The 144,179-nt window shown below is 36.3% G+C and overlaps 1 protein-coding gene across 6 annotated transcripts; it reads left to right on the forward strand.

The window, feature by feature from the left end:
* Window positions 1-1,207: 1,207 nt before the first annotated feature.
* LOC150088934 (DNA-binding protein P3A2-like) lies at window positions 1,208-75,638 on the forward strand. 6 transcript variants are annotated; one of them, XM_090369729.1, is made up of 11 exons: window positions 1,796-1,894; window positions 21,923-21,997; window positions 22,129-22,310; window positions 32,596-32,710; window positions 40,589-40,715; window positions 46,768-46,917; window positions 52,222-52,380; window positions 54,817-54,999; window positions 63,096-63,254; window positions 68,739-68,946; window positions 75,208-75,638. In XM_090369729.1, exons 3-11 carry the CDS (start codon window positions 22,136-22,138, stop codon window positions 75,402-75,404), a joined length of 1,473 nt encoding a protein of 490 aa, XP_090225855.1. In that variant the 5' UTR covers window positions 1,796-1,894; window positions 21,923-21,997; window positions 22,129-22,135; the 3' UTR covers window positions 75,405-75,638. The 6 variants fall into 6 exon arrangements, with proteins under 6 accessions (XP_090225853.1, XP_090225857.1, XP_090225858.1 ...); XM_090369727.1 differs by lacking the exons at window positions 1,796-1,894; window positions 21,923-21,997 and adding an exon at window positions 1,208-1,350; XM_090369731.1 differs by lacking the exons at window positions 1,796-1,894; window positions 21,923-21,997 and adding an exon at window positions 1,208-1,350 and having other exon boundaries at window positions 54,817-54,951.
* Window positions 75,639-144,179: the final 68,541 nt, after the last annotated feature.

The following is a 144,179-nucleotide window of genomic DNA, read 5'->3' on the forward strand; positions in this document are numbered from 1 at the left end:
AATTGCGTTATTTCAGGATCACCTCAACCAGAGGCAATTCCGCCACTGCACGTAGATAAATATGGCCTTGCCAACACTCTTGGAAGAGATCCAGAATGGAATGTCGCAGGTGAGGGTAGTCATTCAAGTATCTCCCGGAGGGGGTAAAACTTGTGAAGTTTCGTTATTGAAAATTTTATTATTTTTAATAATATAGTTTATTAAGCAATCGCCTAAACCACAATACATTGAGGTGACGTTGTAGGCATCTTGTCGATACCCATCATCAGACCATGCTGCTGACAGACTTCTACTTGCCGATGCTGCCAGAAACAGGAAAGGATGTACATCAAGTAGAAGTCTGTCAGCAGCATGGTCTGACGATGGGTATCGGCAAGATTCCTGAAACGTCACTTTAATGTATAGTGGTTTAGGCAATTGCTTAATGAACTACTGTATATTATTAATTTTACGTGGTATGAGTGGTATTAAATATAGTAATAATCTTTATTGTTTTTATGAAAACTGTTTATGAATACTAATTGCCAACCTTGCATTATCATTTTGCCCCTTAACAAGCACAGCTGTTTTGTAGTCGGTTCCTGGAGCCGATGCTGGTTTTTGTAGAAGTATAGGGGATCCCCGGTATCCGAGTCCCCGCAGTTACGAGGATTTGAAAAGAAGCCCTTGAGAAAATTGACTAGGCACTTGATTATTTTTGTGAGAACGACCATCTTCATAATCGTGCAGCGAAAGTTAAGCGCGAAGTTAAAGACATAACTAAATATTGCAACAGAATTTTATCTGAAAAAGTACGTAAACAAAAAAAACAACAACTCTAGATTCATTCTTTATTCGTAAAACTGAAAAATAGTGTAACTTCAATAAACTTCATTTAACCTTATATTGTTCAACATACATATTATAATGAAAAATGTCTAATAAAATAATTCTAATTTTTCAGTTCCTTAAATCCATTTTTTACTATGTTCAAGTACATAATACATATTACGAAATTTTCGTCCCCGTTTTAAGTGTAATTTTCTGGACCCATTATCATCGGATAACGAGGGCTCCTTTTTTATTTGCATTCATTTATTTCAGCAGTATTTTAAAAAAACCCGCCACTATATTTCACGACTTTGCCAAAAGAGGGCTTCTACATTTTGTGAACATCCCGTTTTTGCCTCCAAATGCTCAGTTAGTTGTTACTTCTGTCGCTACTTGCGCATGGTTTTTTCTTTTCTTTTTTTTCTTATTTTGGCTTCCAGTTTTTGTTAACTTATGTTAAGTATGATATTCAAATGGTACAAGCAAAGAAAGTCCAGCCTAAGGAATTGGAAGAATAACGTAGCACTCCGAAGCTGAAAAGTAAATTCTCTTTTGACGTTAAAAAAAAAAAAGAAAAAAAAAATTCGAGAATCTCTAACCATAATTTAAACTTTAGTGAAGGTATACCTTCAAATAGCAAGTAACGTCCACTTACTCTATTTATGAACTGTGGTATTCTAAATGTTAATCTTCATTTTCTTGCGTACAAACTGGGAAAAGTTTCCTATCTACTGCAGAAAAATGTTAACACTTGGGATCGGCTGTTGTGTTCGTCCCACCTGAAACGTATTCGGAAGTAGCGCAGACGCAAATAGGGACAGTTCTTCAGGCTTGCTCAGTTTTACACCCCTGGCTACACTACGCATGGGCCATTGACTTGATTGCCTAACTGCGCGCTCACACGGCTATATATTCCGTTTCGCGCCTTATATCTGTAGCTTTTGTCATCTGTGTCTGTTTTGAAAAGTCAGACTGGACATTTTTGCATGACTTCATGTATTACACATAAATGCACTTTGTTAGGGTAACAGCAAAGGAGAGGGTCTCCACGTTAGGCTTAATATTTGCAACATGTCTCAGAATGGTACGCCAACAAAAACGACTTGATTTTTACAGTTGATACATTTATGAGAAATAACCCAATAGGTCGTGTAATCATAGCCAGTAGCTATGATTACAACAACTGTTTCAGAAGCACCCGGCTAGGGCTATATCCAGTGTTGGATAGCTCTGTGTTGACTGCTCGATGTTTCCATTTAGTTTAATTATCACAGATATTACAGGTATTAGAATTAGTAGATACTTTATGAGTTGAACCATTGGTAGATACAGTATGTCTGGAAACCAGTCCTACTTAATACTTCGTTTCATCCAGTGAGGTGAAAAGATTCACATATAAAATTTTACAGTACATATAGAATTTCTTAACCATTTAGGTGATCTGTGGCATTTTCGGGTGAACTTTGATTATAAGTGGTTTTCTGCCAGCTTAAAGGTTATGGGGAAAGCATTGATTTATATAAAATATCGCTTTTTTTTTTGTTTTTTTTTTTTAAAGTTTTCCTTGAATGATTAAACTATGCATCACAGTTTTTCACTAAATGAGATGGAATAACATTCTAATTACAAATTTGTCAGTGATAAGCAAGTAAAACTGAGTTTACAACAGGATTTGTTCTGTTGATCAGGTTTCAGTGATGACTCTTATTTTAAATAATTTCTTTGTTTTTGAATTTTTGTGGGGAAATGCAACCATCACTCAAAAGATTTGGTTTGTTTTGAGTAGCATTTTGTCTTATAGACAACTTAGGTTTAAATATTTCTTTTATATTTAAATTTTACAAAATGAACTTTTTTTTTTTTATGGTTAACTGATTCAATAGTTTAATAAATAAATAAATGAGGTGAAGACAACAAATGAGTTTCATGTAGGAATTTGTTTCCCAAAATTTTATGTAAAAAAATTACATATTCCTGACACTAAATAGCTCCAATAGAAAAAAATATGGCAGTATTCCTGAAGTCACACTTTCTGTCATTTTGATTGGATTTAATAATATAGTGTGTTCTGACAAGCAAACTTTTTTTTTTTTCCTATTCACTATGACATTTGCTCGGAATTTTTATAGTAAGAAAAAAAAAAAAGAAGAAGTTTCTCAATTTATAGCCACCATCTGATTTTGTTTGATGGTCAACTATTCATTTATTTAGTATGCATAAAGATAATGCATTAAAATGCACATCAATAAGCAGCCTTGTTTATTTATTTTCTGATTATTACAAAAACAAGATAAAAAAAAAGGTTGCCAAGATTTTTATATTTTTTCAAAAATATACGTCTTGGCAAAAAATAAATAAATAGCAGAAATTTCATTTAGGTGAATTTTATCTTAATTATATGGATATGTGATAGCATAACAATAGATTTAGCATGTTTATATATCTTGAACAGTAAAATGTTATTTTATGTATTATGAAATATGCATTATATTCAGCAAAGTATAAAAATAGTTGCTTCATCAAATTGCAACACTACCTTAAATGTTAGATTTGCCCATTAGACATCTATTTAATAGCAGTTTCGAAGTTAATTTTTCTCCACATCAACGAGTAGTAATATATTTTAAGGAGAGTTTGATTTTCATTCACTCTGGAAATTTGGTTCTTATTTACTGGCTTAATATATATTTTTATAGGATTGACTAAAACCCTTACCCTTAAATTGTGTGTACAGGCCAAATCATAAGATCAGTTAGGCACTGAGAAAGAGAAATTTCTCATAGTCAAATACTAAGCCCTTTTTAAAAGTAACTTTAAATAAAACTTAGGAGTTTTCTAGAAGAATAACTCTTTTATCACCAGCTTGTTCAATTCTAACCTATGCATCCACGTTAATGGCTCAGTTGACTTTCATTTTGCTCATTGTATGCTTTTCACTCAGTATTTACTGACAGTGGACTGAGTGAACATGTTAAATTTGTCAAAAAGATGGACAATGACAAAATATACTTTTCTTACCTCCCACATACACACCCAAAGAGAAAAATAAGATTTGTAATTAGTAATTGACTTCTTTATTTTATTATTAAAGCTAATTGTATTTGATGTCTTTTGGACTAGTCAGTCCACTTGAAATATATCAAGAAACTGTTTTATATGTATAAAAATTGTGTATATTTTTATATATATATATACATATATATCTACCTTATTCTGATATGTGCATTGCTTTGTATTCATGCTTAATTGCAGGATACAAAGTAAAATATTGCATATATTTGGATTATCCACTGGTTTAGGATTGATTTAGTGTTTAGAGATATTGAGTTTTCCATTTTCCTCTAAATTTTTCAAGTAGTGTGAAATGTGTCCTCTGTTGTGCACTTCAGCATCATTAGAAGGGTAAAACTTAGCACATTTTTTGAACAGTTTTAACCAGTTGTTGTTGATATTTGCTATTTGGAAAGAAATATGAAATTGGGCATTGTTTTCTGACAGTTGAGAAATATTCTGAACAAGAGATTTTCATTTATGAATAGTCAGATTTAACTTGAAATAAAGTATGAATAATTTACTAATAGAAATATAGTATTATATGTCTTTGAAATATAATGCTATATTTCTTTGTAAATCACTTTTGCTCAGAATCCAATGCTCAGAACACTAACAGGTTTCTTCAGTTATTAGTGATAATTATTACTGGTTAATTTTGATGCAGTGATTGTAAAGGATTTTATTCTCATTGTACATCAATATGGGGCAGTGTTTAGTACTTTGATCTACATTTAATTTTGTGCTCACTTTCTTCATCTTTTGGATTGATAATATTTCCAGATATTCCTTTGGCCATCAGCTTCAACTTCTCGAATATCCGCTACCAATTCCTGAAATGTCGATCTCCAGTGGACAAAGACAACTTAGTTGATTTCAATCCTTCTAAAACTCAGTCTTGTCTTATATCTCGCAAAAAGGATCCTTCTGCTCCTATGCATATCTTTGGTGACACTCCAATTTCTAGGCAAGTTGATATATCTCTTTTGGGGATTACCCTGACATCTAATCTCTCTTGGCACAAGCACATTACAAATATTGCTTCCTCTGCATCTAAAAAAACTTGGTTTTCTCTTTCGCTCTCACCTTTACTTTTCTTCCAAACAGCTGTTCACTCTGTACAAATCACTAATCTGCCCTACCATGGAATATTGTTCCTACATCTGGGGCGGTGCCCCCAAAACCTCTCTCAGGCTTCTAGATTCAATTCAGAAGAGGGCAGTTAGGTTAATTAATGACTCATCTCTAACAGAGTCTCTCCACTCGCTGTCTCATAGACGTACTGTTTCTGCTGCATGCCTTTTCTACAGATACTTCCGTGGGCACTGTTCTTCTGAATTGGCTTCTATAATTTCCGATCTCTCTTTCAAAACAGTCCGAACACGTGCCATCACCAGCCAACATCCATTTACTGTCCAACTTCAAACTCACAAGAACCAACTTTTCATCTTCCTCATTTATTCATTCAACTGCCGTTTTCTGGAACAACCTTCCTTCATATGTCTTTCCTGAAAATTACAGGCTGCAGAAGTTCAAGTCTACTGTCAACAATTATCTTCTCTCGTCTTCTCAACTTCCAACCCAAGCACGGTACTAAGTTTTTTTTTTTTTTTTTTTCGTTAGTTGTTGGTGCATCGGCTTCTGTGGCCATAATGCACCTCCCAAAGTTTTTGCATATTCTACTCTGATCCAAGCCTGAGGTGGGATTCGAACCCGTGACCTTTGGGTTGCCAGGCAGTCCTTGAGGTTGTCTCAGACATTCTCTCAGATATGCCAGACATGCTGTTCTTGCTACCTGGGAGTCTAAAACGCTGATGGAACTGATATTCGGGTGACACTCAAGTCAAGTGGACCCAATTTCGGCGAAGTCCGGACGGTCTATGACAGCCAAATCCTCTGCTTGCACCTTCACGATGGTGGGACTGTTATTAATCCTGGGTATAACCTTCATGCACAAGTACATGGTGGGTGACCACCCAGGTGGGAACCAACGTAAGCAGGGGTCGAGGTGTAGCGCCCACACCACATGGAGGAATGCCGCCCCTCTATGTTACCAGGCAGTACTAGGTGGTAGATGACTCTCATCAACCGGTGAAATACCACCACTTTGCTTATCGGAGGCTTGAAGTGGTGGAACCCATGTTTAGTCTCTAGAGCTAAGTTCCGGCCAACCCTTCCCTATCTCTTCCATCATGCAGTATGATTGATGATTTTTGAGGTTATGATGAATGTCGTGGCGAGATCCAATATTCCTTACATTTCGAGGGTACAGCTCTAAAACGGTGTTCGCAGGCCGGCCGCTAGATAGTACACCGGACCAAACCTATTGGTAACTCTCTAGGAGGCTTCCGGATCAGCTAGTGTATAATCTTGCTACCTCTACTCTGCCAGATAGTGACTGGAGTCCGAGTAGTGTGTATGCGGGGAGCATTGTCGAGGCCACGTTATGTCAAGGATCTGGGTATATTCTTACCACGTGTACGCCATATCCAAACATTTCATTACTTCATACAGCATGTCCCACCCACTTTTTCTTTCTATTGAATACACCATGAATTGTCAAAATAATAGAACAAGCTTATCTGCGAAAAGATCTAAACCTCCCAAGGACTTCCTAATTCATTTCACAAATATACGTGGTCTCAATTCCAATCTCAACGATGTCCATTTCCACTTGCAGTCTTTCAAACCCCATGTACTTTTTCTGACTGAATCTCAGTTATCAGTTGATTCAACTACTGCTCATCTCAGATGTCCAAATTATTTGCTGTATGATTCCTTTCGCCTCAAAGGTGGTACTTGTGCATATGTCCGTTCTGATATTCCCTGTCAGAGACTTAGCAATTTGGAATCTCCTCTCTTTGATCTTCTCTGGCTTAAAATCTCTCTACCTCATTGTGTAAAATTCATCTGTTGTCTCTACCATTCTCCCAACTCCACTAATCACTTGGAGCTCTTTGACTTCCTCTCTTTGCAACTTGACTTTCTCCAGTCCAACTTTCCTAACAGTGAGGTAATTTTCCTTGGTGATTTTAACGTTCACAACTCCAGCTGGCTTCCGTTTTCTAGTCACACCGACCCAGCAGGTCGAGATGCTGAGGCTTTTGCAATTACTAATGACCTAGCACAGATTGTTCATTTACCTACAAGAATACCGGACAATCCTAATCATACAGCCAATACGCTTGATCTTTTTCTCACAAACAACCCTTCTAAGTACAAGGTTGAAGTGAGAGGTCCTTTAGGCACTTCAGATCACAACTTGGTGATTGTTTCTTCTCCAATGGAACCTTTATCTCATGGCTATTCCCAACCTCGTATTGTTTGGCATTACAAGAATGCAAAATGGGATGACCTGCGAGACTTCTTTTCTTCTTTTCCTTGGTCTGATTACTGTTTCAAAACTTCTGATGTCAACGTTTGCTTAGATCGTGTCAGTGAAATTATTCTTGCAGGAATGGAATCCTTTATCCCACACTCCACTTTAAAATCTCGTCCTTTATCTAAACCTTGGTTTTCCAATAAATGTGCTAAGGCTGTCCAAGAGAAGAATGTTGCATATCGTAATTGGCTTCTTGCTAATTCTTCAGTTTCATTTTCTGCCTACACCAAAGCTCGCAACAATTGTAAAGCAGTTATTAATCAGTCCAAACTAGAGTTTGAACAGGCTAAGAGTAGAAAACTTGCTTCTTGCCCTAATGGTAGCCGAGCATTCTGGTCTCTTGCCAAAGCTATTGGCCGCAACTTTTGCCCATCTCTGTCCAAACCAGATGGTTCTGTTGTTACTTCAGCCAAGGATAAAGCTGACCTGCTAGCATCCCATTTTTCTTCCAGCTCATGTATTAATGATCTTGGTAAAACACCTCCCGCCATTCCTAACACGCTCCATTCAATGCCTCCTGTGGTCTTCCGTCAAAAGGATATCAGAAGGATTTTGATGAATCTTGATGCTAAGAAAGCTCCAGGTCCTGATGGTATTTCTCCACTTGTTCTCAAAACCTGTGCTCTTGAACTTACTCCTATTCTTTGCCGCCTTTTTTCACTTTCTTATTACAAAGGTGTTTTTCCTTCTGCTTTGAAATTTGCTCATATCCAGCCAGTTCCTAAAAAGGGTGACAGATCCCTCCCATCCAATTATCGTCCCATTGCAATTACTTCTACTCTTTCTAAAGTAATGGAGAAATCAATTAACCGCCAACTCTTAAACTACCTAGAAACCTTCCATCTGATGAACGATCGCCAGTATGGATTCCGTCAGTGTCGATCCACTGGTGATATTCTGGCTTATGTTACCCATTTATGGACTAATTCAATGGAAAGGTTCGGTGAAACACAAGTAGTTGCTCTTGACATCTCAAAGGCTTTTGATCGTGTTTGGCATAAAGGTCTTCTAAACAAGCTTCCATCTTATGGTTTGCCAACTGTTTTTAGTAATTGGTTATCCAGTTTTCTCTCTGATCGCTCACTGAGGGTGATGGTAGATGGCTCTCTGTCTTCTAACTTCTCCACTAATGCCGGTGTTCCGAAAGGTTCAGTTCTTTCCTCCACTCTTTTCCTCTTGTATATCAATGACCTTCTTCCATTGACTGGAAATCCTATCCATAGTTTTGCCGATGATAGCACATTGCATTCAACTTTCCATTTTGAGAAACCTTGTCCAGCTGAATCAGCTTCAAGTTCTCGAAAATCTGCTGCCAATTCCTTAAATGCCGATCTTCAGGTAATTCTCCAGTGGGGCAAAGACAACTTAGTTGATTTCAACCCTTCTAAAACTCAATCTTGTCTTATATCTCGCAAAAAGGATTCTTCTGCTCTTATGCTTATCTTTAGTGACACTCCGATTTCTAGGCAAAATGATATATCTCTTTTGGGGATTACCCTAACTTCTAATCTCTCTTGGCACAAGCACATTACAAATATTGCTTCCTCTGCATCTAAAAAACTTGGTTTTCTCTTTCGCTCTCGGCGTTACTTTTCTTCCAAACAGCTGCTCACTCTGTATAAATCGCAAATCCGCCCTGCCATGGAATATTGTTCCCACATCTGGGGTGGTGCCCCCAAAACCTCTCTCAGGCTTCTTGATTCCATTCAGAAGAGGGCAGTTAGGTTAATTAACGATTCATCTCTAACAGAGTCTCTCCACTCGCTTTCTCATAGACGCACTGTTTCTGCTTCATGCCTCTTCTACAGATACTTCCATGGGCACTGTTCTTCTGAATTGGCTTCTATAATTCCTGCTCTCTCTTTCAAAATAGTCCAAACACGTGCTGCCACCAGCCAACATCCATTTACTGTCCAACTTCAAACCCACAGAACCAACTTTTCATCTTCCTCATTTATTCATTCAACTGCCGTTTTCTGGAACAACCTTCCTTCATACGTATTTCCTGAAAATTACAATCTACAGAAGTTCAAGTCCAATATCAACAAATATCTTCTTTCGTCTTCTCAACCTCTAACCCAAGCACGGTAATAAGTACTATAGGTTCTAATACCTCTCGTGTTTGGGGTTCTCATAAAAAAAAAAAAAAAAAAAAGTCACTTTACCCATCTGGCTAGCCCGGTCGGCTACGGTACTAAGTACTATAAGTTCTAATACCTCTCGTGTTTGGGGTTTTCATATAAAAAAAAAAAAAAAATTCTCATTTTTTCATTTTTATTCCTTTTCATTCACTGAATAAAATTTCGAGTTAAATTTCACATAATCATACAGTTACATCTCAGTCATCTGTGCTAATGACTGGGAAGACTACACCAGATAATCAAAAAACAGAGTTAAAAGAGTTATTTAATTAATTGAATTTTATACGAATTACAGTATTGGTATAGTGCAAAACATTCAGAACTGTTCACAGCAAAGTGTATATTTCTATTTTAAACCTTGAAATTTAAGTTTAGAACACATAAAGATTAACTTGTAGTTTCTAGGAATTTTTATCAAACCACAGCATTATATGTATATTCTTCATCTTGGAATAATGAAACACCCAACAAACCATTTATAAATGTCTATGGGGCATCTGGAAAGCCTTTTTAGTAGGATTTCATATAAATATGAGGTTTGACAATTAAGTTCCAGGAATGATTCCGTGCATATCAAAGCATGTATTACCATAATGCAATGCACCTTGGCGGCTGACCCGTGTTACTGCTTCCCTCTAAAGGGTTATTTGCATATTGTAAGCCATTCACTACAGTCATGTTGGAGTTGTTTTGTTCAAGGCATTGCCATTGTTTTAAGGGATGGAAAAAGAGCTAATGTCAAATTTTGTTTCAAGTTGAGGAAAGGTGTGACAGAAACCTACAAGTTGGTAAAACAAACAAGTGCATGGTAATATTTCCCTTAAGTGTGTTTCACTGGTTTGCAAAATTTAGGGATGGCCATGAGGATCTTGGAAGACGATGTGCACAGTAGACACGACAGCATTTCAGAAACAGTTAAGTTTTCATTTTAATTGTGACTGATTGTTCAAATGATGAAAGAAGAATTTCACATTAACAGAGAAATAATTTGTACAAATTTGACCAAAGATTTTGACAAATGGAAGATCTGTGCTTGGTTTTTTCCACACTGTTTGATTGAAGTAGAAAAGCTGCTCAGATGCATAAAGTACAAGCTGTGCTCGAATTTTTATTATTATTATTAGCTACATGGTGCAAGGAAGCTTGAGGCTTATGCTACACCAGCCAAAAAAAAAAATTCCCGAGTTATCCTGAGAGAAAGAGTGTGAGTGTCAAAAGTAGAAGGGCATCACCAAGAAAGAGAAGAATGATAATATCCAGCTCAGGACCCTGGGTGTGCCAAGCCCGTACTCACCAGATGTGAGCCCCTGGGGTTAAATTCATTGTAACCAAAGATGAATCATAATGTTTTAATTATGATCCACAAAAGCAGCATGGAATGGCAATCAACATGTGCATCAAAAATGCAATTGAATTTCATTTTCAAAAACCAAAGTGATATTGACCACTTTCTTCAATAACAAGGGAATCAAACATTTGCAAGGAATTTGTTAATTCAAGTAAGACAGTGAATAAGGAGTATGGTGCACAAGTTTGGAATAGTTCAGTTAATAGAATTCACTTGAAGGTCCTCAGTTTTGAGGGAAGAGGGAGCTGGTTCGTATTGCACAGTAATGTTAGGTCACATTGTATACTGAGTATCACAGTTTTCGGCAAAGTGTGGAATTGCGGAACTAACCCTCCCTTATTATGTTAAGGACATAAAATGAAATGTGACAAAGGAATTGGTGGCAATCAGTTCAAATGTGTTTGAAAAATACAATGGAATTGACTCAGTTCTGTAACTTAATTGCCAAACCTTGCAATATAAACAAAGTATATGAATGCTTTAGTTTCAGTGGTACAGTATTATCATAATTACCAGTGTGTAAAAAATCAGAAGTTTGTGTTTGGTAATTTTATTATTTTTATTTTAAACAACAGTAAATACCAATGACTTAAAAGCCCCTCATAAGACTTATTTGACCTAAATACTTTAGAAATTAGGTACAAGAGTTAAAGAATTTTTTAAAATGTTTTAAAAAATTCAAGATAATTGTAATTGTTGAAGTAATGTCAAAAGAAATATTTACTTGTATAGAGAATTACTCAGATTTGTATATTGTACCATGCTATTCCAATGAGCCAATAAATGGACCAGCTTTTGAGAACTGATGAGAAACTGACTGTTGCAAAAATATTGGAAACTCTCTAGGTTCAAGAAAATGGTGCTCCAAATATTTTGTTTTGAGTACTAAAGATCTCTGACACAGTAAATGCCAATACAGTCACAGTGATTGATTGAACAAGAGTAAGATTTGGTATGACTTCTTAGTAATCCTGTAGGGTTCTTCTGTATAACTTCAAAAGCAGTTTTACATAGTGTTCTGCAGAGTGGGTTTGGCTTTCAAAAGAATTTGACTCATTGTAAATTTGTGATAAAATTTTAACAATTAGGAAAAAAATTCATAAAAAAATTAAAACTTATTTTAATTTTTTTTTTCCTCTCTTCACTTTCTAAAGAGAACCGGTGCTCAAAAAAAATATTTAACCATACCAAAAAATAATAATAACAGTTTACTTAAAGATTTAATTGACTATCTTTGCTTTTATATGTTACATATCATTATTGAGCAAGTTCACAGAAATATTGAGCTGCCCAGTTAATGTCACTATTTTTCTGTTAAGAGCAGGGTTGGACTGGCTGTATTTAGATGCCATGGCTCCCAACAATTTTGGCACCATCATTTTTTTTTTTTTTTTTTTTTTTTTGCAGTGGGAACATGTTAGAAATGCTATTGGCTCCAGTGGGTTTTGCTGCTTAGCTGCCTTGCCAGAATCCTTAGTGAATAGAAACTGTTTTAGTACATTTAGCAAATGGCAGTACATGTGATACAAATTAAGAATATAAATAAAATTCACACATTTTTTATAAGTTATATTATTGAATACAAACCTAAACAGTTCACTTATCTATAACCTCCAGGATTTTGTCTACTTCTTCCTTGGTTTATTCAACCCATCCACTTTCACAACAACAGATGGAAGCCTGTTTCAACATTCAACCACCTGCTGGTTGAAGGCAAACTTCCACACATCTATCCTGCAACTATTCTTCCTTTATGCCCCCTCATGTGTAGTCTTAGCAAGTGGAAGAATGTGATTGACATTCAGCTTAATCAATCCATTCAAGGCTTTAAACACCCCAATCAGATCTCCCCACAGGTGCCTAGTCTCGAGACACTCAATTTGCAGAACCGAAGCCTTTCTAGGTAAGAGCACCCTTTTGTTCCCTCCACCAATCTGGTTGCCCTTCTCTTCACCTGTTCCAGCAGATCTACATCCTTCCTAAAATTAGGTCTCCAGACCTGTATACAGTACTCAAGATGTTGCCTAACCGTTCCCTTATAATTAAAGGGATAATCATCCTTGCTAGCAAAGTTTCTGTATAACATTGACAAGACTTCATGAGCTACTCTTGTAGCAGCTGCACTTTTCAGAGAATTTCATATCTGACTGCACAATTACCCCAAGGTCTTTTTCATTCTCCCTTACCCTTGGGTTACTGCTATCCATGTGCAGTACTTTGCATGTTAAACTTCAGTTGCCACCTCTAAGCCCATCTGCATAAATTTTCTAGATCCTGCTGCAGTTGTGTACCGTCATTAACAACCCTACCAACCTTCGTATTGTCTACAAACTTAAGCCTGATAGAAAACAACCCTGGGGGACTCCACTAATAACATTAGTCCACGAAGAGCAGTGTCCATTGATTACCACTCTGTCTTCTCCCATTCAACCATCCCTTTATCCATAGCAGCAACTTGCCTTTAATACCATACTGCTCCAATTTGTACAGCAGTCATTTATGTGCAATAGTATCAAAAGCTGTCCTGAAATCCAAGTATATGATATCAAAATTATTTTTTGCATTCAGTTCCTTTGTGACTATATCATAGTATCCAATAAAATTGGTCAGACAAGACTTCCTCTTAACAAGCCAATGCTGTGTATGAACTATAACTGTGGTCTTGTCTAGATGATCTTGCAATGCTTCTTTAACCAGTGACTCCATTATTTTCCCCCGAACAGAAGTTAAACTAACAGGTCTGTAATTACTCATGTTGCCCTTTGATCCCCCCCCCTCTGTGAATTGGGGATACATTTGCACATATCCAGTCTGTGGGGACATCTCCTTAATCCAAGGATGTCTCATAGTTGTGGCTAAGGGGTTTGCTTACTTCCTTTGCTGCCTCTAATATAACTGGATAGATTCCATCCACTCCAGATGCCTTTCTTATGTTCATCTTCAGCAATTTCTTCTCCACTTTGCTTTCAGTTATTACAAAATCATTTAGCTCCCTGTTAGAGTTTGATAAACTTCTTGCCTCCATTTCCATACAGAATTCCTCTTGTGAATGTAAATGCAAAATACTCATTCAGTTTGTCAGCTACCTGAGCAGGATCATCAACAGTCAAACCATCAATATCAAGTGGACCAATCTGATTCATCCCTTTCCTCCTAGAGTTTACATAAGTAATACATAAATGCATATTAGTGTTCATTTTATTTACAGCAAAAAAAGTGTACCCCCTCTTGACTTCTTGAAGAGAGAGTACAAAAGAGATTCTAGAAAAGTAACCTAATAATAAGTTGAAGCATTAAACTTACAAAAAATGAATAGTAAGAGTGTATCAGTTTATTTAAACTCTTGATAGTTTCCTTTACCATCATGCTTCCGACCAAGTTTAGTCTGCTGATCACCAACCTCTATAGAGAAGGCACGAGTAGTATTGATAACGGATTTATTTTAAAATATAACTACTTTCAAGAATTAAAGGAAGGGATTTTACTTTTGAAAAGATGACTTCAATAATCTTAAGACAGTTTTAAATTCCTCCATGGAAGTTAAGCTTTTTATGTCAACTAACAGATATTCAGTGCAGATGCCATTGCTTGGTGAGTGGAACCCAGACAAAACAAATAAATTAAAAAAAAAAAAAAAAAACTAACTAACATGTATTGTTTAAGATTTAGACCTAAATGGAGGTCAGATGAACTGATGAGATTAGTGGCAGAGAAGAAAAATGGTTGGAATGATTATAAATTATCAGACAATGCAGAAGCTGAAGCAAGCTAAGGCTATAGTCAAGAAAGGTAGCAAAGAATTCCTTGCTTATGTTAGCACTAGAAGGAAAAGGATTAAACACATTGCTTCACTGGATATGATTGCCATAATTATTGATGATCCTGTTCAGGTTGCTGACAAACTGAATAAATATTTTGCATACACATTCATGTGTGAGGAAGTTTTTAGGGTTGTTGATGCTGTAAGCATATCAAATTATAGCTGGAACTATGTGATTTTGTGATAAATGAGAAGAAAGTGTAAGAGAAATTGTTCAAGCTAAGAGTGAATAAGGCACCTGGAGTAGATGGATTCTATGCAGTTGTATTAGAAGCAGTAAGGTAAGCAATCCTTTAGCTATAATTATGAAAACATTCTTGAATTTAGGGGAGATCCCTATAGACTGGAGATGTGCGAATGTCTCTCTCCTGTTTGCAAAGAGGAATCAAGGGCTGAAATGAATCATTACAAACTGCAAGTTTAATTTCTGTGCCAGGGAAAGTAATGCACTCATTAGTTATAGAAGTAAAGTTCTAGTGAAGGATCATCTTCACTGGAACATAGTCATACAGCAATCATGGCATGAATTTGTTAAGGGGATATCTTGTCTGACAAATCTCATTAGTTACTGTGAGGTAGTCACGAAGAAACTGGATGCAAAAAATAATTTTGGCATTACATACTTAGATTTTGGAAAAGTTTTTGATTCTGTTAGATATGAAAGACTGCTGTATAACTTGGAGCATTCTGGCTTTTGGAAGTTACTGCTATAGATAAAGGGATGGTTGAGAATAGGAGACAGAGAGCAGTTATTAATGGCCACTGCTTTTCTTGGACTGGTGTTATTAGTGGAATCCCTGATGGGTTTGTGCTGGGTCCCTTATTGTTTTCAATATTTATTAACAACATTTAGGAAGACCTATCAAGTTTAATGTCTGAGTTTGCTGCTGGTACAAAGGTTGCCAGAGTGGCTAATGACAGTAACTAGGGTATCTATTCCAATAAGACCCAAAGAAATCAGGTTGATTAGCTTCAGGCAGTTGAGGTTTAACGTTGATAAATGCAAGCTATTACATTTAAGTAGTAATAATCCCAGCATAACGTACCAGTTGGTGCATTGCACTTGTGGTAGTGAATAACGAGAAAGGCCCTAGAGGTAATCATGCAGTCTATGTTCTTTGAGTACTGCAGCTAAGCTGCTAGGACAGTTCGTGGGGGTTCTGTCAGTGATATAAAGGAATTTTGCCATCAGGAATGTGGGGTGATGATTATTTTGTTGTATTAGGCAATGGTTAGATTGCACCTGGAATGCAGCCCTGGAAGCCTCATTTTAGGAAGGATGTGAATTTGTTGGAACAGGTGTGGAGAAGAGCAAGAAGATTAGTCAGAGACACAGAAAGGTGTTTCCAAAAAAGATTTGAGTTCTGTAACATGTATTATCTGGAAATTAGGCATCTGAGAGGAGAAGAGTTTAAGTGTTTAAGGCTTTAGATGGATTTAGTAAACTAAATGCTGATAGCATCCTTACTCTTTCCGGGATAACCCAGACAAGGAGATATAAATTTAAATTGGAAAAGCATGATTGCAGGATAGATGTGTGGACACTTGCTTTCAGCTAGTGAGTAATTGATTGTTGGAACAAACTTTGTCTTGTGTTGTGGAATTGGGTAGTGTGAATAAATTTAAAGAAGGATTAGACACACTTAGAAGAGTACATACCTAGTACTCTTCTAATAGTAGTAGGTGTGAGCAAAAAAGGTGGGGGACTGAACTAATATTTGAGAAATGATAAAGCTTCCTGGATATTCAGATGAATACCCTTCAAAGCAGTCTCCTTGAAACTATATGTTAAACCTGTTCCAAGGTGTTTGCAATTTCTGGAAGCATTCTTGGTTGGCTTTTGGAATTGCAAGTTCCTGTGTTGCATTTTGAATGATTTCCTCAGTCATTGCAAATCTGTGAACCTTCAAGGGGACTTTAAGCTTAGGGGGAAAAAAATCAAAATCATAGGGTACTAATTCCAGTGAGCATGGCAGATTGGGAACAAGAATGATGGAGTGCTTCTCAAGAAATCCTTGAATGGAAAGCATTGAGTGTGCAGGGACATTGTCACAATTCCAACTCCAATTTCTTTAGAGCTCACTGTTCTGATGGCTTTTTCTGAAAAACATTGCACAATCACCATAGAACTGTTTGGTAGTATCCCTGGTTCACTGTTTAACCACTGTGGGTCAAATAATGCCATTGTGAGTCAAAAAATATGATGAACATGACATTTACACTTGATTGAGATTATTATTATTAGCTATATGGTGCAAGGAAGCCTGAGGCTTATGCAGCACCAGCCAAAAAATTACCGAATTACCCCAAAAGAGAGAGAGAGAGAGAGAGAGAGAGAGAGAGAGAGAGAGAGAGAGAGAGAGAGAGAGAGAGAGTCAAAAGGGAATCACCAAGAAAAAGAAGAATGATGATATCCAGCTCAGGACCCTGGGTGTGCCAAGCCCATACTCACCAGATGTGAGCCCCCGGGGTTAAATGTCTTGCTTTTCTTGGGACCTTGTGAAAAGCAAAAGAACATTGTAACAATGTCCCTTTGCTTCTGGGTCAGCCATATGCCCACAGTTAATTACTAGTAATGATGAAGGAAAAAGTGTGGGTTAGCAGCAGCACATTAATAAAGATTCTGACGTGAGAACTTGCTGCCATCTCTGTAATCATCAGTGATGATGTGAGGCACAAACTTGGCTGAAATGCATTGCATCCTCAAATCTTGGTTTAAAATTGATTGACATGTTCCGTAAGAAGTATTGATTTTACTATCAACTTTGTAGGTAGTTATATGTCAATCATTCTTGATCAGATCATGAACATGAGCAATTAAATCATTGATTTTACAGTTGAAGGGCAGTTGAGAGTAAGGATCATCTTTGACAGACAAACAGTCTTCTTTAAACTTTCAAAAAATCCTAAAAAATCTTCAAACAGTGTGTAGCATCTTCAAGAAGTTGTTTCTATTACACTTTTCCCTAATTTGAAACAATTTGATGAAGATTTGCTGCTCAGTACAATATCACTTATTTTAAAATGTGATGAAACATATTCTGATCAATGTTCTAATTCAGACTGACTTCAGATAAATTGGCAATTCATGCATTACTATGTCTAGACAAGTCACTAAATGTGTTTTTACAAGTTACAACTTGCCACATGCAAGATACAGTTAGCTGTCAAAATTTTTTTCCCATGTTTCTTATGCACATTTTTGTAATTTACTTTCATTTACTTGGAGGCAAATTGCTGCTATGGATAAAGGGATGGTTGAGTGGGAGAAGACAGAGAGTGGTAATCAATGGACACTGCTCATCGTGGACTAATGTTGTTAGTGGAGTCCCTCAGGGTTAAGTGTTGGGTCCATTATTGTTTTCTGTATTTATAAATAATATTGATGATGGTATATCAAGCTTAATGTCCAAGTTTGCAGATGATACAAAGGTTGGCAGGGTTGTTAAGGACACTACTGATGCTATGCAGCTGCAACAGGATCTGGAAAGGTTGAGCAGATGGGCTGAGAGGTGGCAAATGAAGTTTAACATTGACAAATGTAAAGTACTACATATGGGAAACAGCAACCCCAGAGCAACGTATCAACTCTGGTACTACACTGAACGAAAAGGACCTGGGGGTAATTGTGCAGGCAGATATGAAGTTTTCTGAGCAGTTCAGACGGTCTGCAAGAGTAGCTCATAGTGTCTTGTCAATGATATACAGGAATTTTTCTAGCAGGAATAAGGAGGTGATTATCCCCTTATATAAGGCAATGGTCAGGCCACACCTTGAGTACTGTATACAGGTCTGGAGACCTCATTTTAAGAAGGATGTAGAGCTGTTGGAACGAGTACAGAGAAGGGCAACAAGATTAGTGAATGGAACAAAGGGTTGCTCTTACGAAGAAAGGCTTAAATTTTGCAAATTAGTGTCTGGAGACTAGGCACCTGTGAGGTGCTCTTACGATGAAAGGCTTAAGTTTTGCAAATTACAGTGTCTGGAGACTAGGCACGAGGTGCCTAGTCTCCAGATCTGATTGAGGTGTATAAAGCCTTGAATGGTTAGAGCATGCTCAATGCTGATGGGATTCTTCCTCTTACTTAGAATAATCACCTGAGAGGGCATAAATTCAAATTGAGGAAAGACAGATGTAGGATAGATGTGCGGAAGTTTGCCTTTAGCCAGCGGGTGGGTGGGTGGGTGGTTGGTTGGTGGAACAGACTTTCATCATTTGTTGTGAAAGTTGATAGCCTAAATTAATTTAAGACTGAGCTGGACAGGTACTTGGAACGAACGGAGGGGTGAAATGGGAGCGTGTGTTTTTTTTTTTTTTTTTTGGCTGATGCTGCATAAGCTTGCTTTCTTGCATCATATGCCTCTACTAATGCTAATGTGAAAAGGAGTCAGGGGTTAAGATTCCTTTGCCAGTGCTTTGCTGCACCCTGGGAAAATGCTCATGCCGTTGTATTTTCTGTAGCTCTTCTATAATTTAAAAATGCAAACTATCATGTATTGCATTTTTAAATCCAGAAATTCTCAAGTAAAAACTTATAATTTTTTTATATCATTATAAAGTATGTATCCATTTCTTCTTCTTTTTTTTTTTTTTCTCTTCTGCTTTTTAAGGCTTTACAAGAGTAGGGAGACTGATCTGTTCCTCCTGTTTCCTTCATGCTATGCCTAGAAAAGCTAGCCTGCTTCTGTACCTATTTAAAATAATTACTGGTTTGGACCACCAATCACAAGGAGGTTAAAACAGTGTTCCACAGCCATGGCTGTTCAAAAGGGGGGGGTGCATTAAATGTGACATGCCCAGGCACCTACACAGGGGGCTCTATATATATTTTTTAAATGGTTATAACATAGTTTAGCAAAAGAAGGGGGTTCTCTGCAAAACCAACCTTGCTCCCTGGCCTTTGATATTATTGCAGAGGTCCTGTCCACAGTCTAGTTTCTGAACTTGGCCAAGAAAAAAAGATGTATTCAACATTTTGGTCAGTTGATGCATGAAAGGACAATGCAGTATATTTGCATGTCAGGTTGATTTGTATTTTGTGCTGCCCCCCAATATTTAAGGGAACATTTTGAAAAGGTTTGAATACTAGCATTTTTCTATTTAAATGACAGGGAAAATACTATGAATAAAAAAAAAAAAAATAGAAAATACTATGATAGGTGAAATTCACATGTAGCATAATATGATTTGCTTAAACATTTTTCACTCTCCAACCATTGTTACGTAATGATTTTTCCTACAACAGCTGCCCCCCCCCATTATTCTGATCTCAATAATAAATAGTATTATAGTGATTGCAGCATTTGTATCCATCACACTTAGCAATATATAACTTTTATTGTTTAAGTTTATAACTGCAATCTTTTTTCTTTTTTAATAAAAATGAAATGAAGAAAAATTAACATTTGCTGTTGGCTTTGAACCTAGAGATGAAAAATAATGATCATCGTTGTTATCACTTATATATTCAGTCATGTTAAACAAATTGTATTATTGGTTTAACAGAATTAAGCTGAATTTGCTACAACTTATGTTTCAGTTGCCTTTTTTAAATTTCATTAATTATCCAGTTCCTGTAAAATCTTTTGAGACTTTGAAATCAGTTTACTTTCAAAGATTATTTACTCGCTTTCATTTAAAGGATTCCCATTTTGATCAGATGAAAAAATGTTACTGTTAAATAACCCAACTTGCAAAGGGGTAGCTGTTGTTGTTGTTGTTATTTGGTTTTTAGGAGCATTAGCAACTAAGGCCATATTGCTCCGGGGATATGCGGTGGTCATTCCCTGACCTTTCCGCATCCTCCGTATTTGGTGGTCACGGGCTCGAACCCCGGTCTAAGGTCTAATCAAGAAGTGTGTGCTACGCACTGCTGTTCCTGGCTACAGAGACACCAAAGGGGTAGCAAGTTTCTGATATATATCAAGGTTTTAGGTCCAGCTAGTCAAAATAATGAGCATTTAAGTACAGAGTTATACATGCTGTGTGTTTGAATCTATGGCCTACCCCAAAATATTAATTTTTTTTGTAGTCTGTCTTGTAAATTCTGACATTATATGATCATTCCATAGTATACATAAAAAAAAAAAAAATTAGGTTATCTTTCTTTTGTATGTCTTTTGTTTGTTTAATTGCGAGACATTTAATTAAAACAAATTTGATGCAAGGCAACTCTTGGCAGGGTGGGAAAAACAGATTCACCTATATTGACATCAGCCTACTAATTTATAACAATACCTTCATTTTGATAGCTCTTTGTTATAGTTGTGCATATAATTTTTTATATGACATTTAAAATAATTAATGAATGCAAGATGGATCAACAACCACAAGAAATTTCTAACAGAATGTTGGCTGTGTGTAGTGAAGGGAGTGAAAAAATACTTCTCAGATTTCACCAATAAAAGTTATGGGAACCATTTTCTTTGACCATATCTTGTGCAAGTGGCCAGGACAACTGAAAACAAATCATCCTGCTTTATGATAATGCACACCCTCACAGTTTAGATCTTTCTTCAAAAGATGTGTTGGGAAGCACTCAACTGTACATCATACAGTCCACATTTTTCACTATGTCTTCATGGTTTTGGTCCATTGAAAAAGCTAGGGACATTGAATTCTGACACTGATGTTAAAAAAAAAAAAACAGCTGATGGAAGTTTTTTGAAGGAAGAATATATAAATGAAGAATATAAATGCAGTGGGAGATGTATCTGAATGCTAAACATGTTTTAATTAACAAATCTGTTTTGCAAATATATGTGCAGTGTTTGGATATACAAATTACAAGGCGCCTCCGTAGCCAGGTGGGAAGGAGCAGCAGTGCGTAGCACACGCTTCTTGATTAGACCGGGGTTCGAGCCCGTCACCACCGAATATGGAGTATGCAGGTCATTCAGGGAATGACCACCACATATCCCGGAGCAATATGGCCTTAGTTGCTAATGCTCCTAAAAACCAAATAACAAACAAATTGCAACTAATCATTGGTCCATTATATGCTGTGTCATAGTCTGAAATAGAATACAATATTATTCTATTTCAGACTATGAAGATTTTGATGAAACAAATAAGTTTGTATTTGTTTTTATTAATATATGCTTTTTTCAGGTAAATATTTGAAAAGCTTTCATAAGTTGTTGGAGGATGCCCGTCCTTAAAGAACCGGCTTCATAATTATAGAAATAGTACCGCTATGAACATTGCCTATTTTGTAATGAATACTGACATTGCTAGTCCCCAAAATCAGAAAATTACTCTGATATATATATATATTTATTTTTTTTTTTATCAACATGCCTTATATTTTAAGTTTGCTTTTAGTTTTGTTTTCTTCCAATTTTTTGTACACTTATTCTTTTGATTGCAGAATCAGGATCATAAATTATCATTTGGTCACTTGCAGAATCAGGATCATAAATTATACATTGGATCTATACCTATGGTAAAATTAGCTTATTGCACTTCAAAAATGTTAGTCTTTCCCCCCCCCCCCCCCCACATTTATGTTATATTAAGAAATGGCCAATATTTTTCCAGACTGGACTGATATTTATATTATATACTTGTTTATAGAGGAGGTATGTGTTCATCCTCGGAACTGCACGTCGAAGTACCAGTTGTCAGTTCAAGTATCATCACTGTAGATGATATGAGTGATTCTCCTTCCTCACCTGGGAGTGCATCTTTTGACGATTCAGATCTTTTATCCTCAGCTGGAGTTCTGGATGATGTTACAGCGCAGTTGGCTGCTGCCGGTAAATTAAAATTTCTGTTCCAGTTTTTACCACTTTACTTTATTTTAAATATTTTTTTATATTGATTATGTCTCTTTTTGAATATGAGCCAGGAAAGCTCTGAACCTGTCATTAAATAATACAGTACAGCTATGGTAGAATTTGCATTATGTAGCATAGGTAAAGAAAGATGCAGTCTTATGAAAAAAAATTGATCTCTCAAATTATAAAGATTTCATGGTGAGTTGCCTTATGTTGCTCTACTAATAAGTAACACCTCTCTAAAAAGAAAAGTATAATGCGTGCGTGCTACTATCCCCTCTGTCAATGGCCACTTCGGTGCTTGTCACCTCCTTCATTGGGAAGCTTTATCTATGCTATATGACTAGGATGAAAATTCTACCAGAGCTGTATGGTAGGGTTTGTGGTATTATTTACAGACAGGTTCGGAGCTTTCCTAGCTCATCTGAAAAATTACTGTTGACACTTTTTGGCATTTCTCATCTTCTAAGTTTATATGATCACTGGGTTGTCATATGCTGCATTTGAGTGCCTGGCCTCCCACTGATGAGGTGTCAACAAGCACCAAAACAGCCATCTTGGGGGATGGTACTGCACACTAATAAGTAACTTACTTCTCTTTATAGAGAAATGCTCTTATTAGTAGTGCAACATAAGGCAGCTTGTCATGGTAGCCTTACAATTTGAGAGTGATGCCTTTTCATAATACTATGCATCTTTTTTACATGTGCTAGATAACAAGAATGAAACTGCTACCAGAGCTATACAGTTAATCATGAAATTATCAAAAATTGGTCTTCTTAATAATAAATAAATACATTTTTCTTGCACAGTAAATAATTATGTTGTTCATTTATTGTTTTCAGTATGATGAAAGATGATTTTAATTAAATTATTTATGTATAATTCAATATAGAGATTTATGTGTAATTTTAAAAATTGAATATAGTTAGTTAACTGGTCACAGATATTATTTGCATTAAAAGCATCTCCAGGTAATTCTTCATTGTGGTGAAGAAAGTTAGTTAGCTTCAGTTCTTCTAAAACTCAGTCCTGTGTTATTTCATTAAAAGAAGAGTGTTGTTCTCATGGTCATCTTTCATAACACTTAGATTTCTAGGCAAGATCACATATCTTTAGTGGAGATTACTTGAATTCTAATCTCCTTGATATAAGCACATTACAAATATTGCTTCTTTTGCTTAAAAAAAACTGTCGTTTCTTTTTCACTCAGCAGTACTATTCCTCCAAACAACTACTGACTATTTATTCCTTCTGTTTTTTTTTTCTTTGGACTAACCTTTCCTCACATGCAGCATTCTCCCCAGAAAATTTTGCCAGCCAGGTGGCATTATGAAGTAGCCAGGTGGGGAAGTGTAATACTTTGCAATATTATAAAATTTTATGTTATTTATAAATGTGACTTAAGCAATCCAGAGCAAAAATTAATTGCATGATTTAACATTATATGCTCCTGTCACATTGACCTCGATCGCATAGTATGTTTGAATTAATATTGATAGAGATCAGTGAGCAGTATATACGGTACCACGAGAATTGTTTAAATTTTAGCTGGGCGGTCAGTTAAATTCATCGGGCAGTGCACCCGTTTGATAGGTTCTGGGGAGAACACTGACGTGTATTTCCTGAAACTTAAAATCTACAGAAATTCAAGTCTCAACATGATAATGTCAACAAGTATCTTCTTTCTTAAACCCCACACAAGTACTGAAGTACATTTGTGTTTGGAATTATCATTTAAAAAAATAATGGACAACTTATATAAAGCATTATGAATTAAGAAAAAAAAAAAAAGAGTAAATTTCATTCTTGTTACTTCCATATAATAACAACTGACTTGGTGATATGATGCATAAAAACTTCACTGGTAAGTTGAATTCTGCAAGTCAGCTTGCTTGGTTTTTTCACAGACACATCACAGTTTTTTTTGTTTCCCCCCCCCCATATGGCTTGTTCTTTGAATTTTTATTTGTATAGTCCCTTGACTTAACTTTCCGTAAATAGAGGTTTTCTTTATATGATTTAATGAACTCTGTACTAATATGTCTGAGTGCACATATTTTTAGAGGCCTTAAAGCAATGCCATGGCGCCTCTGGATCAGCAGCAATCGTGTTGGTCCAGGATTTTAGGGCAGCTTTGTAAATCTAGCCTTGTCTGTAATAAAAATTCTGAACATTTTTAATATCAATATGCAAAACTAGAGACAAAACATGAACTGTGCATTACATGTAGATTATTTTCATAATGATTTAAGTTACTTTTTTTTTTTTCTTTTTTTGTTTTTTTTATAGATGAAATAATTTCATCATTAAATACTAATCCACATCAGACAGAAATTTAATATGAAGACAGTAGGTACGTTATGATGAATTTCAAAATATAAGAGCAATGAAGTACTATTTGTAAATTATAAAGATCTACTCGTACCTTTTGATAGGAAAATTCTTCAGCCCGACGCTCACATCAAATTGCTCCAATTAAGACAAGGCGCACTATAGCCAGTGTAGTTTATGTGCCATTAAACACACACACACACACACACACACACACACACACCAATTAATACATTATGTGAAAGAACTAAATTTATAACATGATATTACTTTAAAATATTGTTAATATATACGGGTTTCTTAAAAACTAATCATGTATTCAATTTCCATTATCTACTCACTGCCAAAAGGAAGAGCAAAGCGTAGCCGATGTATGCTGGATATCATCATTCTCTTCTTTTCTTGGTGATTCCCTTCTACTCTCTCAGGGTATTTCAGAAATTTTTTTTTTTTTTTTGGCTGGTGCAGCATAAGCCTCAGGCTTCTTTGCACCATATGGCTAATAATAATAATAATAATAACATCAACCCACCCAAAACTAAACCAACCAGCAATATCAGACTGGAAATCGAAAACAATTGTCAAAATTACTTAAAATATTTTTGACTAAACTTCTTTATAAGGGACTACGTTATTTCCGTATGATCCCTGCTCACAAGAAGTAAAGTGACACACTTGACAATATCCACTCTCTTATATAATAAGATTCAATTAAAATTAGTGCTCCGCGATGAGATTATTTTTGTTAACCAATGCAAATAGTGCTATTTACTCGTGCAGTCCATGAGTCCGAAATAGTGTATGGTCTATGTACATTTATAGAATTAGGGTTTAACTTCATTTGTGTTTCGGCTATTAAGAGCTTTGTATATTCGTGTGGTGTATTAATTACTCTTGCCTCATTAAAAAGAAAAACATGGTTCTCATGGATAGGTTCAGACCACCTATCCTTTTTGCCCTTACAGATGCCTGGTGTTGTTGAATTCGCATCAGAAGATAATTTTGGGTAGATCCAATGTAAAAAGAGTTACATTCCCCACACGCAATGTTATAGACTATGTTGGTTTGTTCCATGCTATCAATTGTAGTTGTCTTCTTCACCTTCAATACTGTGTGGAGTTTACTTATGGGCTGTGCAACAATTTTAAATTCCCTGTTTTTAAAAATATTAATAAATTGTTTATACCACTGTTGTACATAAGGAACTTTAATAAAGTATTTTTGTGTAGTGTTCTCATTAAGTGAAACTGATACTGATTTTTGTTTTGCCTGTCATTGAATACTCTCAATTATACCTAATGTATATTCCTGTTCAAAAATGTAAAAATTTTCCTGTGTTTGTTGGTTTAACTTTGTTAACAAGAGTCAACGAAAACATACATTTCAAAATATACTGCAAACCAACAAACACAGGAAAATTTTTGCATTATTCGAGTTATCACCCTTTTACTTATAAAAGAAGTATCATTTTCAACCAATTTTATAATGCATACAGATATGGTTCTACACAGAAATCTCTTAATGATGAACTTAGGGAACTCCCTACAAGATTTTTGAACAGGGGATATACATTAGGTATAATTGAGAGTATTCAGAGACAGGCGAAACTAAAATCAGAATTGGTTTCACTTAGTGAGAACACTACACAAAAATACTTTATTAAAGTTCCTTATGTACAACAGTGGTATAAACAATTTATTAATATTTTTTAAAAACATGGAATTTAAAATTGTTGCACAGTCCGTAAGTAAACTCCACACAGTATTGAAGATGAGGAAGACAACTACAATTGTTAGCATGGAATGAACCAACATAGTCTATAACAGGGGTGGACAATCGTTTTTGAATAAAAGGCCATATTCATTTTCGGAAATAGTGGAAAGGCCGCACCGATCCTTCGAACCACTACTTACGAAGTAAAACATACTTAATTATCAGTGTTAAATTTTATTACATATTTACAATATTCTCATCATAATACATCCACCTACATTTTATATGAACACAAAATTTTAAAAAAATATAATTACAATAAAGATAATAAATTATTTTATAAATTGTTATTCAAATGAAAATTTATAGCAATTATTTAACATTCTCTCTGTGTATTATACAAGAATAATTAGAAAAAACTGTACTATTGTAAAAAATAATTTAATATGAGTTAACTAATGAGTTGAAGATTTGATGCTTTGGTGGTTTACCGCAGAGACAAAAGATGTCTCTGCTGAAACCACTTCGATTTCACATTTTTAATGAGCTAAACTCATCAGAATGCATTGGTTTCAGCCAAAACATCATTTTTGATAATTAACTAATGAGATTTTTGGGTTTGTTTTTTATTAGATAACAACTGGATATTAGGCTCCATCTTAGTTGTACGCAACTTGAGTTGGTCTTCTAAATGAATATCAGATATCTGAGTCCTTAAAAAAAAAAGATTTAATTTGTATAAGGTATGAAAAAGTTAATTCGCAACAATACGTAGTTGCAAAGACAGCAGTCGACGAGCATGTTGACGTAAACATGGGTATTCAACTGCATTTTTCCATATTTCAATAGGATATTTTTTTGTATCAAAAAAAGTCTTTATCATATTATCTTCTCCTAATTCAATTAATTCCATCTGTAGTTCCGTGGGTGCCGTCAGGATATCAACTAAATATGGCCCATACGCCAATTTCATTTCTAAAGTATGTTCTTCGAAATCAGAAAATCTATCACTGTATTCTTCAATCAGCGTGTCTAATATGGTTATGTAGTCTTTGAAAGTGTCACATACAACATTTCTGCTCCTTTAACATATTTTTTAAATGAGGGAAATGTTCCCCAGATATTTCTGATTTAGAGAAAAAAGTTTTGTAAAAAATTAATTTTTTTCGAAATACCTGAATTTTTTGCCACATGTCATATATGTCTGGTTTTTCCCTGCAAATAAACATTTAATTCATTTTGCTTTTCCATAATATCACACAAAAACGCAGCATTTCTACAAAATTCTTCATCTAATAAATCACATTCTTGTTGTTGTTCCTCGTAAAAAATTTTTTAATTTGTTCTCGCAAAGCAAACACTAAAATTTGTCCTTTTGATAATCAACGCACTTTACAATAATATGGCAAGTCGACATTATATGTCTCATCATCCAATATAAGCATGCTTTGAAATTAGGGCGCCTCCGTAGCCAGGTGGGAAGGAGCAGCAGTGCATAGCACATGTTTCTTGATTAGACCGGGGTTCGAGCCCATCACCACCAAATACGGAGGACGTGGAAAGGTCAGGGAATGATCACCGCATATCCTGGAGCAAATATGGCCTTAGTTGCTAATGCTCCTAAAAACCAAATAACTAACTAACTAACTAGCTTCGAAATTGGCGATGTCTTAAAGCATTTACTCGAATAAAGTTAACAATTGCAATAATTTTGCCCAAAGTATTGCTCAATGTGGAGGATTTAGCGCAAAGGTTTTGTTGGTGTAATATACAGTGGAACGAAATTAACTTTTCTAAATTGGGCTTTTCTTTTTTTAACAATGAAACAAATCCTTCTCATAGAAGGTGCACCGTCCGTGCATACATTCACCAGGTTACCAAGGTTTAGTCCTCTCTCAAGACACATTTCTTTAAAGTTGTTAAAAATATCAATTCCACGAGTCCTTCCAATGAGCGTACCCAAAGCCAGTAGTTCCTCGTAACAATGAAAATCTTCAGTTTATAGCACGAATAAAATATAATATTTGAGCAGAGTCATTTTTATCAGTGGTTTCATCTAACGCTATTGAAAAATATACATCTTTAGAGTGAATTATTGCCTGAAGTTCTACATTCTGAGCTAATTCATGTTGTCTATTAGTTATAGTTTTTCTTGAGAGAGGTATTTGTCAACTTTTTCCAGATTTAAACATCCTACTGCTTCAACAATACATTCTTTTATCATTTCGATGTCACTAAATGGTTTGCCTTTTTTCCAAGTACATGTGCTATTTTGTATGTAACGTCGGTTGCAGAAGTTCCTTGCTTAATAAAAGCACCAAAAGCCTTTTCCTGGTGCTGTTTTTCTTTCTTCATTTTTTGAAGTGCAGATTTACGAGCTTCTCCTAATTTTACATATTTATGGTCCTTGTGAGATAGATAATGTTGATTTGCATTTGCTGTATTACATATCAAACAAACCATTTTGTCTTTTACAGAAATAAGAAAATACTGCATCTCTCAATCTTCTTTAAATGTTCTGTTTTCTTCATTCAACTTCCTTTTAACTTTTTTGGACATGATGGGCAATCTAAAAATTAAGCAATTGTGAAATCAAACATAAGACATTACAGGATTACAAAATTCAAGACAAGAATACATACGGTTGTCAAAATATTCACAGTTACAAATATGCACATAAAAGCAACAGATAAAAAAATTACGATGTCACAATTTAAATTTTAAAATAAAAAACTATTTTCATCAAATTATTAACTCTGTTAAAATATTTTTTTTATTTTAACAAACTTAACAGAGGATTAGAATTTTTCTTTTATTAAGTAGCTTTCATTTTTTATCATTTGTGGTACATAAAAACGATTTTTAAATAAATAGAAAAAGTTAAACATGATATATTTTACTTTTTAGATAAAAAAAATTGTATTTAACTTTTTTAATTATCTGAATAATGTTTCTATATTGTGAAAAAAAAATATAAAGCTTTTTATTATTAAAACGTTTTGAATATTTAATTTTAAAAAATATGTTTAAAAGTAGTAGGATTATTTAATGATTTTATTTCATCTTTGTGTGACAAAGGCCGCACATAAGATCTTAGAATGCCGCGGGTTGCCCACCCCTGGTCTATAACATTGCATGTTGGGAATGTAACTCTTTTTACATTGGATCTACCCAAAATTATCTTTTGGTGCGAATTCAACAACACCAGGCATCTGTGAGGGCAAAAAAGATAGGTGGTCTGAACTGCCATCCATGAGAACCATGTTTTTCTTTTTAATGAGGCAAGAGTAATTAATACACAACAGGAATATACAAAGCTCTTAATAGCCGAAACACAAATGAAGTTAAACTCTAATTCTATTTAAATGTACATAGACCATATACACTATTTCGAACTCATGGACCGCATGAGTAAATAGCACTATTTACATTGGTTAACAAAAATAATCTCATCACAGAGCTAATTTTAATTGAATCTTATTATATAAGAGAGTGGATATTGTTAAGTGTGTCACTTTACTTCTTGTGAGCACGGATCATACGGAAATAACCTAGTCCCTTGTAAAGAAGTTTAGTCAAAAATATTTTAAGTAATTTTGACAATTGTTTTCAATTTCCAGTCTGATATTGCTGGTTGGTTTAGTTTTGGGTGGGTTAATGTACATCGGCTATGCTTTGCTCTTCCTTTTGGCAGTGAGTAGATAATGGAAATTGAATACATGGTTAGTTTTTAAGAAACTCGTATATATTAACAATATTTTATAGCATAATATCGTGTTATAAATTTAATCCTTTCACGTAATGTATTAATTGGAGCAATTTGATGTAAGTGTTGGGCTGAAGAATTTTCCTATTAAAAGGGATGAGTAGATGGTTATGATTAATATGAAACACAGAAACAGCAGCTCACAATGCATTTAACAACCTTTGTCATTATTAAATGGGCCATATAGCAGCGGTTATAAAGAACCAATTGTCCTTTTTGATGAAAATACAGAATCTTGTAGCAGACAAAAAAAAAAAAAAAAAAAAGACTGATATCTTTCAAGCAGAAGAACATTGGCAATTATTTTAAAACTGTATAAGCATGTACAGTACATAATGTGTAACTAATAAACGCAAATTACCCTAATTTTCTCATTAAATATTTCCTGCTTCCATTTTATGTGTAGACAAAGTGCATTTAAAATTGATTAATTGAAAAAATTTATTGTCCAAAATACCTTTTGCCCCAGTTGTTTCGGATAATAGTATTTTGTTTTGTGTGTATATACACACACATATTACTGTAAAAGCTCAAAATCTGGTAAATCCTAGAATTTACCATTTTACTTTGGTATAAGCCTGAAGTATCAAAAAAAGGTTCCACATCAGTGGCTCATTCACTTTTCCTATTTTTAAACAAGGGCATGGGGGATATATCTCCTATCTCCACAAGGTTGTCTGGGTAACATATTCACTATATTTTTTGGATAGGAGATATAATAGTGATAGTATTCGGCATATAGTGGAAGGAAGCCACAGGCTTGTGCTGCACTGGCAAAAAAAAAAAAAAATATTCAAGTAGATAAGGAAATGCAAATTATATGCTTCCCTCTTCACACAGGTAAATATCCAGTTGGCCTTTAAATTTATTCAAACTGTTAGCCTCAACTACCTGCGAGGGCAACTTGTTCCAGCTATCAATGACTCGCTGGCTAAGAGAAAACTTCCTATAATCTAAACTAAACCTTGGTCCTGTAATTTTCCCCAATGCTTTTATTTAAAAAGTAGAATAAGGAATGAAGCAGAAAATTATCATTCTCCCCTTTTCACACTGTCACCAACAATCTTTCTGGGCAAAGGGCATATACCCTCCCTGTGCCTTTGTTTAAAAAAATCAGAAAGGTGATGACCAAACAGTGTGTAAAGGGAAGAAATGAAATTGATTTTTATCAAGGAATGGTGTAGTATATATCTGCTATCCCCGCAAATATTCACTCTATTTTGATTGTCTAATATATAGTACTTCAGTCACATAATGAAAAAAGAATTTTCAAAATTTAACTTTTGCTAACAGAAACTGTTAAATACTGTATTATGATATCAGAGCAGTAAAAGCCTGAAATAAATTTAACTATGTTGATAAGTTTATTGTATCAGAGTATAAAAGTTGAAATAAACTGAACATTTTGGGCCTTTCACTTTTTAATAAGCCCCTTTTGGGCTTATTAAAGGGAAATTAATATGAATTGTTTTTATTTTAGAAATTAAAGGAATCCAGTTAAGGTTTGAGTCATTTTTGATGTGGAACAGGTCATTTGTTCCCCATTGCACCATATGGCTAATTATAATAATAATAATAATAATTAAGATTGGCCCATTTTAGGATTGGATACCAGTGACTGGTTGATTAGACAATTATTAATAGCGGTTTCTTCATTAAGGTGGAATTAATCAAATCTCTTCAGGTCATCAGCATAGGAAATGGGTTATGTTTTTTTTTTTTTTTTTTTTGGGCAGGGGAAGCATAACTGCAAAGCAGAAGAGGTTCCACTTTGTGGTATGCTAGCTGAAATATTTTTAAAAGAGTCAACTATTATTAAATGTATTTCATAATACAGTATTGTAGTGTATAACAATTAATTTATTTATTTGGCAAAAATAGAATGCAAAATCATGATGTGGGATTACAGTCAGTCTCTTGACTACAAGCATATCACTACTGAAAAGAATATTTGTACTACAGGTTTAATATCTGGTAGTGATGTGTTTATATATTCTGCAAAATAAATCATGGAGTATTAAGAGAGAACAAGATACAGAAAAGTAATATTAATCGTATATAAATCTGTCACTCTCATACACAGAAAATCAGCAAATGCATGAATTTTTTATGTTAAATATTTGTAATCAAGTAAGGGTGGACTATAATTTTATTTAAATGCTAGATTGCTATATTGGTATTTCATGGTATCAGTTGTCTAAAATTTGGGTTAGAGCAAATTTATGAACTACTTTTTCTTCAGATTGGATTTAGATTGTTACTAATTTTAATAACACAAAAAAAAAAAAAATTAGTTAATGTTTGTTATTTGGTTTTTAGGAGCATTAGCAACTAAGGCCATATTAAATGCATAAACTACTGAAAAATAACAATATTTTTTTTTATATTTATAAAATTTAACTTGATCCTCTATTTTTATTCAGTGTAACTTCAATAAGTATTCTTTAATAGGACCAGTAGGTGTGGCTGCAGCAGCAGCAATTGCAACAGCAAAGAAACGAAAAAGACCTCATTCTTTTGAAACAAATCCTTCCATCAGAAAACGCCAACAAACAAGATTATTAAGGTAAATACATTCTGTCTGTTGATAATGCTGCCAAGGTTATACTAATATTTTTATTATGCTTACTTTATACAGCGAAGGATAAGAAAGAAACATTGATGCTTGTGCCATCCTTACTAGAGTACTAAAATAGTTGATTTTTATTATTAAATAGAACAAATTCGGCCATTTGTTTTATTGTTAACGTGCGTATGCATTGAATGATTAGTTCAGGGATGTGCGTGCACGCATGCACACACACACACACACACACGCGCGCGCGCGCACACACACACACACAGTTTGCAGTGATCAGGAAAGATAAATTGTGTTTTTTGTTGGGGTGAGGTGTATTATTCAAATGTCAAAAATCTTAAAAGTTTGTAAGAAAGTCTTTCTCTTTCACCTCCCCCCTCCCAAGATTTAGCAATCTGAATAACTTGGCATGTGCAATACTAAAAGAGTTTTAAGTGCAACAAAGGACTTAATGTGCATTTATCTTTCTTGGCCCTACAGTTTGATTGAATATACATGACCAAATCAGATGTTGACTGTATATATTCATACATATGTTTACATGAAGACAGTCATAAGAACTGCAACCATCAGCTGTTTCAAAAATATATATTATTCCACTTGTCTCATGTCCTTGTAATGTTCTAATAATGTGGAAGTTTGTTATTAAGAAGTTATAGGTTTTAACAATAATTTCACATAGAAATAGGATAGTTTAGTTATTGGGATAAGATAATGGTTTTAAATTTCAAACTGTATAGTTCATTGAATAATTTCCTTTTTTTCTAAAAGCTCATCTACTTCCTAAGGAATTTTTTCCCTTTCCAGAAAGAATGTAGACTGTTGAGAGAATTTAAGGATCTAATGTAATTTTTGTTGGAAAAGACAGTGGTCCTCTTGGCTTTTCTCTATTTGCTGTATATTATGGAAATTGCAAGAAAGACTTAACCCAATAGTCTTCATTCCATCTTGTGGCCCCAGTTTAGTTTGTATCCTCTCTTATCAATCAGAACTGAGCTTGGCCAACTTTAATATATAGCATTGAAAAGGCCACATGTGTTGTACGTATGACAAGGAAATCATTTGAATATTCTGTATAGCCCTTAGATATCCAGGCGCCTCCATAGCCAGGTGGGAAGGAGCAGCAATGTGTAGCACACGCTTCTTGATTAGACCGGGGTTCGAGCCCGTCACCACCAAATACCGAGGATTTGGAAAGGTCAGGGAATGACCATTGCATATCCCGGAGCAATATGGCCTTAGCTGCTAATGCTCCTAAAAACCAAATAGCAAACAACAACAAACCTGAGATACCCCTCCCCATGACTTACTAATAATGCCTTTCTATCTAGGCATTATAGAGCAAATTGTGAACAATTTTAGATTGTATAGTATGCACTTTAAAATTTCCCACCATAGGAAGCTGTACACTGGTAGTATTGAAGATTAAGACACCCATTCCAGTTAAATTTGGAAGAGGTTGCCCATGAGGTCCATTGCTCAGATGAGGCATGTTGCATTGGCTAGATAGAAATGATGATTAAAGAATATATTAATGATATTGTGATCATATTAGGGCAACTGACTTTGGGAGGTCTGCTGTTGTGCAACATTTTTGGAGAAGGATACTGGATCTGCCTAGATGGAAGCCAGGTGAATGCAGTTGGGGATGTTGCATTCACCTATCCTCTGAACCTATATTTTCAGGTGGGATAAGTGCTTGTGCATTTGGCCCTGGGTGCCAAGCGATTGTGATCGAGCATTCTCTCTGTGCTTAAAGTGCAATTGTATAAAAGCGATTTATAGTTCTTTTAAGTTCCTGTCCTTAAGAAATTTATTTATTTAATATCAGCTTCTGTTACAAAAGTACTTGTACAGAGCAAGAAAGAAAAGCTACCTTTCTTTATTTTTCATATTTCTATTACTAACACTTACTATTTTACGCTTGGTCACACCAGGCACTGTTCCTGCTTCCCTGTGGCAGGGCCGGAAACCTTGGCAGAACAGCTAATCTGCCATGGGCGAAAAGGAGCAATCATGGAACATAATGTGTTTCCTCCTCTAGAGCCAACAAGCTCTCAGCCAGACATAGAAACCGAACATGACACGTCACAACCCAAGAGGTTTAAAACCAACTTCTCGGCAACGGATTTCCCTACATTTCTCATAATGCACTCTCTTACCGATCAGCCTCTGACTAAACTGTTTCCGTTTCTTATCCAGAAACACCTGGAAAGTCTGGCAGGATCTCCTAAGACAGTCAAGAGACTGCAATCAGGGGACCTACTAGTCGAAACAAACAGCCGGAAACATTCAGAGCATCTACTGAAAATTACAAATTTTTTTGGAATTCCAGTTAAAGTTTCTCCCCGTGGAACCCTAAACACATCTAAGGGAGTTATATCCAGCTGGGACCTAATGAATGTCTCAGAGGAGGAGATAAGTCAAGAGCTTCAGGAGTAAAATGTAATTGCAGTGAAAAGAATCGTGATTAAAAAGGACAATACACTCATACCTACAAGGAATATTATTCTCACTTTTAATACCCCAAACCTACCTTTGTCCATAAAAGCAGGTTATCTTCTTTGTCGCATTCGACCGTACATTCCTAATCCCTTGAGATGTTATAAATGCCAAAAGTATGGCCACTCTCAAACAGCATGTAGAGGAAACCCAGTTTGTCCCAACTGTGGGTCCTTCGATCATACTCAAAATGTTTGTTCAGCAACAGAAATGATCTGCCCTAACTGTAAAGGCAACCATCCTGCTTATTCTAGGACATGCGACAGGTGAAAAACTGGAAAGAAAATTGTGAAGTATAAAATTGAAAATAAAGTAAGCTTTCAAGAAGCGAGAAAATTAATTGCTCCCAGTATTACTAAACGTACATATGCCAGTGTTGCACAAAAATATCAATCAGTGGCCACCCAGACTGATGTTACAGTCCCTTCAAACACGTCAATCTCTGATTGGGCACGAACTGTTCTCTCCCAGCAACAGTCCAATATCCCCAAACAGTTGGCAAGCAGTACTGCTCTTACAGTACCAGCAAATTCTCCTCCTCTTCCTCCAATGAATGCTGCTGCATCAAATAATCGAGGCTCAAACATAAAAACGAATATTCAGGACACATCCATGGATACAATTGACTCGTCCAGACAGGAAGACCCAGTCTTAGAAATACATGTGGAAGAAGATATGGACACAGGTCGGCCATTCTTCTTCAAAAAAGACAAACTGAAACCTGAACACTATAAACCAGTAACGTCAAAAAAACAGTCAGATCCAGCTTCTTTTACTAAACACCAATAGTGCTTTATATTCTTCAATGGAATTGTAGAGGATTTCGTAGCAACTTTAATGATATTCAAGACTTAATTAACTGCTACTCTCCAATTGGTTTCTGTATACAGGAAACCTATCTAACTTCTCAAATTTCTGCCAGCACAAAGAACTATTCTATCTATCAACGTGATCGTAATACTTCAACTTTTGCCCATGGGGGTGTGGCCATCTTGGTCAACTCAAAGATCCCAAGAAAATTGTTTTGAAAACTGAAATTGAAGTTGTTGCTGTATGTTTGATAACCCAAATTGAGTTAACATTAGTATCAATTTATCTCCCACAAAGTCATACCTTCTCTTACCAAGATCTAGAAAACCTGCTAATACAGCTACCTTCCCCTGTCTGTCTCTTGGGGGATTTCAATGGCCACCACCCCTTATGGGGATCTACTAAATTGGATAGGCATGGCCGACTGATTGAAACCTTCGTAGATAAGCAAAACCTTACCATTCTTAATACTGGTGCACCTACTCACATAAATTACCATCTGGACAAACTTCTGCAATCGATCTCTCGATATGCACCCCGATTCTGTTTCCAATCATGGAATGGTCTGTTATGGACGATCAACCCCAAGGGCTCACATCTGGTGAGTATGAGCTTGGCACACCCAGGGTCCTGAGCTGGATATCATCATTCTTCTCTTTCTTGGCGATTCTCTTCTAATTCTCTCTCTCTCTCTCAGGGTAATTCAGAAATTTTTTTTTTTTTGGCTGGTGCAGCATAAGCCTCAGGCTTCCTTGCACCATATGGCTAATAATAATAATAATAATCCCATGGGCAGTGATCATTTTCCGATTATTTGTGATTTGCTCACTGCTCAACCACCATTAGCCAAATCCTGCAGGAAATGGAAGTTCTTTCAAGCCAACTGGATCAAATTTCAAGTTGTCACCCTGGATGAGCAATATATACGAACACTGTCGATAGATGAAGGCACAGATTATATCACTTCACACCTACTATCTGCAGCTAACTGTTCAATTCCATTGTCGAATCCCCAGTCCCGACAGCACCTTAACTATTGGTGGAATGAAGAATGCACAAAAGCAAAGAAGTTAAAAAATAAAGCATGGAATTTATTTCGTAAATTCCCAACCACAGTTAATCTTATCAACTACAAGAAATTAAGGGCAAAAGCACGTCTCATTCAGAGGCAAGCCAAGAAGAATTCTTGGATTCAGTTTGCATCCACCGTAAATCTCCTTAGAAACACTAACTCCAGGTTAATACGGAAGAAAATTAGGCAGATTTCCGGCAAATTTCCAACCGCCCCTTCACCAATTCTTTCGTGGAATGGGCAAGAACTCTCTGCTCCTGAGGACATAGCAAATGCCTTGGGCAAAACCTTTTCCCAAGTTTCTGCGGCATCAAATTATTCTCTGGATTACCAGAAAATAAAGACCACGACTGAACAACGTGCCATCAACTTTCGAACCTCAGTTTCCCTTCCGTATAACCAGCCTCTTCAATATTCTGAACTTCTACACGCCATTAAAACAACATGCAACAGTGCTGCTGGGCCAGATGAAATATTTTATATCATACTGGTGACAAAAATTTGCAAATACTGCTGATCTACTATAACCGAATACTTCTGGAAAACATTTATCCCAGCTGTTGGCATTGTGCTGCAGTTCTTGCCTTTTTGAAACCTGGAAAAGATCCTACCAGTCCGTACAGTTACAGACCAATTTCCCTCTCCATTTGCCTCGGTAAATTACTTGAAAAAATTATCCATAATCGACTTGTTTGGATCATCGAAACAGAACACCTAATGAGTAATCGTCAGCATGGGTTTCGTAAGAACAGGTCCTCCTTAGATCTCATGATCAAAGCTGAGTCTTCAATTCGTAATGCCTTTGTAAAAAATGAACATCTTGTTATGGTTTCCATAGTCATAGAGAAGGCATTCGATACTACCTGGCATCGTGGCATTCTCAGTGACCTTTATGCTCTTGGTCTACGAGGCAACCTACCTATATTCATTAGGAACTTTCTCCAGAATCGTTCGTTCCAAGTTCAATATTGCAACTCAACTCACTTTCTGCGACATTTTTTACAGGAAGGAGTGCCACAAGGGTCTGTACTGAGTGCAACCCTTTTTGCCCTTAGAATCGATTCCATCACAAAAGAACTTCCAAATACTGTTCAGACCTACCTTTACGCCGATGATCTCTCTATTTCTTGCCATTCTCAGAACATGAGATCCATTGAAAGGCAACTGCAGATATCCCTGAATAAAGTCCAAAGGTGGGCAAGGTTAAATGGCTATTGTCTATCACAGCAGAAGACTGTTGCAATCCACTTTTGTAATCAATGGAAAATGCATACAGATCCTGAACGTCAGATGTCAAACTTTACCATTCCAGTGACTAATAACATCAGATTCTTGGGATTAATTCTCGACAGGAAATTAAATTTCCTTGAGCACATTGAACATTTTGAACAACTTTCTACTAAGAGCTTTATCTGCCTTGTCTTGGGGAGCAAACCGTACATCTTTTGCTGCTCTTATATAGAGCATTGATCAGATCCAGATTGGATTATGGTGCTCCACTCTATGATTCTGCCTATAAGACTACACTACGATGGCTGGATCCTATACAGCATAGTGCATTGTGAATTGCACTTGGTGCTTTCAGGACATCTCCTACTCATAGTCTATACATTGAAGCTAATGAGCCCCCTCTTTACCTCTGCAGAAAAACGCTGCTTCTTAAGTATGCAGCCTGAACACAAAGTTGCTGGCAGCATCCTATTGAGCCATACCTCTTTAATCCACCACTGCGAAATCTCTATAGAAACAAACCCACTAAAATAAGACCAGCAGGGTTACACCTTATTGAATTAACACAGAGTTGGAATATTCCTATTTTCAACAGGCAACAAGTAATGAATTACTCTCAACCACCTTGCACTCCCCCCCTGCAATTAAACTGTGATACTTATCTTCACAAGTGGGGAAAGAATCGCCTACCAATAATCAATGTTAAACAACTCCATGCAAGTCATATTCAAAAATATGCTGATTTTGTTCCAATATATACTGATGGCTCCAAATCACATTCAGTCATTGGAGCAGCAGAAGTATTTCCTTCTACAATCATTTCGGCTGCTCTTCCAGCTCAGTATAGCAGCTTCTCAGCAGAACTCCATGCAATAAAATTAGCCTTAGAAAACCTGAATCACTGCCCTTCTGCCAAATACATAGTATACACGGACTCACTCAGCTCAATTACAGCAATGCACAATTCCTCCTACAAGGTTCACCGTGTGTTAAATCAAATCAGAAGTCTCCTATTGCAAATTGAAAAACGTCATCAATCAGTGACCTTTTGCTTGGATCCCAGCACATTCGGGGATAAAGGGGAATAAACTTGCTGACAAAACTGCTAAAAAATCCATCAACTTTTGATTTAACCTCCGTCCATGTTCCAGCCTCTGACTACAATCACATCATACAAGGCGCCTCCGTAGCCAGGTGGGAAGGAGCAGCAGTGCGTAGCACACGCTTCTTGATTAGACCGGGGTTCGAGCCCGTCACCACCAAATACGGAGGATGCGGAAAGGTCAGGGAATGACCACCGCATATCCCGGAGCAATATGGCCTTAGTTGCTAATGCTCCTAAAAAAAACAAACAAACAAACATCATGTCTTGCGCAGTGGAAAGATCTATGGCACACCCAAACCAATAATAAACTCTACCAGTTGAAACAGGACCCAAAGCTTTGGCACTCTAGCACCAAAACAGTGCGAAGAGAAGAAGTGGTACTTGCACGAATAAGACATACGTATCTGACTCACCTCCATCTATTCACAGGAGAGGATCCTCCTCAGTGTCCACACTGTTCAGCACATTTATCAGTGAAACATATCCTAATTGACTGCCCACAGTACCACAGAACATCTGTCCTGTCTTCCCTGACAAATCTGCAAGAACCGATGACATTAAAGCATATTATTGGTGAGGAAGCAAATACCAATGAATTTTTCTCTTTTCTGAAAAAAATTGGACTTTATCATAAATTCTGAAAGATCTCCATAATAAAAATCGTCATTACAACTGAATTTTGATTTTTAGCATTTCACTATGAATAGGTGCACTGTAGCCCCAGAAGCTTATGCGCCATTAAACCTCCATAACACATGCACGCATGCTTGTACATTTTCCAAATGTCAAGCCAGCACATGTATTTGTGGTATTTAGTGATTTCACATTAGAACTAGTTTAACTGTTTTCATAAGTCTGCAATATATTTAAGTTGCCACCCACCAAATTGTATTTCTGTTCCTCTGATGAGAGGAGTGTACTGCTTCAGCTTTTGTAATATTGTCCTGTATTTTAGCATTGTTTTTAATCAGTATTTAACTACTGTTTATTTTATTTAATTGTAATAAAGTTTGTAGTTAATTTTAGTTTATGTCAATGTGCAGCAACAATTTGCTATTTTTAGTGCATATTTTTATTTATGTAAAAAAATAACTTTTAAAAGCAAAGTTGAATGTTTGTATATTATTCCTCTTCCTCTTAAATTTAGGAAATTAAAGGCAATTATAGATGAATATGCCACTCGAGTAGGACAGCAAGCTGTAGTTCTAGTAGTGACACCTGGTATACCACAGAATAACTTTAAAGTATTTGGAGCACATCCACTGGAAAATGTAGTAAGTGGGAGTAGAGGAACTTCTTTGATCATAATGCATTGTACTTTGTAAAAAAACTAATTTAATATATTTTTCAAAGATGCTCTTTCTGTTCCATCTGGGTGTAAAATGTAAACATTAATGAAGAAGAAACTAAATCAGGGGCAGGCAGCCTTATACAAATAGTGTATTGGATTCACTCTTCTAGTTTTTTGGATTCCTATGCTGAATTTATAAAATAAGAGATATTTTTATATTAAAAGGTGCCATCTGCTGTTAGTAGAATGGAAATACAGTTCACTGCACAGAGGTGAAACATTTAATGATTTTTGAGTTAGTATCTGATTGTCAACTACAAGAATTATTTGCAAGGCTATATGTCATACACCGCTGTCTTTCAGACTTCTTCAATAACAAGAAAGAATTAAATTATGTATAGTTACATCAATATATTACAGTAGAGAAGCAGACGAGGAATTTATTGTTCAAATGCCAAAAAAAAACAATGATTTACAGAACTTGGTGAACTGTGGAGTTGCATCTTCACACCAAAGAAGAACAAAATGTAATGGAAACGTTCTCTTTACTACCAAAGATCATTGTTCATTGTCTGGATACTTATTGAAAGAGGCACCTTGGATGTTCACTGGTGAGATTGGTAAATATCCATGTCATGGCTGAACTGTCAAAGGCAAGCTGGAGATGCATGTGGACATCTTGAGTCCTAACTGTGAACGAGTAAGGTATTTCTTCCAGTGAGCACCCAGACCAGATGGTATCTTTCTTTCATAAGAGGACTTCTTATTTTGCTTTAAAAATCTGATGAAGTTCTGAAAAGTCCTCAAGGTAGGGGACTTCTTCAATAGCAAAATATATAGATGTAACATTATAGTCTTGCAGGTAATTCATACAGTTTATGTTTAAAGTTATACTCGGAAGTAATTAAATGTTTACCTTTGTGCACCAAAATGTATTTCCATTTACTGTTTGTCTACCTGGTTGTAACAGTGCTCATTTATTTTGTAAAAATGGATGCATATAGGATGTGTGGTCGCCTCCGTAGCCAGGTGGGCAGGAGCAGCAGTGCGTAGCACACGCTTCTTGATTAGACCGGTTTTCGAGCCCGTGACCACCAAATACAGAGGATGTGGACAGGTCAGGGAATGACCACCGCATATCCCCGGAGCAATATGGCCTTAGTTGCTAATGCTCCTAAAAACCAAAAAACAACAACATAGGATGTGTGGTGGGATTTTGTGAAATGTATTTAACAGGCTTTGCTTTGAAATTAAATTGGAACAGATAGGCCTCTTTGTTGCCTCTGTGATAGTATAGTGGATTTGCAAGGTTCCTGGACTTGTCACTCATTTTGAGAGTGCTGGGTTCAAATCCTGTAGAAAACTGGAGAAATTCTTAGAGGCCTCTTCAGTCAAGTTGTAGTTAGCAAAACTCATGCAGATGGAATAATTTTCCCTTGAAATATTCAAAGATTTTTCAGTCTACACAACATAAAAATTACCCATGAACAATCAATGTTCTAGTGTAATGTGGCCTAAGATTTTGATGTATTGCAAAACCAGCCACAATAATAGTCTTCAAGGCTTTCATGGCAACATCTTGTCGAAATCACCTCATTCTTCCTTAGCAATGAGTGTCACAGGTTGCTGATTCCTGAATCGAAAGTTGGATGTTTATTATTTGATTTTAAATACTTCCTTTAAAACTGAGATTTTTTTGAAATAGGGTTGATTTATGCAATAGAAAATATGCACAATGAAGTATTGTAGATCAGTAGTAAAATCTTTCTGTATTATTCAATAGTTAAATGCAATTGAGCACTGTGCCTTGACTATGGGAGCTGCACTTTCAAGTAGAAATATAAGTATAATACTTGTGTTGCCTAATACAAGAAAAATAACTTAAGTAATGTACAGAGTGCATAACATTTCAGGTGCATCCAATTTTTTTCTTTAATTGAATGCTTTTCTTTTTCTGTGATTAATAGAGAGAAGAGTAAATATAGGCATCTCCTTATCACATACTTACTAAGATTATTACTTTATAGAACACTTAATAAAACTCCATGGTTTTATATTCTCTAAATTTTACTGTTTGGTTTAATTACAACTGTGTAATATTTATTACTCTTCTCCCATATACTTTTTTAAGTCTCTTCTCTCACTATATGTATCTCTTCACAAGTAGTAGTAGCGGCATGTGATGCAAGAAAGCAAGCATATGAGCTTATGCAGCATCAGCCAAAAAAAAAAAATTACAAAACAATCCCCTCTAAATATTTGTCCAGTTCCTCCTTAAATTTATTTAACCTATCAACTTCCACAACGACAGATGAAAGTTTGTTCCAGCAATTAACCACCCACTGGCTAAAGGCAAATTTCCACACATCTATTCTACATCTGTCCTTCCTCAATTTCAATTTATGCCCCCTTAGATTCGTAATCTGACAAGTGGAAGAATCCCATCAGAATTCAGCGTGCTCAACCCATTCAAGGTATTATACACCTCAGTCAGATCACCTCGCAGGTGCCTAGTCTCCAGCTGCTGCAATTTGCAGAACTTAAGCCTCTCCTGGTAAGAGGATCCCTTCATTCCCCTCACCAATCTTGTTGCCCTTCTCTGTACACGCTCAAGGAAATCCTTCCTAAAATGAGGCCTTCAGACCTGCACTCAGTACTCAAGGCGTGGCCTGACCATTGCCTTATACAGAGGGACAATCACCTCCTTTTCCCTGCTAGCAAAATTCCTGTATATCATTGACAACACCCCATGACCTGCCCTGGCAGCCTGTCTGTATTGCTCAGAAAACTTCATATCTGACTGCACAATTACTCCCAGGTCTTTTTCATTTTCTAGTGACACGCATTCATGAGTTTCACACAGAACAGTACACAAGAAGTGTGAATGTATTATCTAAAGCTAACAATATTGCATTAAAACTACAGTTAATATAGAAATTTCTTTTTTACATACAAATTGTATGAGAAAAAAGAAGATATAATAATAATTGCCAGATTTCTATTTGTCTGGTTGTAATGAAATTTGGAATGGCTCAACAAAGCTTTTTAAAAGAATTATATAAAATTTCATGAAAATCTAGCCACTGGGAATAGAGTTAATACATGCAGACGTATTAACTCGATATACATACATATACTATATACACTATAGACTATGTACATACAAGGTATGGCAATCAAGTTCCTGGACTGGTGCTGCTGTGGTCATGTTTAATAAACTTAAAAATAAATGGAAATGGTATGTTGTAGTTTAAACTTCCTTTAATGGACAGTGGTACAGAGATTGTCCAGTAAACTGACAGGTTGTAAGTAACAACTAGTTTAATTAGTAGCATTAATGTCCTGTCATGATTTTGCAATGGGGCAATGAACAAATATAAAATTTTGCTCTTTAAACTGGGAAAATCTAAAGCAGAAATGTATGAAATATTAAAACTGTTTGTTGATGAAACATTGTCATACCAATGTGTTTGAATGGTATAAGTGGTTCAAAGACAGACATGAGGATGTTCTCAATGACCCAAGTATTGGACAACCATCAACCTCTTGAAATGAAGATAGAGTTGCAAATTTTCAGGACTGACAAGAGATCATCATTTGGCCTTTAGAATGATTCATCATATTCTGCATGAAGATTTAGGAAAAAGGAATGTCTGTGCAAAATTTGTGCTACACAGCCTCACAGATGAGAAGAAGCAGTGAAGAGTGCCATCATATGAAGACTTCTTTCAGACTTGTCAAGACTATCGTAATTTCCTTGACTGTATTGTCACTGGAGATGAATGCTGGATGTTTCAATATGGCCAAGAGATGAAGCATCAGAGCATGCAGTGTATTTCAAAATCATCACCAAGGCCCAAAAAAGTTCATTTACAGAAGTGCAGGATCAATACAATGCTGATCATGTTTTTCAACAAACAAGATGCAATTTCACATGGAATTTGTACCTGAAGGGGAGAAAGTCAGTGCTGCATTCTATATAATGGGTGCTTCAAAGACTGCTGAAGTGCATTTCCCAAGTGAGGTCACAATTTCGAGAACACGGCAGCTGGTTCTTGTTGCATGACAGTGCGTCTGCCCATTTTGCACTTGTTGTGAAGGTATTTCTGAGGAAATGTGGCATTGTACAGATCAACCATCCATCCTACTCCTTTCCCAAGGTGAAAACTGTCCTCAAAGGAAAGAGATTTCAGGATGTTGAGGACATAAAAAAAGAACTTAACCTCTGAACTGAACATCATCTCTTTGGATGCCATCACTGATTCTTTTCAGAAACTTTTACAATGGTGTAATAAGTGCATTCAGTCAGGTTCTGATTACTTTGAATAAAAATAAAACCATTTTTGAGCTCTTTCACTTTGTGTTATTTTTATTGCACCAGTCCAGGAACTTTATTGCTGCCACTTGTATATGCAAACACACCTAAAAATCTGAATAATTTTTAGTGAATATAGAAATTAATTGCACTTTACATTTTCAATAATGAAGTGAATTGGAACAAACAGGAACTTTTAATTTGGTGCAAACAACAAAATAAAATCATTTGTCTGTCTGTCACTGAATATACAAAACTTGTGTTTTTTGGTTCTTTGATACAGAAATCAATGTTATAGTTCCTTCTTAAAGAGCATTGCTGAACTCTGTTTTGTTTTTAAATTGTCCTGAAAGGATGAATTTTTGAAGTACTTTATAGGTAAAGACTGAATTAAGCAAGCAAATTTAAATTTGCTTCCTTAATTAATTTCTCTAAAATCTGCAATTGGTAGTTCTATTCAAGTCTTCAAAATTAGAAGAAAAATGGCAGTTATAGCTAAAAATACCTAATTATGTAGTATCCTATTTTATTTGAGAGGGCTGAGAGTTGCACCAAACTAAAAGAGGCTGCATGACACCTACTGGCTGCAGATTTGGGATCCCTAGTTGATTTTCTCATGCTTCATTCTTCCAGCTGATGTCTTGCCTACAAATAGCCATCTTGAAGGATAAATATTGTTTCATTTGACTGCTCTTGAAAACCTCTTGTAGTTGTTAGTATGCGCAGATTTTTAGGATTTTAGTATTGAAAAATCCACTTAAGTGAGATGAAGCCTAATTTGTGAAAGTGTCTTGTTAAGAACATCACCAGTGCATGATGCATTGCAAAAACCATTTGCAACAGGCAGTTTACTTTCCTTTGTTGGCTCCTTTAAGCTTGTGTATCACTTTCACTGTATACAGGTAAATATTAAATTGTTTTACCATTCTCTGGTAACTGCTGTATGAAGAACCAGTTTGTGTTGTGAGTTTTCTGAAGGAACTGTGAGCGACTTCTTTGAAAACTGATTTTTGTGTCTTCAGTGTTTGATTGAAACATTAGGCCTACCACTATATCAATGGCTAGCTACTTTCTTGTTTGCCAAAATTTCTTTACCAGTTTCCAAATGCTCCTCTTTCCTAGTGCCTTTAATCTGTGAAATTCTCGTATAAATTGTTTTTACCCAAGTGAATATGATGTTGATTTGAAATAACTCCAGAATAAAAACCATGCTATGCCTGTTAACACCATCATACACATCTACACACAATGCTTATGGTGCCACCTCCGCTTCATTAATAGTTGTATCTATATATCAAATTTTTTAGCAATTTTAACGTTTTATGCTAGAATTTTTTAAAATTTATTTTTAAAGAAATTCTTAAAATTATTTTTTTATATAAATTTTAAAATAAATTCCTTACATTGTTTCTGTTAGTCTCGTTATATCCAGATGTTTGATTACACACAGTACCACACAGTTAATACAAATTTTATGTTAAATATAATATGTTTACTAATTTTGTAATGTTATATTGGTTTCTGGACTGTTTAATTTTTTACATTGAATTAGTTATTTGAAGATGCCAAAATAAATGAAATTTGCTGTACCTATTTAATATAATCAATTCTGTTTACCACAAAATGCCACTTACTGAGGCACCTCTATGAGAAAAATTATTAATAATTAATTTAGTTCTTGAACATATTAATATTCATTTTTGTGCTCTATCATTTTCAGATTAAAAATTGCAAAAATGTAATTGTTCAAGAACTTGAAAATGCTCTAGCACAGCAGGCACCTCCTCAGTCACAGTTTGACCCTACTCTTCATGAATTGCCTCCCCTTGTTATTGATGGAATTCCTACTCCTGTTGAAAAAATGACTCAGGTTGGTATGATGGTTTTGTAAATTATATTTTAATTTCTTTTTTGAACATAGTTCATAAATAAATCTTCTATTTTTAATAGAAGATTTATTTATGAATGCTAAGAAAAACAGCAAGGATTTCTTTACTTATATAAACTCTAAAAGGAAGGGGATGAATCTGATTGGTCCACTTGATATCGATGGTTCGACTGTTGATGATCCTGCTCAGATAGCAAACAAACTGAATGAGTATTTTGCATCTACATTCACACATGAGGAGTTATTAAGGTTTGAAAATGCCACAAGGTTATCAAAGTCCTCCCTCAGGGGAGGTCCCCACGGACTGGAGATGTGCAAATGTGTCCCCAATTCACAAAGGGGGATCGAAGGGTGACACGAGTAATAATGCAGACGTGCAGACCAGTTAAACTAACTGGTCTGCATGCTCATGCAGACCAGTTAGTTTAACTTCTGTTCCGGGTAAAATAATGGAGTCACTGGTTAAAGATGCATTGCAGGATCATCTAGACAAGACTGCAGCAATAATTCAGACACAGCATGGTTTGTTAAGGGAAAGTCTTGTCTGACAAATGTTATTGGTTATTATGATGTGGTTACAAAGGAACTGGATGCAAAAAATAATTTTTATATCATATACTTGGATTTCAGGAAAGCTTTTGACACCGTTGCGCATGGAAGACTACTGTACAAATTGGAACAGAATGGTATTAAGGGTAAGTTGCTACAATGGATAAAAGGATGGTTGAGTGGGAGAAGACAGAGGGTGGTAATCAGTGGGTGCTGCTCTTCGTGGACTAATGTTATTAGTCCCACAGGGTTCAGTGTTGGGTCCACTGTTGTTTTGTATATTTATCAATGATATTGATGAAGGTATATAAGGCTTAGTATTGAAGTTTGCAGATGATACAAAGGTTGGCAAGGTTGTTAATGACAGTAATGACAGTGTGTTACTGCAACAGGATCTAGAAAATTTGGGCAGATGGACTGAGAAGTAGCAACTGAAGTTTAACATTGAAAAATACAAAGTACTGCATATGGGTAGAAGTAACTCCAGAGAAACGTACCAACTGTGTGGTACTACACTTAAGGTGGTAGAAAATGAAAAAGACCAGGGAGTAATTGTGCAGTCAGATATGAAGTTTTCTGACCATTGCAGACAGGCTGACAGGGCAGGTCATGGGGTGGTGTCAATGATATAAAGGAATTTTGCTAGCAGGGAAAAGGAGGTGATTGCCCCTCTGTATAAGGCAATGGTCAGGCCGCGCCTTGAGTACTGCATGCAGGTCTGGAGGCCTCATTTTAGGAAGGATGTAGATTTGCTTGAGCGTGTACAGAGAAGGGCAACAAGATTGATGAGGGGAATGAAGGGATCCTCTTACTGGGAGAGGCTTAAGTTCTGCAAATTGCAGCAGCTGGAGACTAGGCACCTGCGAGGTGATCTGATTGAGGTGTACAAGGACTTGAATGGGTTGAGTATGCTGAATTCTGATGGGATTCTTCCACTTGTTCAGATTAAAGAACCTAAGGGGGCATAAATTGAAATTGAGGAAGGACAGATGTAGAATAGATGTGCGGAAATTTGCCTTTAGCCAGCGGATAGTTAATTGCTGGAACAAACTTTCATCTGTCGTTGTGGAAGTTGATAGGTTAAATAAATTTAAGGAGGAACTGGACAAATATTTAGAGGTGATTGTTTCGTAAATTTTTTTTTTTTTTTTTTTGGGCTGATGCTACATAAGCTCATACACTTGCTTTCTTGCATCACATGCCACTACTACTATCTGTCAAAAGGCAAAGATGGTTTTTTTTTTTTTTTTTTTTGTTTTTTTGACTGGTATAACGTGCCGCCATTACACATCAAAAGTGAACACCAAGTGAGAAAGTTTTAGTTCCTCCATTTTGTGACAGGCCTCTTCCGAATGAATAGCAGGATGGACTAGTTCACATTACTGTATTCATCTAATACAACAATTTATTATGCAATATTTATCCAATAACACAACCACCAGGCAAAGTGAAAAAAGTTCAGTAATGTAAGTAGCTTCGGTATTCATTAAAAATGTTATTTCATATCTTGGATAATTTTATTTTATTTTTTCTCTCTCTCACACAGATAAGACTTGGTTTCAAATGTGTAAATATCTTAAACAGACAAAATAACAGAATATGAGTGCTGAAATTTCCTACAGTTTTAATGAGCAGAATTAATATACAGTAGGCCATCGATTTAACGTACTTTGGATTTAATGGACAAAAAATTTCTGTCCTTAAGGAAAAATTTAGAACCTATTTATATCTGATAGAGTCGCACATCAAACAGATGTGCTGAAAATTCCTTCTAATGAAATAAAGGCTGTTTTACTGCTAGATAATGCACCTGCTCACCCTAATGCTGAGAGGTTAGTTAGCAGGGATGGGAGAATTAAATGTGTTTTTCTGCCTCCTAACACTACTTCACTGATACAGCCAATGGATCAGGGTGTAATCGTTGCATGTAAGAGGTTGTATAAGAAGTTTTTGGAAGAGGTGATGGTTGTTTTGGAAGAAACAGAAGATGCAGAAGAAGAAGCTATAAGAGGCACCAGGACACTGCAAAATTTACATGCATACAACATCAAATCTGCGATCATCAACTTACAGTGGCATGGAAAGATATGAAGGTTACAACCTAGGAATATGAAGATTCCTAGCCTATGCTTGGAAGGAGTTGTTGTATGATGTAGAACCTGAAATGGACATTAGAGGAGTTTAGGCGTCTAATTTGCAGGACGCTTTTCTGAGGGCGGGCAACAAAAATACAGCTGAGAATGGAACAGTGGCTCGAAATTGAAGGTGATCCGGGCTATAAAAATTTTTTGAGGGAGAGATTTCAGAAAATCTTCTTTGTGGAGAACAAGAGGACGATGATGATGACGACAAAGATGAAAAATCAGTTGCACCTCATCCTAAATTGTTTGTTATAAGACACCATATGGATTACATTATATTGAATCACCATCAGACCCTGATGTGCTTCCTTATTATGAATATTTTAGAGAATTTCTATCTACAGTAATAAGGAAGCAGCACCAAGGTGTAAGGCAACTGAAGCTTGATTTCTTCAAGACCACTTCATAAACTGGACCTGTTTCACCAGAACCCTCTACCAGCAAGGAATTAACACCTCTCCCTCCATATGACAGTTGTTTCTGACTCTGAAAATTGTGATTCTTTCAATTAAGTTAATATTAATATTGAATATTATGTATTTTTTTTTAATGTTCTTTTGTATGTTTTTTATTCAATGGAGTTTAAGAATTTTAAAGTATTTTTTCCCTCTAAAACAGATTTAAATAAAAAAAACTAATGTTCACATTGAAAACAACTTTGTGTGAGCCTTAAGGGGAAAAAAAATAAAAAGTGGTGGAAACACTCCATTAGTTACATTGCATAGTTTTTGACATGTTTAATTAAAATAAAGTTTGGTTCCTGTTGTAAATTTATTTTTATATTTTAACAGATGTTTTAGTGGTGTGTATAAATTACTCAATGTACATTATAATAGCGGAGACGGAGGAAACCCCTGGTGCCATCAGACAACTAACACACTGTACATTATAATAATATTTTATTTATACTTATACATTATAACATTTTATGGAGGAAACCCCTGGTGCTATCAGACAACTAACACACTGTACATTATAATAATATTTTATTTATACTTATACATTATAACATTTTAATACCCTCCTGTACATTGTAAGTTCGTTATTAATATATGTTTTTAAAATACATTTGATTGAATGGACTTTCGGTGATAGCAGACACCCTTTCCTCCAATTAGTCCGTTAATTCGAGGGCCTACTGTACTTTAAAAATTTGGATCCGGTGTGTCATTTAGTGGCAGAATGTGATTGGTCCTCTCTTTTTTTTTCAGGGCAACAAGAAATGCAGAGTTTAATCTGAATTAATAACACAGTTCATGTACTTTTAGGGACTTGGTGCAGGACTGCTGGCTCCAGTAAGATGGAGCAATTGTTCACAGTGTGAACTGAATAGCAAAAATGTTAGGATTTAATGTGTTGCATGACATTTGTGATCATCTGTTATAAATGTACATATTTAAGAAAAGTTTCTTAATTACAAATAAAATATTATGCTTGTATTGTAAAATGCATTTCAGACACTTTGAGTTGATAAGATTTAAACAATTTTAATACTTGTTGTCATTTGTTTATTTATTTATTATTTTTTTTAATTTTAAGTTTTTGCAGTGAGCATTCTGTTGCATGCCATCAGCTGTATCCCTTCCACTCCCTTTAAATATAAATATTAAAATATTTATTAGACTGTCAGTGTGATATGTACTCAATAATCTTTTTAATTTTGATCTGCATTACTGATTATTTTGTAATTGGAAAGAGTATCTACAAAAAAAAAAAAATCTGTTTGTTTACAAAATATGCCACACACCTGTCCACATAATTTTGCTGCACACTTTTGGTTTCTGCTTTGATTTTGCTCACTCTGCAATGTTTTGCATTGGAAGGAGGTATTCGGAAATAATTTTTTAACACCAAATAAAATATTGTTTGTTCTTATTATCCAGTATATTGTCAGAATAAAGAATACAATTTTTAAGTAGACCATTTTTAACTGTTTCTTGCATCTCCCTTCCCTCAAATAATAAGCTTGACTCCAAATATCAAGCTTCCCCCAAATATCAAGCTTGACAATGCAACAGTATCCCTGCTTATCACCTTTTTGCTGTGTCCACTTCAGGGCTAAATTTAGTTATTTCTGATGAGAGAAATGAAGAATAAAACTAACACACATGGACCATTAAATAGAATAAGAGAAACACTTTACTGTATATAATTAACAATTACACACAGTGAAATGTTTCACTGTAGACAGCATCCAAGTCAGTACCTTATCACTTTTTCAGTTTACTTACCATAGTCAAAAAACGAGATCGTGACATATGATTTGTTATATTCTATATTTTGTTTAGATCTTTAAGTTTAATAAATATTTGTTAATTTCATTTATTCTAAATGTGTAGTTGCTTTCTTTGGTTTTCTCCTAACTAAAAATTACTGCATGTTTTTTTTTAAGATAATGAATTGTCTTAATCATTTTTTTATTCTGTAATAATGGTCTCTGGTTTTTAAAATTTACTTATGTTGTGAATATGTGTGTATCTCAAGACCTGTTGTCAAATCTTTAGGTTGACTTGACACTGTAGTATGTATTGTGCCCAAGCAGTATTGGACAAGTAATGCTAAGGAATAATATATTTTTGATTTTTTTTGTATGTAGGCACAGCTAAGGGCGTTTATTCCCCTTATGCTTAAATATTCTACAGGAAGGGGGAAACCAGGTTGGGGAAAGGAATCTACATTGCCTGTGTGGTGGCCAAGGGATTTGCCATGGGCCAATGTTCGGAGCGATGCAAGAACAATGGAAGAAAAGCACAAGGTAATCCTTATATTTTAGTATATTTTTTTACATTTTTTGTCCTCAGTGTCAGGTTAAGTTGAACTACTGGAATGGAGCCTGATGTTAAGTTGGTTTTGATATATTCGTAGAATTTAGCCTGTGTGAAGTCTGAATGTATCAGCTACATAAAACTGCTTTAGAATTGCAGTTTTAGCACATGCCCCATCCAAGATACATCCCTCCTGCCATGTGAATTTAAAAGAAGAAAACCAAAAGAAAAAAAGGAAAGAAAAGAAATGTGAACTATGCCTTAATTTGAACAATGATTTAATTCTTATAAATAAAAAATTTTGTTTTATTTCACTCAAAGGAATAATCACAGTAGACATGTATACAAATAGATATTAATGCATGGCATTTCAATAGTTAAAAATGAAAATTTGTAGTGTCGTTATGATTATTATGGTTACCAGCTCCTAAATCACAGGCCGGCAACCTGCGGCTTACGAGCGGCATGTGGCTCTTTGAACACGTAACTGCTGTTCTTTAACTTTTAGCCCACATTAAGCACAATTTGAAATGGAATTAGAGGACTTAAAATTCAAGGACATGTGGAGTGCAAGACTAAAATGCCTTAAAACTGAAATTGAGGATTTGGAGAAGCAAAAGGCTGCCCTTGCAATTCTACACAAATTAACGGCGATAGATGAGCTGAAAATGCAACACCAAATTATGTTCGATGCATGGAATAGCTTACCGGACACATAAATTTGAAAATATTTGCGTTTGGACTTCTCTCAGTTTTTGGTTCGACGTATTTCTGCGGGCAAATATTTTTGAACATGAACTATATTAAAAATAAATCAAGAAACCATCTGAACAATGCGAGTCTCTCAGCATGTTTAAAGATGAAAATTATGGCATACTTGCCTGACATTGAGACTCGCTCAAGAAGTTCAGCAGCAAAAGTTACATTAATTCATACCTAATTGGATGTTTTTACTTTTTTTTTTCAGTATTAATAAATAATATTTCAAAATATATATTTTTTTAATAAAACACCTTCCCACTCCATTCCATTCCACTCATATTCCATTTCTTAAACACTCCCCCCCCCTCCTCCCAGCTTGAGCTGAGGCGTGGCTCTTCGGATTCTCTCTCTCTCTCTCTCTCTTTTTTTTTTTTTTTTTTTTTTTTTTTTTTAATTAGATCAAAAATGGCTCTTCCCTCAAAAAAGGTTGCTGACCCCTGTCCTAAACTACGTCTTTCAGAACTTTGTCAAATCATTCAAAGAATACACAATAGTAAACCCATTTATTCTGTATGAAATTAAAATGGTTTAAAATATTTAAAAAAAAAAAAAAAATCCACTTTTTTCATCTGTCCAGAAAAAAAAACAAAAAGAAAAAAATATCCCCAGCTTTTCTGCATCTGTCCGGGGGTGGGGGGTGAAAAAATCAATCATTTTTCCCATCGCCAAAAAATGAATGTCCAATTCTGCTTTCAACTTCACTATATTTTCAGCTTTGGCTACTTGGCAGGTAATATACTCCAGTGGACTATAACAAACTGACCAGATGTAAATTTCATGAGATCCTGTCTTTCTGTTACTCTCTACACTAAGATTTTTTATTTATCTGCCATGGTTCTTATCCCGCCATTGAAAATATACCTCTTTTGTTCATTTTACTGGTTTCCTTTGGGCCCTTATACACCTTAGTTTGGGCCCCACCCCCACTTTCAAGATGCCAGTTTTGCAGCCTGCACTGCCTCATTCCAGAAAGGTGTACTGTCTGTTCTTATTCACAGAAAGAACAGTCACCATCCCCATGTAAGAGACTTCTGGAGAATTAACTGACCATGCAAATTACTCAGGATGATCCCAGAAACATTGTGCTCTTCCAGCTAGATGGCATCCCCATGCCCATCACTTCCATAAGGATATTTGAGTTCTACTTTTCAGGTAAGTTGGTAGGGTGCACAAGTCCAATTCTAAGTGCAGTTTGCCCACCAGACTTCACACCCCTGGATGCAATGTACAAGCACCTTTGCCAGCTGATATTAGTGACTTGAAGAGAATAATCACTGTATCAATTAACACAGTTAAACTAGCCATGCTACACTGCATCATGCAAGAGGTTGATTACCACTGGGATGTGTGCCACATTATTAGAAATCATTAAAATGTAACTTATTTACACTGCAACTTTGGGATTGTGTTAATTTTCTCCTAGTACACTGTTGCTTTTATGTAAACATAATAAAAAGTTGTATGGCACCAAATGTGAGGCTACTTTAATTGACAAAATGATAAAATCCATTGCTAAACTTGGTACTATTGAATTAATATCATGTGCAATTATAAATTACCTTATGATTTGATTATCCATTCTGAAATCTGATATTTTTGCTTCATTAAAATCAATTTTTATTTAAACTAATATTTGCAGTAAGAAGTTTATATATAATTTGCAGGTTTCTTGGACATATGCTCTTCGTCAAATAGTTATTAACTGCTACAAGTATCATGGGCGTGAAGACCTACTCCCAGCTTTTACTGAAGATGATGACAAACAAAAGGTGAAAGCTACTACTGGCCACCTTTCTTCAGTATGTGTACCCTCTTCTCTCTCTACTGATTCTCCTCTCCATGCCAGTGTAAGTGATATGTCCTTACAGTTGGCATCTAACTTTCCTTCTACAACTAATTTTTATTAGAAATTCTTTGATATGTTCTTATTAAATGATAAAATCTATTGCTAAACATAGTACTATTGAATTAATATCATGTGCAATTCTTATAAATTACAACTTCATATAATGTTATAACTTTTATCTCGTAACCCATTAGTAGATGAAGTTATCATATATATCTTCATCTGAATACATGGTTTCTACTGAGTACATGTTGCTTTGACATAACTGCTGTTGTGTTTCTGGAAGCATTAAATGAATAACTTGCTTATACATCAGAAAATAACCATAAAAAATTTTACAAACATATTTGTTAAAACATTTAACAAAACATGGCTAGTTTAACACAGTTAAACTAGCCATGGCTACACTGCATCATGCAAGAGAAATTGTATACACAAAATATTTTGATCTTTCATTAGAAGTACAGTCCTCCTTCCCCTTCCATTCTTGAGCATAAATTCATATGTTTGGCCTATACAGACTACAGGCAAGTAATTCGAAAGAAACTTGTATCCCAATGGCAATAATCATGGAATGGACAGGCAGCAAACAAGTTATATGAGATTAAGCCTGTAATGGAACATTGGCAGTTTAGTCTGCGCAGGAACCGAAAAGAGGAAGTTGTTCCATCTCGGCTCCGCATACGACATTGTCACTTGACACATTGCTGTCTGCTGAGGGCAGACGATCGTCCTGTATGTAGAAATTGTGACACCATTTTAACAGTCCGTCATATTTTAATTGAATGTCTGTCTTTTTATAATGATCGTCGTTTATGTTTTAGCCATCTGTCTGAGCCTTATACACTCAGACAGATTTTATTGGACAATGACAACGTGTCAGCTATATTTAAGTTTTTACAACTAATTAATCTAAATAACTCTATCTAGAATGTTTTTATCGTTTATGCTTTATTAGCTTTTTATATCGTATACTCTTTCACAATAATATACAAACAATTATAATACAGTCGATTCTGGTTATTTGGGACACATCGGGACTAGTGCATTTTGGCCCAATTAAGTGGCTGCCCCAATTATCTGAAGTTTCACGTAAATAGTTAAAAATACAATGTACCCCCCCTTTACAATTAGTTCACTGTACAATCAAATCACGTTATGACGAACTCAACATAGTAAAGTACCGTTCACTATACGATGTGTAGTAAGCGCCGGTCATTGTGATCACGTTTGTGAATTGAATTTTAATTCTATTAAACAGCGATTCTAATTAGCGAAAATAGGAGGAATATCATTCACAGGCTATAAAAGCAAAGATATATTAAGCACAGATTTACCCTTTATTACCTTACCAATTAAAAAATTAAATGATACGTGAAATTCGGAAGAATATAAGTGATAATCGGAATAATTAATACGTACTGTAATATGTACATACTAACTAAACTAGTTGACATTTCTGTTCACTGACATTTGTGGGTGAGGGTTAAAATTTAAAACAGTAAAAAGATAAGCAATCAATAACAAAAAACACGGCACACGCAAGTTGCAAGTAACACAATATGCGCAAGTGGGAACGGAGTAACGAGTTACAAAGCTTTAAAAATAGGAAAGAAGAGAAGATCTGAAAATTAATTTTTTTTATATGATTGAAGATTCCATGGAAGTGTAAACACATTTTACCATAATAACCCACAGAATTCCAGCTGTCGGTATTATTGTAAATTCAATAAGATCGACCTTACTATCCATTTATGATAGATTGCACTAACAGAAAAGCCCAATAAACAGGTGACTGCTAATTGTTTTTATTGTTTTATGGTTGTGACCTCCAGAAATCCGATCGAACTGCATGGTATGGTTGGAGACAATCGTAGGATAAAGCTGCAGTCTCCTGCCCCGATTAAATGGCATTTTGTCCCAATTAAGCGAAGTAAACCCTGGTTATTTTCTCGATTGGGTTCTGGGTTCTGGTTTTTAAGATTTGTCCCAAATAAATGGCTGCCCCGATTAACCGGTGGCCCAAATAACCGGAATCCACTGTGTTATAGTTTTATATTTTACACCTTTTTGACTTGGTGCATTATAGCCTTAGATGCTAATGCACCATAAAATCCTAAAACAAACAAACAAACAAACAAATCATATGTTTGGCCTGATTTACTACAGGATTATGAATACACGATATCTGCTGAGCACATTGCTTTGCATTGTGTTCCTGGAAGCAAAGCAAAGCAGATATGGACATGGCAACATGCCATGTCCATATCTGCATCTAGCATGCTGCCAAAATTGATTATGCTGAAACATTGGACTCTGGAATGGAATGGGTAGCTTGTTAAACATTGTCTCAATTAATTTCATTATCTTGTATTTTGTTTAAATGCATTTAACAACATTTAGTTGTTCAGCACATGTAAAGGTGGTAGATGACTTTCATCAACCAGTGAAATACCACCACTTTGCTTATTGGAGGCTTGAAGTGGTGAAACCCATGTTTAGTCTCTAGAGCAAAGTTTCTGGCATCCCCTTGCCCCATACTTCTCCTTCAATCCATGCACAGTACTAAGTACTATAGGTTTTGATACCTTTCGTGTTTGGGATTTTCATAAAAAAAAAAAAATGTAAACTCTCTCCATTTCTGGAAACCAAGTGCTGCACTCTCCAGTGCAGCACTTGGTTTCCAGAAAATTTTTTTTAAATATGCCACTTTATTAAGGTTGTTGTATAAATGACCGTATAGTGCCAGCTCACTCTCTCTTTCAGTGTCCAGCCTGTCAAAATAAGAGCACATAATCATTTATGTGTTATAATAGATAATTTATTTCCTTTTTTATAGAGCCAATATTTTCATCTAAAGCTTGTGTCTTGAATGTTAGTTGTTTTTAGATTTAAAATCATTCATTCATGAAGCCTAATAATGAAATATTTACTAATTTTTTAGAACTTTATTGGTAAGCCAATATTCTAATAGTGTTAGTTATTGGTGAAGATCTCTGGATTAGCAGAGATCTTCACCATTGTGGATTAACATCATATCATGCATTGTCAGATTCTTTAAGGATTGTTTTAATTATTTTCCCATCATCCATCAGTTTATTACTTCATTTACATTTTGATTATGGAATTCTATCTTCCTCTTGATACAGCTCACTGTTAAGTAAATTAGCCCTCTTTATCTCTAGTTTAAACCCTCCAGTGAAGACAAGAATTATTGGAGATTTCATGTCACCTTAAGATCTTGAACTTTGTTTTGTCTTAGGTTTGTATCTGTAGTGGGTTTTGTCTTATTCGGGATTCATGTTGTTGTGCTTTTTTTTTTTTTTTTTTAATAAGTGTTGTGTCATTATTGTTTTAACATGTTTCAGTATCATGTTTTATTTTTCATTAGCTTGTTCCAGCAACCTCAATATATTGTACAATATGTTTTAATTATTGGGAAATACTAATTATTTGCTAATCTCTGTTATCTCCTTTTCAATATCTGGTTTATATGCACTGACCTAAACATCATATTTCCATTGCTCTTCAGAAATATTAAATTAGTAGAAAAAAATAGGATATCAGTCAGCAGTAAGCAGCATTTCAATTTTCTAATAATACATTTGGTAAATATGGTATGTAAGATAATTTCATATTATATTTACCAAAACACCAGATGACACCATTTTTTTTGTAATACTTTTCATATTTAGAAATGAAATATACATTACAGACGTATATTAAATCTTTATTTATATATCTGTAATTCGATTTTTTAATATCAATAAATCAGTTGGGAAAAAAGTCTCATTTTGTTGCTTACTCACTTCTCTGACTTTTGAAGATTAAAAACCAGTAGAAAAATGGTTTGTGAAACCTTAGATTGGCTCATTGGTTAAAGACTAGAGAAATACATTTGCAAAGAGAAAGTGATTTGGTTTGTTCATACTATAACAAAATGTTGGAGTAACCTTCAATTACTGATACCAAAAACTGGAAAGCATTAAACATATTACAGTAAACTCCCAGTATAATGCTTTTGAGGGGACTATCCCAATCCAGAATCCTCCTTTTTGGGATTATTTTTCATATTTCATAAATATATCTTTAGATAATTGGGGTTTCCCCCCCCCACTTTTTTTTACAGTGTTTATGAGGCAGTGGTTAATATGTACTTAAAAAGTGTTACTCTTGCATTTTTGGCATCCTCAACCTTTTTGCATGCTATTCAAAGGAATAAAAAGTTTTAAAATGATTTTATTAAACTAAACATACCTTGAGTATTATTATTATTATTTGATGCTGCTTTATTTATTGGTGTCATGTTGGATGCACGCACACGATACTGAATACAGTACCAGAAAGAAAAGCAGAAAAAAAAAAAAAAAAAAAAGCTGAGAAGAGTGTTCAATACAACAATAAATAGCTAGACATTTGAGTTATAAAGAGTTGTCTTTCGCCGACTGGGCTAGCCGGGTGGGTAAAGTGCCTGCCTGACAACCCAAAGGTCGCGGGTTCGAATCCCGCCTCGGGCTTGGATCAAAGTACTGCAAAAAACCTTGGGAGGTGCATTATGGCCACAGAAGCCGATGCGCCAACAACTACCCCAAAAAAAAAAAAAAAAAAAGTTGTCTTTCTTCCTTCAAAGCTTTGAGTTAAATATGAAATAAACAAATTGGACAATAAACAATTTCCAGAATTTAGTCTCTGGCATCCCTTTCCCGATATGTGGTTTATTCCTTCTTGGGACCTTAAAAAAATTGATATAAGCAAGAAAGCATTCTGAATTGGGGGTGGGGGACAAAATGAATGGAATTTTATAGGATTGGTCATAAGACCAAAAGAAAAAAGCATTAAAATTGAAGAGCACCATAAGCAGGAGTATTATAATGGGAGTTTACTGTATATAGTTTGAGATTTATTTTACGCATGCTTTTCAGACTAGGAAATATTTTTTTTATCTTACTAGTTAATGTTGCAAAAAGGGGAGCCAAATAACTTCTGTAGTATATAATTAGAATAAAGCAGTCTAGGGATGCTTCACTGATAGAATTATAAATATTGTAATGAACTGAGTTGTCAGATTTAATCTTAAATTGTAAAGTTCATTAAAATTGAACTTACTGCTAAATTTATTTGTTTTCAAGTTATGTACATGCGACACATGTGCACATACAGTAGTCTAATGGTAATACAGTCAGTCCTCGTATAGCACGATAGTTGTGTTCCTAGAAACCCTCGTGCAATGTAAAATCGTGCAATATGAACAACAGGCCCTATGGGAAAAATGCAGTTAGTTGCTGACCACCCAAGATTGAACACACATTTGTAACGAAAACATTACCAAACACAATAAATAATCATAATAAAATACTTACGTATTTTATTATGACTATTACGTAATAAAATATTGCTGCTACTTTTGCTTCTATCGTAAGCAAACTTGTTTTTTGTTTGATTTTCTATCCAAACAGATGACAGCTGTTCCATCTCTTCTAATTCTTTGTGTCTTAATCTAATGGATTTTAATTACACTTTGAGTTGTTCCTGCTATGAAAGTTGTTTTTATTTTCTCTGCATTCTTTGTAATTCTCAGCATTTGCCTCATTTAGGCCTGTAGCACGTGCAATATCACATGGTCTTTCATTTCGCTCAAAGCGTTTCACAATTTCATATTTTTTCTCTATTGACAGAGGCGGACTGGCCATAAGCCTTACCGGGGAAACCCCGGTGGGCCGGAGGCCGGTGTGATTTTGGCCATAAACACTAGTATGAGGCCACTACAAATTTTCCTGGGTAAGAATTTTTGACTCAGTCTGCCTCTGTTTATCGATATTGCTTTTCTTTTTCTATCTGAATCTGTAGTGTCTTTACCAGGATGCTTCCTTTTCACACCTTTTAAGTATTTTACCCATTTTAGGAAATAAAGCACAATTACAAAATGAGGAGGCACGCTTGATACACATAAACAAAGCTGCGCGCTTGTAGCAACTGAATAAACAACACCGAAGGCAGAGACACACTATGAACACCCACTAGCTCACATTTTACTAAAGCACATTTCTGGGGGTTACTACCATAAAACAATAAAAACAATTTCCATCTGCGTTTCTGCTAGTGGAATCTGTTATAAGCTGGTAGTAAACTCGATCTAATTGCATTTGCATAAAAACCCACACAATTCCAGATAGCAGGAATTGTGTGAGTTTTTACGCTATTATGGTGAAATGTGTTTCCCCTTCACTGATATAAAAAACATAAATACATTTTCAGAATCTTCTCTTCATTCCTATCGTGTTATGTTCAGTTGGAGTGATTCCGCATTCGACTGCCATTTCTTGTAAACACAAAGGCGAATCGTGCATAAGCGAATTCGGTTTGTGTTATATACAATATCGCTCCTCTATTTATAAATTGTGTGTGATCGAATTCGTGTAGTGTAAACACGTGTTATACGAGGACTGACTGTACTTCAGTGCTGATCTGATAACTGAAGCTCAGTAATGGACAAGACAAGTTAAAGATTTGTTCTAATTTAAGCTGGCCATTTTAAAGTGCTGTCATGGCTCTGCAAGAAGTTAGCAGAGAATGTTTAGCAGGCTTATTTGAAGACTCCAAGCATCTTCATCATTATGCTGAAGATGCACTTATAAGTTCCTACAGATTGGATGTGGGGTTTATTCAAAGAAATAACTATTGTAAAGAGTAAATGGAAGGGATTTTGTTTTCACAAAAGTAATTACATTGGTCTTAGATATTTTTAAAATTCTTTTCACTGGAACCAACTGATGTTTTCAACGAATAAAAGTACTAAATGGGAAGTGTTGAAGAGTGTGTTCAGTGTTTAGTATGCTGACCGAGAGACATGGTTCAAGGCTGAGACTAAAATGGATGCCAGATGAATTTAGTGGCAGAGAAGAAAAAGTCTTGAAATACCTATAAATTATCAGAGGGGATACAGAATCGAATGGTAAGCATGATTTGGTTATAATGATTATTCAGAGGGTTAAAGCAGATTATCAGACATCTTTCGATAAGAATTCAAAGAAGAGTAGTAAAGATTTCTTTGTTTATGTTATCAACAGAAGAAAAGATGCACCATATTGGTCCACTTGGCCAATGTGGTTCATCTTCCTTCTGTAAACATATTGATGATTCTGTACAAGATTGCTTATAAACTGAATAAATATTCTGCGTCTGCATTCACACATGAATAATTCTTAGAGGTGGGGATATGAAAAGCTTGTCTAATACTGACTGGGAAGTTAAATGATTTTTGATAACTGAGAAAAAGCTGGAAGAGAAATTGTTGCACCTAGAAAAAAAAAAAAAAAAGCACCCAATGGTGATGGAATCCATATATTTGTGTTAAAAGAATCAGGAAGAGTTAATTATACCTTTCAGCTATAAAAATACGAGCTTCCGTGGATCCAGTGAGGAAATATTGCATCCCTAGCTAAAGAAGGGATCAATTTGATTAGCTACTATGAGGTTGTCCTGAAGAAACTGAATGCAAAGAATAATTTTGGCATCGTTTACTTAGATTTCAGTAACGCTTTCTTCAGTTTCACATGAACAATTGCATAAACTGGAGTGATAGGCACTAGGGGAAAGTTATTATTATGTATAAAGGGTTGGTCAAGTGGTAAGAAGCAGAGTAGTTATGCAGGTTTTCATGAACCAATGTCGAAAGAGGGGTCCCACACAGATCAGTGTTGGATCCTTACTATTTCTTATATTTGTCATTAAGACATGCTACTTCAGCAGGATTCAGATAAAATATTCAAATGGGCTGAAAAATGTCAGTTGAGTATAACATTGATAAAAGCAGGCCACTATGTTTGGCTAGTAGCATACCCCCTTAGTAGCCCCCTTGGTGCTACCCAAATTTGGCCAATAATAAAAAATAAAAATAAATAAATAAAAAAACTGAGTTTCTTCTTGTACCCATTGTAAAATAACGTTTTGAAATTGGATATACATTTTATAATTCTATAGTAGAGGTAAACCATCTATAGTAGACCATAAGGTTACATTAATTATTATTATTATAGTCAGTTGTATAATTAATTTCTCACATTTGTTAATACATTTTTTTTTTTTTTTCCATTTCAGAGTTTATATACTCAGCCAGTTTCTGCTCATTATGCACCTACAATGCTACAAACTATAAATAATCCAGATGGAACTATGTCCATTATTCACATTGACCCTTCCAATGCTATATTAACATTACCTGATGGAACGCAAGCCCAAGTGCGAGCTCTTCGTGCAGTAAGTATCTTTCTTGTGGTTAACATTGTACCACATAATTTATTATATTGAATGATTTTTGATTTAACGATTTTTTTTTTTTTTTTTTTTTTCAATCATATATTCACAGTTTACAGGACAAGTTAACTAACTGTTAAGAACTAGAGTAAGTATGCTGTTTCTGAGTGTAACGATTATTAACAAAAATTTTGTTCCCTTTAGTTGGAAGTAAAATAAACTGTAAAATCTGGTACTCTACAGTTCAGAATCCTTTAAAATCTTATATAATCAACATTTTACAATCTGGAAATATTAAGGAAGCAATCTGGTACTTCCATCGATAATTGCATTTGTCTTTAAGAATCCATGTAAAAAAGAGGGATATTTCTTTCTTTATAAGGTTGCTTGCAGGACTGTCTTGTCCTTTAATCTCTTTTTGCAGCCAGTAGAATTTAAACTAAGTAAATAATACAATAGTCTTAATTCTCATAGCAGAATAAACTTGTTTATTCTGCTGTGACAGTGCAGTAACTTTGCCTTTGTTAATGAGTTTCTATGGTATCGCACTACTTTCAAACAGATGGCCTCTCCAAAAGGTTAATTGCAATATTCTTAATTCTCACAGAACAATAAATTTTTAATGTATTAACAACTTCATGTTGCACTACTTTCAAGCAGATGGCCTCTCCAAAGGGTTAACTGATCATTTGTTTAAAAGATGAGACTGCTGTGACAGCCTGTTCCAGGTCTCTCATTAGATATCAGATAGTTTCTGGTGACAACACGCAGACAAAACAGTTTTAAAGACATTACATTGAAATCAGTTTTCAAAGTTTTAGTATCATTAAAAAAGCTACCTGTTGAAAATAATGCAATACTATGGCAGCTTATTACAGAGGGCAGTTTTTTTTTCTGCTATGAGAATTAAGACCATTTCTTTATCCTTGCAGTTTAAATCCTGCTGGCCACAGAAACCGATGATCATAACGAATGTTTACAGATGTAAATAAGTTTGTTGTTTGTGCTTAATATTTATTGTTATATGCTTCTCTAAAACTGTTTAACCATTAGATATAGTTCTCTAAAATACAGAAAATTGTAAAATCTGACACCTCTCAATCCCAAAGGGCAGGGCTGCCACATGCAGGTGTGTAAGTGGTGTCCAACACAAATGTGCCTAATCAAGAGGGATGCCATCTAGAGTTTAATAGTTCACAAAATTTAAAAATTAAAATAAATAATTAAACTTGAAAGACATTACATGGAATTACTACTAAGTAGGTTTAGTAAAAACACTTTACCACATGAACCTTTTAATTAGTTTATTGGAATGAGAGGATAATTATTACTGTAGAACCAAACAGCCCCAACAACCAAATAAATTGGCTGCTTTTGGATTTCTGTGCTGAAATCTATCTTTGGGTCTGGGTTTTTGGTTTAGGATAAGTTTATAACTTGACCATGGAAGGCCAAACTGTACTGCAGATACTAAAATTTACTGCAAAAATATTTTTTGCAGTAAATTTTTATTGTAAGCTGACATGAGCAGGAGAGGATTAACCATCATGTAAAAAAAACCAAAAAAAAAACCACCCATCTAAATACATGGTACTCAGATAAGAAAGTGGCTGAAAATTGAAGTTTGGCATATATAACAGGTGCAGCCACACTGGGCCTTGTGCAATAAAATTTATTCCTGTAATGTAGTGTAGTAGTGAAACTACAGATAGGTGCCCACCCATATAAGGATAAGTCTCTCTCTCCCTTGCTTCCTCCATCCCTCACCACATACCCCCCTTGATATTTGCTCATTATTCAGATTGCAACATCTTGGCATGTGCAATACTAAAATGGTTTACTCCAATAAAGGACTTACACTTATCTTTCCTGGCTCCACAAATTGATTGAGTATACATATCCAAACCAGACGTTGACTCTGTATATTCATACATATGTATACATGAAGAAAGTCATAGTAACTGCAACCTTCAGCTGTTTCAAAAGTTTACTGTTACTAATTACAAATATATTATTTCATTTGTCTTATCCTTGTAAGTTCTAACAGTGTGGAAGTGTACTATGAAGAATTCATTATTTGGTTATAGCTTTTAACAATACTTTCACATAGACGTATACAGTTTAGTTATCTTGGTAACATATTGGCTTTAACATATATACTGTATAGTTCATTTAATAATTTCCTCCTTTTTTTCCCTAAAAGATCATCTGCTTTCTAAGAATTTTTCTTTCCTTCTAGAAGAATGTAGACAGTTGAGAAAACGTTTGGGGATCTAATGTAATTTTTGTTTGAAAAGACAGTAGTCCTCTCTCTTTTCTCCATTTGCTTTAAATTTTGGAAAATGCAAGAAAGACTTAACCATAGTCTTCATTCCATCTTGTGGCTCCGGTTTAGTTTGTATCCTCTCTTATCAATCAGAACTGAACATGGCCAACTTTAATGTATAACATTGAAAAGACTTCATTGTGTTGGGCATATTAAAAGCAAATCATTTGAATGTTCTGTATAGCCCTGAGATACTCCTTCCCCATGCTTACTGATGGTGCCAAATATTACAGAGAAATTGTGAGCAGTTTTAAATTGTATATTGTGCACTTTAAAATTTCCTACCCCTAGGAAAGGATAGGAGATTTCAAAGTGCCTGAATCTTGCCTCAAAGTCGGAGTTTAGTGCATGTAACAGGTGCAGTCACACTGGACCTCGTACAGATTTATTCCTGTTATGCAGTGTAGTAGTGGAAATCTGATAAGCGCCCATATTTCTGTTGCTACACTTTACTCATTACTTATAAACAACACTGCATAAATTTGTTTTATTGCACTGTGGTCTTTGATTTTTTTTTATTTTTTAAATGATCAAATACAAACAAATTTACAAACAGGTGGTAAGACCATATGTTATATGGCTCAGAGTGCTGGGCTGTCGGAAGAAAAGAAGAACAAGCTTTAATGTCAGCAGAACAGAGAATGCTAAGGCGGAGTTTGGGAATATCCTTGAGAGATAGACGGTGGAGTGATGATGTGAGACAGGAAATGAAAACTGCACCCATCAACTTGAAGATTAGGGAGAATAGATGTAGATGGTGGGGACACATCCAGCACCACGAGTTTACCCACATTACCAAGCATGTGCTTAGCTACCAAGTTCCAGGTCGAAGGAGGAGAGACAGGCTGAAGATGACAATAGAGAGCAGAGTGCAGCAAGATATGAAGGAACTAGGGCTCACTCCAGCAGACTGTGCCAACCATACTAAGTGGACACGTTCCATTCGTGGCACTGACTCTTACCCAGGACAAACAGCACAGATGAAGTAAAGTTGATCAAATACAAACAAATGATAGCCGTGTGGGTATTGTTTACAATATCTATACAACATTGGGAGTGCAGAGCAGATCAAACTTTTAAAAATATTATCATTTCTACTAAACAAATGTCAGATATTTTAGAGATTAATCCAGTTTTTCTGGACATAATTAATATTATAAAAAAGAAATTTTGATCATAAAACATCTGATGAGCCTGTTGACGATCCCAATTCTTCCCCCCCCCCCCCCCCCCGCCCGCGATGCTAGACACCATAACATCTCTCACTGAAAGATTTCAGTTGTAGCTTTTGATTCACAAAGATCCCCAAGACTGGGAACCTTTTCATTGCTAATTTACAATGATGTACAAAGTTGCTGGTGGGCGAACAGCTACACTGTCCTTTGCTCCTCAGAAAACACACTGCTAGTCATAAATCGATTATGACCACTCTTTTAAAATAGCTTTCCATATTGTAAAACAACCTGACTGTCTACTCATTTCAAACTGGTTGCAACATGCTAAGTAATTTTGTGGCCCCAAATAGGGTGAAATTTGTTTGTAGGTAATATATCTCATCATTGGACTGTCAGGTCATCACATCTACCCACTGATAGGGCATTGGTATGCACTTATAAATAAATAGCAATATGTACTTCTCCATTAGAGCAGTGTTTTTTTTTATAGTAAAATACTGAGGATATGTTTCAAATTACTTGTTTTCAAATGTGAAAGTCAACTTTAGCAATTCAAGTGTCAAAATTACTGCTTATAAAGTTAGGCCCGGTATATTTTGTTATCTGGTCAAGTGCTATATATACAAGCAGGTACACATATGGTGTTTCAGTGTATAATTTTTGATTGGAAAATAAAAAGCTAAGCTACCCTATCTTCACCAGTTTTAAAAGCAAGTCAAGACACTGTCCATGTGCAAAATCCAAACTGTTTCATCCATATTGGAATGTGAATTTATGTGAATGTATAAAGTTTATAGAAAGAAGTCTGAAAAGTTGGGAGGTCAAAGTGCATTGATGAATATGTAAAAATACAATAACATTTCAGTTTCTTAGATTAAAGTTGTATCTGTAGATCAGAAACAGACTAGAGGAAGCTTAGTGAAATCACTAGAATTAATAGTACTAGTTTAGCGGTTTGTTTACAGAAAATTGAGTTGTAATATGAACTGTAATATAACTAGCAAACTGTTTGTGTCAGGTAAATATTCATGCAGTTTGTACTCACTTAGGCATCAATTGACTGGTTAGTTTCCACTATGATGAGGTGGGTAGTACGTCTAACAACCAATTACATTATTACCTCTTTTATCTGTTGTGTGTATTCATTGTTATGAAGTGTGTTAGAATTATTTATTTTACTTAGTCCCTAGTTTTGTGGGCAAAGTTGAGTGTGAAAAAAATTTGAAAGTTAACCAGGACTCCTAAATGTTCAGCTCTGTGAGGATTAAATTTATTACAAGTTGGATGATTGTATTAGAATTATTTATGTGAGTGAATATGAATTAGAATAAACTACATATCCCTGTCAGTGACTGTCTTAATTAACCTATACTGAAACCAGTGAGTGGAAAGAAAAGTGTCAGAGAAAACAAAGGTTGTGAATGGGTAAATTTTGAAGTTCTATCAGTAATGTGTTGCACAGATGTTGACATACTGCATTGTTATATTTTAATTTATGTAATCCATCCCTGCATGTTGATGTTAGTGTCATCAGTATTGCACTACTAAAGCAGTGTAACTGATTTTTCCTTTTATTTTTTTAAACTTTATAAGAGTTTTGAAATGTTATCTTTGTCATGTATTATGTTTGTACAAGTTTGTGTTTGTTGGCCTATTTGCATATTGCTGCATGCTGAAAACCCCAGAATAACTCCGGGGCAGAAATGCCACTCCCTCTAAGGTTTATTAACTAACTATAGCTCCGATTCAAGAGTCTTTTAACAACACCATCAGTCACCGACAGAATTTGGACAAAGACCTTGATAAGTGGTGAATCCACCATACTGTCATAGATGATTTTAATTTCTAGGAAACTTTATAAAGATACAAGTACATAAAAGTAGTTATACATTTTTAGACTGAATTTTCTGCTTGTGTTTATACTTTCTTACCTTTCATCTGTTTCATGAAGTTGTTAATTTTATGTTTTTCTTGTTCATGTATTAGATCCAAAGCAGTTCTCAGTCAGAAGCTACCCAAGCTGTTCAAACCTTAGCTGAGGTAGCCTCCCAGCAAGCAGCTTCAGCTAGTGTACCAGTTGCACCAATTAATTTAAATGGAGAGGTAACTGCCCAAGCAGTAGAAACTCTGGCAGAAGCCACTCTTAATCATGATGGGCATATCATACTTACAGGCGAAGATGGTACTCAAAATGGTAAGTTTGTGTCTGTAGTTTTAAATCTTAAAATAAAAAATTCACTTCTAATGACAAAATTCAAAGCAAGGACAGGAGAGAAATTACCAAAAATATACAAGATAGTGAGAAGCAATTAAGTAATACATATGTCTAGAGTTAGAATGGAAGATGTCAGGACAGAAAAAAAATAGTGTTGGGAAATGGGCCAAGTGATGACCCCAGAATTTAATATTTGATTGCAACTGGCAAATGATTAAAAATAAAATTGCTTTCACTTATAGGTAATCTAAAATTGACAAAGGTCATTTAAGATACTTTTCTGAGATTATATGAAATAAATGCCCCTTACATAAAAATTAAATTTAATTCAAACTTTATTTAATTAAATTTAATTCATCTTCATATGTAAGTTACAAAACATGGCATGCATTGTCAACATTTTACACATGTGGATTCATCAATATACACAGTTGCCACATCCAGGCAGTAGTAAACCTGCATGCCATTCATGAGATTGAAAATTTAAGATTTCTTATATTTAAATTTGAATATCAGTAAAAGATAAAAAAGAACTTTTACTATTTAAACTTCTAGATATGACATGGAAGTGTCTTGTGACCTCTGCTGCTGTGTTACAAGTGTACAGGTGACCCCCGCTTAACGCTGATAATTCGTTCCGGAAAAACAAAGCGCTAAGTGAATCCGCGCTAAGCGAGCGCCGTTTATTTCCTAATCAATAAAAAAACGGTAGTGAAAAGATGCACAAATGTCGGTCAAAATATTTAATATTCAAATATTTGTACTTATAAAATATTCTGCATTACATACGTATATAACGTGCGTTTATCTGATAATATTGGTCAATGTAACTCTTGCACATACCTTAAGAGTTCTTATCTGTTACCCCAACTGGACGTATTATCTAGATGTTCTGGGGGCAAAGACGTTTCACGTGAGCGGGTAGCTAATATCAGGGAAGAGAGCCTAAAAAACTTCAAGGGTTGTGTTAGGGTTGTTAAATATACAAGAACAGTAAATCTTAATTGTTTATACAGTAACGTTAGAAGTGTCGTCAATAAAATGAGCGAATTCGAACTACTGGTTAAAACAAGTAACGCGGACATAATAGGGCTTACAGAGACGTGGTGCCACCCGGAAATTGGGGATGATGAGTTTCAGTATGGCTTGTATAATGTATTTAGGAAGGATAGGATAGATAGAAGGGGTGGTGGGGTAATGTTTCTTGTCAGAAGCAGCCTGAGTGCGACGATAGCTTTCCCAGATTCAGACATTTCACATGCTAGTATAGAGTCTGTATGGTGTGAGATAGTTGGAAACAAAGGTATAATGCGAGTAGGAGTAATCTACAGACCAGGTGATTGTGAAGATTATGACAAAAGCCTTTAGATGCAAATGGAATGGGCAAGTAAGCGTCAATGCCTTATTATGGGTGATTTCAATTTGCCTCTAATTGATTGGAGTAAATGGGAAGGAAACTCGACATGGGGAACAAAATTTTTAAATCAACTAGATGACTGTTATTTGTATCAACATGTCAGGGAAAAGAGAAAAGAATATCCTAGACCTCATCATCATCCACGAATCAGATGACATAACACGGCTGACAGTAGAGGAACCAGTAGCAGGAAGTGATCACGGAGTTCTACGGTGGATGATGACGAGAGAGGTAGCAGAAGTAAAAGGCAAAGGAATGGGTTTTAATTTCAGAAAAGGAAATTACGATGCCTTAAGGTACTACATGGCCTCTTTTAACTGGGTAGATATCGCACAGAGAATGAATACAATTGAACTGTGGTACTCTTTTAAAACATTAATCACAGATGCCTTGAATGCGTATATACCATTAAAAAAATACTCCACGAGAAGGGTTCCAAGTTGGATGAATAGTGAAGTTGCCGCATTACTTGAGCAGAAAAAGGTGCATGGAAAGGTTACAGAGCAATAAAAAGTACTGAAGCCTATAACAGTTACAAGGTGATGTGTAATAGAGCCACAGAAAAGGTTCGACAGGCAAAGGCAGTTTATGAGAAATCACTAGCAAACAGAGCAAAGAGGGGGGAATAAAGAATTCTTCACATATATAAATGCCAAGAAGAGCGGGACAAACCAGATCGGACCATTACGTAAGGGAAAGGGGATAGTAATAAATACACCAGCTGCCGTTGCAGATGAACTCAACAGTTATTTTGCATCGATATTTACAAATGAAAAGCCTTTTGTGGCAATGGGAAATTGTGGGAGCGAAGTTAAAAAATATGTAATTAATGATATTGAAATTTCTCAAGATTATTTAATGAAAAAACTTTCGAGCCTACAGACCAGTAAGGCTCCTGGAGTTGATGGAATATACCCTATAATCTTAAGATAGGCGGCAAGCTGCATTGAACCATTGCGGCTAATTATGCGAGCATCACTAGGCTCTGGGGAGATTCACTTGGATTGGAAAAGTGCAAATGTATCTCCCATACATAAGGGTGGCTTTAAAAGTGAAGTTGGAAATTATCAACCTGTCAGTCTGATTTCAGTAGTAGGGAAAATCATGGAGGCAATGATCAAGGGTGGAATTCAGGATCATTTGGATCGAATTGAAATTCTCAAGGATATTCAGCATGGTTTTGTAGGATCGAATTGAAATTCTCAAGGATACTCAGCACGGTTTTGTAAAGGGAAAATCATGTTTAACAAATCTGATTCGCTATTTCGAAAGGGTCACTCACGAGCTGGATTTAGGGAATAATTTCGACATTGTTTATTTAGATTTCAGCAAATCTTTTGACTCAGTCCCACATGAGCGGTTGCTTTATAAGCTGGAACAGGTTGGAATCACTGGGAAAATCCTTAGATGGATAGAAGGATGGCTTCAGGGCAGAAGGCAGAGGGTTGTGATAAATGGCTATTCCTCAGATTGGGTTGATGTAAGAAGTGGGGTTCCCCAAGGATCAGTATTAGGACCACTGTTGTTTTTAATTTTCATAAACGATATTGATGAAGGGATAGGGGGCGTGATGTCTAAATTTGCAGATGATGTTAAAATCGGTAGAGTAGTTAATGATCACTGTCAAGCTGAGCTTCTTCAGAGAGACCTAGATAGACTTCAGGAATGGTCAGAAAAATGGCAGCTTTAATCCAACAAAGTGTAAGGTATTACACCTGGGAAACAGTAATCCCAAAAAAACTTATTCACTTGGTGGAGTTCAACTAAACCCAGTACTGGAGGAAAGGGACTTGGGTGTTACGATACGGTCAGACATGAAATTCTCTGAGCATTGTAAACAGGTTGCAAGGAAGGCCCATGGTGTCCTATCGATGATCTATCGAACTTTTGCAAGTAGAGATAGGGGCGTGATAATCCCATTATATAAGGCTTATGTTAGACCACACTTGGAATACTGTGTTCAAGTATGGAGACCGCACTAAAGAAAGACATTGAGCTTCTTGAAAGGGTGCAAAGAAGGATAACTCGCCTGGTGAGATCGCCAAAAGGGCGTCCTTATGAAGAAAGACTTCGAATATGTGGGTTGCAGAGTTTGGAAACTAGACACCTTAGAGGAGATTTGATTGAGGTGTTTAAGGCTCTGAGAGGCATCAGTAAAATGAATGAGAACAAAATTTTCAAGATTTTAAATGATGCTAGAACTAGGGGACATAAATTCAAGTTACGGGGGGAAATGTGTTTAGATTGGATCGCAGGAAGTTTTATTTTAGCCAGCGAGTTATAAATTACTGGAATAAGTTGCCTTCAAGGGTAGTAGAGGCCGACAGTTTGGGGAAATTCAAAGGTCATCTGGATAGTACTTTCGGGTAAGGGAAACGCATAGGATGATAGGTTTAATTTCCTTTTTATTTATTTTTTATTTTGTTTTTTTTATTTATTAATTATTATTATTTAGTTATTTTATTTATTTATTTATTTATTTTTTGTTTTTATCATTGTTTTGTTCGGATTTTTTTTTTTTTTTTTGCTGGTGCAGCATAAGCCATAGGCTTTCTTGCACCATGCGGCCATTACTAATACTAATAATTGTGTGATAACTAATTACATATAAAAATTAAACTTAAAATTCCAATTAAAATCATGAATTTAATTGATCTAAATTGATTTAATTTAATTGATGAATTTAATCATGAAAAATGTGTCAATTTTGGGTTGAACTTTGGCCCTCTTCCAAATAAACTAAAAGGGGTATTAATTTTAAATCCCCGCAGCGTTACCACCCAACAATAAAGTCAATGATCCTTCGCCGCTTTGAAACCTGGCATGTTTTTTTCTTCTTTCAATATGAAACTTTTTTAGGCATTCGTTTCCACAAAAGTCCTGCTTCCTCTATGTTAAAAACTTGTTGAGAAGTACAATTTAACACAATATCCCTCTTCAATAATTTTTTCTGTTTTGAAAGTTTCGGTTCCTTCCGCACTTGCGGCTTCTCTCTGGATTTTAAATCTATTCAACCAGCCCTTATTAGTTTTAAATAGTTCCACTTTTCTTTTAGGTGAGTTTTCTTCAGATCATCATATTGGCTAATCTTTCTCTTTTTTTTTAATAATATTTAACTTAACTGAATTCTGCATTGGATATTATCTTCAATAAAATTAGTTAGTCTTTCCATTTCAATCCTAATAGCCGGCCTAGCCCTAGTTGCTTGCAGTGGAACAGCTTTCTTTCCCGCTGCTAAAATTAATTCTTTATTTTTTTATAATTGTTCTTACATTATTAACTCTTCGAAAATGTAACTGCGTTGGTTGCATTAATTATACAATGTTCAAGTAAACTGTCCGTTACGCAGGATGTCTAATACTGTACTGAGTGATGACTAGACTTCGGATAAATGCATATAACGCAAATATTACAAGCAGTATACTTGATCATTTTTTAAAATTTTGATCTCGGAACTACTTAACAAGTCACTGAACTGCAATTAAATTAGCGCGCGAAAGAATTTCACTGAGCGTGGGAATATTTCTCAAGTCGGCGTGGGAAACGTTTTAACCGTATTTTTATATTCATTTTCAAGCTATTGACTCAATCAAATGAAACGATTTTGTTAAATATGCCAAAAATGGAATCTGTAAAAGAGCGTTATAGTGATCTGTGACAGCGTTATAGTCAGATATGGGTTATAACGTAAGAACAGTGTTATAGCGAATCAGCGTAAAGCGAACCGCGTTATAATGGGGGCCTGCTGTATATTGAAATGTTGGGGTGCATGCTTACATCTGAACAGCCTTTGAAGCTGACTGATGTATAAAGCTATAGTTCCATATTTTGCTTCTGGGATGTCTAGTTTTGCTAGTGGTAATTTTCAGAATTTTTTGGGAGGGCTGAAAGATTGTTGTGGGCCATAATTTGAGCACCTTTGCTATAGGCACTTGTCATTCTGCTTTCTTTTCCACTGGCAACAGAGCCTGTTTTAAATAAATAAATTTTCAGCTTATACTCTGGGATGACCACATGGTCAGAGGAGTTCACAAGACAGAGAAATACGATAAACAGCACTGCATTTAACAGTCACAGACTAGAACCCTGATCACTCAAAGCACTTGTACTGATACACCCTTACGGCTTGACCACTCGGCTCTGGCGACATTAAAAATAAATTGTGTTTATACTCTGGGATGACCACACAGCCAAAGTTCACAAGGTAGAGAGAATACAAGAAAAAAACACCATATTTAATAATCACGTGCTTTGAACCCCTGTTACTCAAAGCACTTGTACTTATGCATCCTTGGCTATGAAACCAATTTGATTCCAGTGCAGGTGATTGCATATTCGTGTGTAGAAAGTCCTCTGTTACACAAAACAATAGCTACACTTTTTGCATGATGTTTAATTACACACACTTTTCATTGCAGCCTTAGCACTGGCTGACAACTAAGCCACTTGGACTTGTTTTTATAACTACAATTTCTACAGGTTTGATAATAGTGCATTTGTGAGAAGTGTCTGTAAGATGTTTGCATTTTAATTTACAGTCAGTCTTATTTCAGAATATAGCAGAAATTGTTTTTTTTTTTTTTTTTGAGGTAATGCAGTTTTATTGAACACTACTCTATTTTGAGTTCAACAGGAAGTTATTTTAACTTCCAACAGTATTGTGATCATGACATTTGAAATGCTGCCGTCCACAAAATAAATAGGACAGGGTAGTTTATCTTCAGTTTACTAATTTATAATTTATTTCATAAGTCCATATAGAATTTACTATATCAAAAATTATATCCAAATGTATTTTTTTTTCTCCCATATTTTAATCCTAGCTTTTCCTGTAGCCAATATGGTAACCATTCCAGTCTCCATGTATCAGACTGTAGTTTCTAATATAGCCCAACTTGCTGAAGTTCAGGGAATTCCAGTTGCAGTGGCAGCACCCACTGGTATAGAAAATATCAAGGCAGAGGATGTGAAAACAAGTAGCACTTCATCCACTATCAATGGTAGTGTTGAGGATGGCTAAATAAGGGGGGGAAAAAAAAGTGTAAAATAAGTAGTAATTTATATACTTGTCTGCTGTGATGTTCATAATGTATAGACTACTCTTAATCATTAGTAAGCTGTATGTGGATGAATATGTTCTACTGTGATATTCTCTCTTGTGGGTAGCATGTAACTTTTAGGTAGTTGTTTGCCAAATAGATGGAAGTGGAAGCTGTCAACTTTCATATTGTGTTTTTGAATGTAGCATTTGCTGTTTATGTCAGATATAAACTTTAGATACGTATGTATATGGTTATATTTTATTTGTACAGAAATCTGGTTACCTACACTTCCATATATTTGGATATGAATGTATATACTGGTATATTTTTCCCTCTGAGTATATAAACCATGTGTTAACTATTAATGTGGACTTCCGCAAGCCCTTGTTTTCACAGCAGTTATTATTATTGTTGAAAAGTTTAGAAAACAGACGTATCGATTTTTTGTATATTTAATTATATTGTCTGTTGCATTTTGCATGAGGTGGTCTGAATTTTTTTTTTTTTTTTTTTTTTCAGACCACCTCATGCACATTGCACATTTGGTTATGCTATATCCTCTGCATAAAGTCATCTTTAATTGATGTGATCTTTTATCATTGAGCCACGGCTTAGTTTAATGTCATTCTGGGAAAATTCCATTTATATTTTGGCACTACAGCTTTCACATTCTCAGCACTGACATAATTGTGCATACATTCACATTTCAAAATTGGGAAAAGTTGGAATGTCAATTGACACCAGATCCATACCATACACTGGGTGGAGTGGGTGGGGGGGGGCAAAAGTTTAATAAAAACACTCGGTTATGTCAAACTTTCATAACACTTGATGTAGCATAAAGTGGCATTGAAGGTAATATGATGCAAATAAATGTGCAGATTTAAGTTTTCTTTCTGATGGCAAAGTTTAAGTTTTGCAGTACAATAATGTTCATTGTTGATATATATATATATACACTACTAACAACAATAATTTATAATGCATTTGAGAAAGTTAGCCACCTTTCTGAAAAAACTGGCTTGAAATCAGATCTTTTCCATTTAATTAAGAAGAAAATAAAATTCCTCTCCATCTTCAACATTAATTAAAGAAATATATTTATCAAATATGGCATCATGTTTTTATTTCTGTTTAACAATAATTGATGTCGGCAAGCAGTTTAATGTATTGAAAATTGCCATGAAACGATCCGTTCTGACAATAACTACACACTTGAGTCTGTAATCCGTGACTGCTTATCGTGATGACTCAGTCACTGGCTTTTTGCTTTTTTTTTTTCCCCTTTGAACATTCATTACTCTTCATAAAATCATCATTTCATACATATTCATTGCCACAAACAAATACATTTGGGAAAGTGCTTTTGGAAAGAGCAAATTAAAAGTAAAATTTATGAATAAATGTAGCTGACATGTCTTCGTTACCATAAATTTGTGTAAAAACCTGTCAGAGGTTGTACTGGGAACTTGCACATTAACACTTACAAATTTGTACAGTAACACTTACAAATTTGTACATTATATTCGAGAGTATAAGGTATTTCAAATTGATGTGAACTTATTGATATTTATTGATGTTTATATATTTCAGCAAAACCCATCTTGATTAGGCTATTATAATAGCAGGTCAGAAAATGGTCTCATGATGATGGTCTCAACTAACCAACCACTAACTGTGTATTTAGTTTTACTGATAATTTCATCTCCAGTTTAATGCCTCTGGCCTACTTACCTTTCTAGTTAATCCATATCTGTTCTAAGAATATTTTATGTTAATGTATAATTTAGCTTAATTTCTCTTAATAGTCTCTCACTGGAATTTCCATATGCATATTAGGAAGTTTATATGATTTTTTATTAAATGATTTTCATTTATATGATTTTATATTAAATGAAGAGTCATATAAAAATAGAAATGGCATCATTAGCTGTCTCTTGTTGAAAAAGTTGATCTAGCCATTTTCCAGAAATAAAACAGAATTACAGAAATAAAAATGTCACAAAAAAGAAAAGAAAAATCAGTTTGTGTTCTGAATGACTAAGTAGGGGGAGAGATACAAAATCAGTTTAAAATAACAACAACAAAAAAAAAAAAAAACATTTTACATTGATTTAATTAGTGAAATATATTTATTTTATTTTATTTTTTTAAAATTTGTCAACTTTAGCTCCCAGATAAGTTAACTGGAGTAAATATGTGCAATCCAGTGACTGATAAAATATGTTGCAAGGAGCTTAAATATGCATTTTTAAAATTCTTTAAATATTTATATATATCATTCTCTTTTGAGAACACTGATATTTCAGTTTCAGAGCAATAAATTAAAAGTGCTTTGTGTCTGAAATATTGAATCTATCCAGCTTCAAATGTTTAGTGCCAAGGAAATGGTACCAGACCTGATAATTTTCTTATTTGAAACAGAAATGGTTGAGAATGTAGATTATACCTTTGTAATAGGCAGTTGTAGGCTTTTGAACATGAAAATCTGTATAGTCTTGGTAATTTTCAAGCATTATACAGATTCATTGCCTACTTTTAGAATTCAAATTAATTTAAACTTTAATATATATCCAAATGTATTGCACTGCTTATCTGGCCCTTCCTCAGTGGCTTTTGATTAAATAAATTAATTAGAATTTATTGATCTAGTTAATTTTTCATTTATGTATTCTACAGGAATGTATATACATTTTATATACATATATACAAATATATGTGTATATATGTATAGAGGATACGGAGGGGAAAAGTCATTTCTTGCTTTTCAAAGAGACTATTTCTTAAGTGACAATAGTTTACATAATGATATGCTGCTAAATGGTTGGGGCAGCATTTTCACATTATGCTCAAATAGAAATTGTCTTCTGCTTCCCTTTCATCCTCATTATTATAGACCGAAAGAGAAAACATACTTTATGTATAATTCGGTTGTTTAACTTTATATAAATGCTGGAGTATAGCGATACAAGAAATACACATTTGTAGACATTTCAAATGTGAAACAATTATAGTAACTATATTTAGGTATTAAATGATTATTCTATTATTAGAATAATAGTTTGGAAATATAGAATATTAGTTTGGGAAAAACCCAATACAAAGAGGAATTAGATTTTACCTTATCACCCTTTGAAACAATTTTTTTTTACACTGCTTTCTGATGGAAATATGTTAATTAACCAACATTATTATCATACGGTTCTTCAAGGAATATATAAATTGAGCAGATTAATGTGTATATGTGCGAGTTGAAAAGGGCCTCTGTCTCCAGGATTCATTCTAAGATAAATATATTTGGTAGTACTGGAGAGATGGATATAAACAACAGGTTAAGTAAAAAACAAATAAATACACCAAAAGCTGTCAGACTTTTGTAGACCTTCAATTGAAGGATTACAAAAGTCTGAAAGCTTTTGGTGTATTTATTTGTTTTTACTTAACTTATTAAAGAATTTTTTGCTTCAACCTGTTGTTTTTATCCATCTCTCCAGTACTACCGAATGTGTGTGTGTGTGTGTGTGTGTGTGTTTTTATGCTGTAGACCCTTTTGCTGAATGAAGAATCTTGCTTTTGGATAGAAATGAGTGTTTAAAGCTGTATTTTGAATTTTAATATATTCTCCTATTTTTAATTTATTCTTTTCATGTATTTGTGTGGTATTTCTTATTGGTTTATAAATTATTTTGCACATGAATGCAACTTATAATTCAATAAGAAATACAACTATTAAGAACCTAAAACACAGGTTTCATTTATTTTATTTTTTTTATTATTATTTTTTTGTATAATTCTTTATTAATGCGATAGTTGCAGTTGCTATTTTGTGTTGATTACTAGCCTGTCTACTTGTGTAGTAAAATTGAAGTTTTGAAACAGCAGTCAGTGAACACGGTGCCAGCACACCACAAAGATGTGTGTTTTGGAGTACTGATAGAAGCCCTATGTTACGTATATATGGAACTTTAATTCTTACGGGCATGCATATACATAACCAGTGATTGGTTCAGGCATGCACGCTCAATCAGTTTGTGGAGTTGGGAAAGGCAGTGTGCTCCTGATCAGAGTGATAAGAATCTGAGGTTCTGCACCCAACTGTTTTTTGCACATTATGAATCGGAGTTGGGAAAGACAGTGTGCTCCTTATTCAAATGACAAGAATCAGAGGTTCTGCACCTAACTCTATTTGCATTTTACAAAGCAGATTAATAACTTGGGCAGTATAAAAATACTTACTCTGATGAAGAGTTCACACACATCTACCTTTCCCAGCTTCAACAGATTAACTGAGCACATGCAGAAACTAATTGTTTACTGAATTTATTTTCATGTGGACACTATAATTTGGTGGCTGTTTCGCATATGGACACTTTTGATTCTGCTGCATGGCTCACCATTTTTTTTTTTTTTTTTACTTATATCGAATCTAAATGTCATAAATACAATATTTGCAGTTTCTTAGTGCTATTATGAACAAAGCAAATTCGTATTGTTACTTTACTCTTTAATTGTAGTTTGATTTTTGATTACATTGTGTGGTACTTATTTCTCTCACTATAAACTTATAACAATATATAAACAAATGCAGCAGGATTTTATTTTTCTATTCTTCACTGCCATATGATATAGTGAAAATCTAGTTACTGTTTCTAATGGTCAAGAAGATTAACAATTGTATGTCCTTCTGTTTTTTTTTATATGAATGTGTATCAGCTTTATATGCACTTGTGTAGAGAGATGCTAAGATACAGGTGCAGATCAAATTTTTTTGACAAAATTTATCACTTATAATCAGCAATTTCATAAAAGTGGAATTTTACTGTTTTCAGTCAAAATGGTATATTTTGATAATATAAGTGACAATATTCACAATCATTGTATCATAACATCATACACAGAATAGTTGTTAATCCTTATGTAATCATCGTGTTTTGGTGCAGTCATTGCTCGCATGTATAATTGTATATATATACACGTTATATAATAGTTTGAGTAAATTGTAATGTTTTGCATTGAAAATGTCTAGTCAGTTATTTGTAGCAGTTATCTTGAAAAAACTCATTGTATATATGTATAAAATGTGTCCAGCATTGCATCTATGTAATCTTAGACGATTGTATACAAACATACAATTGTCTAAGAATCTGTGTGAATGTGTCCATCGTGATTTAGTACAATATTTTCTTTGCCACTATTAACTAGAATTATTAAATTTCTACATTGGCGGCAAGTACAAAATTTGGGACATGGTAATTGCCAAATGGTTTGTTATAGGAATACGATTTTGATGTAGCTACCAAGAATATTTCTGGTAAGGAAGTGAATTAAAAGGACATCATATGTGTTTGATTTTCTTTGTCTTCAAAAGCAATTGATTATTTTATTTTATTTTATTTTTTCCTGTTTATAAATTTGATGCTTCTTGAATTATATTTTTGAATTCAACATAGATTTTGCATTTTATGTTGTGCTTATATTGAATTTATAAAAGTTGTGAGACAAGAGAATGGAAAACCAGTTTTGGAGATCTGCTTTCAGAACGGATACCTCTGGAAAAGACCAGAGTTTGAATTCCACGAATGTGAGGAATTTTTATTGGTCTTTTTCACAGTGGCTGAGTTGGTTGGCCTCAGGCACAGGTTTTCATACATGGATTTCATCCAGCAGGCAGGCAGGCAGGCAGGCAAATTGACTGCAGAATACACCCAATTAACAGACAGTGGTATACAACTCTATGGAGAGTGTTTTCAGTTATGTTTGTAAGGGAACTCTTTTTGTGAGCTACATAATGGAAAAATTCAAGACAGAAACATTTTGTTATGAACTTGTCTGACAGGTAAAAAATTTACGAAGACAATTTGGAGAAAACCACAATTTTCAAATGGCACAAGGCATTAAAGAAAGTTGAGAATCTGTGGTCACAACACCACTATTGAAGACTTATCAAGAAATGGCTTTCTGGTGTGTTACAACTGGGTTGTGATGGCATAAGAATATACACTGAGTGGACAGAAATCATGGGATACCTAACTGGTAGGCCCACCTTTCATCCAGATAAGGGTAGTCACACAACAAGGAATTGAGTCTACTAGTTCAAAGCATTCCACAGGTATTTCCCTCCATCCATGCTTGCTGCACTAGCAGTCCATAATCCCGTTGCCTTTCTGGATGAGGATCCAAAGCTCAAACGGACCATTCCACAACATCTCAAAGATGCACCAAGAGTTTGTGAATGGGGAAGCCGTTCCATGGTAAAATCTGCAGAATGCTCTTCATTCTGTCTAGTCACCACAGCTCTGTGGGAAGGCACATTGTCCTGCTGGAAGAGTCCACGGCTCTGTGGGTGCATGATGAGCATGTAGGGATGCAGATGGTCTGCAAGGATTGGTGCCTCCTATAACCTCTTGCTGTTAATGATTGCTTGATGGAGACGTTTCTGGCACCTTCGTTGCATAGTGCAATTCTGTATCACAGCCGCAATAGTGACCCATGCATTGGGCACCCATTATTCTCAAAGTCTGTTAACCCATGTTTATCCACACCAACATCGAATTACTGTCTGCATGAATGCAGTATACCTATATACATTTGCCAAGTGGTGGGTTCGTCCACTAGCGAGAGCGATGACAGCATCGCGCCCAGGAACCAGCTATCCCATGAATTCTGTTCTTTCAGTGTACACGTCAAGGGAGATTCAAAAAAAGGAGTCCTGGCAAGCAATGGCAAAGATTAAAATTTAGCTCCATACTGTGAATTAAATTATCAAACTATACAAAATACATGTATATTAAGAGGGAGCTGCACAGGCTACATTGACCCCGATTCCATGCATTTCTAGAGATGTTCCTGTTTATAAAAGTCATCTGTTGATTTTGTGCTCTTACCAAATAGGAAAGGGCCAAGATAAGCAAATTACCTAACAGATGGTTTGTGTAAATTGACTTGAGCCACTACTGAATAGAAGGCTATTTTGCTTAGATTGTTTTTTAAATGCATGTAGTGTGTACTTTCCCTAGGTTCACCTATCAAATGTGCCACATTGTTTATTAATAAATCCATAAAAATGACGAACAGCTATTTTTGGTGGCTGTTGCCAAAGTAGATGAGCATTTCCTAGACAAGCATGACTTTTTATTAAATTGTTCAACAGAGTAGTGACGATGCAAGTAAAATGTCTCGAAATTAGCTGTCCAAAATTAACATATTTAAAGAAATTCATCAAACTATGCCAGATGGGGAGTGACAAATCAGTTCATCTGAATTTCACCTATTTTCAGTTACTGAATTTGGAAGAGCATTCTTACCTTTGTAAATATGCAGTTCATCCAACTGCTAGTCCCAAGAAAGAAAAGGGCAAGGTTTGCGATGAACTTACGACTTTCTAGGAGAGTAGAGCATCAAAATGCAAGAGATTGGTAACTAATTGGTAATATCCCAAACTAGATAGTGTTAGCTTAGTATAGTATATAATATAAATTAATCAGTAAAATTTATTAATCTTGTTAAATTTCATTGTCAATTAAATTGTACTTTTTAATTAAATACATATAACGACTTAGATTTTACAAATGTAACAATTAATTAATACAACTTGATACGGAATTTATATAAATGGAACTCATAGATAATACTCGATACTGAAAAATATATATAGAGTTATAACTGTTGGGATACAAATTTAGGGTTATAATTTTGTATTGAAATTAAATTGAAATCATGACTCAGACCAGAGCAGCAAAGCAAAAGGCTCAAGCTAATGGGAGTGCTGTGGCTCAGGGGGGAACTGAGGGGGGCAGCTGCCCTCTGAATCACAGCCTTTTAAAATGCACTGCTTACTTGATGTTTGTGGATCAATCGGATACGGGACATGATATTGCCATGGGGGATGTCTGTGTGTGCGCGATCAGGCGACAACTCAGCGTTATGGGCCTATATGAGAGCTAGAAGGATGGTGGGATGCCCTCGAAGGATCTTAATTGAGGGGCCCATCAAGCTCTCAGCTGCCCACATCAACGCCAGAGATTGCACTTGTTAACAGGAGAGACTGCTTCTGACACAACACAGCGGCAACCTCCAAGCCAGAATGCGCTGTCTCACAGGTACTAGTAATTGTTGGTGACTATTGTCAGGGAAACGGGGAACATGCTATGTAAAAAGAATAGGTGGACCGGGATATGTCTGCCATTGGCAAAGGTTGACAGAGCAGATATCTTTTAAGGGCACAAAAGGTGATATTGTACACGGCACTAATGATATTAAGAGTAGGAGACCGGCGGACTTACTTAACAAGTACAGGTCACTGGTGAAAAAAAGCCACGAATTTGAAAGTGTCTGCAATTCTGCCCAGACATGATAGGAGGGAGTATATGATGAGAGCCTTGTCGATCAATTCAGTCGTGAAAAGATTGTACAAGGCTCAAGGGGTAGAATTTTTTTTAAGCCGGGATTGTACTTGTTAACAGGAGAGACTGCTTCTACAGGGATGGGATACACTTAAATAGAAAGGGTGCAAGAATATTTGCTGATGCTATCGAGGCATTGTTAGGTGGGTCAGAAAACTGCTAGCTTTGGGGGGGGATACAACGACATAGATTAACAGTAGCCACTGGCAGAGGTGAAAGTGATTCTTGCACTGCTTCTATTGGAATGAGCAGAAGCCTGAAAAACATGATGCAGGATATTTTGGAGACTGCTGGGAGTCATTGCGGTACAAGTAAACACATGAGTTGTGTTAGGGTAGCTAAGAATAGGAACAGGTGCATGTATACTTGTGTGTACACAAATGCTAGGAGTTTGGTAAAATTTGAGGTATTGCTCAAAACAGGCAGATATTGTTGGGATATCAGAGACGTGTCACACAGATATAAGGAATGCAGAACCAGAATTTGGGGTGTACAGGAAGGCAGAAGGGGTTATGCTATTAGTTAAGAAACACATAAAATCCAATGAAGTACATACATTTCCTTGACAATGCACTGTCCAGTCAACATGGTTGAACAGTGCAGTGTCAAGTCAGTTTGGTGTGACATAAGCACTGGGTGTAACTTTGGATGTAAGGGTGTTTTTCACACCCTTACATCCAAAGTGACAAGATATTACTCCGATTGTTCCATGAGACTGCTTCAAGTGTGCTGAAAACCTGACCCAGTGATTACCAGTCCTCGAAAACGCACCTGCTTTCCGTCTGCCATGGGTAAACCTTTCATTTCTTTTCTGCCCCCCCCAATCTTGGGGCAGAATTTTTTTTTTCCCTTTTGTATAAGAACATATGCTTATGGGGGAGAGAGACTTTTTCTAGTACCAGTGATTGGGCACCAATGGTGCTGGATTGCTGGCACTCAGTACACCGATGAGTCAATATATGACCACCAACCTAATATGATGTTGGTCCTCCACGTGCAGCCAAAACAGCTTGTACCTGGCAAGGCATGGATGCTACAAGATTTCTAAATGGGTCTTGTATCTGGTACCAGCAGATCCTTTAACTCCTGTAAGGTCTATGGTTGAGACGCTACAGATCGGATTGCAGTTCCAACACAAACCACAAATGCTCAATGCGATTGATATCTGGGGAATTTGGAGTCCAGGGCAATACCTGAAATCTTCCTCATGTTCTGCAAACCAGTCTCAAACAATCCGGGCGGTGTGGCATGGCACATTATCCTGCCAAAAGATGGCAGAGCCAGAGGGAAAGACTGTTGCCACGAAAGGGTGTACCTGGTCAGCAATGATGTTTAGGTAGGTGGTAGATGTCAGAATGCCTGGACATGGATGACTGGACCCAGGGTATCCCAGTAGAACATCACCCAAAGCATGACACCGCTACCACCAGTTTGTTTTTGTCCCATAGTACATCCAGGTGCCATCACTTCCCCAGGTAAACGACACATACCCAGCCGTCCACGTGGTGCAGCAGGAAACCACCACCACGTGGTGCAACAGGAAACGTGATTCATTGGCCCAGATGACCTTCCAATCACTCAAGATCCAGTATTGATGCTCGCGTGCCCATTGTATGGACTTTTGCCGGTGGACCGTGGTTAACACGGAGCGGCCTGCTCTACACAGCCCCATTTTCAACAGGATTTGGTATACTGTGTGTTGTGACACTTACTCCCATTACCAGCATTCCAATTACCGGCGAATTGCGCCAAAGTGGCCTTTCTTTTGCCATGTGCCATCCGGGAGAGCCTTCGCTCACCTCAAGCATTGATGAGCCGTGGTCATCCAACACCTCCCGGCGGTTCATGGGTTTTCCTTCCTCAGACCACTTTCGGTAGGTACTAACCATGGCTGACTGAGCATCCCACCATCCGTGCCCAATCGTCTGGCCATTACAATTTGGCTTTAAGGCCGCTGCCTTTCTCATCTGAAGAACAAGAGTAACTGATTTAACAGAGCTCAGTATCAGGTGTTTTTTTTTATACTGTGTCTCTACCTGCGCACGTGCTGTAGTTCACCTACAGTTGCTTCGATTTGCGTAACGATTGGCTGTTCATAATGTTTTGGCTCATCAGTGTATATTGCTCTATTAACTCAGCCACACAAATCAAACTATTATTTTAGGGTTACCTATAATCGATTACATAAACCCGTATTCGTGTCTGTGAATTGCTTATGTTCTCTGGTCGATTTGCAGTTTTCCTGGACGGAAAAAAACCCAGTTTCTAGGGAGGAAAACTTGCTATCTACACCTGAAACTGACAAACTCAGCCATGGAGTGAAAAAAGCCCATTATAGTTCCTTGCGTGATCCACTGGAATCGAACCCGGGCCTTTTCCACCCGTTGTGGGGAAGATACTGCTGTGCTTCATGCACAGACAACTCAGCCACACAATGAAAAACCTATAAGTTTCCCGTGTCATTGACGGAATTAGAACCCAAACTTTTCCAATCTGGTGTGGGGGGAGAATGATTATAACCACTGTGCTATTGCTATGGCCCATTAAGAACAAAACTCATATTAGAATCACCTGAGAATGAACTCACCTACCTATTAGTGTAAATTGGTTGCATTCTTTGTTGCTTTGCCTGTTTTCTTGGACGAAAAATCTCAGTTTCTGAAGGAAAAATCTTGTCTCCTCTCCTAAGACCAACTAATTCAGTCATAGAATGAAAAAATCCATAAAAACGTTCCTCGCGACATTCGAACTTGGGCCTTTCCACCCAGTGAGGGGAGGACTCATTTTACCTATGACGATTGCACTAAGGACAGCACGAATTTAGTTGTGGCCAGTCTTCTTATGGCCTAGATAGCTACCAGGAAGTAGCCTAACAGCCTGTAAAAATATTGAAATCAATGCGATGTGTGAAGATTTGTATCCAGATGCAAACAAGAAGAATAATCATTAATTACAACCTTCTGCCTCCTCCTGCAGCCATCTTATGATTTATCTGAAGGTTCTACCAGTAATCCTAAAATGTTCCAGCTTATAAAGTAACGGAGAATGGAAACGAGATTGGTGAGTGGAAGAAAGTGTTGCCGTTACCAAGAAAGACTTAAGTTCTGCCAATTGCAGCGTCTGGAGACTAGGCACCTGTGAGGTGATCTAATTGAGGTGTAGAAGGCCTTGAATGGTTTCAGAAAACTCAGTGCTAATGGGAAATCTTCCTCTTGCTCAGATTAGTAATTACTCACCTGAGGGGCCATAAATTCAAATTGAGGAAAGATAATTGTAGAATAGATGTGCCGAAATTTGCCTTTAGCCAGCGGGTGGTTGATAGTTGGTACAAACTTCCATCTCTCATAATGGAGGTCGAACACTTAAAATAAGTTCAAAACAGAATTGGAGTGAATGGATGGGAAGGTGATTTTTTTTTTTTTTTTTTTTTTGGCTGATGCTATATAAGCTTGCTTTCTTGCATCACATGCCTCTACTAGTGCTAACCTCTCATGAGGGACAGTCTGTGTTAGTATGTTTTTGGATCCACCAGGCAGTGTAGGGATTTTGACACTTGCTACTTTTTTTGGACAAGTCTGGGTTCGAATCCTATTGGAGACAGGATGGATTCTTAACGTCCATTTCAATTTAATCCTATGTCCTGTGACTAACGCTGATCATGCAGAGAAAAGAGTTTCTCCCTGTGAGTTATTTTAGGTTATTCAGCCTGCAAAACATGCATGAACACAAACATTTCTGCTGAAGACGAGCAATACAGCCAAAGATGTTGATACTGTGTGAAATGGGCAACATCATCGAAATTTTTCGTGTGTTGAGTACCAAAGCAACTAAGGTTATGAGGTGTCAGTGTAGTCTGTAAATTGCATTTCTTCTGTGGTCGATTTGACTTCTGAACGAACGAAAACCCCTATAAGTCTATAAGCGAAAAAAAAAACATGTCCTTGCCTGAAACTGACTAAGTTAGCCACGTTACAGAGTTGTTTTAGGTGCAACAGACGATATTGCTTCGTATATATCATGTCTGTAAATTGCGTGGCTGTGTTGAACGGAAAACCCTAGTTTCTGGGAGAAACACCATACTACCCTCGCCTAAGACTGACTAACTTAGCCATGTGAAAATGGTCCATAAATTTTCTTGCGTCATTCTGGGGATTGAAGCCCAAGCCTTTTCTACCTGGTGTATGGATGACAGTGATTATATCAATTGTGCTACCTGAGAGGGCATTACACATAGTGAAGTGTTTTCTTTCTACATTCAGGATACGTGCATGACCAATAATAATACCTATGAATTCTCCCAGAAGAAGAACATTGAACATACTTTATAGTTATTATATTGATCAAATTACTATTACATAGTGCATAAAATAATTTTGATAATTTATTTTGACAAAAGTGACCAGAAATGAAATACATGTTTCAAAGAACCTTTACTAAAACAATATGAACAACTTGTACAGTGGGTTAAGGTCAGAGCTCTGACCTTAACTCCACTGAAATGAAATGAAATGAATGAAACTTATGCACACCGGTGTTTTCAAACCAAGTCACTACAGGCACTGCAGTACGACATGGTGCATTATCATGCTGAAATAGGAAAGGGACTTCCATACTGCTACCATGGTGCAGGGAGAGCAGAATTGTCCTGTCGGAATTGTTATTGTATGGCAAGGTATTCATGGGTCTATGAGCAGTGATCAATGGTTCAAGCCCAAAAGAAAGAATGATAATAAAAAACCAAATTATGATATTAGGGTCACCCGTAAATGATTACATCTACTCATATTTATTTGGTTTGTAAATTGCGTGTGTTCTCTGGTCGATTTGTCTGTTTTACTGGATAGAAAAAACCTAGTTTCTGTGGGGGGGAACTTTGCTATCTACGCCTGAGACCGACTAACTCAGCCATGGAGTAAAAAAAGCCCATTAAAGTTCTTCGTGTCATCGATGGGATTCGAACCCGGGCCTTTTCCAGCCGGTGTCGGGACGACGGTGACGATACCACTGTGTTACACGCACAGACATTCGATGAGGACTGACAGTATGCAATTTCTGCGGTCTACCTGAACGTTTCTCGGGTGTCCTCATGGGCGACACAGTTGGTATAATCGCTGTCATCCCCACACCAGGTGGAAAAAGACCTGAGTTCGAATTCCATCAATGATGCAAGGAATTTTTGTTTTTTCACAACGTGGCAGTACTTGTTGGTCTCAGACAAGGGTAGCATGATTTTTTCCCTGGAAACTCGGATTTTTGTCAAGCAAACAGGAAATCCACATAGAACGCACGCACGCGCTTTACAGACATTATGTACTCCGCAATAGGGTCTATAAAGCCTGAAGCAACCGATTTTTGGCTGCGGTGGCACCATGAAGTTTCCATTGAAACATCAGTTATGATTATCTATGATGTTGCAGTTTTCTGCAATCGCTCAAACAGAATGATTAATATAGTATTGTATGATGATTCTCGTTAGAAGTCGTATAAGCTCAATGTTTCGATCAATATTTCGTTGATCTGCTTCTAGCGTGAACGCAATTGCTCTCATCTATTGTGAAAAAAACTGTGAAATCTTCACGTTATCGACGGGATTCTAACCGGGTATTTTCAATCCTGTGTGGAAAGAACGGTGCTTATATCCATCGTGCTAACTCGAGGGTATCAATTGAAAGAGCTCTCGCTGTAGCACAGTTGGTATAATCATCGTTCTTTCCACACCATGTGGAAAACACCTGAGTTCGAATCCAGTCAATGTGGGGAATTTTTATGAGCCTTTTTCACAACCTGGCTGAGTTAGTTGGTCTCAGGCGAAGTACTGTGGTTTTTGATCGGAACTCGAATTTTTCGTCTAGCAAACAGCAAATCGATCAAAGAACACGCACAATTTAAAGATATATACCTTGCAATATGGTCTAAGTTGCTGATGTGCCTGAAACCGTACAACAGCCAATCAACCATCATTGTAATATGGCAGCAGTCGATGGGACTCGAACCCAGGTCTTTTCCACCCTGTGTTGGAAGAACGGCGATTCTACCACCTGTACTATCCACGAGGGCAGTGTGCATGCATGCATCTGAACGGAGCAGATGCATGCATCTGCACGGAGCACAGTGGCAATGTCACTGTCCTTCCCGCACCCGGTGTGAAAAGGCCCGGATTCGAGGTGGCAAATGAAGTTTAACATTGACAAATGTAAAGTACTACATATGGGAAACAGCAACCCCAGAGCAACGTATCAACTCTGTGGTACTACACTGACAGTGGTAGAGAATGAAAGGGACCTGGGGGTGGTGGTGCAGGCAGATATGAAGTTCTCTGAGCAGTGCAGACGAGCTGCAAGAGTAGCTCATGGTGTATTGTCAATGATATATAGGAATTTTTCTAGCAGGGATAAGGAGGTGATTATTCCCTTGTATAAGGCAATGGTCAGGCCACACCTAGAGTACTGTATACAGGCCTGGAGGCCTCATTTCAGGAAGGATGTAGAGCTGCTGGAACGAGTACAGAGAAGGGCAACTAGATTGGTGAATGGGACAAAGGGGTTCTCTTACGAAGAAAGGCTTAAGTTTTGCAAATTACAGTGTCTGGAAACTAGGCACCAGCGGGGTGATCTGATAGAGGTGTACAAAGCCTTGAATGGTTTGAGCATGCTCAATGCTGATGGGATTCTTCCTCTAGCTCAGAAAAATCACCTGAGAGGGCATAAATTCAAATTGAGGAAAGAAAGATGTAGGATAGATGTGCGGAAATTTGCCTTTAGCCAGCGGGTGGTTGGTGGGTGGAACAGACTTCCATCCCTTGTCGTGGAAGTTGATAGCCTAAATAAGTTTAAGGCTCAGCTGGACAGGTATTTCGAACGAACAGAGGGGTGAAGTGGAAGTGGTTATTTTTATTTATTTATGTTACTTTTTTTTTTTTTTTTTTTTTTTTTTTTTGGCTGATGCTGCATAAGCTTGCTTTCTTGCATCAAATGCCTCTACTAATGCTAATGCTAATGCTAATGCTAATGATGCGAGGAACTTTTCTAGGCACTTTTTTTTTCGCTCCGTGGCTGAGTCAGTCGGCTCAGGTATAGATAGCAAGGTTTTTCTCAATGTACACTCAGGTTTTTCGTCCAGCAAACAGGCAAATCGATCAGAGAACACATGCAATTCACGAAGATAATACACTTGGGCAGATGAATGTATCTTCAGGAAGATAGTGCGACATTTTGAGTAAAATATTTAAAAAAACTATTAGGGTCACCCAGAATGTTAATTCAACGACCCATGTGTATTGGGTCTGTAAATTGTGCATGTTCTCTAGTCGATTTGCCTCTTTTGTTGGACGAAAAACCCCAGGTTCTAAGGAAAAACCTTGATATCTACTACTGAGACAGACTAACTCAGCCACGAGGTGAAAAAAGCCCATTAAAGTTCCACGTGTCATCGATGGGATTCGAACCCGGGCCCGTTCCACCTAGTGTGGGGAGGACAGCGACGATACCACTGTGCTACTTGTGCAGACTGACATTTTGAATAGTGTGAATGTGGTATGCAAATTATCGTTCACTACCTTCTGGGCTATAAAACAGTTTATACGTTCTGAATGCATGCAAAGAAATTCGCAGATGATCCTGGATTCTGAGAATGTGATTCACTTATACATTTAAAGTTACCAATACAGTTCAGTTCCTGTGGTGCTTTTTTTATGAGACAAAACAAGGATGCTACGTGTGACACCTAAAACGAAAGAAAGTGTCCACTGGGAAACATCCAAAACTAGTGCAAAGAAATTCAATGCAATATAATCAGCAAAGGTCATGGCACCATGCTGAACAACAGGATGTACACTGATCACGATGTGCTAAAACTGGGAGGTTCTGGACCACCCACCGCACAAATCAACACCAAGTGATTTCCATCTCTTCAAACCATTAACACTGATTTTTTGTAGTCTGGGACAGATTTCTTCCATGGTGTCACAGAGGGACATGTGTAGCAACAATGTAGAAGTGTAATATGTATCCGAAATCTTCAAATGCACTTTGTTACCATTATTTTACAATGATAAAAAATACAATGGCATTGTATTTTGTCGTCGGGTTGTCGTCCAGCAAAGCAGAAAATTGACAATATGTAGGGAACAATATGTCCTTAGTCGCTGATGCTCCGAAAACCCAACAACAACCCATTCAAGGAGAGGCGCTCGGCTATAGCTATGATAGGACCTCAAAATTTACGCTATATATTCGAGCATGGTAGGGTCTAAAAACTGTGCTCAGCCCGGGACTCAAAGGGTGGTTAAAGAGCCCCTAGTTTAACTACATTGTGGATTAAGAAGGCTTTTCTGTCTACTTCAACTAACTAACCATTATTAATAACACTTTTTCTATGGGAACGCGTGTTCAGAAGAATCGACTTAGTTACTAGTTGCATCAAATGACAAAAATTTGACATTCACGATAGGATAAAATTTCCTAAAAATTCTTAAAATTTTAACAAAGTTAGGAACAAAAAGTACATTCGTTGTAATTTTGTGGCTAATTATTGGATACACAAATAGTAGGCGAAATTTCTTAGGAGGGATGGTGTAAATTTCTTTGAAGGGAGGAGAAACTGTGGTGAGTACAGGAACAAGTTTACTGGGATTGCACGATTTCTCCTAATGATTTGACTATTTGAGAAGTGTCAAATACACTTCTACAAATATGATGTTAATTATTTTAATCATACCTGTGAGACCTGCACAGGGCAGTTTTTTCATGATCGTGGCTTTATCTCACATGGTACTTTGCAAAGTTCTGTGTTGCAGGACATGATACAGATGCCTTAGTGAGTTTCTGTTGTAAAGAATGTAAGTAGATTAAGTGTAAATTCAGCATTTTGTTGGGCAAATATAGAGCTTAAAGAAATTAATATGATGAAACCATCAGGCACTCAGCTGCCCAACTCATTGCTAGAGCCCATGCATCAGACAACAGGCATCCTCAAGGAACGTGGTTCTGGTCCCATAGGAGATAATTACTGTCAATGATTTTATTGTCAAGGAAATGATAAATATATTGTGCAGAAAGGACAGGAGTAGCAGGACGACAGTATATCCACCAAGGACAAAATATGATATTGTAAAATTTAACCCCAAGGGCTCACATCTGGTGAGTATGGGCTTGGCACATCCAGGGTCCTGAGCTGGATATCATCATTCTTCTCTTTCTTGGTGATTCCCTTCTAGTTCTGACTCTCTCTCTCTCTCTCTCTCAGGGTAATTCAGATATCTTTTTTTTTTTTTTTTTTGGCTGGTGCAGCATAAGCCTCGGGCTTCCTTGCACCATATAGCTAATGATAATTATAATAATAATACAGTTATCATCTTTTAAGTGCACAAAAGATGATATTGTTGTATATGCTAGTACGTTTAAAAACAGACGATTTACTTAAGAGGTATAGGGCAATGTTGAGAAAAAGTCGCGAATTATGATTAACTTTGAATATATCTACCCAACACGATACCCAACTTCTCAACATATCTACCCAACTTCTGCCCCAACACGATAAAAGGAAATACGTCATGAGGGCCTTATAAATCAATTCGGCCAAATTATTTAACCCCCATTTTGTTTAGTGCAACTAAACTAAACATTTTAGTATATAGATGAACCAAAAAAGAACTATACAGCACTAAAAATCAGCATGATACTTGAAATTGCTTTCTACAATTTAAAATATCGTTACTACATTGGTTGAACCTTAAAATTTCATTTTATACCACAAAGGAAAGATTGAAACTTTCAACTGCAACAAGAAACTGCAAGCACAGTTTATCAAAATGTGATAAACGCGTTGTACGTCTTCCACGGCGTGGGTCATCTTCCAGGTTTCCCATCTCTCATTTAAAATGTGCTGCTCATTTCTGAACTATGGAATATAAATACGGCATCCTCCCCAGTGTTCTAACCATTGACATTAGTCCCTTCTTCCCCAAATATTGGAAGTCTGCACAGTAAATTATTTTATCCATCTTTCCTCATTCATACACATTTGTTGCCATCACGACGTGTAAAATTGAAACTACATGAAACTTGATAGGTTACTATTTATCCATTAAATCCAGAAATTTTTAACACTGTTCCACAACCTTCTCATACTGAGGACATGAACTTTTCAAACTCACCTCGTATTTTCATGCTTCTTGTACGCTAGGAGATCGAAGATACACTGGGGTGCAAAACTTATAGGCCAGTAAGGTTTTCACTTGTAGCTTCTCATAGGAGTGGCATAGATATGGGAAAAGCCTACCAAAGGAACCTCATGAGATACAGAAATGACGAAGGAAACAACACCGACACAACATCAGAAACAAAACGGTACAGAGGGACTTTATTCAAAAATGGCAACATAGCACTGGCTGCCATGATACAGATGCATCACTGCCAAATATGGAACGAAGGGAAGAGGTGGTCCTCAGTAGATATGGCCACCCCTAATGTCGATGGAAGCTTTGCACTGCCTGTCCATACTTAGAACAATGTTGTTGATAAGTTATTGCGGTAACATTGTCCATTCCTCTGTCAGCGCCATCTCCAGCTGGTGAATATTTCCTGGTGGATGTAGACGTGCCGCTAGGCTTCTCCCCAGAGCGTCCCATATGTGTTCGATGGGCTTTAGATCGGTCGGAGGAACGGACAAGCCAATCCATACGAACAATGTGCTCACTTTCCAAAAGCATATAACAGCTGCAGTGCGATGGGGTGTGGCGTTATCATCCATAAACACGAACTCGGGGCCAATGGCACCTCGGAACAGACGCACATGGGGAAGGATTATCTTAGTACAGTAGCTTGCACAAGTTACAGTATCACCCTTCCAGTATCTGGAGTTGTGTACGTCCATCCAGGTTAACGCTTCCCCAGACGAGAACATCTCGACCGCCATATCGATCCCTTTCAGTGATGTTTACGGGGTGATACCGTGGGCCAACCTCTCGCCAGATTAGCTAACGTCCAGAATCGCTGTTGAGACTCAATCTACTCTCATCAGTAAAGAATACCTCACCACATTGCGCTGTTGTCCAATCCTTGTGTTCGATGCACCACTCTAAACGGTGTCTCTGATGGGCAGGTGTTAAAAGGACACAGTGTACTGGCCGTCGGGCAAACAGTCCACCTTTATGGAGTCACCTGGCCACAGTAAACCGCGATATCTGCGTCCTGTGCAGCTGGTTTGCAATGGATCTCGCTGTCTGGTGTCGGTCCATCTTTGCCTGAAGGAGTATATAGCGGTCATCATTGGGCGTTGTTTTTCGTGGACGACCACTACTGGTCCTTCGAACAGCTGTACCTGTCGTTCTGAAGGCCGACCACGCAGGTGACACGATGCTATCGGTGATACCAAATTCTGCAGCCACAATCCTCGCACTTCGAGCTTCCCAATTATTCTACCCTGGGGTAAAGTCATCCAAATGTTGTCTACTGCCATTCCGTTGTCTGTAGCACTGTATGAAACCAATCGAATGTCTGTAATAATCGTGCTCACCATTCGGTAATTTGCATATAACTGAAACTTCTGCTTTTATCCGTTTATGTGAGCCCTCTCATCACGATTCAAATTTTTGCCTGTGCACCAGCTTTCTACTGAACGGCCAGAGATATGCAAATAGCCACAGGCTGTTTCGTTTGATTTTGTGGTTGTCAGCTTTAGAAATAGTGTTGGTCCTTAAGTTTTGCACAGCAGTGTATATTCTTAGAATACAGTAGCTCGAGATAAATTGAGTGCATTATGACAGCAGAAACCAAATGAGCAGTTCAAAGTGATACAATACAGGCTCATCTTGAAGAAAGTCCATATTCGAATCCAGAATACAGTGAGTAGCCGGGCAAGTGCGACTCACTGTATTCTGGAATCATAAAGGAATGATACTAGGCCATTATTTGGAGACAGGAGAAACAATGACAAGTGGCAAATACTATGATGTGCTTCTCAACCAATTAAAGCCAGCAATGCGAAGGAAACGTCGTCATTTGCTGTCCTTAGGTGAGCGCCTGCAGCAATGGCTAAGATCATCTTAGGCATTAGTAATAGGGTTTTAGGAGCATCAGCAACTAAGGCCATATTGCTCGTGTATAATGTCTGTAAATTGCACGTGTTCTGTTGTCGGTTTTCTTCTTGCTGGACGAAAAACCCGAGTTTTTGAGAGAAAAAAGCATGCTACACTCGTCTGAGGAGAAATTGTTGAAGTTGAAGATAAACACAAGAAGGGCACCTGGGGTGGATGGGATCTATCCAGTTATATTAAAGGAAGCAGCAAAGGAAGTAAGGAAACCCTTAGCCATAATTATGAGAGCTTCCTTGGACTCAGGGGAGATACCGATATACTGGAGTTGTGCAAATGTGACCCCAATTCACAAAGGAGGATCAAAGGCTGACGCAAGTAATTATAGACCTGTGAATTTAACTTCTGGTCCAGGAAATGTTTTTTTTTCTTTTTTTGGTAGTTGTTGGCGCATCGACTTCTGTGGCCATAATGCACCTCCCAAGGTTCTTGTAGTACTTTGATCCAAGCCCGAGGCGGGATTCGAAACAGCGACATTTGGGTTGCCAGGCAGCCACTTTACCCAACTGGCTAGCCGGGTCGGCTCCAGGAAAATTAATGGAGGCACTGGTTAAAGAAGCACTGCAGGATCATCTAGACAAGAACTCGGACACAGCATGGTTTTGTTAAGGAAAAGTCTTGCCTGACCAATTTGATTGGATACTATGATGCAGTCACAAAAGAAGTGGATGCAGGGAATAACTTTGATATTGTATATTTGGACCTTAGAAAGGCTTTTGATACTGTTGCACATGGAAGACCGCTGCACAAATTGGAGCAGGGTGGCATTGGAGGCAAATTGCTGCTATGGATAAAGGGACAGTTGAGGGGGAGAAGACAGAGAGTTGTAATCAATGGACACTGCTCATCGTGGACTAATGTTATTAGTGGAGTCCCTCAGGGTTCATTCAGTGTTGGGTTCATTATTGTTTTCTGTATTTATAAATGATATTGATGATGGTATATCAAGCTTAATGTCCAAGTTTGCAGACGATACAAAGGTTGGCAGGCTTGTTAAGGACACTACTGATGCTATGCTGCAGCAACAGGATCTGGAAAGGTTGAGCAGATGGGCTGAGAGATGGCAAATGAAGTTTAACATTGACAAATGTAAAGTATTACATATGGGGAAACAGCAACCCTAGAACAATGTATCAACTCTGTGATACTACACCGACAGGGGTAGAGAATGAAAAGGACTTGAGGGTAATTGTGCAGGCAGATATGAAGTTCTCTGAGCAGTGCCGACTGGCTGCAAGAGTAGCTCATGGTGTCTTGTCATTGATATACAGGAATTTTTCTAGCAGGGATAAGGAGGTGATTATTCCCCTGTATAAGGCAATGGTCAGGCCACACCTTGAGTACTGTATACAGGTCTGGAGGCCTCATTTCAAGAAGGATTTAGAGCTGCTGCTGGAACGAGTACAGAGAAGGGCAACAAAATTAGTGAATGGAACAAGGGATTGCTCTTATGAAGAAAGTCTTAAGTTTTGCAAATTACAGTGTCTGGAGACTGGGCATCAGCGAGGTGATCCGATAGCGGTGTATAAAGCCTTGAATGGTTTGAGCATGCTCAATGCTGATGGGATTCTTCCTCTTGCTCAGAATAATCACCTGCGAGGGCATAAATTCAAATTGAGGAAAGACAGATGTAGGATAGATGTGCAGAAATTTGCCTTTAGCCAGGGGGTAGTTGGTTGGTGGAACAGACTTCCATCCCTTGTAGTGGAAGTTGATAGCCTTAATAAATTTAAAGCTCAGCTGGACAGGTATTTCGAACGAACGGAGGGGTGAAATGGAAGTTTTTTTTTGGCTGATGCTGCATAAGTTAGCTTTCTTGCATAATATGCCTCTACTAATGCTAATGCTAACAATGCGTAGTATACGTTCGTATATTACGCATCGTACATAGACTGCATATCACACAACCACAAATGACTTGTACACTTTATGAAATTTAAAAGACATCAAAGTGCGTATTCTTCAGTAGATATTGACCAATTCTTAAAAAAACAATCTAATAACTGAACAAAAGCATTTCGATATCCACCCACTCAATGCAGGAACCGGCGCGGCGATGTGAATGTAACGGGGAACAAATTAAAAAATGAGCAAACAGTACTATCAGAAACAAGCAGAAGGAATCCTGTAAGGAGTTTGCCGAGTTTTAAACAGACTTAATGGTCAGATGCCATATCAGCCCTCGTTGGTAGCACTGCCACCTTTCTCGCACTGTGTGGAAAAGACCTATGTTCGAGTCCCATCGAAGAAATGGATTTTCATTGTTCTTTTTGCCACTGAAATCCTTGGAAATTAGGTGGTGGAGCCTATCAGAGTACTTAAATAATCTACTAGGTGCCTGACCTGCCTTCTCGTGGCAAAGTGTGGGTCCCAACGGCTAAATAGTCAGAGAAACAACAGGACATAACGCTACACAACAGACCACTCCCCACACACTTTTTAAATCTCTGGTCTCCATAGAGTTGTATCATTCACAAAGAATACAGCGCAGAGATGGAAGTAACCCCTGTGCTGTCAGACAACTAACACACTTTGTCCCTTTTGAGAACATGGCAGATGGTAGCATGTTTTTCCGTTTCCGGAAAATTGGGTTTTTCATCCAGAAAACAACGATATCAGAAACTTATCGCTGCAGACAACAGAAGTATGGTAGTAAAAAATTAGATCTTTCACTGCTGTGTATACAAAGGTGTTAATGTTTATATTTTTTTATATTTAATGGTATATTGCATTTTATGAAATTTCCATGTGCTCCACTTTCAGTTCATATTATTATTATTATTAGCCATATGGTGTAAGGAAGCCTGAGGCTTATTGCTGCACGAGCCAAGAACAAAATTCACAAGTTACCCTGAGAGAGAGAGAGAGAGAGAGAGAGAGAAGAATGAATATGCAGCTCAAAACCCTGGATGTGCCAATACTCACCAGATGTGAGCCCATGGGTTCTTTTGCATGACTCTGTCCACAGAGAAGCTGCAACAGATCTTCAATTAAATGGATTAATGTACATGTTTATAATAACCAAGTCTACAGTTGACAAGGTTCGCTGCTGTTCTTCTTTAATAGCAGAAAATCTTGTACATTTTCAGCATGCAGTTGCAAAATTTCTATCTGGAAAAATGTAATACGACTTTGTCAACAACTTTAATTAAAATCACTCGTACATGGTTTAAAAACAATAAACTTTTTATGCAAAAATCAAGTGCATCAATCTGTTGATGACGGTGATTACAACAGGAAGCTTTATCAACTTCAGTGGCTTATTTCTGCCTTATTTGGATAATAATACAGTTGTTCTAACCAAATGCGCCACTCAAGTGCTTCCAGATGTTCTAGCAAGCATATGGTATACCAACGAAGGCATGTTTTTCATCTGAATGTCTACATTAAGAATGAGAATGTGTACATACAAATAGTCCAGATATAATTTATATAGTGAATTAGCTTTCAGGGGCTGTTCCAGAAGTTAAGGAGCTTCTGCTCTGCTTTTTTTTTTTTTTAAACTGCTACATGATGATTAAAGCTTAATGATTCTCCAACAACTTGCTTTATCACGCCCTTTCCTTTTAGAAAATCCTGGGACCGCCTGTTAGCATTTTAGGCAATATTGCAGAGTACTGTCTGTACACAGAACTGTAATCAGTGGGCTCTTGCTCCAGGCAAAAAAAGGTAGGTTTAAATAAAAATTTACTTTTTAAACCTTAAAATACTGAAAAATTTGTGACATTTTGCAAAATTTCTTATTATGGGGGGGGGGGGTGTCCATGTCTTGTCTGTAAAAACTTGTATTCAAGGGCTGATTTGCACAATTTGTAAGTCGACAAAAACAGACTTCCTAGGAAAATTCTGTCTCAAATAGTCTAACTACATTCTAGGGCTGAAAATGGAATGCTCATCTTCTTGTTATACTACAGAAGCTTATTAAGGCAATCTCAAATACTTAATGTGTTTCCCACACAAACGCGTTTCATTTGTTTAGTGTTATAATAAATAACGAATTTAAGGTATAAATTGTACTGATTCAATTTTGTGCTTTTGTTACCATCTTACAAGCATGCGCAATGGTCAGATTTTTGTGACCAGTATGCATGCTTCTAAAGGTTGATTATTATTATTAGCTATATGGGGCAAGGAAGCCTGAGGCTCATGCTACACTAGCCAAAAAAAAAAAAAAAAAAAAATCCCGAGTTACCCTGAGAGGGAGAGTATGTCAAAAGTAGAAGGGAATCACCAAAGAGAAGAATGATGATATCCAGCTCGGACCCCCTGGGTGTGCTAAGCACATACTCACCAGATGTGAGCCCTTGGTATGAGTTTCTTATGTAGGTGGCGCCGATAATGTCTGATTTTTTTTTTTTTTTTTTTTCTTGAAGAGATTATTGTTGCAGTGTAAGGTGGAGGGAAACAAACAAGTCGCGGTACGTAATTTGTTAAAGTTCGTAATCGAAACCGAAGAGCTTTAAGGAAAGGTTAATATCCCCCATAGTTCCTGAAAATAAGAAAATTGAAATCATCCGCGTCTGTGGATTGAAATGAAGGTTTACGCACCGTTTTTGACATTAAAAACGTTTTTACTGGCGTTATTCCAAAAATTTTGTAACGAAAAACTGTCATGCGAAAAGCGTTACGGAAGTGACGTCATCACCCCCAGGGGCTCACATCTGGTGAGTATGGGCTTGGCACACCCAGGGTCCTGAGCTGGATATCATCATTCTTCTCTTTCTTGGTGATTCCCTTCTATTTCTGACCCCCCTCTCTTCTCTCTCTCTCTCTCTCTCTCTCTCTCTCTCTCTCTCTCTCTAAGGGGTAACTCAGAATTTTTTTTTTTTTTTGGCTGGTGCAGCAAAAGCCTCAGGCTTCCTTGCACCATATGGCTAATTATAATAATAATAATAATAATAATAATCTTCAGCTTCTGCCAGAAGCGAATTATTGTAACTTGTATGATGGCAACATAAATTTATCTTCTATTGGATCAAATTTTGCACGGAGCTTCATCTTAGCTCTATACTAGAGGAAAAACTTTCAAACAGCTGAAAATTGCAGTAGTTTTTCACGGATGGTGGAAAATATGAACATTTTTTTTTTTTTTTTTTTATGAGAACCCCAAACACGAAAGGTATCAAAACCTATAGTACTTAGTACCGTGCATGGGTTGAAGGAGAAGTATGGGGGGGGAGGGGGATGCCGGAAACTTTGCTCTAGAGACTAAACATGGGTTTCACCACTTCAAGCCTCCAATAAGCAAAGTGGTGGTATTTCACCGGTTGATGAAAGTCATCTACCACCTACCTGTGATCAAGGAAATTTTCTCACGTAATAAACAGGAGGATGTGGACGTATATATATCGTTGGAAAGCTAAAGAATTTTGAAACAGAAATATTAAGGTTTTAAGATACAAAAAAAAAAAAAAAAAAAAACACTTTCGGAAACTGGGAAATTCGTTAATTCGAAAATGCACCTGGTTTCGAGCCACCTAGTGTTTTCAGATTGAATGTAATTTTTTTCCTTACAATTAAACTCTGAGGTTGGAAGCAAGTTCGGCACATTTATGAAAACATTCTTCAAATTGGACATGTCATCAAATCTTTCGATAAATACTATATTTAATGGAACAACTAAAGATGGTGTATTTGGTCGCGAACTAAAATCTCTTCAATGTAAAAATAATATATCCTACTTTAGTAATTTATCACACCAATACTTTCAGTAACGGATATGTAATGATCATTAATAAAATAAAAACGTTTTAAGCCTGCAGATGACCTAAATGTAAAACATGTTAAATATGCTAGCGGCAGGGCACATTATGTACCTGGTACAGAATTTAATTTTTTTTTTTTTTTTTTTACATCGATATTTTTTATCCTCGATTACAGCCATAGAATGGGCCAGTAAACCAGAATGTCTTATCATGGGGGATTTTAACTACCCAGATATTGACTGGAATTTGTAGATTGGTTACTTGCACACTAGTAAGGCTTTTGTGGATATATTATTACTATTATTATTAGCCAAATGGTGCAAGGAAGCCTTATTCTACACCAGCCAAAAAATTTCTGAATTATGGAGAGGGCCACACCAAGGAGGAGGAGAATGATACCCAGCTCAGAACCCTGGGTGTGCCAAACACATACTCACCAGATGTGATGGAAGACTACTGTACAAATTGGAGCAGTATAGCATTAAGGGAAAGTTGCTACAATGGATAAAAGGATGGTTGAGTGAGAGAAGACAGAGTGGTAACTGGAAACTGCTCTTTGTGGACTAATGTTATTAGTTGAGTCCCCCAGGGTTCTGTTGTTTTGCATATTTATCAACGATACTGATGAGGGTATATATCAAGCTTAATATTGAAGTTTGCAGATAATACAAAGGTTGGCAGGGTTATTAATGACATTATGCTACTGCAACAGGATATAGAAAAGTTGGGCTGAGAAGTGGCAACTGAAGTTTATTTAATCTATCAAGTTGCACAACAACAGATGGAACAAACTTCCATCTGTTGTTGTGCAACTTGATAGATTAAATAAATTCAAGGAAGTGGACAAACTTTTGGAATAAACGGGAAGGGTTTTTTTTGATTGATTCTGTATAAGCTTGGTTTTTTGCATCATATGCCTCTACTAATGCTAATTGTCATTATCAATTTGCCACATTTGATTCTGCCCTGATAAACTGGAAACTTGTAACTCTAAAGGTAGCTGACCAGTGTCTGTACCTGCATATTTTTATTTCATTGTTGATAACTGAATGGAAGAAATGTGTGCATGTTTTCCCCTAAACTTTTAAGGGCTATTATTTTTTTTACTTTCTTTTTGTCATTTTTAATTCTTGAAACAATTTTTGATTAACCCCCAAGCACAATTTGTTAGGTAAGATTCGCATATTATAGGTATCACTGTTAGTGTCGTTATTTAAGAATCGCTATAATGAATATCCTAAATATATTGATTGAACTTTATTAATATCAGAGGCCATGTCAATTCTTATGTTCAATGCTCTCCTTGAGCATAATAGTGTTTTCACTCTTTTGGAAAGGTCTGGTGTTGAATCATGGAGATTGAAAGCAGAGTTTACCTTAAGCATGGGCATTGGTTCTACCTCTTCAAAAATTATGACTTGCAGGGGTATTTGGAAGAACTAGCAATGGCAGTCCAGAAAATTTTTAGTGTAAAATACATTTTTTCAATTACTTAAAAAAAAAATTGTTAAACATAGTTTATTAGGGAAAAAGGTTATACTCCAGTTTATGGGTACACCTTGTCACTGCATTGCGGGTGTGGCCAATTTTGGGCCAGATTCAAGCAAAAGAAATGTGTTTTTTTTTTTAATAAACTTAGGGTTAGTTTATGCCAGTAATTTGGGATAGATTCAAGCAAAGTCCAGCCCAGAACACATTTCAGAGGTCCAAAAAATAAGGTTGTGGATATTCCTGGACAACAGCACTTTCAATTTTCCATGAAACAATGATGCAAATGACTGATTCTGGTTTGGACTTGGTTAGTCAGTGATAGTGTCTGAAACACAAAGTCCACAATCTCCTTGGACATCTGCACAATTGTAGGTCTAGAGGTCTCATTTTAGGAAGGATACAGATCTGCTGGAATATGTGCAGAGAAAAGCAGTGAGATTAGTCAGACACAAAAGGGTACTCTTACCATGAAAGACTTTAGTTCTGCAAATTGCAGTGCTTGAAAACTAAGCACCTGAAAGGAGACATTTTTCTTTTTTGGACAACACACATGTTCCATCTGGTGTTGTGGAAGTTTAAATAAATTTAAGGAAGAACAGACAAATTATTAGAGGTGATGGACAGTTTTTTTGGCTGATGCTGGCAATATTGTAGCAGTACTATAGAAACACACGTGAGCATCAATGCAACAGTGCTCATGTCATTTAGTATTATTAGTGGCAAATGATGCAAATTTATACAGCATCACCTTCCCCCCCCCAAAAAAAAAGCCACATTGTCTGTCTATCCCCTCTAATAATTTGTCTAATTTCTCTTTCAAATTATTTGAACTACAGAACTGTGAACAATTAGCATTAGTAAAGGCACATGATGCAAGAAAGCAAGCTTATATAGCATCAGCCAAAAAAAAAAAAAAAACCTTCTAATTTCACCCACTCACTCCAGATGTTTGTCTAGTTCTGCCTTGAATCTATTTAAGCTATCAACTTCTACAATGACAGATGGAAGTTTGTTCAGGATTCAACGACACGCTGGAATTTCTGCGCATCTATCCTACAACTGTCTTTCCTCAATTTGAATTTATGCCCTCTGAGGCGATTATTCTGAGCAAGAGGTAGAATCCCGTCAGCATTGAGCATGCTCAAACCATTCAAGGCTTTATACACCTCAATCAGATCACCTTGCATGTGCCTAGTCTTCAAACACTGTAAATTGCAAAACAATGATCAAAAAGGATGGACTGGCCAGCTTTAGAGCCCAGACCTCAATTCCACTGGAAACCTGCAGGATAAATCTGAGCACCATGTTAGGCTGTAGCAAAGAATGGACTTCTAAACCAGATCTGGCTGACTGACGACCTTCATAAGTTGGTAACACACACTCACACACACACACAGGATTGAAACTTTCTTATAGGCCAAAGGTGGTCAAAAACCATAATATATGTATCATTGTTTTTGAATTAAAAACCCATTTTGCAACCACCTGTGTCTTAACTTTTGATCATATAATGTGCTCAAAACCATTAGTAACTAGGACTGACATATTTTGTATTCCATGGGAATAAAAAAAAAAAAATCTTACTCCATAAGAGAGAAAAAAAAACACAAATAATTTTTAATAAAACTCTTTATTAATTAGAGCTTTAACAGATAAAAATTATAAAGAAATACAGCAGACTCTCGATTTACCAGGACACTTCAAGGCTCCAAAAAAAAAAAAAAAAAAAAAAAACCCCGAACCAGAAATCATAAAATTCAAGTAATAAGCAGAATTTTTGTTTTGCTTTCTTATAAAAATGTTTAGGTTCTGCCAGTTCAAAATTTAATGATGCAGAAAATTTCTGAGATATTTATTTTCTTTATATAAAATAATTAGTATTCAAAGTAGTCATGTTGATAAAAGAAATTACCCAAGAAAAAAAAAAAAAAACACGCTGAACAACCGTTTTTTTTCACTTTCAGACACATAAAAGCAGTTTAAAAGAAAGTAAAACATAACAGGTTTCTGCTATTATAAAATAGTATACACTTTTGATGTTGATGGAGTATACCATACCCCAAGGGTGGGCAACCTCCGGCCCACAAACGTGTAATCCAGCCCATGGTCATTTTCAAAATATATATAATAAACAGCCTGCCGTTTATTATAGTATATTTTTTGAATTAATAGAATTCTTGACGTAAATTTAGAAAATACTCTGTGCACTGCTACGACAAATATCGATTCACTGATAAAAATAAACAGTATCAAATCTCTCATTAAATAATATAAAAATAAAATATTGTCATTTTTGTTACTGGAATTGTATTTTTATTTTGTTACTATAATTGCATTTTTGTAATTTTATCTTGAATTTGTATTTCGTTTTTCTTATTAATAAAATTAATTATATTTACGTTTTTTGTATAAATATTACAATAAATAACATAAAACTGTTTATGACAATTTTTTCATTATACACCATTTTAATAATCTTAAACTCTGTGGGAAGCAAAAAAAAAAAAAAATTGGCCCATTTGTACCTCTCAGATGTTTTATTTGGCCCACCATTTAAAAATGTTGCCCACCCCTGCCATACAGCATTAACAAAATAATTTTATTTTTGTTAAACCAATGCATCCCATTACAAATGGATTAAATAATTGTGGCTGGGTAGCTGGATATCAGTCATGGATCTGCCATCATCATCTACAACCAGGGGTACATTTATAAATTTGCCATTTCAAATAATGATGCTCAAAACACTAATCAGATTATTTTTTATTATCCAAATGGTATGATTGCAGCAATTACAGTGCTCAAAGGAAATCATTTATACATAATTTCACACGATAATATAAGTAGCATAACAGAATCTGGACCAGATGATATCATGGGCCCTTGAATTCTAGTTTCCGAAATCTACACATAGATTTCAACAGAACTACTCTGAGTGGTTCTCAGAATCATCTCAGGTATTTCTTGACTGCTCAGAATTATCCTTCTAAACAATGAGTGAGAAAATATGTCGTAACTTTCGGTAGAAAGGAGGTTTATGTTCAAGAAAGTGTGCAATGTGTTATCTTATGTGATAGGATAATAATGGGAAGCAATTCTCCTCAGAGAATGAATAGACAGTTGTCAAATTTAGTAGATTTGCAAAGTTCATGAGTGTTATATACAAATTAAAGTTTAAATAAAAGTAGCTTTTTTATAATGAGTTTTCAGTAGTAATTTCTATTTTCATAGACTACCCAGGGGAAGCCGGTCCATACAGGTAAGCTAGGTGGTTGCCTAGAGCTCCAAATTTGAATTTAAAAATTTAAGTCAAAATTTAAATTAAATATATAATAACAAATACAAATAAAATAACAACTTTGTTATTTTGATTCCTATATGTAAGGAGGAAATACAAATTATAATTTCTCCACATTTCTGAGAATTTATTGATATGTCAAATCTTGTATTTACTGCAAAATATTTTAGTGATTTTTTTTTTTTAAATTTGAAACATGGGGTGAAGGTGACTTCGTAATTTTCATAAGCCATAACTTGGCCACTCAGCAGTGCTTCCCAGTTTAATGAAAAACTGAAAAACACCTCTCTAAGCTATCCTAGGACTGCTCCTAAAACTACCTATAGTGGCCCACATGATATTTTAAATTCAGAATGTGAATCATGGTAAACAGAGGGGTGGAAATCTCTGCTTTAGACAATTGTAAAATTTGTCTAGGAATAAATTTGACTTTCTCCATGACAGACTACAGTCGAGGAAGGTCTGCATGAAGTAGATTTCTAATAAGCAGAAATGTTTATAAATGGAATTGCATCTACAGCACCTAACATGATATGAAGAGGGTGAAATTACTTCTTGGACCACAGTGACTGTACATGAGACAAGGTGCAGGCACTCTAAACTACAGAGTAAGCAACACAATACGTAACTGAAACATCTGGCATCACCACCACAGCTAATAAAATTTTAGACTTTGAAAACACTGATAAGTTATGCCCGTACTGTTCTTTGATTCACAAGGATTGCTCTTGTGCCTTTTCATGTGTAGAAGCGAAACAGTTAGTCTGCAAATTATACACAGATCCTCAAAGATGATCTGCAACAGACCATGAAAAAAAAAAAAAAAAAACAACTGACATTTGATTGCAGTCAGTCTGTGGCACAACCAAACACTGCTTAATATACTATAGCAATCATTCAGAAACTGTATTGGGAAGTGATTCAGCATGCTCTACAATTTTTGTTTTAGGGAGACTAAAAAAATAATATGGCAAGGTGCAAATTCCATAGTGAAAGTGAAGAAAGCCATCAATGATGTTAATGGTAACTAAAAGACTTATGAGTAGGGTATGAAAAATTTGGCATACAGATGGAGTAAGTGCTTAACTGTGTTGGTGATTTTTTTTAAAATGTTGCTAATAAAAAAAATTTAATTTTCAAATTTTGAAATCAGGACACAGGAATTCTGGAATACTTCAAAGGAATTGACACAATAGAAACGATAAATATAATCATGATATACATGTCACACATGAATATTGTGTAATGCCAAAATATCAATAATTTTGCATTATAATTTTAAATATAATTTATTTTCAATATACAAAGGGTACTAGGAAAGTTTTGCAATACAGCTTTGTTTATTTAATTTTTTCAAAGTAATTTCCTCTACATTCAATACACCTCTCCATCCTCCGAAACCAATCTTTAAACCAGTTCTGCCAAGTTTCACTAGGGAGTAAAGCACACTCGTTGTCCCAAGCCCGTAGAAGGTCCTCATCACTGGAAAACCGCCTCCCTTTTAGCTTCATTTTCACATGCGGGAACAGTGCAAAGTCGCAGGGAGCAAGGTCTGGACTGTAGGGAGGGTGCTCGAGAAGTTTCAGTCCTGTCGTGGTCAAATATTCGGTGCAGGCTTTGGCGCGGTGAGCTGGAGCATTATCGTGATGGAGGTACCAGGTGTCCATTCTTGACTTTGGCCGCAGGTTCTTCATAGATCCAATGACTTTAGGCAGGCATTGTTCAGTATACCACTTAGCTGTGACTGTCTTCTGCGTGTCCAAAACGACACGTTCCACAATTCCACTCGATTTGAAAAATACAGCTATCATTTTCTTCTTTACAGATCGGGATTTTCTGACAATTACGGGTGTGTCGTCATCATCAAAGACCCAAACTTTGTTTTGAGCCTTGGTCGGCAGATCGTAATAGTACAGCCAAGTCTCGTCACCTGTCACGATGTTGTTCACATACTGAGATTGTCCCTTATCAAACTTTTTTAACATCTCCCGGCACCAAGTCACACGTCGTGTCATCTGCTCTTCAGTCAGTTGATGCGGCACCCAGAGAGAACAAAGTTTCTTCACGTGCAAATGATCTTGCAGAATCGAACGAATTGCTGGTGCATTTAGGCCCAAAGTATCCTCTATCTGTTGGTAGGTCACTCGCCTGTTTTCGTCAAGCATTTTCCTCACAGTAGTAACGTTTTCCTCCGTAACTGACGTTCGTGGCCTTCCCGGCCTCTCAAAATCCTCCAGAGTGATGTTGTTTGGTTTTTAGGAGCATTAGCAACTAAGGCCATATTGCTCCGGAATATGCGGTGGTCATTCCTTGACCTTTCCGCATCCTCCATATTTGGTGGTGACGGGCTCGAACCCCCCTCCAGAGTGAAATTTCCCCTTTGGAATTCTCTATACCACCTGAATATCGTTGTACGATGTGGACAATCATCATCTAGTGCAAGAGTCATTTCTTCTAAGCACTGGTCTATGGTTAAACCACGCACGAAATTATACCGCAAAAACTGTCCTTATGTATGTCACAGAATCCTGCACCAGGTTGGGTATCTTCAGGTTCCCTGTAACGTGGGTTGAGTTGCAGCTCTAGTTTTTATAATTCATTGCCACATGACACTGAAAGAATGGCATTAAAACATTCAGCAGAAAGAAAAAGGTGGAAGGAAGACAATTTATGTGATGTGGAAGATTTAAGTAATGAAAGTGCAGACCTCTCTCTAACAAAATACAAATTTACAAGGGGCGATCATTTAATTTGCAGACCGGTGCAACATCTTATCTTAATTTTCATCATCTGACTCTTATGTGGTTTTCTCCTTCTTGAAATATCTCCCCTGAATTTTACACACTTTTGCCACCGTCGTTACCCATGGATTAAATGCTTCTTGCATGCCATTTTCTGAAAAACTGAAAATGCGCTTCGGCTGTGGCTCTGTGAGCATCATTGTGTTGAATGCAAAACACTTGCCTTTCAGAGCTTTCTTGAGATGTGGTAACAGGAAGAAATAGTAATAGAGGCATGTTATGAAAAAAAGCAAGCATATGAGCTTATGTAGCATCAGCCAAAAAAAAAAAAAAATCACACAACCATTCCCTCTAAAAGTTTGTTCAGTTCCTCCTTGAATTTATTTAAGCTATCAACTTCCACAAAGACAGATGGATGTTTGTTTCAGCAATTAACCAACCACTGATTAAAGGCAAATTTCTGCACATCTATTCTACAGCTGACTTTCCTCAATTTGAATTTATGCCTCCTTAGGTTCATAATCTGAGAAAGCGGAAGAATCCCATCAGAATTCAGCCTTGAATGCTTGAATATAAAGCCTCGAATGCTTAACACATTCAAAGCTTTATACACCTCAATCAGATCACCTCGCAGGTGCTTAGTCTCCAGCCACTGCAATTTGCAAAACTCAAGCTTCTCTTGGTAAGAGGGCCCCTTCGTTCTCCTCACCAATCTTGTTGCCCTTCTCTGTACACTCTCAAGCAAATCTACATCCTTGCCAAAATGAGGCCTCCAGACCTGTATGCAGTACTCAGAACATGGCCTGACCATTGCCTTATACAAAGGGATAATCACTTCCCTTTCGCTGCTAGCAAAATTCCTGTATATCATTGACAAAACCCCATGACCTGCTCGGGCAGCCTGGCTGCATTGCTCAGAAAACTTCATATTTGACTGCACAATTACTCCCAGGTCTCTTTCATTTTCTACCACACTAAGTGTAGTACCACATAGTTGGTACGTTCCTCTGGGGTTACTTCTACCCATATGCAGTACTTTGCATTTGTCAATGTTAAACTTCAGTTGCCACTTCTCAGCCCATCTGCCCAAATTTTCTAGATCCTGCTGCAGTAGCACACTGGCATTACTGTCATTAAAATCACACAAGGCTAAGTCGGGTGAATAAGGGGGGATGTGGCAGAACCTCAGTACCTATGGCAGTGATTACTGCCTGCACAATATTAGCTGTAATGGGGCATGGCATTGTCTTGATGGAGAAACCTCTTCACACCGGAATATGGCTGTCCTACCAAGACACTCATTATCACATGCTTCATTCATCTCTTTAACTGTTTCCGATTCATTCAAGCTCTGTCTGTCTAACGCAATAAGGAATCACATATTGCTGTTCAATTTGTATGTCCGACATGATACTTGCTTTGAAACGATCGTCAGTGACACGCAGCTAAAAAACTCTCTTCACCCTACACTAGATCAACAAGTATTGGCATGAGTACACAGAGTCTGCTCAGTAGCGATCAGGGAGAGACACCTCTAGTAGCTGTTATGGAAAGTTCATGGGGTAAACAAAACCTTGCATCAGTCCACAAATAAAATGATCATCTCTTGTATAATCACAATGAAATTTCCAATTACAATGAATATTTTCAGTTATTGAAATGGTGGGAAAAAAGATATTTTCTCCCTCACCATTTCAACAACTCTCTTGCAAACAATGCATTTCGACACTTGCAGCTGGATTTCTAATCTAAGAAAGAAGAATACAATCAAACCCAGAAACTGTTGATCACTGTCGTCTTTCTGCATAGCAGAAATGGTAAAATTAATTGTTATGAATGTATTTTCATTATATTTTCTCTGTTAAACTGTTTTTTTTTTTAAATTTTATGTATTATATACAACAAAAATATTATTGTTGATGGTGATTAATTTTTTGCATTATTATTGATGTGTAAAAAATTTAAGACAATTTTTAAACAGGTCCTTTTTTTGTTTTGCGGGTAGAAACAATGCAGGCCAGGTTAAGATGAGGTTCCAGTTCTGTGAGTGTGGGTTAGGTGTGGACCTAATATACAATGGACCCATGCCGAATATATAATACACATTATCATCAACAAAATTAGGAAATATTCAAAAAACAAAAACAAATAAAAACACAAGTGTGAAGAGCCATCGTTTTAAAGTTAAGAAATTGTGACTGTGAAATGGAACAGCAATTGTCTGCAAAAAATGTTGGATTTGATTGTTTAAGGAAGGGGAATGCAACTTGCAGGTTGGAGAAAAGCCTGGTTGCCCACAGGCATTACTTGCTGCCTGCTATTAATATTGCAGAAGCTGAATGCATCATTAAAGAGAATCATCAGGCCACTGTAATAGTTATTAGTCAAGCACTTAATATTTCTTACAGTTCAGCTTGGGATATCACACGTCAACATGAATTAAATTTCTGTAAATGTTAAGCACATCAGTTCCACATTTTTTCCTCCCTTCTGAAAAAAAAAAAAAAAAAAATTTTAAATTGCAAATGGAGTTTCTTCAACCTCAAGACAAGTGTACAGGGTCTTCAAAACCCCACATGACTTTTAGCAGTGTCATACTTTTCATCTACTTGGTCCACACAGTTGAAACTCTCAACAAATGTTTTCTTTGAATTTTCCATTGAAAATATCAGACCTCTTTATTAATCATCATACAAAAAGTAAAAATGCAGGAAAATTTAAGCCTATTTTTGATAATTATATTATATGCATGTGATGATAAACATGAATTTAAAATTAGTGTGCATCTCTCACATCCAGTTATTGAAGTGCACACTCTCTATGATGGTGCATCAAATCATTATGCTTTCTGGCTGGTGTCAAATTATTGAAGCGCATAGATTTTTTGTATGATGTTTTTCTTGCTGTTAGACAATGATAACAAGGCAGATAAAATTCAAACTTCCCAAATTAGAGAGAATAAAAAACATGTCTAAAGGATTACAGAATTGTTTTAGTTTCAAAAAATAATTAAAAATAAATGTTAATATAAATGGATTTTTCACAGTTGTTCAGAAAAGACTGAAAATAAACGTCACATCAAAAAAAAATCAAAAGTGGATAAATGGGTTAACTCCTTATCCCATTAACCAAGTATGTGTATGAGAAACAGAAAAATCACTGGAGTGACCAAATATGGGTTGAAAAACTTTCAGTTATGCCAAAGTTCTTTACTTTCTGAACTAAATTACAGGAGATGAAAACTGAGCTCATTTCTCTCCTGAATAAAAGTAAACATCAATAAATAATAGATCTTCTAGTGAAAAAAATTTTAATACTTTCTGGAGGAAAAGTAATGTGTAGTTGCACTTGCCTAACTGTACAGGTATTGAGAACTGCCACGAGAAAAAAAAAATACCTTCAACTTCTTAACGATGGAGTCATTACCTTGCATGATAAAGCATGAACACTGCATATACTGACAGCAGATTGGTTGGAATAGACTGAGCAGCACATTTACATCAATCTCCATACAGCTCATTTAGCACCTTCAGATTTCCATTTATTTCTTCACCCTGATGGTGTTTATTAGTGTTATGACACATTTCTGTAATAGGATTTTGAAAACCTCATTGAACATCGGGTAACTGTTTGAACGTTTGTTGCAATCGTGTTGAGAAATATGATATCTTTTAGTAACTACACAATTTCTTTTCTGTATCTGGCAAACTTTTAAAAACAAAACATTTCAGACTTTACTTTCCAATTTGCTCTGATATGTTCAAAAGGCCTGATGTAGCTGAGTGGGAGTGCAGTGGCACATGCTCTGAGTAGACCGCAGTTCAAGTCTGTGACTGTTGAATATGAGTAACGATTGTATTCATGATTTATTGTAAACTCCACTGATCAGGTCAGAGGGAAATAAAATAATATCCCCCACCCCAAATATATATATATTTGGGGTGAGGGATATTATTTTATATGCTATGATAAAAAAATTGAATGATTATTAATGCTACTTACAAAAATCAAACACTAAAATTAAAAAGACACTAAAAGATAATCTTTATTAAAACAAACTGAACAAAAATATGTAACATACCTCTCAAAACATATACAAAATACATTTTTTACTTGATGTATTGATGCAGAACACTTAAAAAGAAGCAACATAACCCTCCATTTTTTTCAGCATAGCCCAAGACCCAATTTTCTGTATTTTAAAATTGAAATAAATTAACATTTTATTTGGCATAAATGATCTGAATGCAAATTCTGTATTACTGTGAGAACACTAAAGATGAAGAAAGCAATTTTAGATATTCTGTTATACTTCAAATTTCAATATACAGTATTTAAAAAAAAAGGGGGGGGGTGAGATTTTTGCCGATAAAATACAAGAAAATTCAAATTGTCTGATATTTTAATTGTACTTATTTTGACATTTTCACCTTTTTAACAATTGCTTATCCTGTTTTACATACTGAAGGAACTCTTTACATGTAAAAGAGAAATTGCCTCGATTAATTCTCGGTGACTTCTGTTTCTGACATCTGTCCACTTCAATTTCATTAACGAAAACACTCTTTCTACTACAGCATTTGAGCCAGGAATATTTAACAAATATCCTACTATTCTACTGATATTGGGTACATTTTCTTTAGGAACTTTGGAAAAAAAATCAAGCCACTTGTGCACATCACTTCCTGTACACCTAACACTTTCCAGCAACTCCAGCCTATTCTCACAAAACTCTTCATACAACTCATCCAAATTTACACATTCTTGGAGTTGAAAAATATCAACTGTCATTTCAAAATCTTGATAATTTCTTCTGTTTCCAGAGAAAAGTTTATTAACTTAGAACACTTATTTTTTCTCACTGAAGTCATAGTTTTTTCTAGGTATTGCAATAGATTTGAATAAAAATCACAACATTCATCACCTATCTTTTTCTGTTTGCATTGGGGTAACTTTTTCAAAAATTGCTTTGCAGAATTTCCGAAGTGATAAACACGTGATAAACTACACTGCATTCTTCTCCTACACGATGGACAATGAAAGTGAAAGAACAATATGTTCCGCGACTTCTTGCACCTTTCTCATGGTAGGCAACTGTTGAAAAAACCTTGTTGCCAACAGTTTTTGAATAGTTTCAGCATCATCTGATGGTTGTGTTAGCAACCAAATTTTAACTATATTTACCGGGACATTTAAAACATGATTTTCATCATAAAAATAAAAAAAAAAAAAAAAAAGAAGAAGCTTACTTACAGGTAAATTAAAAACATAAACAGTAAAATCAGCCAAAAAAACAAAGCTTATGGGAAATATGTAGAACCTGGCAACCCTAATCTGGTTAATCTAGTCCATTTTGTGTCACTTATCTTCTATTGCACTGTGATGATAGATGAAACATCTCTTCACTAATCTGAAGAGTTGAAAACTTTACGTATGAAATGGAAGAATTATTATTTGTCAGTTAAGTGTTTGATGCATAATAATATATTTTAAGAAAACAATGTTCACAGAAAATAAACCAATCCTTAGATAAGCTCCACGCTCCCAATATCTTTTTCAAGAACAGAGATTTAGAACTGTTGTTGTTGTTTGGTTTTTAGGAGCATTAGCAACTAAGGCCATATTGATATGCAGTGGTCATTCCCTGACCTTTCCGCATCCTCCATATTTGGTGGTGATGGGCTCGAACCCCAGTCTAATCAAGAAGCGTGTGCTACGCACTGCTGCTGCTTCCCACCTGGCTATGGAGGTGCCAGATTTAGAACTAACTTTAAATGTTTTAGAAAATCTGGTCAAGTATTATTGTGCAAATCATGTTAAATACAAACCTCTCTCTGATTTAATTGCATTTCTTTCCCTGGTTTTGCAATATTACCAGCATCACACACTCCTCTACATTCATTCTGAGGAGTTTTTGTAATAAAAATAAATAAATTTAAAATTATTTCACAAAAATAGATAGGGACTTTATGAACACCCTGTACTGAGATTCTGCTACTGTCTGATAGACTAAAACAAAACCACTCAGATCCGCACAAAACCACACTAATCTAAAGCCTGTGGGGTTCTTTTTTGAATAACATGGCAATCTTGGATATCACTAATCTAAACCTACTAGACCAGGGTTTGGGAACCTTTCTTGAGCCAAGAGCCAAAATAACATAATACAAGTTCTGGGAGCTGCAACAAACATATAAGATTATTCAAAAAGAGGAAAACACAACAGATGATAAATGGTGTCATATACCTTTTAAATTCTTTATGTATTGTATTGTTTATATTTAATTATATCAGTTATTCAGAGAAAATGCGATTTTTTTTTCATTTTATTGATGTATAAAATAAGAGCTGCAGGTTCCTGATTCCTGTGGTAGACAGACTGTACTTTGTGCTAAAGATGGGCAGAACCACTCAACAATGGCTGTGAAGGCCATATGACATAATCCGGAGGTTCATATCCAAAAAGACATCACAAGCTTGACTGAAATCCAGGACAAATTAAACTTAAATAAAACTGTAAAAAAAAAAAAAAAAAAAAAAAGAAAAAGAAAAAAAAAAAGATTGTTCCACAAAAACCAAAAAAGTTGGTCAGTATGCATCAGCAGGAAACAGAATGAGATCTGGCCCAAGGAATTAGCATATCAAATGCAGAGTTCAGACATTTGAAACGAGGCAAAGATCCCCAATAATAATAGTATTTGCCATATAGTGCAAGAAAGCCAAAGGATTTTGTAAAAAAGCTGTGGATTTTTTTTTTCTTTTTTTTTGAATAATATGGCATTCTTGGATATCATTAAACTAAAAATTTTAATGGGATTCCATGTAGGCGTGTGTCAATCTATAGCCTGCATTGAGTCTTTTATATGTAGACCTTTGGAGGGGGGAGAATCACATCATATTTGCAGAGGATCAAGAAGGAAAGCTTATTTCATTTTCAAAGAATTGGCCAAATTGTAACCCTTAATGGATTGAGTCAAGGTTATACTTGTAGTTGCTTTGGATGTAATGCATATATCTGAAATATATGGGATTAACCCAGACATGCAAATATGGAGGAGGAACTTTTTTGCTGCATTGGTAACAAAGAATTTAATAATTTTGCAGACTGAATTGACAATTTAAATGCAATTAAAAATAAAATAATAATCTTAAATTATGAACCCTTCTGTAGGTTATTCTTCTTCTCTGGTGAAAAATGATTCTTAGCCTGCTTAACCTACAGGCAACACATATACAAGTAATGTACATCCTTACAAAAATCCTACATGCACCCATACTAATGTTGTGCTGGGCCTTATGTGTTTTTTTGTCTCAGAAGAACCCGAAGGGACTGCATTGTATTTTATTTTAATTTAAAATACAAATTCAATTAGCAAAATAAACTTTTTGTTACTGCATGCAGCAAACTAACTCTATCCAAGATGCCCCCTCACCAGCATACATTTTGTAAAATATAATTCGTATAAGGAATGCATTCTTGAGAAAAATTACAAGTACAACAGCTGGGATATAATGTAATTTTCTAAAGTATTTTGTAAATGAGTTACTAGAATATGAAATGCACAAGGCATAATTTCTTATGGGTTTAGGTAATTAACTATATATCGGTGAAAATACACCATAGTTTACCCATTAAATTTGAACTACGTATGTAGTGTGAAAGGCATCATTTTAACTGTATCTCATATTGTGGGTGCCTTCACAACGAGATAGCTGGTATTGCACTACTTCAAATAAATAACGCTTCTCTAGTAGAGAAGACTACTGTTATTTATTTTCAGTGGATACCACCACCCAGGGTACCTGCCCACTCACTGATAATGAAGCCTTCAAAACGATCGTCTGGGTGGTGGAATCCACTGATAAATAAATGAATTTTAACTATTGTTGAATACTCAACTGTAGTGTTATTGATTCTCAGTTATTACTACTGTATTGCAATTTAAAATGCCTATAAACTATTAATATGAAGAATTACATGTGGGGGGGGGGAGGTGAAAGTCAGATCCAAAACATAATCTAGCCTGCCTTGCTACATTATTTTCTCTGTAAAAATTATATGTTTTGCAAACAATGTGCAACTTGAGGGATACCTGCATAATCAGCTTTGATATCATAATGAGAAATCTTAGTATCCTGAGTGGGATTACACTACAGGTCCCAGCTCCAAAGCATGCATTCGGCTACTAATCCTCCTTCTTCATCTAACCTTTTGCTATCCTACGATGAACCTTACATGTGTGTGATATTTTTGGCAGGGTTGGAAAAAGGCATAATTAAAGCAACAAAATGGGTCCATTGCAAAATTTTGAGGAAGTAATGGTTATATCCTTGAATAAGTAGTTTAACCATCTAGTAGATGTGCCAAATTAAAATCCTCTGGTGACGCTGAAATACTTCGGAGAGGGCGCTGACTCTATTTAAAAGTTACAGCTGACAGTTACAGGCTCCGCAAAAACGATGTGTTTGCCTTTTATTTACATGATTGTTGTTTTATATTGTACTTAATACGTAGTCATATAGTTATAGTTACGCTGGTTATTTTTTATTTTAATTTAGATAAAGAGTTTTTGTGGATTTTACTTACGATAGGTAAAACCGTTATTTTTGTTCGATTTTTGTAGCCATTGTTTTTGTATATAGGGAATTCAAAGTTTTTGTAGGGAATTCAAATTTTTTAATTGCGGTAGCTCTAACGCATAATTATATAGTAATACGCTTCACTGTTTCTATTTCATAGTTTCTATTCAAATACTACTGACATTTAATTTATTGATTTTATTAATTTAAACTACCATGCCCCGAACTAGAGCAGCAAAGCAACGGGCACAAAGTGGCAGGAGTGTTGTGACTCGGGGGAGAACTGAGGGGGGCGATTCTCCAACGCGTCACAGCCTAAAAAAATGTGCAACTTGTGAAATGTTTGCCGAACTCTCTGGAACGGAACATGATATTGCCATGGGGGATGTCTTTGTGTGTGCGCGATGTAAGGAGTGTAAGGAAATCAGGCAACAACTCAGCGTTGTTATGGGCCTATATGAGAGTTTGAGGGACAGGGTGGATGCCCTCGAAGGAAATAAATTGAGGGGCCCATCAAGCTCTCAGCTGCCCACATCAACGCCAGAGCTTGCACTTGGTCATCACGCAACACAGCGGCAACCCCCAAGGCAGAATGCGCTGGTCCCACAGGAACTATTAGTTGTTGGTGACTCTATTGTCAGGGAAACGGGGAACATGCTATGTAAAAAGGATAGGTGGAACAGGACCAGGGTATGTCTGCCAGGGGCAAAGGTTGATGACGTTGTAGAGCGGATATCATCTTTCAAGGGCACAAAAGGTGATATAGTTGTACACGTTGGCACTAATGATATTAAGAGTAGGAGACCGGCAGAATTACTCAACAAGTACAGGTCACTGTTGAAAAAAAGCCGAGAATTAGGGTTGAATTTAAAAGTGTCTGCAATTCTGCCCAGACACGATAGGAGGGAGTATATGATGAGAGCCTTGTCGATCAATTCGGCCCTGGAAAGATTGTGCAAGGCTCAAGGGGTAGAATTTTTTTCAGCCTGGACTGTACTTGTTAACAGGAGAGATTGCTTCTACAGGGATGGGATACACTTAAATAGAAAGGGTGCAAGAATATTTGCTGATGCTATCGAGGCAGTGTTAGGTGGGTCGGAAAACTGCTAGCTTGGGGGGATACAAAGACTAATAGTTTAACAGTAACCGCAGGCAGAGGTGAAGGTGATTCTTGCACAACTTCTATTAGAATAAGAAGCGACCTGGAGCGAGGGGTGTTGGGGGTTTCAGGGACGGATGGCAGTCATCCTGGAATAGTTGGGTATATGGGATGTGTTAGGGTAACAAGGAACAGGCATAGGAGCATGTATGCTTGCATGTATACCAATGCTAGAAGTATAGTAAATAAATTTGATGAATTTGAAGTGTTGGTCAAGACATCAAAGGCAGATATTGTTGGGATAGCAGAGACGTGGTGTCACAAAGATATAAGGAATGCAGAACTGGAATTTGGGGAGTACAATGTGTACAGAAAGGATAGACAGGACAGAAAGGGAGGAGGTGTTATGCTGTTAATTAAGAAAAACATAAAATCAAAAGAAGTGCATCCAGTTGATATAGATGGACAGTGCACTGTTGAGTCAGTTTGGTGTGACATAAGCACTGCAAAAGCAAAAATAAGAGTAGGAGTGTGTTATAGGCCTAATGACTCGAATGAGTACAATGAACAATTGTACAGAGAAATAGAGTGGGCCAGTAAATCAGAATGTCTTATAATGGGGGATTTTAACTTCCCAGATATTGACTGGAACTTGTGGGTTGGTCACTCACACACTAGTCAGACTTTTGTGGATTTATTGGATGATTGTTTTCTGCAGCAGCATGTTCGAGAGGCAACCAGAGAAAGTAATACTCTTGATCTGGTTATCAGCAGTGATCATTCGTGTATTAAGAATTTGCAGATAAAGGAACCACTAGGTGGCAGTGATCACAGTGTGCTGAAGTGGGATTTACTCAAAGAGGTAACTACCGTCAGGGGTAAAGGAAAGGGTTTTTGCTTCCGTAAAGGGGAGTACAGTGGTCTCAGACAGTTTTTAAATTCTGTACAGTGGGATCGACTGACGATGTTCCAAACAGTAAATTCTAAGTGGGAAGCATTCAAGGAATTAATCGTGGAAGCTACTAGACTTTTCATACCGATGAAGAAATATTGTTCAAGGTTTAGGCCTAAATGGTTATCAAATGAACTAATGAGACTCGTGACAGAGAAGAAAAATGCATGGGATGCATATAAATTATCAGGCGACGCAGAAGCCTGTAGCAGATATAAGCTAGTCTGTAATCAGGTCACAAAGGAGGTTCGGCAGGCAAAGGCGGATTACGAGAAATCTTTGGCAAAAGATGCTAAGAAAAACAGCAAGGATTTCTTTACTTATATAAACTCTAAAAGGAAGGGGCTGAATATGATTGGTCCACTTGACATCGATGGTTCGACTGTTGATGATCCTGCTCAGATAGCAAACAAACTGAATGAGTATTTTGCATCTACATTCACACGTGAGGAATCATTACAGTTTGAAAATGGAAGAAGGTTATCAAATTGTAGCAGTGTGCTTAATGATTTTGTAATAACTGAGAGCAAAGTGGAGGAGAAATTGTTGAAGTTAAACATAAGAAAGGCACCTGGGGCGGATGGGATCTATACAGTTATATTAAAGGAGGCGGCAAAGCAACTAAGCAAACCCTTAGCCATAATTATGACAGCATCCTTGGACTCAGGAGAGGTTCCCACGGACTGGAGATGTGCAAATGTATCCCCAATTCACAAAGGAGGTTCGAAGGGTGACACGAATAATTACAGACCAGTTAGTTTAACTTCTGTTCCGGGTAAAATAATGGAGTCACTGGTTAAAGATGCATTGCAGGATCATCTAGACAAGACTGCAGCAATAATTCAGACACAGCATGGGTTTGTTAAGGGAAAGTCTTGTCTGACAAATTTGATTGGTTATTATGATGTGGTCACAAAGGAACTGGATGCAAAAAATAATTTTGATATCATATACTTGGATTTCAGGAAAGCTTTTGACACTGTTGCGCATGGAAGACTACTGTACAAATTGGAGCAGAATGGTATTAAGGGTAAGTTGCTACAATGGATAAAAGGATGGTTAAGTGGGAGAAGACAGAGGGTGGTAATCAATGGGTGCTGCTCTTCGTGGACTAATGTTATTAGTGGAGTCCCACAGGGTTCGGTGTTGGGGCCACTGTTGTTTTGTATATTTATCAATGATATTGATGAAGGTATATCAGGCTTAATGTCGAAGTTTGCAGATGACACGAAGGTTGGCAGGGTTGTTAATGACAGTAATGGCAGTGTGCTACTGCAACAGGATCTAGATAATTTGGGCAGATGGGCTAAGAAGTGGCAACTGAAGTTTAACCTTGACAAATGCAAAGTACTGCATATGGGTAGAAGTAACCCCAGAGAAATGTACCAACTGTGTGGTACTACACTTAAGGTGGTAGAAAATGAAAAAGACCTGGGAGTAATTGTGCAGTCAGATATGAAGTTTTCTGAGCAATGTAGACAGGCTGCTAGGGCAGGTCATGGGGTTTTGTCATTGATATATAGGAATTTTGCTAGCAGGGAAAAGGAGGTGATTGTCCCTCTGTATAAGGCAATGGTCAGGCCACGTCTTGAGTACTGCGTACAGGTCTGGAGGCCTCATTTTAGGAAGGATGTAGATTTGCTTGAGCGTGTACAGAGAAGAGCAACACGATTGGTGAGGGGAATGAAGGGATCCTCTTACCAAGAGAGGCTTAAGTTCTGCAAATTGCAGTGGCTGGAGACTAGGCACCTGCGCGGTGATCTGATTGAGGTCTATAAGGCCTTGAATGGGTTGAGCACGCTGGATTCTGATGGGATCCTCCCACTTGTTCAGAATACGAACCTACGGGGACATAAGTTCAAATTAAGAAAGGATAGAGGTAGAATAGATTTGCGGAAATTTGCCTTTAGCCAGCGGGTGGTTAATTGCTGGAACAAACTTCCATCTGTCGTTGTGGAAGTTGATAGGTTAAATAAATTTAAGGAGGAACTGGACAGGCAATTGGAGGGTATGGTGTGATTTTTTTTTTTTTTTTTTTGGCTGATGCTGCATAAGCTCCTACACTGCTTTCTTGCATCAAGTGCCACTACTACTACTACTACTACTACTACTTTCTTTACCAACGAGTTTTTTTTTGGGTAAAAAAGTGGGCAATAGTTTAAAATGGTTCATTTTAGAATTTTATCGTTAATTTTGATATACATTGAACAATGCAGACAACTACTAACGTTAGTAATGTCAGCCTTGTTATCCAAAAAAAAGTTTCCTAACCATATCATGGCCAAATCTCAGAATATGATACAGTTGAAATTCAAGCCAAAACAATATTAAAAATTAACACAGGAGTGGGCATGCAGTTGCATCCAATAAACATGGGCTGTGTAAAGAATTTTCATTACTGTTATACTTTTCCTTTTAAAAATAATTAATAATGCAGATTGAAAGTGAATACCATACTTAAGAGGAATATTAAAATGCAAATTCCAAGTTCTTCAGTTTTTGTGTAAAAAAAAAAAAAAAAAAGCTGCTGCACTATCAAATTATACTTGTTCCTTCAAGGTTTTTGTAATTAGCCACCTTTGTATGATTTAGACAACTAACAGTTGTTAAACTACTACTAGAAGCACCAATGTCAAGCTTTATAGCAAATTGCTTATACTTTTCCTTACTCGTAAGAATATCAAAACAGTTTGTTTTCTCCCTATACACCTTGCACATACCCACACAATAACCACAGAAACATCAGATTCCTACTTCTAAACTTCAGTTTATCAGAAATGCTCAGCTTCTTTTTATTTTCTCGCTATCCTTGGATGTCATTTTAAGTTAAAAAAAAACTTGACATTCTGTGGAAGAGAATCTTAAGAACTTCAGCCTGATAATGATGAAGGTTCAAAGTAGTTGTAGATCCAGCCAGAGATAACCTCCTGCATTAATCCAGGGCCACACAACAGAATAATTTCTGATCTTGTGCAAGGGTTTCACTTGCATTGAACACTTCCCACATATAGATACATTAATGAATTTGGACTTATTGTAATAAGAGATTAAATGACACTGCACTACACAAATTTAGTAGTGGTATATGATGCAAGAAAGTAAGCTTATACATTGGGACAATTTATTACTATGGATAAAGGAAAGTTAAATGATAGCAGGCAGAATAGTTATAAATGGTTGATGCTCTTCATGAACTTGTGTTATGGGGGGGGGGGGAACCTTACAGTTTTTAGGCACATTTGCATATGCACCTATTGTCTTTGCCACATTTCTCTCTCTCTCTCCCTCCCCCCATCTGTCCTCAAGTAATAACTAGACTCCCAGTGGAGTGATTTTCATAAAAGTTCATATTTGGGCCTTTTAAAAATATTTGTGGCAATTCAAAATTTCATTAAAATTGGACAAATAGAAATCTAGCGATTATTTCTTTTTTCTTTACAATTTGTATGTAAAAAAGGAATTTATAGATTAAATGTAATTTTGATATGGTATTGTTAGCTTTAGACAGTCCGTTTTCATTGCACCATGTATGGACGAATATCCAAGAATTACATAACAATGCACACTCCACGTGTATTGTTATGTAAGACTTGTGAACAGATATATATATATATATATATATATGTAGAGAGAGAGAGAGAGAGAGAGAGAGAGAGAGAAAGAAGACTTAAAAGTATATGGGAAGAAAGTAATAAATATTATACGGTTGCAATTAAACTGAAAGGCTAAGTTTAGAGAACATAAAACTATACAGTTTAAGTGTTCTTTAAAGTTAATCTTAATTAACTGATAAGAGAACTATATTTACTTTTCACTTCTAGTAATTTTTCACAGAAAAAGAAAAATAATGCATTTAATTTAAGAAAAACAAAAAACCAAATGTACCTAAAATTTAACACATTGCTGTTATTTTATTTATTTTATTTTTTTAGGAGCATTAGCAACTAAGGCCATATTGCTCCGGGGATATGCGGCGGTCATTCTTTGACCTTTCCACATCCTCCGTATTTGCTGGTCATGGGCTCGAACCCCAGTCTAATCAAGAAGCACGTGCTACGCACTGCTGCTCCTGCCTACCTGGCTACGGAGGTGCCTAACAACGCACTGCACACACTAACTTGTTATTATTTATTAATGATACTAATGTAGGTATTTTAAGTTGAATGTCTGAGTGATTATTCCACTTCATAAGGCAATGGTAAGCCCACATCATGAGTATTTCATACAGGTGTGGAAGCCTCATTTTAGGAAGGTTGTGGATCTGCTGGAAGAGGCGCAGAGAAAAGCAATGAAATGAGTAAGGGGAACACAAGGATACTCTTACCAAGAAATACTACAATTCTGCAAATTGCTCTGGATACTCAGCACACCAGTGAGGAGATCCTTACTCTTGCTGAGCCAACACATATAAGGGAACAAATTTAAATTGAAAGACGGTTGCTGGATAACTGGAAATTTGCTTTCAGCTGGAAGATAAGCAATTGTTGGAACAAACTTCCATCTGATGCTCTGGAACTGGGTAGTCTGAATATTAAAGAGTTAGAAAAATTATTTGAAGGGATGGACAAGTGATGCAGGGAAGTGTTTTTTTTTTTTTTTTTTTTTGCTGATGCTGTATAAGCTTGCTTTCTTGCATCATTTGCCAATACTAAGTTTTCTGATGATACATACAGAGGCAAGCAGGATGATTAATGATATTAACCCACTTGACGGTATGCTCATATACATATACATCTTCGACAAAATACTTACATCACAGTATTAAAAAATCATGTCTGTATGTGTATAGATTTTCTTGAAACCGGATAGACATGCTGCCATCTATCAACAAATAATAGCAGTCATTTTCATCTTTAAAAGTTTCGAAAATTGTAAAAGTAGGATGTGGTTCCTTTTAACAATGCTGAAGACAATATGGGCTTATGCAGGCCAAAATCGAAGAAATTCAGTTTCATCGACTCCTGGAATTAGATCCAGCGGTTGATGAAAGTAGATCAAATAAATCATATGTAATATATGTAGGGTATACCACTGCAAAGAAAGAGTTAAGTAATGATCATTTTTTGTCTTTTTACAATATTTTAAATATCTTTTATGATTTTCTTTCCATCAAAAAAATTCTTAAAAATATTTTTCCAAATTTCTTGAAAAAATTCACTCCCGGTAGCATGCATATGGTCCAGAAACCCACTCAAGAGATGATTAATAAGGGCAATGCTACTTCAACAAGGTTAAGATAAACTATTTGGATAGGATGAAAAATAGCAATTAATGCTTGGCACTGATAAGTGTAAGTGTTAATCTCAGGATAACATACCATTTGGGTAGCCAAACTCAAGGCGATTGATAATGAAAAAGACCTAGCAGTAACTGCACAGTATGAAGTTATCTGAGCAGTACAGGCATGTGGAAAGGGGAGGGGCAATTAGGGCTTACAATATCGGTATTTCGATATTTTTAATTTATGAAAACAAACATTTTTCTCAATAAATTTTGATGACAATTAGGTGCAATAAAGTAAGGAAAAAACAAGTACTGTAATTACTTGAATTCATGTTTTAAATAAAAACTTTTATTGCAATAATAAATATTCTGAAAAAAATCATTAAAATACAGTTATTCTAAAAACAAAGAAATACATATTATTACTGCAAAGTTTAGTTATGTTTAAGCATCCGCACTACCTGTCCGAATAAAGTGAGCTCTTAAGAAACAGGCACCTCCGTAGCCAGGTGGACAGGAGAAGCAGTGCGTAGCACATGCTTCTTGATTAGATCGGGGTTCAAGCCCGTGACCACCAAATATGGAGGATGCAGAAAGGTCAGGGAATGACCACCGCATATCCCCAGAGCAATATGGCCTTAGTTGCTAGTGCTCCTAAAAAACCCAAATAACAATAACAATCTTAAGAAACATAAGCAATCAATAGTATGATCGTTTAAATGGATCTAATTTTGGTACATACAGTATTTGATTAGTGGCAGAAAATGTCCTTTTGGATTCTATTCTGGTACTATTGTACTGAGATAATCGTAGACAATCTCAGTCCATATTTTCTAGGCTTTGAACTTTTTTAGCAAAAATAGTTAAAGGTATTTCATTAATTTCTGACTCAAGTTCATCTTTTAAAATCTCATTGGAGTCGGACAATTTCTTATTTTGGAAAGAATTTGTGGAACACCGATGTTCTGTTCCGTGTTGGTCTTCCATGGTTGAATTATGTTCATCATTTTCTGAAGGAGAAAGACGTTTTATTAAGCGAAGCATAATTTTCACTATAGTATCTTTACTGAGTATGGGAGAGAGCAAAGAGTGCAGTTAAGAAATTCTTCACATATATAAATGCAAAGAACAGAAGGACAAATCAGATTGGACCCTTATGTAATGGACGTGAGATAGTATCAGATACCATAGCTGAAGTTGCAAATGAACTCAACAGTTACTTTGCATCGATATTTACATAAAAAAAACCCCTTTGTGTCAATTAGATATTATGGAAGTGAAGTTGAAAAAAATGTAATTAACGATGTTGAAATTTCAAATGATTATTTAATGAGAAAACTTTATCGCCTACAGGCGAGTAAGGCTCCTGCGGTTGATGGCATATACCCTATAATCTTAAAGGAGGCGGCAAGTGAGTGCATTGAACCATTAAGGCTAGTTATGAGAGCATCACTGGACTCAGGAGAGATTCTGTTGGACTGGTGTAAATTGGAACATAAAGGTGGTTCTAGGAGTGTCACGGGAAATTACCGACTGGCCAGTCTAACTTCAGTAGTAGGGAAAATCATGGAGGCAATGATCAAGGGTGGAATTCAGGATCATTTAGATGGAAATGGAATTCTATAGGATACACAGCATGGTTTTGTAAAGGGAAAATCATGTATAACAAATCTGGTTAAGCATTTTGACAGGTCACTCATGAGCTAGATTTAGGGAATAATTTCGACATTGTTTATTTGGATTTCAGAAAAGCATTTGACTCAGTTCCACATGAGTGGTTACTTTATAAGTTGGAGCAGGCTGGAATCATAGGGAAAATCCTTAGATGGATAGCATGATGGCTTGAGGGAACCAGGCAAAGGGTTGTGATAAATGGTTATTCCTCAGATTGGGTTAATGTAAGAAGTGGGGTTCCCCAAGGATCAGTATTGGGACCACTGCTGTTTTCGATTAATCTTAAATGACATCTGTGAAGGGATGGAAGGTGTGAGGTCTAAACTTGCAGATGATGTAAAGGTCAGTAGAGCAGTTAATGATCGCCGCCAAGCAGAGCTTCTTCAGAGTGACCTAGAGAGACTTCCGGGATGGTCAGAAAAGTGGCAGCTATGCTTTAATTCAGGAAAATGCAAGGTCTTACACCTGTTGAACAGCAACCCCAAAATAACTTATACACTTGGTGGAGTTGAACTAAAGCCAGTAGTGGAGGAACGGGACTTCGGAGTTACGATACAGTCAGACATGAAGTTGTCCGAGAATTGTGGACAGATTGTAATGTTGCATGGTGTCCTATCAACGATTTATCGAACATTTGCTAGTAGAGATAACAATGTCATAATCACATAAAGGTGATTTTATAACCTTTATCTGATTAAATTATAAACAATTATTTTTTTTAAATTAGTGCCAAAAAACCGATATTTTTTGTATCAATACTGGTATTTCCATAACGGAAAAAAATGACCAGAATCTCAGTATTGTAAGCCCTAGGGGCAATTGATGCATTTATGACACAGTCGTTAGGCCACATCTTGAATACTGCATATGGGTTTCTAAACCTCATTTTAGAAAGACGTATATCTGTTGGAAAGGGTGCAAAGAAGAAGAACAAGATAAGTTGGGGCAGAAAATGCTGCTCTTACTGAGAAAACTTTAAATTCTGCAAACTGAAATATTAGGAAACAATGCATCTGTGTGGAGACCTAATTGATGACTTTAAAAGGGTTGAGTACACTAAATGCTGATAATGTCCTTTTTCTTAGGTCACGTACACACACATACATGGGGGAAAATAAATTTAAAAGGGATAGTTTGCAGAACAGATATGCAGAAATTGCCTTCAGCTACAATAAATGACTGTTGGAATAAACTTCCACCTAAAGTTGTAGTTAGGAAGTGTGAATAAATTCAAAAGATTGGACAAATTTAAAACAAGTTTTAAAGCATGCAGGGCCTAGTTTGTTGTTTGGTTTTTAGGAGCATTAGCAACTAAAGCCATATTGCTCCAGGATATGCGGTGGTCATTCCCTGACCTTTCCGCATCCTCCATATTTGGTGATGACGGGCTCAAACCCCGGTCTAATCAAGAAGCGTGTGCTACGCACTGCTGCTCCTTCCCACCTGGCTACGGAGGCGCTGCAGGGCCTAGTACAGTTACACTGTTAATGCTAACATCAAGCCTGGCCTGCATAGAACTACTGCATAATGAAAACAAATTATAGTAATAGCTATATAGTGCAAGGAAACCACAGGCTTTAGCTGCACTGGCCAACAAAAAAAAAAAAAAAAAACCATGAGATATAAGAAATATAAAATATTTGCTTCCCTCCTTACATAGGTAACTATCCAGTTGATCTTTGAAATTATTCAAACAACCAGCCTTCGCAGGTAGTTGAGGCTGGCCATTTGACCTGTTCCAGCAATCAACGACTCGCTGGCTAAAAGAAAACTTCCTACAATCTAGTCTAAATCACTTCCATGCAATTTGAATTTATGTCCCTGAGTTCTGGAATTCTCTTAACAGTGAAAATTCTGCCTTCGTTCATTTTATTAACCACTCACAGAGCCTTATAAACCTTGATCAGGTCACCTCTAAGGCACCTGGTTGACAAGCTCTGTAACCCACATAATTGGAGTCTTTCCTCAATTGGTTGCTCTGATCTCGCCATGCAAGTTGCTCATCTTTGGACCCTTTCAAGAAGCTCAATGTCTTTTTTTCAGATGAGGTCTTCATACTTGAACACAGTATTCCAAATGTGATCTTACAACTGCCTTATACAGTGGGATTATGACCTCCATATCTGTACAGGATAATGTTCAATAAATAGGACACCATGGGCTTTCCTGGCTGCCTGTTTACGCTTCTCAGACAACTTCATATCTGCCTGTATTATAACCCCCAGATCCCTTTCTTCTACTGTTTTTGATTCAACCCCACCAAGTGTTGCATTAAAACAGAGCTGCCACTTTTCTGACCATTCTTGCAGCCTGTTCAAGTCATCCTGAAGGAGCATTGCTTGGTACTGATCATTAACTACTCTACCAATCTTTATGTTGTCTGCAAATTTTGACATCAAGCCCTCTATCCCATCATCAAAGTCACTTATGAAAATCAAAAACAACAGTGGTGCAAGAACTGACCCTTGGGGGACTCCACTTCTGAATTTATATCAATCTGAAGAATATCCATTAATCACAACCATCTGCCTTGCAGCAACACAGCAATCCATCTTAGAATTTTTCCAGTAATCCAACATGTTCCAGCTTATACAGTAACCTATCGTGAGGGACTGAGTCAATGCCTTACTAAAATTCAAATAAACTATGTTCAAAATTGTTCCCTGCATGCACCTCACGAGTAACTGTCAAAATAGCTTAATAAGTTAGTTAAACATGATTTTCCCTTAACAAAACCATGTTGTGCATTATTCAGAATGTCATATCTATCTAAATGTCCCTGGATTGCACTCTTAATCAATGCTTCTAAGATTTTCTCTACCACTGAAGCCAGACTAATCGGTTTGTAGTTACCAACTTTGCTCTTATGTTATGTTATTTGTTATACATTAGAACTTCTCCAATCCAAAGGAACCTCTCCCAAGTCCAAAGATGCCCTCATAATTAACTTCAATGGTTCAATACACTCCCTGACAGCCTCCCTCAAAATTACTGGGTATATGCCATCAACTCCAGGAGCCTTACTTGCCTTTATGTTCGAAAGTTTTTCGAGCATAAAGGCAAGTTTTAAATATTTTTTTATTATTAAATTTAAGTTAACGAATGCGATGATCTCTCACAAATTATCTCCAACTTTTTTTTTTTTCATTTTTTAAAGTCATGAAGATTTTTATGAAGCTACTTTATATAATATAAAACAAACTACTACAATTCAAAATTTTTTCCCTTATTAATCTTACAGGGTTATCTTGTATACAGGGCACCACATTTCTCCAATCAACAAAGAATTGGATGACTAGTGAGAGAACTGGATCTAACAAAATCCAATGCAGAGCAAGCTACAGGATCAGAGCTGCAAGAATTCCGAAGAGACACCTCACTTATCCATATTTTTTATATTCTCCCAGAATCTGTGTTATTGTTTTCATTTAATTGGTTTTTATGAAGAAATCGATACTGATCACAATCCAGAAGAGTAGTGCCTTTTAGTGGCATTTATCTAGACAGTTCAAGTAAAAGTTTCGAGCTGTGTTGCTATGCAATGGGAATATATACCCATGAATACCTGTTATGCACTCTATTCAAATTAAGAGACATCTTTGTCTCTGAGACAGCAGGATAATAGACCAGCACTACAGGAGAAGATAATGGTTTGCTAGAAATGAGCTGAGGAATTGCAGCTTGGTCTACACAATGTAGTAAACAGTCCCTTGTCTAAGAAACAAAGTCTTGCTTCCACCACACCATATCAAGCTGGAACTGGTCAAAATAAATTAAAGCATGGATCCTCAAAGTGACACGTTTGGGCATATAAAATGTATGTTTCCAAATTTGTCTGGTCCAAAAGCAAAAGATGTCATATTTATTGATTCACAAGATGTTGGCTTCATAAGAACTGGAAGACAAAATGACTGATGCTAAGAAAAATGCCTTGCTGCTGTTTCCCCATATAGTGAATGGCTTTCACAGTAATTAAGAATGAAAATTACAAAGTACTAGTTAACAAATTGTTTGAAAATTATGGAAAAATGGGATGCAGAATATCAATCAAGTTTTATTACTTGCAGTTTATTTCAACTATATTTTTTCAGACCAAATCTGGGTGACATTAGTAAAATAGTTGTAATGGATTCTACCGAGACATATATAGTCAATGCAGAAGAGGTACCAAGGAAGGTGGGATTAAGCTGTGGCAGGCAACTATATCTGGAACTTGGTTCAGGATGATTACGCTGACCACAAAGGGCAAAGATGATCAAATATACATTTATAAGGATTTTTTCTTTTTGATTAACCCAAGGAGGGTTTCAATATACCAAGAAAGGGATTCCACCAAGACATATAAATTTGATAGCATAGACCAGAGCTATGGTGCTTGATACGTTCTACGTTGATTTCAATATTTGTAGAAGAATAAGAGAAATTTACCTCAATATGATACGTAGAACACTTCCATATGATCCTTATATTGAGGTAAATTTCTCTTATTCTTCTACCAAGACATAATATAGTCAATGGAGAAGAGGTACCACAGAAAATGGGATTAAGCTGTGGCTGGTGACTATGTCTGGTTCTTAGTTCAGAATGATTACACTGACCACACAGGGCAAAGATGCTCAAATGATTAATGACTAGTTTGATCATTAGTAGCCAATCTACTCCAACAATGCTCTGTGAAGTTAAGTTTTAAATCAAAAACAACACCAAGAAATTTTAAAAATGGGCAGCCTTCATGACTTCATTATTCAAAATTATATCCAAAATGCCATGATTACTTACAAGAAAAAACTGATATAAAAGGGCCTTCTTTGAGTTGATGTAATCCAAAAGCACATATATATACATACTATTGCTAATTTCTATTGAATAACTATCTAATTATTAATTTTTAGGGTAGAATCACTTGCAGAAACCCCAAATAAAAAATAAATATCAGCATACGTTGCAAATTCTTTATAAACCAAAAAAGAATGGAATCAGGATTGTAGAGAACAAATCAAAGGACAGAGAACCCCCACGAGGAATACCAGTTTTCATGATTATGTGAGAACTAAGCTTACTAAAACAGTAACTATCTCAAAGGCTATATTAATTTTAGTATATCAAGAATTGTACCAATAATACAGAAATAAGACTCCAAGTTTAATAGCAATTGTCCAACCCGTACTAAATCAAAAGCAGAGCAGACGTTGAGAAAATTAACATGCAAATCTGTTCTCTACTCCAGGGAAAAATGGATACAATAAATTTTTTATTTGAGTAAGCAATCGTTCTATGGGAATATCCATAACGGATGGATACTGTCAGTAAAAGGTGTCCAGGTAGATGGGGAAGTAATAGTTTACTATTTTAAGAAATGGCAAAGAAACAGCCACAGGGCAAAAATTTGAAACCAACCTAGTATTGTTTCTGAGGAATTGGAATTACCCTAAGAAAAAAACAAGACAACAGAAAATAAGAAAACAAAGACAACTTAGGTCATCTCTGAGATTTCAGTAATTTAGTAAAAAAGGTATAAAACATATAAAGCCAAAAATAACAGCTAGCATTTGAAATGAGATCTGTAGAGATTGCTAAGCTGTCCAATAGCAAATTAATATTTTTTTTCAACACATGAAACCTCAGAAAAGCACTTAAAGGCCCAAACTTAAAAGCAGAACATGTGAAATTGCCCCTGATTGACTGATTCCCAAAATATGAGTAACCCATTCCTCTAAATTTTGGAGAACAATTGACATCCTGAGTAACATACCTAGAATAAATCCTCTTACCAGCTTTTGTTTGAGCCTTGCCATAATTCTCAATCATGATTCTTTTCATGGACATAAATCTATCACACACCAGCTTGTATAAATTAAACATGGATTAAGAATGAAACTTTTTATACAGTTTAAATAAGTACATGTATTACTTTGTTTTAAACACCTAAGTCTGATACCCACTAAGTTTCGACATTGAAGAAATTCAACTAATGTACAAAAAGTCCTAACTTTTCATCATTTTTGTATGTAGCTGGATTGTTTAAAGTAAACCAGAGTTTGCATGAAAGGCATCACTATGATATATCTCCTATTGTAAAAAACCCTTTTATTATTATTATTATTATTAGCCATATAGTACAAGGAAGCCTGAGGCTTATGCTGTACCAGACAAAAAAAAAAAAAAAAAAAAAAAAAAAACTTTCTGAGTTACCCTGAAAGAAAGAAAGGAATCACCAAGAAAGAGAAGAATATCTAGCTCAGGACCCTGGGTGTGCCAAGCACATACTCACCAGATATGAACCAAGTTATTTCAGCCATTCCAAAGAAGATTCATGTTTCTTCAATGTCGAAACTGTAGTGGGTATAAGGTATGTTCGTCCGACACGAACATACCTTATACCCACTACAGTTTCGACATTGAAGAAACATGAATCTTCTTTGGAATGGCTGAAGATGCAATAAATACTAACCAAAGAGATAACCAGAATCTTGATTTATCAATAGCAAGTGAAACAAGAAAGTTCTAGGGGTATAGCTGAAATAACTTGGTTCATATCTGGTGAGTATGTGCTTGGCACATCCAGGGTCCTGAGCTAGATATTCTTCTCTTTCTTGGTGATTCCTTTCTTTCTTTCTTTCTTTCTTTCTTTCTTTCAGGGTAACTCAGAAAGTTTTTTTGTCTGGTACAGCATAAGCCTCAGGCTTCCTTGTACTATATGGCTAATAATAATACCAATGGCAGAGGTGAAAGAGATTCTTGCACTGCTTCTATTAGAATGAGCAGAAGCCTGAAAAACAAGATGCATGATATTTCAGAGACTGCTGGGAGCCATTGCGGTACAAGTAAACACATGGGTTGTGTTAGGGTAGCTAAGAATAGAAACAGGTGCAGGTATACTTGCGTGTACACCAATGCTAGGAGTTTAGTAAATAAATATGATGAATTTGGGGTATTGCTCAAAACATCAAAGGCAGATATTGTTGGGATATCAGAGACGTGGTATCACACAGATATAAGGGATGCAGAACTGGAATTTGGGGAGTACAACGTCTACAGAAAGGATAGACAGGATAGGAAGGGGGGGGTTATGCTATTAGTTAAGAAACACATAAAAACCAAGGAAGTGAAGCCAGTCGACATCGCTGGACAGTGCAGTGTTGAGTCAGTTTGGTGTGACATAAGCATTGGGAGATCAAAATTGAGAGTAGGAGTGTGCTATAGGCCTAATGACTCTGATGAGTATAATAAGAAACTGTACAGGGAAATAGAATGGGCCAGTAAATCAGGGAGTCTTATAATGGGAGATTTTAATTTCCCAGATATTGACTGGAATTTGGGGCCTGGTCACTCACACACTAGCAGGGCTTTTATGGATTTATTGGATGATTGTTTTCTACATCAGCATGTTCGGGAGGCAACTAGAGGGAGTAATACTCTTGATTTGATTATCAGCAGTGATTCTTCATGCATTAAGAATCTGCAGATAAATGAACCACTAGGTGGCAGTGATCACAGTGTGCTGAAGTGGGATTTACTCAAAGAGGTAACTACCATTAGTGGTAAAGGGAAGGGTTACTGCTTCCGTAAAGGCGACTACGATGGACTGAGACAGTATTTAAATTCTATACAGTGGGACCAACTGATGATGTTACCAACAGCAAATTCAAAATGGGAAGCATTCAAAGAACTTATCTTGGAAGCAACTAGGCTTTACATACCAACTAAGAAATATTGTTCAAGGTTTAGGCCAAAATGGATGTCAGATGAACTAATGAGGCATATGGCAGAGAAGAAAAATGCATGGTATACTTACAAATTAACACATGACACAGAAGCCTATGATAGATACAAGTTGATATGCAACCAAGTTACAAAGGAGGTTAGGCAGGCGAAGGCAGATTACGAGAAATCCTTGGCAAGGGATGCAAAGAAAAACAGCAAAGAGTTCTTTACTTATGTAAACTCTAGAAGGAAGGGGATGAATCAGATTGGTCCACTTGATATTGATGGGTCAACTGTTGATGATCCTACTCAGGTAGCTAACAAACTAAATGAATATTTTGCATCGACATTCACGCATGAGGAGTTATTCAGCGAGGGGAATGCCAGAGGTGTATTCAACTCTAGCAGTAAGCTACAGAATATTGAAATAACTGGGAGTAAAGTGGAGGAGAAATTGTTGAAGATAAACACAAGAAAGGCACCCGGGGTGGATGGGATCTATCCAGTTATATTAAAGGAGGCAGCAAAGGAAGTAAGCAAACCCTTAGCCATAATTATGAGAGCTTCCTTGGACTCAGGGGAGGTACCCATGGACTGGAAATGTGCAAATGTGACCCCAATTCACAAAGGAGGATCAAAGGCTGACACAAGTAATTATAGACCTGTGAGCTTAACTTCTGTTCCAGGAAAATTAATGGAGGCACTGGTTAAAGAAGCACTGCAGGATCATTTAGACAAGACTTCAGTTATAGCTCTGACACAGCATGGTTTTGTTAAGGGGAAGTCTTGCCTGACCAATTTGATTGGGTACTATGATGCAGTCACAAAAGAACTGGATGCAGGGAATAGCTTTGATATTATATACTTGGATCTTAGAAAGGCTTTTGATACTGTTGCACATGGAAGACTGCTACACAAATTGGAGCAGTGTGACATTGGAGGCAAGTTGCTGCTATGGATAAAGGGGTGGTTGAGGGGGAGAAGACAGAGAGTGGTAATCAATGGACACTGCTCATCGTGGACTAATGTTATTAGTGGAGTCCCTCAAGGCTCAGTGTTGGGTCCATTATTGTTTTCTGTATTTATAAATGATATTGATGATGGTATATCAAGCTTAATGTCCAAGTTTGCAGACGATACAAAGGTTGGCAGGGTTGTCAAGGACACTACTGACACTATGCTGCTGCAACAGGATCTGGAAAGGTTGAGCAGATGGGCTGAGAGGTGGCAAATATCAGGGAAAATACTAGAGAAAAGAGTATCCTAGACCTCATCATCACACATGAATCAGATGACATAACAGGGCTGACAGTAGAGGAACCAGTAGCAGGAAGTGATCACGGAGTTCTACGGTGGATGATGATGAGAGAGGTAGCAGAAGTAAAAGGCAAAGGAATGGGTTTTAATTTCAGAAAAGGAAATTACGATGCCTTAAGGTACTACATGGCCTCTATTAACTGGGTAGATATCGCGCAGAGAATGAATACAATTGAACTGTGGTACGCTTTTAAAACATTAATCACAGATGCCTTGAATGCGTATATACCATTAAAAAAATACTCCACGAGGAGGGTTCCAAGTTGGATGACTAGTGAAGTTGCCGCATTACTTGAGCAGAAAAAGGTGGCATGGAAAGGTTACAGAACAACAAAAAGTACTGAAGCCTATAACAGCTACAAGGTGATGTGTAATAGAGCCACAGAAAAGGTTCGACAGGCAAAGGCAGTTTATGAGAAATCACTAGCAAACAGAGCAAAGAGGGGGGATAAAGAATTCTTCACATATATAAATGCCAAGAAGAGCAGGACAAACCAGATCGGACCTTTATGTAAGGGAAAGGGGATAGTAATAAATACACCAGCTGCCGTTGCAGATGAACTCAACAGTTATTTTGCATCGATATTTACAAATGAAAAGCCTTTTGTGGCAAAGGGAAATTGTGGGAGCGAAGTTAAAAAATATGTAATTAATGATATTGAAATTTCGCAAGATTATTTAATGAAAAAACTTTCGAGCCTACAGACCAGTAAGGCTCCTGGAGTTGATGGAATATACCCTATAATCTTAAGAGAGGCGGCAAGCGAGTGCATTGAACCATTGAGGCTAATTATGCGAGCATCATTAGACTCTGGGGAGATTCCCTTGGATTGGAAAAGTGCAAATGTATCTCCCATACATAAGGGTGGCTCTAAAAGTGAAGTTGGAAATTATCGACCTGTCAGTCTGACTTCAGTAGTAGGGAAAATCATGGAGGCAATGATCAAGGGTGGAATTCAGGATCATTTGGATCGAATTGAAATTCTCAAGGATACTCAGCATGGTTTCGTAAAGGGAAAATCATGTTTAACAAATCTGGTTCGCTATTTCGAAAGGGTCACTCACGAGCTGGATTTAGGGAATAATTTCGACATTGTTTATTTAGATTTCAGCAAAGCTTTTGACTCAGTCCCACATGAGCGGTTGCTTTATAAGCTGGAACAGGTTGGAATCACTGGGAAAATCCTTAGATGGATAGAAGGATGGCTTCAGGGCAGGAGGCAGAGGGTTGTGATAAATGGCTATTCCTCAGATTGGGTTGATGTAAGAAGTGGGGTTCCCCAAGGATCAGTATTAGGACCACTGTTGTTTTTAATTTTCATAAACGACATTGATGAAGGGATAGAGGGCGTGATGTCTAAATTTGCAGATGATGTTAAAATTGGGAGAGTAGTTAATGATCACTGTCAAGCTGAGCTTCTTCAGAGAGACCTAGATAGACTTCAGGAATGGTCAGAAAAATGGCAGCTGTGCTTTAATCCAACAAAGTGTAAGGTATTACACCTGGGAAACAGTAATCCCAAAATAACTTATTCACTTGGTGGAGTTCAACTAAAGCCAGTACTGGAGGAAAGGGACATGGGTGTTACGATACGGTCAGACATGAAATTCTCTGAGCATTGTAAACAGGTTGCAAGGAAGGCCCATGGTGTCCTATCAATGATCTATCGAACTTTTGCAAGTAGAGAAAGGGACGTGATAATCCCATTATATAAGGCTTATGTTAGACCACACTTGGAATACTGTGTTCAAGTATGGAGACCGCACCTGAAGAAAGACATCGAGCTTCTTGAAAGGGTGCAAAGAAGGGTAACTCGCCTGGTGAGATCGGCAAAAGGGCGTCCTTATGAAGAAAGACTTCGAATATGTGGGTTGCAGAGTTTGGAAACTAGACACCTTAGAGGAGATTTGATTGAGGTGTTTAAGGCTCTGAGAGGCATCAGTAAAATGAATGAGGACAAAATTTTCAAGATTATAAATGATGCTAGAACTAGGGGACATAAATTCAAGTTACGGGGGGAAATGTTTAGATTGGATTGCAGGAAGTTCTATTTTAGCCAGCGAGTTATAAATTACTGGAATAAGTTGCCTTCATGGGTGGTAGAGGCCGACAGTTTGGGGAAATTCAAAGGTCATCTGGATAGTACTTTCGGGTAAGGGAAGCACATAGGATGATAGGTTTAATTTCCTTTTTATTTATTTTTTATTTTATTAATTATTATTATTTAGTTATTTATTTTTATTTTTTTGTTTTTATCATTGTTTTGTTCGGATTTATTTTTTTTAATTTTTTTTTTTTTTGGCTGGTGCAGCATAAGCCATAGGCTTTCTTGCACCATGCGGCCGTTACTAATACTAATACTAATACTAAATGAAGTTTAACATTGACAAATGTAAAGTACTACACATGGGAAACAGCAACCCCAGAGCAACGTATCAACTCTGTGGTACTACACTGACAGTGGTAGAGAATGAAAGGGACTTGGGGGTGGTTGTGCAGGCAGATATGAAGTTCTCTGAGCAGTGCAGACGGGCTGCAAGAGTAGCTCATGGAGTATTGTCAATGATATACAGGAATTTTTCCAGCAGGGATAAGGAGGTGATTATTCCCTTGTATAAGGCAATGGTCAGGCCACACCTAGAGTACTGTATACAGGTCTGGAGGCCTCATTTCAAGAAGGATGTAGAGCTGCTGGAACGAGTACAGAGAAGGGCAACAAGATTAGTGAATGGAACAAAGGGGTGCTCTTACGAAGAAAGGCTTAAGTTTTGCAAATTACAGTGTCTGGAGACTAGGCACCAGTGAGGTGATCTGATAGAGGTGTATAAAGCCTTGAATGGTTTGAGCATGCTCAATGCTGATGGGATTCTTCCTCTAGCTCAGAATAATCACCTGAGAGGGCATAAATTCAAATTGAGGAAAGACAGATGTAGGATAGACGTGCGGAAATTTGCCTTTAGCCAGCGGGTGGTTGGTTGGTGGAACAGACTTCCATCCCTTGTAGTGGAAGTTGATAGCCTAAATAAGTTTAAGGCTCAGCTGGACAGATATTTTGAACGAACAGAGGGGTGAAGTGGAAGTGGTTTTTTTTTTTTTTTTTTGGCTGATGCTGCATAAGCTTGCTTTCTTGCATCAAATGCCTCTACTAATGCTAATGCTAATATCTGGTGAGTATGTGCTTGGCACACCCAGGGTCCTGAGCTAGATATTCTTCTCTTTCTTGGTGATTCCTTTCTTTCTTTCTTTCTTTCAGGGTAACTCAGAAAGTTTTTTGGTCTGGTACAGCATAAGCCTCAGGCTTCCTTGTACTATATGGCTAATAATAATAATAATAATAAAAGGGTTTTTTACAATAGGAGATATATCATAGTGATGCCTTTCATGCAAACTCTGTTTTACTTTAAACAATCCAGCTACATACAAAAATGATGAAAAGTTAGGACTTTTTGTACATTAGTTGAATTTTATACAGCCTGAAATTTTACCAGCCCTAAATTTATACATATTTGAAATTCAGTACCTTTTAGCATCTCTCACATTGTTGGAAATAATTCACAGTTGAGTTGCCAGAGACAATTATTCTCAATTTAAGTGCAGTTTGAGAAGGGAACTTAAACTGAGAATAAGTAACAATATACTTCTCTGCATGAGAAGTGTTACTCATTTGAGGTATAAGAATAGAGCAAATCATTGTGAAGGGTTTCACAAAATTAGACGTATCACAGTGATGCTTTTCACGCAAACTCTGCTTGCTCTAAACAGCTTGATTATGCTACAAAGCACTGACCTGTGTGTTGGCTGAATTTTTCTGCAGCCCTAAATTTATATGTCAAATTACTAAACTGCTTTAAGGTTAGGTATTATCTTTGAAACTCTGTTATCAAGCTAAATAAAAGAGGAGGATGTTTATCAAATTCTGAAAAGATTATTTCATTTTGGGAAGGTTGAAATCATTTCAGTGATCTGAGTGAATTACATCCCATGAGCAAATATTGCATTTCAGTAAATGTAACAGTCTTCTCCCCTTATAATATGCCCTGATGATGGATTTGACAGTTGAATCTAGAAGCTGAGCCTAATGTTAAAGCAGTTTAGTGGTTTGAGTACATTGTAATCCTCCCCTCAAGTATAAAAATAAAATAATAATATTTTAACATATGGCATAAAGTGTATCCTTTTTTTTTTTTTTTTCATCACTGAATTCTGATTTGCTCACATATTATATAGCATATTTGCCCCAAGGGCTCTCATCTGGTGAGTATGGGCTTGGCACACCCAGGGTCCTGAGCTGGATATCATCATTCTTCTCTTTCTTGGTGATTCCTTTCTATTTCTCTCTCTCTCTCTCTCTCTCTCTCTCAGGGTAACTTGGAAATTTTTTTTGGCCGGTGCAGCATAAGACTCAGCCTTCCTAGCACCATATGGCTAATAATAATAATAATAATAATAATTCAACAGCATTAGTCACTGGCATAAATTTGAAAAAAAAAAAAAAAAACAAAAGTCTTATAGGGTGATAGATACTGGTCCATTTGCCATTTTTGATGGGCTTGTTAAGCTGCAAACTGTCAATGCATTAATTTTATAAGAAATTACATCATACCAAATTCTATACCTTTCCAACTCAAGACAAACATATTACTCCATCACATGCTTATGCATGTGCGTGTGTGGGATAATTAAATGTTTTCACTGGGAGTTTGTCTCCAGGGATGTTATGGCCTATGAAAGTCCAGATTTGACAAGCTGTCATTAAAGAACAAGTAACACATATATGCAAAATATTGATGTATCTAAGTAGTTCCAAGAGCTGTCATCATATAAGGATAATAACTGAAATTTCAACCAAAGTTCAATGTAGTGTTGTAATAAATGCTGTTAATCTAACAGAACAGAAAACCAAAAGGATGAGTTCTGTAAAAAGTGGAGTTATTCCTTTCTTAATTATTCATGTTAATAAAAAACCAAAATTAATTTAATGGTGTGAGTACTACTATAGATCCTCATATCCATTTGTAACTAATCTTCATAAATCTGCCGTATAAAATTTGACATTAGCATTTCGGCAAAGTATGATAATTAATTTTTAACAGACAGTAAATATACAACCAATCGTTTTTAAATTTCAAAATTTTTGAATGCATGATAGGAAATATATATATATATATTAATTTTAAAACTGCGGCAATTCTTTTCAGAAAATTCACCGAAAGAGGGCATTCTACCTCTTTTACATTTTACATCCATCCTCCATTCGTTTTACCCAAATGCTCAGTTGGCCTCCATTTTGGTCTCTACTTGCGCATGATTGTGGGTTTTTTAGCTTCGAGTTTTGTTAAATTTGGGTAAGTAAAAGATTGAGATTGTACACTTGAAAACGTCCATTGAACCTAATCAATGGTTCTACATACCGCAAACCACAAATATTATTCAGCTTCAACATTAAAGATAATTGGAGGAAATAGCTGTCCCAGATTTTAATTTCAGCTGATGAACCAGCGATAGGAAATAACATCAACTTACTATTTAGTTAGTGACCAAAGTGCTCCAAATCGTTTCAAACTATCAATGTTCTTTAACAGGTAGAAAACAGCGTAAGATTTAAAGGTACAAACCACCTGCTTTGAAAGTTTAGCGCACCGGTCCCCTACGTCCTGCATGTCCCAGCGGAAACTCGGACTTGGAACCAGCGCAGACGCAAATAGGGATTGCTCCTCACACTTGCTCAGTCTTACACCCCCTGGCTGTACTACGCATGGGCCAGTGGCTTGATTGCCCAAGTGTGCGCATACAGCTGTTCATTCTGCGCCTTGTGTCGGTCGCTTTTGTCACCTGTCCATTTGAAAAGTTTAGAATGGACATTTTGCATCCCCCTTTATGTTGCTTATAATTGCAATCACGGCTAAGCCTTACATTAGGGTTAGGATATACCTGATGTCCGAACAGGGCTCCATGTTAGGCTTAACTTTTGCCGCAACCCTCAAAATGGTATATTTTGGTGTTTTTTCCCCCCCTCTCTTTCTCTTTGGCCAGTAAAATGATGGGGTCATTAACCATAATGCTATTTACAAGACGTACGATGAGACATTCTGCCCCATTTCGCGATTCCTACCGCTCTTAATAATATAAATTTTTGTATTTTGCACCGTTCGACGAATCCATAATAAAGTTAATGCTTTAACGTTAAATAAACTGTTAAAATTAATGAATGTAGAGAGGTCAAGGCAATTTGCGAGTGTGTAGGCGGTGTTACTTGATATGGAACAAAATGGCATTGCACATGAACTAATGAGTCGTTTAATAAAGAAAAGTTTCGTCAAAAAAAAAAAAAAAAAAACAGTACTACTTGGAAAGTAGGAGTGGGTTTCAGCTAACGACTGGCGCAAAGATTTTTGCTATAATATATATTTAAATGAAAATTATAATATTGATTCAAAATAAAAATTGATAACTTTGATGATACTTTTCTTTAGAAGGAAAATCTGTTGAAATTAATGAAAATAAAATTCAAATTGAAGCATTTTTCGCAATAGCAACTTTATATATATTGTCCTACTAGTCTGTTATTTGTAACTGCATCACTCGTAAACTCCTGACCCATGAAGGTATTTGCGTTTAGTTTCTCTTGCCCAGTAAAGACATACATATAAAGTTAATATTGCGCGATTTTTTTTTTTAAACTTCCTATTAATATAATAGTAACCTACTGAAGAGTTGAGCACATTGTAAACTAAGTGTGAAAAGTAATTCATGTTCTCTATATTCTGCAGTGAGTAAAAATGAAATAGATGGAGACTGAATTAGTTTGTTCATGACTGCTAATATGGAAGTATACAGAGGTAGAATAAGTGAGGGAAGTTACCTGGGAGTTTCCATCTATGAAAGGATCACTTTCTGGAAAATTCCCATATCTTCTAACAAAAGCACAAAACGAACTATTTTGTTTAACTGCCTCACTTCATAAGTTTGGTATGAGTGTGTACAGTTTCTCTTGGGGGAGAAAATTTGTTACTTTTTTGTTTTTGTTGTAAGGTTTAAGTTATTTACTATTGTTTATATTTGTAGATAACCAACTGTTCATTGAGCTAAACAAACAAGCATAAATAACTGTCAAAAAATATTGAACTTTCCTATGAGGGAGAGCTATTGAAACTTGCTGTACTGATAATATAAAATAATAAAAATAAATTTGTACCCTGCACTTGACCTGGATTAGGTGAATTAAAATGGCCATCAGTTCACCTAATGATACCCATTTTAATAATAATAAATATCTAAGCTGTTCAGAACCTACATTCCTTGAAGGCATTCAGACATACAATGCCCTACAGACATTCAGACCTTAAAGTTAATTATGTGATCAGTTTGAACTTGTAATTGCAGTGACCATATTAATATTTTGGAAAACATTTTTTTTTTTCAGAAGTTTAATTACAGAACATTGTGGCTAAATTACAAAAAAAAAAAAAAAAAAAAACTCATCTACCAGAATGGTGTTCCAGTCTAATTCAAGCACCAAGCGTAATATAAAACAAATAGTGAATGAAGGTAAGAGAAAGTGAAACATTTAGTATGCCATAGGCTAGGAACAGTAGAGACATTACCATTAACCTGAGGTTATACAGTCTCAATCCATTTCCTATGGAAAAATGTGATGTGCCTCCCAGTAATTTGGTGTAACAACAAAAATCCAAAATGGCAGCTCAACCCACAGTGATGATAACTGCAATTTGTTTAGTCTAGGAGCATTGTGATTGGGTTGATAACTAAAAAATGTGTGCTGGTCTGAAGCATCCCATATTATTTTTTCATCACATTTATAGTACACATGGTGTATGGCAAAACATGAGGCAATGGGTTTGATGTGTGTAGTTCAGATATTACAGGCCACTGGCAACAGTATCATAGTCTGAAAAACCATCCCATGCAAACAGCAGAGTATATTGGATGTGAAGCACCCAGTTTCCAACATAGAAGAGGACATATGCAAAACATTTTTTAAATAGTTATAAACAGAAGATAGAGGTCCCTGAACATGACCCCAGGATATAATTGCATGTTTGTGGCTGAGAAACGTTTTGTTGGGAGTTTTTCAGTGCTCTGATATAAGTTCAGTAATGGCTGACACTGAAAACTGTTTTCATAGGCTTGATAGGCTCTTGAACCTGTTGATGGTCACATGGAGGTTATTTTGCTCTGTCCTCACTTTCTTTTAATTTCACACTTGAAAACTGTTTAGTTCACTTGGGAGTAATTCAGTGCAACTTTCAAGGTAATTTTTTTCTGCAGGTGTGCTCTTAAAATTTTGAGAAATCTCTATTGAATGAAGCCAAATAACCTTTAAAGAGACAATAATACCTTGTATATGATTTCATATGACTGGCAGGGGCTAAATTTTTGGAATGCTTTGCAGCTGACAAACCAGTGCACCATTGATCTGTCAGCTGAAAAGAGCACAGAGTGATGGACAGAAGA

Source organism: Mastigoproctus giganteus, chromosome 3 (assembly GCF_048544385.1).
Source record: "Mastigoproctus giganteus isolate SK-2022 chromosome 3, ASM4854438v1, whole genome shotgun sequence".
In the NCBI taxonomy this organism is placed as follows: Eukaryota; Metazoa; Arthropoda; class Arachnida; order Uropygi; family Thelyphonidae; genus Mastigoproctus; species Mastigoproctus giganteus.

What these genes read in the sequence shown, in the direction of transcription:
- LOC150088934 (XM_090369727.1), top strand. Translation starts at nt 22,136, where the DNA reads ATGTGTTCATCCTCGGAACTGCACGTCGAAGTACCAGTTGTCAGTTCA. An exon ending in CACATCCACTGGAAAATGTA is followed by an intron (nt 40,716 to 46,767) that starts GTAAGTGGGAGT and finishes TATCATTTTCAG; the next exon opens with ATTAAAAATTGCAAAAATGT. An exon ending in CTGTTGAAAAAATGACTCAG is followed by an intron (nt 46,918 to 52,221) that starts GTTGGTATGATG and finishes TTTTGTATGTAG; the next exon opens with GCACAGCTAAGGGCGTTTAT.